This window comes from Sorghum bicolor, chromosome 8 (genome assembly GCF_000003195.3).
Source record: "Sorghum bicolor cultivar BTx623 chromosome 8, Sorghum_bicolor_NCBIv3, whole genome shotgun sequence".
Classification (NCBI taxonomy): Eukaryota; Viridiplantae; Streptophyta; class Magnoliopsida; order Poales; family Poaceae; genus Sorghum; species Sorghum bicolor.
This window is the reverse complement of record NC_012877.2, coordinates 62,476,581-62,614,901: the sequence shown is the minus strand read 5'-3', so window position 1 is coordinate 62,614,901 and position 138,321 is coordinate 62,476,581. Positions and strand designations below refer to the sequence as shown.

At 44.6% G+C, this 138,321-nt stretch overlaps 19 protein-coding genes and 1 long non-coding RNA gene across 30 annotated transcripts; 11 read left to right on the top strand and 9 right to left on the bottom strand.

Moving 5' to 3' along the window:
• LOC8065266 (serine/threonine-protein kinase prpf4B) lies at positions 21,433 to 32,043 on the top strand. Of its 6 annotated transcripts, XR_002447142.1 has the most exons (16): positions 21,433 to 21,831; positions 22,266 to 23,299; positions 23,416 to 23,597; positions 23,709 to 23,941; positions 24,024 to 24,092; positions 24,330 to 24,402; positions 24,502 to 24,658; positions 24,747 to 25,038; positions 25,226 to 25,340; positions 25,463 to 25,626; positions 25,879 to 25,953; positions 26,031 to 26,427; positions 26,823 to 26,882; positions 27,347 to 27,389; positions 31,005 to 31,113; positions 31,501 to 32,043. XR_002447142.1 is itself a non-coding variant. In XM_002443628.2 (12 exons), exons 1-12 carry the CDS (start codon positions 21,538 to 21,540, stop codon positions 26,217 to 26,219), a joined length of 2,877 nt encoding a protein of 958 aa, XP_002443673.1. In that variant the 5' UTR covers positions 21,433 to 21,537; the 3' UTR covers positions 26,220 to 26,622. The 6 variants fall into 6 exon arrangements, 1 of the variants encoding a protein (XP_002443673.1); XR_002447141.1 differs by lacking the exon at positions 31,501 to 32,043 and having other exon boundaries at positions 31,005 to 31,443; XR_002447143.1 differs by lacking the exon at positions 31,501 to 32,043 and having other exon boundaries at positions 31,002 to 31,443.
• On the top strand, positions 32,657 to 38,451 carry LOC8065265 (G-type lectin S-receptor-like serine/threonine-protein kinase At5g35370). The gene has a single exon (XM_002443627.2). It carries the CDS (start codon positions 35,300 to 35,302, stop codon positions 38,075 to 38,077), a length of 2,778 nt encoding a protein of 925 aa, XP_002443672.1. The 5' UTR covers positions 32,657 to 35,299; the 3' UTR covers positions 38,078 to 38,451.
• LOC8072886 (oleosin 5) lies at positions 47,214 to 48,067 on the top strand. The gene has a single exon (XM_002443626.2). It carries the CDS (start codon positions 47,236 to 47,238, stop codon positions 47,695 to 47,697), a length of 462 nt encoding a protein of 153 aa, XP_002443671.2. The 5' UTR covers positions 47,214 to 47,235; the 3' UTR covers positions 47,698 to 48,067.
• LOC8072885 lies at positions 49,504 to 50,424 on the bottom strand. Its single transcript, XM_002442582.2, has 2 exons — positions 49,938 to 50,424; positions 49,504 to 49,749 (listed from the first exon to the last, which is right to left on the bottom strand). Exons 1-2 carry the CDS (start codon positions 50,280 to 50,282, stop codon positions 49,540 to 49,542), a joined length of 555 nt encoding a protein of 184 aa, XP_002442627.2. The 5' UTR covers positions 50,283 to 50,424; the 3' UTR covers positions 49,504 to 49,539.
• LOC8072884 (protein yippee-like At3g55890) lies at positions 53,210 to 54,567 on the bottom strand. Its single transcript, XM_002442581.2, has 3 exons — positions 54,140 to 54,567; positions 53,981 to 54,024; positions 53,210 to 53,827 (listed from the first exon to the last, which is right to left on the bottom strand). The coding sequence occupies exons 1-3, from the start codon at positions 54,242 to 54,244 to the stop codon at positions 53,518 to 53,520; spliced, it is 459 nt and encodes a 152-aa protein (XP_002442626.1). The 5' UTR covers positions 54,245 to 54,567; the 3' UTR covers positions 53,210 to 53,517.
• On the bottom strand, positions 59,554 to 62,134 carry LOC8065264 (cation/H(+) antiporter 28). Its single transcript, XM_002442580.2, has one exon. It carries the CDS (start codon positions 62,132 to 62,134, stop codon positions 59,627 to 59,629), a length of 2,508 nt encoding a protein of 835 aa, XP_002442625.2. The 3' UTR covers positions 59,554 to 59,626.
• LOC110429596 lies at positions 63,236 to 66,456 on the top strand. 4 transcript variants are annotated; one of them, XR_002446694.1, is made up of 4 exons: positions 63,236 to 63,617; positions 64,466 to 64,580; positions 64,715 to 64,939; positions 65,969 to 66,456. It is a non-coding gene; the product is annotated as an uncharacterized LOC110429596 (long non-coding RNA). The 4 variants fall into 4 exon arrangements; XR_002446693.1 differs by having other exon boundaries at positions 64,297 to 64,580; XR_002446691.1 differs by having other exon boundaries at positions 63,236 to 63,846.
• Positions 69,555 to 70,620, top strand: LOC8065263 (B3 domain-containing protein Os03g0212300). The gene is made up of 3 exons (XM_002443625.2): positions 69,555 to 69,635; positions 69,741 to 70,250; positions 70,318 to 70,620. Exons 1-3 carry the CDS (start codon positions 69,555 to 69,557, stop codon positions 70,618 to 70,620), a joined length of 894 nt encoding a protein of 297 aa, XP_002443670.1.
• LOC8072883 (acanthoscurrin-2) lies at positions 76,304 to 76,759 on the top strand. The gene has a single exon (XM_002443623.2). It carries the CDS (start codon positions 76,304 to 76,306, stop codon positions 76,757 to 76,759), a length of 456 nt encoding a protein of 151 aa, XP_002443668.2.
• On the bottom strand, positions 78,959 to 81,727 carry LOC8072882 (vesicle-associated membrane protein 721). The gene is made up of 5 exons (XM_021446416.1): positions 81,311 to 81,727; positions 79,998 to 80,139; positions 79,734 to 79,854; positions 79,481 to 79,543; positions 78,959 to 79,358 (listed from the first exon to the last, which is right to left on the bottom strand). Exons 1-5 carry the CDS (start codon positions 81,525 to 81,527, stop codon positions 79,212 to 79,214), a joined length of 690 nt encoding a protein of 229 aa, XP_021302091.1. The 5' UTR covers positions 81,528 to 81,727; the 3' UTR covers positions 78,959 to 79,211.
• On the bottom strand, positions 82,949 to 86,597 carry LOC8072881 (beta-glucuronosyltransferase GlcAT14A). The gene is made up of 4 exons (XM_002442578.2): positions 85,947 to 86,597; positions 85,783 to 85,858; positions 85,555 to 85,670; positions 82,949 to 84,060 (listed from the first exon to the last, which is right to left on the bottom strand). The coding sequence occupies exons 1-4, from the start codon at positions 86,515 to 86,517 to the stop codon at positions 83,546 to 83,548; spliced, it is 1,278 nt and encodes a 425-aa protein (XP_002442623.1). The 5' UTR covers positions 86,518 to 86,597; the 3' UTR covers positions 82,949 to 83,545.
• LOC8065261 (HIPL1 protein) lies at positions 88,080 to 92,444 on the bottom strand. The gene is made up of 7 exons (XM_002442577.2): positions 92,233 to 92,444; positions 91,935 to 92,110; positions 90,496 to 91,290; positions 90,183 to 90,399; positions 89,330 to 89,508; positions 88,924 to 89,165; positions 88,080 to 88,784 (listed from the first exon to the last, which is right to left on the bottom strand). Exons 1-7 carry the CDS (start codon positions 92,429 to 92,431, stop codon positions 88,382 to 88,384), a joined length of 2,211 nt encoding a protein of 736 aa, XP_002442622.2. The 5' UTR covers positions 92,432 to 92,444; the 3' UTR covers positions 88,080 to 88,381.
• LOC8065260 (AAA-ATPase ASD, mitochondrial) lies at positions 103,083 to 105,021 on the top strand. The gene has a single exon (XM_002443622.2). The coding sequence runs from the start codon at positions 103,225 to 103,227 to the stop codon at positions 104,740 to 104,742; it is 1,518 nt and encodes a 505-aa protein (XP_002443667.1). The 5' UTR covers positions 103,083 to 103,224; the 3' UTR covers positions 104,743 to 105,021.
• LOC8072880 (AAA-ATPase ASD, mitochondrial) lies at positions 107,489 to 109,433 on the top strand. Its single transcript, XM_021446067.1, has one exon. The coding sequence runs from the start codon at positions 107,522 to 107,524 to the stop codon at positions 109,112 to 109,114; it is 1,593 nt and encodes a 530-aa protein (XP_021301742.1). The 5' UTR covers positions 107,489 to 107,521; the 3' UTR covers positions 109,115 to 109,433.
• On the bottom strand, positions 109,680 to 112,283 carry LOC8072879 (protein NUCLEAR FUSION DEFECTIVE 4). Its single transcript, XM_002442576.2, has 2 exons — positions 111,692 to 112,283; positions 109,680 to 110,994 (listed from the first exon to the last, which is right to left on the bottom strand). Exons 1-2 carry the CDS (start codon positions 112,145 to 112,147, stop codon positions 109,858 to 109,860), a joined length of 1,593 nt encoding a protein of 530 aa, XP_002442621.1. The 5' UTR covers positions 112,148 to 112,283; the 3' UTR covers positions 109,680 to 109,857.
• Positions 115,505 to 119,060, bottom strand: LOC8065259 (linoleate 9S-lipoxygenase 6). Of its 2 annotated transcripts, none has more exons than XM_021466169.1 (6): positions 118,601 to 119,060; positions 118,173 to 118,471; positions 117,495 to 118,077; positions 117,206 to 117,387; positions 116,802 to 117,115; positions 115,505 to 116,743 (listed from the first exon to the last, which is right to left on the bottom strand). In XM_021466169.1, exons 1-6 carry the CDS (start codon positions 118,761 to 118,763, stop codon positions 115,708 to 115,710), a joined length of 2,577 nt encoding a protein of 858 aa, XP_021321844.1. In that variant the 5' UTR covers positions 118,764 to 119,060; the 3' UTR covers positions 115,505 to 115,707. The 2 variants fall into 2 exon arrangements, with proteins under 2 accessions (XP_021321844.1, XP_021321846.1); XM_021466171.1 differs by having other exon boundaries at positions 115,505 to 116,740; positions 118,601 to 119,059.
• LOC8065258 (1,4-dihydroxy-2-naphthoyl-CoA thioesterase 1) lies at positions 121,880 to 123,937 on the top strand. Its single transcript, XM_002443620.2, has 3 exons — positions 121,880 to 122,170; positions 122,284 to 122,475; positions 123,546 to 123,937. The coding sequence occupies exons 1-3, from the start codon at positions 122,027 to 122,029 to the stop codon at positions 123,732 to 123,734; spliced, it is 525 nt and encodes a 174-aa protein (XP_002443665.1). The 5' UTR covers positions 121,880 to 122,026; the 3' UTR covers positions 123,735 to 123,937.
• On the top strand, positions 124,533 to 125,969 carry LOC8065257 (LOB domain-containing protein 14). Its single transcript, XM_002443619.2, has 2 exons — positions 124,533 to 125,516; positions 125,650 to 125,969. The coding sequence occupies exons 1-2, from the start codon at positions 124,651 to 124,653 to the stop codon at positions 125,702 to 125,704; spliced, it is 921 nt and encodes a 306-aa protein (XP_002443664.2). The 5' UTR covers positions 124,533 to 124,650; the 3' UTR covers positions 125,705 to 125,969.
• On the top strand, positions 127,384 to 132,907 carry LOC8072878 (pentatricopeptide repeat-containing protein At1g18900). Its single transcript, XM_002443618.2, has 3 exons — positions 127,384 to 127,691; positions 128,864 to 128,954; positions 129,949 to 132,907. The coding sequence occupies exon 3, from the start codon at positions 129,952 to 129,954 to the stop codon at positions 132,511 to 132,513; it is 2,562 nt and encodes an 853-aa protein (XP_002443663.1). The 5' UTR covers positions 127,384 to 127,691; positions 128,864 to 128,954; positions 129,949 to 129,951; the 3' UTR covers positions 132,514 to 132,907.
• On the bottom strand, positions 132,899 to 137,091 carry LOC8072877 (uncharacterized protein YtfP). Of its 2 annotated transcripts, none has more exons than XM_021445964.1 (15): positions 136,877 to 137,091; positions 136,594 to 136,788; positions 136,342 to 136,455; positions 136,126 to 136,243; positions 135,914 to 136,059; positions 135,713 to 135,814; positions 135,363 to 135,434; positions 135,167 to 135,266; positions 134,455 to 134,537; positions 134,030 to 134,107; positions 133,855 to 133,953; positions 133,713 to 133,763; positions 133,576 to 133,632; positions 133,448 to 133,489; positions 132,899 to 133,294 (listed from the first exon to the last, which is right to left on the bottom strand). In XM_021445964.1, exons 1-15 carry the CDS (start codon positions 136,991 to 136,993, stop codon positions 133,199 to 133,201), a joined length of 1,470 nt encoding a protein of 489 aa, XP_021301639.1. In that variant the 5' UTR covers positions 136,994 to 137,091; the 3' UTR covers positions 132,899 to 133,198. The 2 variants fall into 2 exon arrangements, with proteins under 2 accessions (XP_021301639.1, XP_002442619.2); XM_002442574.2 differs by having other exon boundaries at positions 136,156 to 136,243; positions 136,877 to 137,090.

The window sequence follows — 138,321 nt, the reverse complement described above, 5'->3', positions numbered from 1 at the left end:
ACTACAAGAATCCTGGTAATCTGTGATGAAAATTTTTCATCATAGAACAAAATCAGTGACGGTTTTAAATATCATCATGGATTGAGCGTCATGGATTAACCTCCATGATGGTTTGTCCAAAGCCGTCACAGATTAACAAAATTAGTGACGGTCTTAAACCATCACGGTAGAGCCTGAGACCTAATTAGCCCAGCCCAAGCTCATTGCTTATGACGAAAAATAACCGTCATGAATGAATCATTGATGTTGGGCATCTCAGACCATTTTACCTATTTTCAGCCCAAGTTGGTATCATGTGTAATTACTAACTAGGAGAATACCTCGCACGTTGCTATAGGAATGCAAATTAGTAGATTACGTGGCACGATGACGTGGACAAATAAAATACTTATGTGTCTTAGTGACGTGGACAATAATTGATCGAGCATAGCTAGAACGCATCGTAATTAACCTTGTCAGCGACCTTCTGTTCGCGAACGAGTGTTCTAGTGGCAAGGCTAGGTTGACATGCATGTATCTCCATCTCTAGCCGTTCTTGGAATGGAGTGAGAACCCTGTTGGGTAGCTAGATGAGTCGACTAAGGAATAGGGGAGGTAGTTGAACCTCCATCATGATGGATATTAGTTTTTGGCTTGCTTTAAAATGCGTGCTCATCACTATTCTGGCTAATTGGCCTCGTGGGCGTGCTCACCACATGATCCGCGTGGTTGTCCTTGGCCAGGCGAGCTTTGGCATTGCTTTGGTGGACGATGTGGTGCTCGCTCCTCTACTCACCATATCTACCACCGAATCGATGCCTACCTCGACTGATGCGTCACACTGCTGCCTCGTTGCGATGCGAGTGATGACTCGAGTCAGAGGCGATGGGATGCTTCATTGCCCTGCCCCGATCACTAGCTGGCCATGTGTTAGCGTAGCGCATGTGTGACAGTGTTTCCCCAAGCGGAGCTTCGTCTTTACTCGTGGGTGCACTCTCTTTGGTCATCAATCAAGCTCTGACCACCGTGCCAACCATCTATCTATCCGTTCCACCTTGCTTGAAGCCTCTCTGCTCGATTCCTCGCACCTTGGGGTCGCCTGGGGGAAGTGGCTAGTGGCCCAACCTTTTCTCTGGCGTAGGCAAGCGAGCACCACTGAGCTTCAATTTGGTAATTTGCTTGTCGCTGGTCAAGTCGCCCCGCCGTGCCAGTAATTTGAGGTAGAGCTTGAGTTTGTTCAATTCCTTGCACCCTCAGTCTCACCTTACCTCTCTCTATCCAGAGCTCATGTCAGGTTGGCCAAGACGAAGGCCTGAGATGTGGTGACGCGGCCATGCCTGCCGTGGAGTGCCGCCGCCCTTGCGGGTCGCGCGTGGATGAGGCCATCTTGGCGCCTTTTGGCTTCCACCAACAACGCAGCGGAACCGTGGTGAGCCCCTTCTGCCTCTCGTCCATCCCGTTTCCCCTATCAATGCTCTAGGTCGTTGTTAGAGCCTCGCCACCGTCGTGAACTTGAGCTTGTCCTCGAGCTCTGAACCACCTCCTAGTTAGTAGTGTCTTAGGGGTTCTAGTTGGTGGTCGGCTTTCCAGCGAGGTCACACGATAGGCCACGGGAGCCCGGCGTAAGCGCCGTTGTCATCAGAATATCGCCCCATCACGCGCAGGAGGCACCGAGGATCGACTAAGGGGGAAGACGAGTTTGTTGGGGTGTTTTCTGAAAAATAGGTCTCTTGCGCAACAGTGGTAAGAAGCGTCGCATAGTAACCCTTAAGTTCAGTGGCTTCTTTGGAATTGTGCCAGCGCCGGAGTGGGCTCCTGTCTGTTGGGCCGGCCTGTCGATCGTGGGCTTCCTCCGTGCAGGCCACGATGCGGTCTTGGGCTAAATCTGTTGCCGCAGCCCATTGCCTTTTCTAAATGCTTTTCTAATTAAGTTTCTTCAACAAACTTGTAAATTTAATATAAATTTGTATAGTTGTCTTCCAAAATCATGATCTATCTACTGGTATAATTAGTTCACATGATTTTCTAATGTTTAGGAGCTACTTAATTAATTAGAAATGCTTAATATTATTAACATATGAACTTGTATGAATTTTCATAATTAATCTATGTTAGCAATAAATCTAGAAATTTGGTAGTAGGTTTATGGAATTAATATACACTCTCTGTAAATTTTGTAGCTCTAGAATAATTAGGTTTCATGATAAACTAATAAGCCCTAGTGCATAAATAAATAAATAAATAAGCTAAACGACGTATGTGGTTTGTTGGGAAATATCGTTTAGTCCTATAGCGTGGATCCGTAGCCTAGTACATAAGTCGTTACGCTAGTTCGTTAGCTTGAGAGGCGAATACGTAATTTAAGTTGTGATTCTTGTTGCTTATTTACATCTATATGTTGCATCCGCAAATATCACAATAGGAGCATGTTGAATCGTGGAGTCATCTGAAGTAACCTAAAGATGTGTCTTGATGATTGTGTTACCGTGATGAGATGCTAACTTTGGTTATAAGTCACCCAAGCAAGCCCCGTTTCATAACCCCTATTATTCTGCACTTTACTTTATGCTTGTGCTTTAACTTTTAAGGAGTTGAATGAAACCCACTTGCATATATATCTTTATCCCATGAGTTCTACTAGTATGACACTGTAACAGAACCGACCAAATTATAAGAGATTAAGCCTAACAGTGACCATTTGCATAGTCAAACCATCACGCTTAAGCCCATATAATCCCGGTAGTCCGTGAAATCTCGAAGGATTTCAAACCACATATCGCACAACAGCCAAGATCGTAATAAGTTTAGCGGTCGCCATTCACAAATACATCCAGATTACAACATTCATAAAATACATCGGAGTTCTTAAAGTTATTACAAACCAAGTTCTTCAAGTAGCGGAAGCTTCATAGTTCGAAAATACAACACACACGCTTAGTCTGATACAGTGCCATAATTCGGTCATTCCCACAAAAGCAGAAGGAAAGACGGAGTGACCATCGCCCTTGATCTAGTCATCACCCATGGCTGGGTACAGATAGAGAATGCAATAACCATAGTGTGGGGGTATAAACCCCTATACCCTTACGGCTAGACTTGGGCCAGGAGACTTGGCCCATTACGAGACAAGCTCAAAGTTTGATCCGACAGCTTGGAGTTTCGCGCAAGGGAACAAGCCGTGAAGATCAAGCAGGATTCTAGTCGGTTAGAATAGGAATTGATATCGAACTATCTATGACAATTGTAACCGACTAGGATTAGTTTCCAGATCTGTAACCTTGCCCTCCGGACTATATAAGGAGGGGCAAGGGACCCCCCTAAGATAGATCAGATTCTCTCAACACAATCCAATACAAACCAGACACAGGACGTAGGTATTACGCCAACTCGGCGGCCGAACCTGGATAAAAAGCTTGTCCGTGTCTTGCGTCACCATCGAGTTCGTAGTTTGCGCACCGTCTACCGATAAACTACTACCGTGGGTATACCCCAAGGTAGACTGCCGACTAGCTTTCGTCGACAGTGGCGCGCCAGGTAGGGGGTGTGCGTGCAACTTCTCCGGCGAACAAGATGGTCACGATCCCAGCTTCCGCGGCCGTGCCTGAAGGCCTCACGTTTACCGTCGGCCAGATCACGTGGACGACGCGCAGCGGCGGCCTCACGACCACGGTTTCGAAAGAAACTCAGATCCAATCTGAGAACACGTCGTCTCCGACCACTCGCGTGGCGGAACCGAGCGCCCGACCACCGCTCCCGCTCTACAAGGGAAAGAAGATCGACTGCTCGGACCTTCTCCAAGCGCTCGATCGAGCTGATTCCAAGCTACTTGAAGCTTCCCAACTAGTGGACGGAATCCTGCGTCAGCCTGATCAAGCTGCTCCAACGGATTTTTTCAAATCCCGACGGCCAACTCGTGTCGTTACACACGAACGGCTGGGCACGTCTCTGACGATAACCTCAACTCCCTCAGGACGATCTGTCAAGCTCAAGAAGGGAGACTATCCTTGCGGCCTGAACAACTCGGCCTCTCTCTACTCGCGGCACATCCAATCCGTTTTCAGCAAAGCGGGTTGGTCGCCAAAAAGGAACGGTCGTCACTACGTCACCATGGTGACAGTCCAAGAACTACGGGACGGCCAGGCTTCCAGCACCAACTCTAGCACTGGTTCCGTCCCCACCGAAGTTATAAACACCGAAGACGAGGACTACGACCCGGATTTGTCTTCACACCCTCCGGGTTTCCCTCGTTTTCCGGTATTTCCCCCCCGGCGAGGAGATATTGTTTTCAACGTCAGCGCCGACGAGCCGGTCGTAGATGGAGAAACAGATGAGCAGAGGCAACTCCGCGAGCAGCGCAACGCCGATCGCGCCCGTCGACGTGCAGACGAGCAACAGCAAATTCCACCGCATAATCTTAACGACGCTTTTGACATGGTCAGGGATCAGCCAGTCTACAAGACGCCAAGCGCTAACGTGGCTGTCGCCATGGCCAACCTAGACCGGCTCCCTGATACCCCTGAGTGCCAGGGAGTCCGGACCAGCATCCGAGCACACCTGATCGCCGCAATGGGACAGACAGCCACTCTGCTCAAGAGAGTCCAGGACGTCTCTTACACGGAAGCCACCTCCGACCAGACTAATCGTAGCCGGACCTCACCGCCTCCCAGCAGGTGTCACCGCAGCCGCTCTCCCGACAACCGTCGAAAAGATTCACGGCGTGACGATGGTGGTCGGGACACTGACGGTCACCGCGAGCAGAACCGCAGACGCGGTCAAGAAGTAAACCAGCACAGGGATCTCCGGCACAACATCCCTCCCAAAGATGCCCGGGACCGCATCAACAGGCGCGCCACAGAGAGAGCAGTCCACGAAAACCTGCGCCGTATCGAGTACGATGCAACACACGGTCCTCCGGGCCTAAGACAGTTCTCCTCACACCTCCGCCAGGTCATGTGGCCCCGCAATTTCAAGCTCGAAAAACTCAAAAAATACGATGGCAAGGAAAATCCAGAGAACTGGATCACTCTCTATGAAATCGCCGTCCGATCAGCAGCGGGAGATGAGCACGTCATGGCCAACTACTTCCCCGTAGTACTCGACCAGGCTGGTCATCAGTGGCTTCTTGGCTTGCCCGAGGACTCCTTCGACTCTTGGGGAGAGCTACGCCAGGCTTTCATCGACAACTTCATCGCCACATGCGAGCAGCCTGGAAACAAGTATGACCTCGAAAGGATAAGGGACAGGAAGAACGAACCTCTGCGCGATTATATCCGACGATTCTCGGATATGCGCCTTAAGATCCCGAAGATTTCCCATGACGAGGCCATCTCTGCCTTTATCAAGGGCCTGCGTTTCCATGAGTCGCTAAGGAACAAGTTGTTGCGTAAACGGCCAACAACGGTGGCAGAGCTCCTCGCCACAGCCAAAAATTACGCCGACGCCGACGACGCAGAAAAACTAATCCGAGACGATGCGAGAGGTCCCGACCAGCCTCCCCGGCGAGATGACGGTCGTGGTCGCTACGACAACAGGAACCACCGCCGCCCCGACAACCGCGATCACAGAGAAGGTTGGGATCGGCGACGCGACAACCGCGATGATTTCAGAGGAAAGCGCCCCCGCGACTACGACCACGAAGTAAATACGGTAAAGCGTCCCAACGGGCGGCGGGACTACCAAGAAGACTACAACAAAACGTTGAAGGGACCGTGCCAACTACATCCAAAGTCTAATCATACCATGGAAGAGTGTCGCGTCCTCAAAAGCATCTATACACGGCGGGCCGCCCAAGACAACTCCGCTAAGAAAAACGGCAAGCGAGACGAGCACGACCACGAAGACGAGGATGAAGACCAAGATAGGGACCCCCGACACCAATACGTCAGCCCCACTGACGTGGTCCACTCCATCTTTGGGGGCAAGGTCTCCATCGAATCTAAGCGAGAAAGAAAGCTTTTAAAGAGAGCCTGCCTCAACATAGACAGCACGGACGGGCTGATCGCAGACCCAAAATTTCCCTCGTGGTCGCACAGGGAGATCTCATTCAGCAGGAAGGACCAGTGGGCCGCTATCCCAGAGCCAGGTCGTTTCCCTCTGATCCTGGACCCTTGCATCAACAGCATCAGATTCGAGCGCGTGCTCGTGGACGGGGGAAGCTCCATCGACATCCTCTTCCGCAACAGCCTGCCCGCTCTCAAGATATCTCCTGCACAACTAAAACCCTACGATGCCCAATTCTGGGGGGTTTTGCCAGGACAGAGTTCATTGCCCCTCGGATAGATAACATTGCCTGTCCAATTCGGCACACCCGACCACTTTCAGACTGAGTTCATCAACTTCGTGGTCGCGGACTTCGACGGGACCTACTACGCTATACTGGGCCGACCATCGCTGACAAAGTTCATGGCAGTCCCGCACTACTCATACCTGGTCCTTAAGATGCCGACGGAGAAGGGTGTCCTAACCGTTAGAGGCAATGTCTACACCGCGTATACCTGCGAAGAAGAGAGCTTCAAGATCACCGAAGCAGTAGACCTCTCAATCCGCATGGCAGAAACAGCAACCCAAGCCGCGCAGCTGCCCCCCGACCAGCTCCGATTACCCGAGCAGGAGACAGCCAGGAAGAATTCAAAATCCAAGGAGGACAAAGAAGTACAGCTGGTCGACGGCACCCCCGAGAAGACGGCCCTCATCGGGGCCAATCTGGATCCAAAATAGGAAGACGCGCTCGTCAGGTTTCTAAGGGACAACGTGAGCATTTTCGCATGGAAACCCGCAGACATGCCCGGCGTCCCACGAAACCTGATCGAGCACTCCTTAAATGTCTCGAAGACCGCAAGACCAATCAAGCAAAAGCTGCGACGGTTTGCTCGTGACAAAAAGGAGGCTATCAGGACAGAAATAACACGGCTTCTAGCAGCCGGATTCATAAAAGAAGTGTATCACCCCGATTGGCTCGCCAATCCGGTTCTTGTACGCAAAAAGAATAATGAATGGAGAATGTGCGTTGATTACACTGATCTCAATAAACACTGTCCTAAAGATCCTTTTGGTCTCCCTCGCATTGACGAGGTGGTCGACTCAACGGCCGGATGCGAACTCCTCTCTTTTCTGGATTGCTACTCTGGTTATCACCAGATCTCGCTAAAGGAAGACGATCAGATAAAAACATCCTTCATTACTCCTTTTGGCGCATACTGCTACACGACCATGTCCTTCGGACTCAAAAACGCCGGAGCCACTTATCAACGGGCTATCCAGCAGTGCCTCCACGATGAGATTCGTGACGACCTCGTCGAGGCCTATGTCGACGACGTGGTCGTAAAAACAAGGAACGCGAGCACCCTAATCGACAACTTAGACCGAATTTTCAAAGCGCTTAATAGGTACAAGTGGAAGCTGTTGACACCATTTTTGGGCACGTGTCCAGGATGGCAGGATAGGGTGGCAGTACGATGCGGGTTGCTGATGAGGATGATTGCCGATGAGGGAGAGGTTGAATGTAACTAAGTCCACAGGCAGTAATATGGTGCCGATGACTGGATAAAAAGGTCTGCCGATGACTATGGCAAGGGGATTGCCGATGACGCGAAGGAGGAGTCCGGAAGCTGCCAGTTGTCATGTGGAGGAGTTTCGGTTTGTCACGAAGGATAGTTTTATTATTTCCTTAGTTATTTGCATCGTTTTGTATACGGATTCCGTGTAATTTGGAATTCGAATTCTAATCGTGTCTGGTCGTAGCTCTTTGAGCAGGGTATAAATATAAACCCTAGGACCTTGTAATCAAAAAAATCAAGAAATCAATCAAACACACGTTTTTACTCATATTCCAGCATCTACTTTTCGACGACTTCGTCATATTTTCTTTTTATTACGAGTTCTTAGGAATTCGTCGACTTAAGGTCGGCGTGTTCTCGAGTTCCGCGTGAGTACCTCTTAGCCGTGACATCCGGGCGCATCGCTGTTGTCAGGACTAAAGTATTCGAGTTATCACCTTTGCCGATAGCAAGGTCAAATCGGCTGGCACGCCTTAACATTTGAATCGGGTATTAGCCCTTTGTGTTTGCAGATCAGTTTTGCATCAACAGAAGCTTAACCCCAAAAAGTGCATCTTTGGTGTTCCTTCTGGTCTACTGCTCGGCAACGTTGTCAGTCGTGACGGCATACGACCAAACCCTTCAAAAGTAAAAGCAGTACTCGACATGCGGCCACCCAAGAATGACAAGGATATTCAGAAGCTTACCGGATGTATGGCCTCCCTCAGTCGCTTCATCTCAAGACTAGGGGAAAAAGGCCTCCCCTTCTTCAAACTCTTGAAAGCGTCGGAAAAATTTTCTTGGACAAAGGAAGCCGACGCCGCATTCACTCAGCTCAAGACTTTTCTCACTTCGCCACCTGTCCTTACAGCGCCTCAGACCGATGAAGACCTACTCCTTTACATTGCTGCAACCGACAGGGTTGTTTCCACAGCAATAGTGGTCGAGCGAGATGAACCAGGTCATGCCTATAAGGTCCAGAGACCCGTTTACTTCATAAGTGAGGTCTTAAACGAGTCCAAGGCCAGGTACCCACAAATACAGAAGCTCATATACGCCATCCTAATAACGTCAAGAAAGCTGAAACACTACTTCGACGGCCATCGAGTCTTGGTGACCACCAGTTTCCCTCTCGGGGACATTCTGCGCAATAAAGATGCCAACGGCAGAATCGTAAAATGGGCGATGGAGTTATGCCCATTTTCCCTGGAGTTCCAGAGCCGCACCACAGTTAAGTCTCAGGCCTTGGTCGATTTCATTGCTGAGTGGACGGATCTTAATGAACCTCCCGTTCCCGATGTCTCCGACCACTGGTCAATGTTCTTTGACGGATCCTTGAACATCAACGGTGCCGGCGCTGGGATACTGTTCGTGTCGCCTAACAAGGACAAACTACGTTACGTCCTTAGGATCCTCTTTCCGGCATCAAACAACGTCGCCGAATACGAAGCATGCCTGCACGGCATAAGGCTAGCCGTCGAGCTGGGAGTCAAGCGCCTCTATGTCTATGGCGACTCTGCTTTGGTTATCAACCAACTCAACAAGGAGTGGGATGCAACCCACGAGAAGATGGATCTCTACTGCAAAGAAATTCGCAAATGGGAAACCAACTTCTACGGCATAGAGTACATCCACGTGGTCCGGGATAAGAACCAGGCAGCAGATGCGTTGTCAAAGTTAGGGTCATCTCGGGCCCAGATACCGCGGGGTATTTTCGTCCAGGACATCCACGAGCCAAGCATAGGTTCCGGCCTAGTCAAAAAGCAACTCGCTGAGGCAATGCTCATAGACGATGTCGCTCCGACAACCAGTGGTCGTGATTGGCGTACCCCGTTCATCAAGTATATATTGGACGGGTCAGACTTTCAGGACAAAACAGAGAACGAGCGCCTCATTCGACGGTCAAAAAACTACATCCTGGTCGACGGCAAACTCATGCGAAAAAACGCAAGTTCTGAAGTACTGCTCAAATGCATATCCCAAGATGATGGTATCAAGCTCCTAGAAGACATACATGCCGGATCTTGCGGCAATCACGCCGCATCCAGAACGCTGGTCGGAAAAGCCTTCCGAGCAGGTTTTTATTGGCCAACCGCGGTATGTGACGCAGAAAAACTGGTCCGACACTGCGAGGGATGTCAATTCTTCGCTAAAAAGGACACACGTACCTGCTCATGAAATTCAAACCATTCCGTCATCCTGGCCCTTTGCCTGCTGGGGGCTTGACATGATTGGGCCTTTTAAACCAGCTCCCGGCAACTTCAAGTTTGTTTTCGTGTTAATCGACAAGTTCTCCAAGTGGATCGAATACATGCCTCTGGTCAAAGCAACCTCCGAGAAGGCTGTGGAGTTCCTCAATCAAATCATACATAGATTCGGCATCCCGAACAGCATAATCACCGACCTGGGTACTTAGTTCACTGGCACCACTTTTTGGGACTTCTGCGATGATAGGGGCATAGTCATAAAATATGTGTCAGTAGCTCATCCACGGGCAAATGGTCAAGTTGAGCGCGCAAACGGAATGATCATTGACGCCCTAAAGAAACGGCTGTATGCCGAAAACGACAGAGCACCCGGTCGATGGATGAAAGAGTTACCGGCTGTGGTCTGGGGCCTCCGAACTCAGACCAGTCGGAACACAGGGGTGTCTCCCTACTTCATGGTTTACGGCACTGAGGCAGTCCTGCCGTCTGACATAACCTTCGGTTCTTCTAGGATTGAAAACTTCGACCAGTTAACAGCCGACAACGCCAGAGAGCTCGAAATCAACTGCATGGAGGAAAAGCGTTTGAATTCTTGTCTCCGAACAGCAAAGTATCTCGCGGCCGTCAGGCGATACCACAACAGGAACGTCAAGGACCGTTCCTTCGTGGTCGGCGATCTGGTACTTAGGTGGAAAACAAACCAAGAAGGAATGCACAAGCTATCCACTCCCTGGGAAGGACCCTTTGTGGTCGCCGAAGTCACACGACCTACGTCCTACAGATTGGCGCATCCAGACGGAACACGCGTGCCTAACTCCTGGCACATAGACAAACTACGCCGATTTTATCCATAAATTCCAGTAACTTTCGCTTGTAAGTCTCTTATAATTGGCAGTAATAAAAGTTTTTCTTTTTTGGCTATACTTTGTTTACACGCAGAGTTTTCGACGAAGAACAACAATATCATCTGCGACAAAAAGTCCTAACGACCATGAAACAAACACAGTGACACGTCACTCCGACAACTTCACAGCGCTCAAAATAGTAGTCATGACAAATTCAAAACTTTATTACAAACTTTACATACAAAGTTTACAATAAACACCCTGACGGGCGGACACTAGTCTACTCCTACAGACTATCCTACTGGCCTACTGCTCGGGCTGATCACCCGCCTGGCCTTGCTGCCCGGACGAAGGGGTCGGGGCCACCGGCGCCTGGCTGGTCGAGACCGCAGGCGTCGACCGCCCATCTCCCGCAATAGACGCGCCCGACAGCTCCCTGGCAGACCTGTCTGAACCTGGCTGGTCGGGGGGAGTGGCCGTTCCGCACAGGTTGATGTCGCCGATCACCGTCGACGACAAGCCCAGCAGACCACCCCGAAGCTCGTCCGCCTCCTGCGGGCCGACCTCCTTGGGGTACCCCTTCTCCAGCCTGGTCAAATCGACCAAGGGGTAGTGGGCGCGCACCATGCTAAGGATGTGCGCACCAGCAAACTCCCCAGCGTCCTTCACGAACTGTTGAAGCCAGTCCCACGCCCGTTGCGCCTTTTCAACCGGCGTCAATTTCGGCACGCGGGGCTGGCTCTCCGGGAGCTCGGGGCTGATCAAGTCCAGGACCGGGGACACTCCTTTCTAGATCTTACAACAGTTGACCTTCCAGGAGTCCCGGTCTCTGACCAGCTCGTCCAGGTGCTTCTTGGCGTTCACCTTGAGCACTGCAAGACAAGCAAGATGTTAGATTCAGTGTATCAAAAATAAAAGAATGATAAACGATGACTAACGGAGGCGGTGCGTATTACCAGACAACTCCTGGTCCTTTCGGCTCAGCTCCTCCCCTGCTCGGCGTCCGGCCTCTAGCGCCCCGGCAAGCTCTTGGCTGAGCTGCTCTTTCTCCTGCCGAAGGCGCGCGACCTCCTCCTCCATGTCTGCACGAATAATTCCCAGATTAGCAAATTCAAATAACGCGGTCACATACAGCCGCCTAAATGTTCGAGACTAACCTTCTCGCAGCCGATACTGGTCGGCTAAGCGTCGGGTAAGCTCGAGACAGCGCTCTTCCTGAGCGCTCTTCTCGGCTACCTTCTCCCCAACCTCCGACCGCAGCCGGTCTATCTCCGCGGACAAGGCCTTATTCTCGGCCACGATCCCTTCGATCTGGTCAAAGCACCGTTTCCGGTACTTCGCCGTTTTCATTGCGCCCTGCAGAACAAAGAAGAACACATGTCGAATACGGGAACACTGCACAAAGATTATCCAAGCAACACACAGGATTACCTACCTTAACCTCGTCCACGAGGCGCTTAGCCGCGCGCTCTACCCTCGCGGCCTCCTCCGTCTCCGCGAGCTCCTCGTGACCAATAAAGTGGTCCCCGCGCTGGCGCCACACATAGATGTGCTGGCGACCATCACGAGGACGACCCTGTACCTCCTCCACGTCGTCATCGGAGGCCTCCTGGGGCTCCTCGTTTGCCGCACTGCCTCCGGCTGCGGTCGAGGGCATCACAGGTCCCTGGTTTGGGCCAGGGGAGCCCACGGGTGAAGAAGCCCCTGCTCGGGGCGGTGTCGGCATCCTCCCTTCATCGGCCGGAGGAGTCGGGACTCTGCTCCCCTCCTCCGCAATAGTACTCGGGGGAGGGGTCCTTCCCGCCTCCCCATCCCTCGGCGGAGTGCTCGCCGCAGCACTCGCCGGAGCAGACTCTCCCTCGATGCCTGTAGCATCAGCTGCCGCCGCAGGCTGATCCGTTGTCTGCGGCGCCGCGTCTCCAGCAGCATAAGCAGGCTCGGCCGCCTTTTGTCCGGCGGCGTGGTCGGGGTTGACATCAGACGCCGCGCTAAAATCAAAGCAGCATTTTCAGCAAAAAAAAACGCCAAAATACGTAAGTCGAACACTTACAGATCCGATCGACGGTGGGTCGTGGTGAACCTCCTCCGAGCCCGGGCGGTTGGTGCTTGGGTTCCCGTCTCTGTAACGCGCGGCGAAGGAGGATCGCTGGCCACCCGAGCAGTGGTGGCCGGCGCTCCGTCTGGACGGCTACGAGGCCGTCGGACTAGCGACGGTGCGGCTTCCTCCTCCTCGTCATCGTCGTCGGTAATCCGGACGAGCCGACGGCGCTTCGGTGCTTGGCTGCTCTCCGCTGGCAGCGTCGCCGCAGGCGAAGGATCCACCGCCATTGGCCTTTTTCCCCGCCACCCTCTCCTCGGTGGTCGGGATGGGACAGGCCTGGTCCTCTTCACTGCTGGTGTACCGATCACACCGTGCAGCCTGGTCCTCCCTTGCGGGATCCTCCATCCCAGGCGCCAGTGACACATACACTGCGCACCTGTCTACATCTCCAATCTACAAAGAGAAATACGGACAAGTCAGCATTCGACGATATAACTAATGCTAAGGAGTCACAGTCAAGTAAAGGACATCACCTTAGGGGCCGGACGTCCCAGCTTGAAAGCTTTCACCCGATCACTACCACGGATGAAGCCCCCGTCAGCAAAGTTGAACAATTCGTTCAACAACTGCTGCACCTCTTCTTTCTCCAGGACCTCAGGCCTCATCCTGGTCGGGTCCTGGCTTCCGGCGTACTCGTACGCCGAGTGCACCCTCTTCTGGCAGGGCATCACCCGGCGGCAAACAAAGTTGCCGACCACCCCTAGCCCATCCAAGCGCGACCAGTCGATCAGCTTCATCAGGTCTGTTACTTGTCCGTCGAATTCTGGGCGGTCGGTCCAACTGACCCTCTTCTCGGGGATGTACCCCACATCACAGAACGTGGAGCTGCCCGGCTCCTCCCTGATGTAGAACCATTTCTTATACCATTCGGTAAGAGAGGTATTCCAAGGGCAGTTCAGGTACCGGTTCTTCATCCCGTCCCAGAGATTGAGGTATACTCCACCTGCAATCTTGGAGCCTCCAACTGCTCCCTTCTTCCTTAAGCAGAAAAGATAACGAAAGAGATCGAAGTGCGGCTCTATGCCAACATAGGCCTCGCACAGATGGATAAAAGTGGAGATGAGGAGAATTGAGTTCGGGTGCAGATTGCAAATCCCGATCTCATAATACAAAAGAAGACCTTGAAGAAAAGGATGAACAGGAACCCCAAAGCCCCTTTTAATGAAATCTTCGAACACGACGATCTCACTGGCACGGGGGTCGGGGAAGCTCTCTCCTTCCGGCGCTCTCCACCCGCCGAGTTCCGAGTTGTGCAGGAGCCCCATGTCGACGAGGTCACTGAGGGACTTGGCGGTGCTGCGGGACTTCTTCCACTCCTTGGCCATCAGTTCGGCCCTCTTCTTGGAGTCGCTCTTCGCCATTGGAGGTGAGGAAATGGACTTGAGTTACGAAGATATAGGTGATTGAAGGAGGTAAAAGTGGAAGGCTTGAAGTCAATGGCAGGGTAAGCAGTACAGGCGGAACTGTCGAGCCCTTATAACCCGCAACTCCACCTCCCCCACTTCCCGTATTCTCGGGAAGTGGGCGGGCCATGCGGCGGATGCGGCGTTTCGGTTTTTCAATGATTATAAACAATTAATGCGGCGGAGTTTTCGTACCAATTGATGGTTTCCTTTTCTCAAACCATGCAAAGGGCGGCTGCACAGTTGCCAGGCGCAACTTTTCATGCATCCATCTGACACCCCGTCAGGAGGCCTCGTCACGTCAATCTTAACTGGAAAGGTCTTTTCAAAAACAAGAAGACAAATACGGCAGAGAGTCAACAATCCGGGGACTGCACCGACCACCGAGCACTTGACGCTCGGGGACTGGTCGCCCAATCTATTAACTCGGATGTGAAGGACTGCACCGACCACCGAGCACTTGATGCTCGGGGACTGGTCGCCCAGTCTATCAGCCCGGAACTTCGAAAATTCCGGCGACCACTGAACGCTCGATGCCTGGGGACTGGTCGCCCAATATAGCAACTCAGAATTCTAAGGAGTGCGCTTGGTGCTTGGGGCCTGGTCGTCATACTTTTGTACACCCGGGGACTGGTCGATTAGTCTATTCAACTGCAGACGGACTGGTACTTTCAATTTTTTAGACCTTGCTACAAGGCTCATACTTCGCCTTCCAGCAAGCTCGGGGACTACATCGGTACGATGCATCTAGCGATGCATCTCAGTGTCAAAACTACTCTGGGGAATTTTCTTTTGACCCTGGCACCACGTGCCTACGTCACCTACTACCAGGCTCGGGGACTAAGTGGGCACACTTCACCTTGCGGTGAATATGTTTGCTTTTTTGAGGATCCGTACTTTTCAGAAAAGTAAAGTGGGCACACTTCTCCAGAAAGGAAATATTTTTTCTCAAGAGCACCATGCATTCTTCGAACAATTGGCTTCTTCGATGTCAATGTTGATCAAATATGTTTAGATTTGGTCAAAATACCGTCGCAATTGTCTAGGTGAATTTCATGCTGATTGAAGATGTCAAAATTTCATTGGTCGAAGAAGCTCAAGATGGCGCGTTACTTCACAATACATGGTGCTCGGGGACTAGCTGTGGGGGTATAAACCCCTATACCCTTACGGCTAGACTTGGGCCAGGAGACTTGGCCCATTACGAGACAAGCTCAAAGTTTGATCCGACAGCTTGGAGTTTCGCGCAAGGGAACAAGCCGTGAAGATCAAGCAGGATTCTAGTCGGTTAGAATAAGAATTGATATCGAACTATCTATGACAATTGTAACCGACTAGGATTAGTTTCCAGATCTGTAACCTTGCCCTCCGGACTATATAAGGAGGGGCAAGGGACCCCCCTAAGATAGATCAGATTCTCTCAACACAATCCAATACAAACCAGACGCAGGACGTAGGTATTACGCCAACTCGGCGGCCGAACCTGGATAAAAAGCTTGTCAGTGTCTTGCGTCACCATCGAGTTCGTAGTTTGCGCACCGTCTACCGATAAACTACTACCGTGGGTATACCCCAAGGTAGACTGCCGACTAGCTTTCGTCGACACATAGTACATTTGACCATCTGCAAAACAACATGGGAGTAAAACCCTGAGTACGAGAATGTACTCAGCTAGACTTACCCGTCATAAACTTAAAATAAAGACTCATCAAGGATCATGAAGGCTATATAGTGGGGTAGCTTGACAACCACTTTGCAAAACCGCCGGATTTTACTATCATAATCTACATAAGTCTTTCTTCTTTTAATTGGCTCAAGTTAAAAGTATCATTACCTATCATCTAGGTTTGCACCTGCACTATTACAAGCAAGTATAGCAATATGATGGTACCTCATCATAGCAGTCATGAAACCATTTATCTTTATAACCCAAGTGTTCCATAGTCCTTACTACGAGGACAAGGCTCATGTCAAGTGCTCACTATCCAGGAGCGATGGCGATTCGAATCGATTTCTAACCAGCTGGCGAGGTATTCCCCACACAAACCACACTCACTGATCAAGTGAGCTATAGATCACCGTATTGCACTATCCAGGACCAATTCGCGGGTTCGACAGGCACCGCCCGTACCCGAGGACCGTATTGCTCGTCGCGCCCTCGTCGTTTTCCTCAACCATCACCAATACAGCGCGTACATCGGGCCGATTCCCGGCCCGGATAGTGCTCAGGCTTCGCGGTCGGAACGACTTATCCTTCCAGCTAAATGTGGGGCATGCGTTCAACATGACAAGAGGGCCGTCAACGATCGGTTCTTAATCGACACAGGCAGGGGCACTATGGTCAACCCACCATAAGACCCTGCCCGGTCTCCAATTCCATTCCACACTTGGTTATTCTTTTCCCAAAGCAATCACTGCTTAAATATGTAAGTATCCACCTATATCTCGCAGGTGACAGGAAATCACCCGACTTTTACCGGACCAAGCAAGCTAAGCATAGACTTCGCACCTAGCTACATAGGACAAGGTAGATAAACGAGGGGTGATATCAAGGAGTACCAATGCATCAACGGTATCAACCAACTCCTATCACTTAAATGCAATATAGTAGAACAAGCAAAGTGTATCCTGTAAGTTAGCGAGAATAGGGAGACTTAGAATGCTCCGGGGCTTGCCTTTCTCAAACGTGCTGGGTCGGTGATCCGGACACTCCTGTAGTTCCTCTCCGGACTCCTGTGCTTCTGGAGTTTCCTCCTCCTGAGTCTCCTCGGGCTCCTCGGGTCCCACCTCGTTCTCCTGCGAGCCTGTATGATGCATGTGTGCTCATGAGTGGAGTGCGAGATGCCCGAATGGATGCTTGTATGGGAAAGTACCAAAGGGTCATGACATGCTGCGTAGGTGATTTAATTGGTCATGCTCTTTACAAGGTAGTCAACATCATCCAAGAACAAACAATTGAATCAAACAATTATTTTTCAAATGCAACCAGCAACCCACATGATGCTTCAAAGATACACCAAACCCAACTTATTCTATTCAACCTATTTTCACCACAATTCATAATTTTCTTGATTCATTTCTAGGCCCATTAAAAATCACATGCAATTCTGTTCATCAATAAATTCCACAAAAATTACAGGAGACTACCAGCTAAGCATAAAGTCTACTGTAAATTTTTCATAATTTTTGGATACTTATTTTGAGCCACAAAAATCACAAAATTAATTCATAGAGTAAGTATAATCACTCTACTATGATATAAGTGTCAAACAACAGATTTCATATTTTTAAAATTTGTCTAATATCATAAGAAACACCCACAAAATTTTCTAGATTTATTGCATGATCCAATTAATTATTAAAAATCATACATCACTGCCATGCAAGCATTTAAATTACCATAAATTCATTTATACACCAAATAATATGTAGCAATATTTTTCCAGTGAGTAAACATACATGCAGAGCCAACAAATCAAGTTTCACATTTTTCTGAACCATATTTTATTTACTATGCATTTTCCAAGTTTAGCAAAAACATGGATTAAATATATTCATTCAGAAAAGTTACCCAAACATGACATGCAATTACATCAAACTGTAGAACTGGAAATATAGAGCACACCAAAATTTATTTCATCCAATTTGGAGCTGTAGAACTCAAGATATGAATTTTACAAGTTTTGAATCAATTTCTGGAAATCATTTATTCAAGAAAACCGACGAAAAAGGCTACGCGCACCCAGATCTACACCCACCGGGGTACCCCTGCAACTGACAGTGGGTCCCCGACCCCACCGGTCAGCGAGACCGAGAGGGAGCTCACCCCCAACGAGCAGATCTCGCCGGCGGTGAGGTCTCCGGCCACGGGGTAAGCACCAACGTGCTCCCCGCAGCGAGGCGCACCCAACGGTACCCTTGGATTGGCCGGAGGATGACCGGAACACCTCCGACGAGCATGCGCAAACGCCTCTCCGAGCTTCCTCACCACCCTACCGACCTAGCGCACCCAAGAACCAGCGAAAAGAGGTAGAGAAACACAAGATCCGTCGCGGCGGAGTACTCCGGCGAGCCCGGGGTAACTCCGGCGAGCGATTCACGGCGCTCGACGGACTCTCACCTCGGTAGAACGCGCGCATAAGCTTACCCTAACGATGACGAAGGAGCTGGTACTCTCGGCGGTGAGCTTGAGGCTCTGGTGCGGTCGGCGGCGAGCGGCGGGGCTTTCTCCGGCAATGGCGCGCGGAGGAGCTGCTGCTGCGCGGTGCGAGCGGAGGGAGGAAGGAGAAGGAGGGCGCGGGGGGGGGGGGGACAGAACGGAGGGAACTGGATGGGAGCCCGAGCCGGCGTCCCGACCAGGGGGGGTTGGAGGCCGGCCGCGGCGCGTCCAACGCCGGCGTACGGCCGCCACGTGGCCGGCGCCGGGTGGAGCGAGGCGCGTCCGCGCGCACGGGAGAGAAGGGAAAGGGGAGCAGGCCGGGCCGCTCGCTGGGCCGAAAGGGAAGCGGGGTTGGCCCAGCAGCGCCTGCCCCTTTTTTTTGAATTTCTTTTTCTCAAATTATTTTCCAAATTCATTTGAACCAATTTAAAATCATTTTCACCTCTTGCTCCTAAAAACAAAGTTATTCCAAAACAAAAACTCTACAACTTTGCTTTAATAAGCAAGACCAAATTCCAAAAAGAATTTGAATTACAAATTAAAACTTAGTTCTAGGTTTTTAAATAAATTCAATTTGAAAATCTTGTATAAATTCCATTTCTCAAATTCCATAGCTCCAAAAATTACACAAAAATACTCTAAATTCTTCTTACACATAAATCAACCTAGTTTGAATATTTCACATTTCTGGAAGCAAGCATCATATTTTTAATATATTTAAAACACATGAAATAAAGCACATAAAATCATGTTTTGGGATGAATGACATGCTCATGATGCTATGCTTGATGAGAATGCTTATGCATGTTGTGATAGGGCTAAATGCATGCTTAACACCTAGGGTGTTACAGACACGATCGTGTAGCCTGCTATGCTATAGTCTCTCCGATAGAAGTTGAGTGATTATCTATCACTCGCGAGAGGTAGGAAATTTATATTAATGTTGTTATCGCATTATATATGAATGATAATTGGAGACCGGGCGAAACGATATTTGGATTTGGACTGTGGACTTGAGCAAGGCTCTGGTTGCATGTGTTCCGCCTGGGTCGTTTGAGGATCGTCTGTTGCTGTCTGATGGTAGTCAGGCCATAGACTTATTATTCTAAACACATACTTGCTTATGGGAGCGGAAAGACTCATTACTCTTTTGTTGTGGGTTCTGGCTCTTTCTAGACCGACTAATTGGAGGCAGGGACAGGTGAAGGTCTAAGCATTGTAGTAAGGTCGGGCCTTATGTGCGGAGGCTTAAGGTCCAAGTTTGGACGGGACCTCGAACCCTCGACAGGAGTAGAATGGGTTGGTCTTGTTTGTATTTGGGGTGCAGGTGAGGTGTGTGTTTCAGGGTACCCATCTGGGATACATTGATTCGTGAATCACCATTGTCATGACGGTATGACTTGGCTATGATCTAGCATCGTAGTAAGAACTGGAACTTAGAAGATAGTAAAATGGTTCTGATTGCTCAACCATTGCTTGGAATAGCATAGGTGCTTACATAGAATGATTATTTAATGAATGAATCATGACTACTAATAAAATAAACTTTAAGGATTCACTCTTAGTAATGCTTCTGCTATGCAAGTAAACCTGCCAGCAGATAGCCTTGCATAATCCTTGGAGTATTTTATTTCCTCCTTAAGGATAAGTCTTGCGGAGTACATTGAGTACTCAGTGTTTGTTCTATCATGTTGCAGGAGATCTCCCTTGCGATGCAAGTTTAGAACTTTATTTACCATCAACCTTTACGAAAATGTTTTATAAAGAAAAAGACTTACACTCTGTTATCATTTCATGCAAACAAATGATCACTATGTTAGTACTTAACTTGTCATTAAATGATTTATTATTTCCGCTCATGTAATACTCTGGTATTGTAATTCAAGTGATGTAAGAAATGACTAAGAATGTTGTAAGTTTATTCTCTCATTTATGATCCTACTGGGAAATGTGGTTCATCGAGTTCTTCCGTGTGGTGTGCTCGACGAAATCGAATGGTTTAATGGTTTTGCTGGAGTACTTAGTGTCTAGTGGAAGACAAGTACTCTTGGGAGGTCATTAAATTAGGCAGTTCTGCCATAGGTATTTGACAACATATTGAAAAACTATTGATGATTGATAGATCGGGTTCAACCCTCATTCATGAGATTATTAGAAATGGAGGCGAAGAAAGAGAGCTCAAGCTAGGTCGGACTGAGCTTATTCTCACTGGGTGCTGGTATATTTGATGGCAAAGGGGACAACTAGTTCATGAGGAACAAATCCAATATCCACTAAGGTCATCATTGTCTATTGCAGCGGGTACAACAAAATCATTGTCACAACGAAAAGGGGGTTGTAATTAATCAAGGCTGGAGAAAACCCTCTAAGGGGTATTTGATGATCAACGTTGATGGGACATTTGATGAAACAAAAGGATCAGAAAACTCTGGCGCTATTATCAGAGACACTAGGGGCACTTTCATCGCTGCACCACATAGCTTTATCCCTCATATCTTGGATGCACCGTAGGTCTTAGGGATGGTCTCCTATTGGCCCAACAAATTGGATGTAGTTGTGTTGAGATCCAATCTAATTGCATAAAAGTAGTTCAAATGATGCATGATGGAGGCTTCTCGGCCACGGCTACAGTGGCATTCTATGATAAGATCGTCCAGCTATGGAAGGAATTTGGCAAGATATCTATTAGTCACTATAATCGATCTTGTAATTCAGTAGCCTACGAATTAGCTAAGCAAACTTTAGTAGAGAAGAGTTCTCAAGTTTATGCTACATTTGCTTGTAAACGTTGTAGCCACTTATATGAATTCAATAAAGTTGGTGTGAAGTTAAAAAAAAACATGGAGAGAGGGAATCGGGGCTGAGTGGGGCCACGATGTCAGGTCAGATGGATCGTAGATATCTCGATCTTGGGCCTTGTTTAGTTCACCCCAAAAACAAAAAGTTTTCAAGATTCTCCGTCACATCGAATCTTGTGGCACATGTATGAAGCATTAAATATAGACGAAAGCAAAAACTAATTACACAGTTTAGCTGGAAATCGCGAGACGAATCTTTTAATCATAGTTAGTTCATAATTGGATAATATTTGTCACAAACAAACGAAAGTGCTACAGTACCGAAATTCGAAATCTTTTCGGAACTAAACAAGGCCTTGTTTGCGCTGCCACCATCGACTCGGTCCGCAAGCGCAAGCAAGTTCGCATCGCATCGCATCGCATCGGCAATTCGGCATCGCCGTCTAGCTCGCAGGGAGGAGAGAGGGGGAGCCTCTAACCCTAACCCTACCCGCCCCTGTCGCCATCGCCATGGCCGCCGGCGGAGAGCCCTCCCCCTCCCCCTCCGCCGTGTCCCCCGCATCCCCCACCAAGCACTCTCGCTCGCCCGACGACACCCAGCCCGACGCATCTCCGAAGCGCCGCAAGCGCCACCATCACCACCGCCGCCACCACCACCACCGTCGGCACCGTCACGCCGATTCCCCGGTACCCGTGGCAGCCGACGAAGAGGTAGAGGAGGGGGAGATACTCGACGATGCCGCCGCCGCCTCTGCCATGGAGGTCGATGCTGCGTCCGCCGCCCCACAGGCTTCCCTTGCTCCGGTACATCTCTCTCCGCCTGCCCCCTTCGGTTTGACTTTAACTAGCTCTGCAAGCGCTACTCGTTACTACAGTATAGTCTAGTCTCTAGTCTGTTTTTTTTTAGTCTCCCGGCTTGCTCATGTATTCTGACTATGTCATGTCAGTTGCTCTCGAGGGCACCGCATCCATCTGAAAAAATAAACACCACTGACTGGAAGCAACTACTTCGTCTGTAGCAAAAATCTTGCCTTTTCGCAGTCTTGTCTTGGTGGGGTTTTCCACCTAAGACAGCAAATTGATAACATCTCTGTTGTTCAGGCGCATCAGTCTAAATCAGGAAATTAGAGGTGCCGGTCTTGTTCAGTTTCTGCAACACATTTAGTATTACTTGCATATCCTTTTACTGCTTCTCCATGCCAAGTTGGCTAATCTACTTACTGTTTGATATATCACAGATGCAGGAGCACTTTGGTAATGGTGCTGATACAGACTCAAACACAGATGCAACCGAGATGCAAGCTCCTGCTCCGCCTACCTTTCCATCCGCAAAAGATGGAAGGAGGTCACTTGACGGTGCCCCTGAGTCTGAAAGCGGAGGTATCCTTTCAAGTGATGCTGAGAATAACAAAGGGCATGAACAAAAGCAAAGGCAAAGCCGTTCGAAATCTCCAAATCCCAGAAGGGAGAAGGAAAGGAGGCACACAGATGAGCATCACTCTTCATCTTCAAAAGATCATTATTCCAAAAATCATTCTAGAACATCTCCTTACTCAAGGCATCAAAGTGAAGCTCATTCAAGAGATCAGCACTTGAGATCTAGAGAGAGAGGTGATGACACTAATGGTTCTCGTGCAAGTCTTAGGGATGGTTCTAATCGTGAGAGCCATGATCGGAATGGGAAGTCTGGCAGACATACGATTAGGACCCAGGAGAGTGAAAGGGAGAGGAGCAGCAGCCGTGGTATTCATGATAGACATGGTGACAGGCACTGCGATAGACGTGGCAGCCAGGAAAGGTACAGAGATGATAGGATAGATAGAGACAAAATTGATTCACTAGAAGCTACTCGTAGGCACAGAGAAAGAAGCAGGAGTTATAGTAGATCGGATCTAAGGGAAAGTACGCGTCTTTGTGATCAAAGCCGGGAGAGGGAAAGACAGAGTGGTAGTTTGAGGCATAGGGATCATGACAGCAAGAGCGATACAAGTAAAGATCGGCATAGAGAATCTGGCAGGGTTAGCAGTGCACATGAAAGGGAGAGAGGGAGAGATGCTAGGGACAGGGAATGGCACAGGGTCAAGGGAAGTGAAACTCATAGAGCTAAGGAAGGGCGGGACAAAGTTAGCGATGGTGATAGGCACAGGGATTCAACACGCTCAAAATATAGTGTTTCTGATGGTTACAAAGAGAGGACAAGATCTGGGGAGAAAGGTAGAGATGTTGACCATAAAAACCGAAAGTTTGAAGAAACGAAGGAAAATTCTCTCAAGTAAGGCAATTTCCGCATGACTAACTGATAACTAATTCATTAACCTCCTTTCTATTTCTTTTTCCTTGTTTTTGGTTTCTGCATATTTACATTTACTTCTCTTATCTTGATATTAGGGAGGAAGATGAAGAGGAGTACCAAGAGAAAATAGAACAGCAGTTAGCAATGCAGGAGGAAGACGACCCTGAAAAAATCAAAGAGGAAGCAAGGAGGAGGAAAGAAGCTATCATGGCGAAGTACAGACAGCAGCAATCGCAGAAGCAGGATATGGAATCTAAACCAAGTAGCAATGATGAAGGTAACTTGATTAGATAATGTTGGGTTCACATAATGCATGACTAACACCTTTACTGTGCTATATGTCCATACCAATTTAGTTGTTATTGAAAGATATATGTTGTCTGTGCAGAAGTAAGAGCAATGGATGGAAATGAAACTATATATCAGAAAGATGATAACGATAGCGGCTCTACGGGGAATGACGAAGCTGAAAATAAGCATAATTCTTCAGAGGTATTTGATGACAAAACAGACTTTACTGTGGGAAAGTCTCCTGCTCATAATGATGCTTCAACTAGCGCGGGAGCATTCACTGATGAGAGGACAATAGGTGTTTCAGGTCTTGGAGAGGGTTCTCCCAAGGTAATTGTTTCCTGCTATCGTATTGAATAAACATATTAATCCATATCATCCTGAAAACTTACTAGTCCCCTTCATATTCCAGAGCGAGAGATCAGCAGACATGTTTTGTGATGACATTTTCGGAGAATCACCTGCAGGAATTAGAAAATCAGTATGATTCCTATCCCTTCTGCTACGTATAGAAGTGCCATACTATTCCAATCGCTACGCCACAAGAAGAGACACTGTTTGATGCACACACTAATCTTTCTGAACATGTATTATTTGCATGTCAAAGTAAACTTGTTAATTTTCGAAGATGGAATATTTATGCCTGTTTATTTTCCAATATATTGGATAAAATTCCTTTGTTTTGTTTATTCAGTCACGAAATCATTTTGTTGTACAGGGCAAGGATGATGGTTTGCATATTGAGAGAAATGCTCTTCATGACAACTGGGATGATGCAGATGGGTACTACAGTAAGTTCTCTGCTATCTTATGTCCAATTTTCCTTGCCAGTGTATTGTTCTCTCCTGTTTTGTCCATTCATTCATTTTCTTGTTTTTGCTACTGTGCAGCTTACCGGTTCGGAGAATTGCTGGATGGCCGTTATGAAATCATAGCAGCACATGGGAAGGGTGTGTTCTCAACAGTTGTGCGGGCAAAAGATCTTAAAGCGAGTAAAGATGATCCTGAAGAAGTTGCTATCAAAATTATTCGCAACAATGAGACAATGTAAGTTAAGCTCCCTAGAGATGTTCTCTTGCAATTTCTAGTATGGGAAATTAAATAGGACACTGTAATTCAATATTTGGTTATACAGGTACAAGGCTGGTAAGCAAGAGGTTTCAATATTGGAAAAACTTGCAAGTGCGGACCGCGAGGACAAACGTCATTGCGTGCGGTTTATTTCTAGTTTCATGTACCGGAACCATCTTTGCTTAGTTTTTGAATCTCTCAATATGAATCTTCGTGAGGTTTTAAAGAAATTTGGTCGTAATATTGGGCTTAAACTGACTGCGGTGAGGGCATATTCAAAGCAGCTTTTCATCGCCCTGAAGCACCTGAAGAACTGCAAAGTTTTGCACTGTGATATAAAACCGGATAATATGCTGGTATGCTATCTTGCTTATCATCATTTTTTAATTATATATGTATTATCCGCTAGTTTTCTTAAAATATTGATAGGAATTGCATCTTGACACATAAAAACTCTATTTTTTTTATATGCTGTCATTTCATTCTTTCATGCACACTACCAATTAACACCATTTATTACTGTGTCCATTGCTTGTACCCTAGGTGAATGAGGCTAAGAATGTGCTCAAGCTATGTGATTTTGGCAATGCTATGCTTGCTGGTATGAATGAAGTTACACCTTATCTTGTCAGCCGTTTCTATCGGGCACCTGAAATCAGTGAGTTCTTTCATCTTTACCTGGAATTTTTTTAGATTCCTTTCCTACTTTGAACTCATATTTGTTTTCTGTATCCATGTTACCTACCTATATATGACAACTAACATGTTGTTTTCTTGCAGTTCTTGGGTTAGCCTATGACCACCCTTTAGACATGTGGTCAGTTGGCTGCTGTCTATATGAGCTTTATACCGGGAAAGTCTTATTTCCTGGTGCATCAAACAATGCCATGCTTCGGCTTCATATGGAACTGAAGGGTCCATTCCCTAAGAAGATGCTTCGAAAGGTTAGTCTTACATGCTTGCATCATTGTTAACCTTAACGAATGAATAGCTCTTTATTTTTGTGGTAGTAGGATCTGCAAGATTGCATACTAATGACCTTTTATCCTTTTTAAACAATTCCATATATCTGTTGAACTCTTAAATGAACTTGCAAATACTTCTCTATTTTTTTTTTTGTTTTTGCGAGCACTTCTCTAATTGATTGAACAGATAAACATTGCTCTCAATGAATGTGTCTACTTTCCATTTTGTAGGGTGCCTTTACAATGCAACACTTCGATCAAGATCTCAATTTTCATGCTACCGAGGAGGATCCTGTGACAAAAACGGTGTGTATGGAACCTCTTTCCTATGTTCTGTTTGTATTATTCGAATTCTTTATTCATTACTATACTTCTGTTTGCAGGCTGTGAGAAGGTTAATTTTGAACATTAAGCCAAAGGATGTTGGTTCTTTGATTTCAAACTCTCCTGGCGAGGATCCAAAAATGCTATCCAGTTTTAAAGATCTTCTTGAGAAAATATTTATCTTAGATCCAGAAAAGAGGATAACCGTATCACAAGCACTTAGCCATCCATTTATCACTGGCAAGTGACATAAGATGCTGATTCCTCTTGACATTGAACTTAGCATCTACACTGTAAAATACAATTTGGGTTCCTCTTGTCTAATCATCGACGTTTCTGTCTTGTGTCCTGTGAGCTCTGAGAACAAGTACATGGATGAAGCATGGAACTATGGAAGAGATGGATATCTGCAGACCTTGTTGCATGCACTTATCATTTGGATATATTCTGTTGCTTGTAAGACAACTGGCCAGTTGGCATTCCATTCCTGTATACAATCTTTCCTATGGATTTACAAGATATACATGAAAGTCTTCTGCATTTCACTAAACAATTGTGCTGACTTGTGGATCTGTTGTTTAACTGGTGTAAGCAAATCGTTGTATGTGCTTAGCACACTTATATGAACACATTTTTATTTGTGTGCTGGCACGTACTTTGCTGATGTTTAAGATTGCCTGCCTGGTATGCTTGTCCTCAAGCACTAACATATCTGGGGGTCCAATTCACCAGAATTTCGTACTGCTATTTCATGCTAACACAGGCCTTGTGTACTGTTAAATTGTTTCTTACATCTACTTGTGTACTGTTTCAATTTATAAGATTCTATTCTAATTTCTTTTTCCATTCAGGATTCTGCCAGGGCCTCTGCTGTGTGCACATTTTATATGCTTAAGGGCCAACATAAGAAGGTACCCTGGTTAATATCTGGGTAACTTAATGTGTTTGAACCCATCAACGTATTGTTTTCTCTGTTATATTAGGTCGAGAGATGGCATATTGAATTTTATACCATTCATATGTCCTGATCGTTTGGTCTTTCCATTAGATGTGCAATGTTAAATCTATTATTAAATTATTAAATTTTCTGGATGGCCATTGCCAAATTTAGGCACCCGTAGTTTCTTATCTACATTCCTCCCAGATTTGTAACTACTTATGCGCACACACTGGATGGACGCAAAGTAAATGTAAAGTAATCAAATACAAGCACATGTACCAGTGTCTATGTTCTATTTGCATTATTAAAGTAGAGTAGTTCTTTGAGAATTTGTTTGCTTTACTAAATTAGTTGTAACAAAGCTTCTAATTTTTTTTGCCTACTTATCTTCATGGAGTATCAATTGAAAATTGGTTTTGCTTTTATGTTATTGAGGTCCTGGGATGGAGATCGCCGGACCCTCTACTCACTCTCCATGGTAAATTCTTTCGACCCTGGATGTCTTCCATTTTTTTTTTGTTATTATAGAGTTATCACCTAATAGTTAGTAATGGGTTGGTACATTAGCGCTGATTTAGTTTTTCAATGTTAGCAACCCTTTTCTGTTTATTAGGTGTATTTCTAATATTTTTTTTGCATTTTGTTAAGTAATTTCTTTTTGTCAGTTTCATCAAACATTGATCTTCCAAACAATTTGTTTGTCTTTTGTGTGTCCACCAAACTTTTCCATATTAATGGGTTCTGAAATTCAAGTACTATAATACTTTACTATGGAAGATGTCTTCTCTATCATGTAACGAAGTGTGTGAAACATGAGAAACATTTTTGTCTTATGTAACAATGTGGGAGCTGATTATTACATTGACTGCTAGTTATAGAACCGTGGGCTTATTACTTTTATGTTGTATCTAGATCTGCCACATGTAGATATACGCTGGTTGGATTAACCTTGTTATCTGAAAGCCGAAAGTCTACTGTGTAATTAGTTATCAAGTTAGGATTATTTTTCCTGTCTCAAACACATGCACGAGGGTACAGGGAAAAGAAATCCCAACTTAGCCCCCCCCCCCCTTCCTCCTTCAGTCTCTAAGCACGCAGGACCTGGAATGCTCTCAGCCTGTTAGCAGCGTGGAATGCTCTCATTTGTGATTGCCTGCAGCACTGCCATACCTTGCAACGGCGCTGTTAAAAACACATCATTCCAATGTTTCTAGATCTCTCAACCCACCAAGATAGTGAATTCAGGCCTTTCCTGCTATTATTTGGCACTTACTTGGCACACTAACTGATTTGTTTAGCCCCTAGGAGCGCAGGCCCATGCATTTGGATCATTGTGCAATTAGTAATTATATGCTGAGATACTGTTCATTGGTGGTTAACTTGTGCCAATATAATAAGTTGCCTTTAATAAACTATAAGAAACAGGGCTAGTGGGATAATACTTGGGGCTATACACAACATGCTTGATTACAGTGTGTGTTGGTGTGAGAGAAAAGAGCTTGTGCTGTTTCGCTTGTATGCTGGTTCAGACATCCAGTGATGGTATGTTCTTGCAATTTTTAAATATAATGTGCTATGCTAGTTACTGTCAGTACTAGGTAAAGACATTTAGGAAAGATCATCATACTATAGGTGTTGGTGATTACCATGTCACTGGATAATTAATCTGTCTATAATTTTAGTTCACCTGCTTTTTGCTGAAATCTGTTGTGAAGCTGGCCGATTCATGTCCCAGCTGTAATTTTGGTTGACTGTCTTGTATTTTGTACTATCTCATCTGGATATTTTTTATACTTACAATCAACATAAGTTTTGCTCCTAGCCAAGAGCAGATGACTTCTCCATGGGAAACAAAATAGAACAAAAACATATTGGTGATGTGTGTTGTTCTTGCATAACTGCTATATCAGTTATGTTAGATGCAAAAAATGCACCTGAGTTGTTACCAGTCTGAATGAGGTGGCATCGTCCTCTTTTTCTACCTTAAGTCTTTAGTCTTTTGTTCAATGACCCGTGCTTGATACATAGAGTTGATCGAGGAAAACATTAGTAACATCCTTGCTCACATACTGCTGAAGCGTCGTGTCTGTCTCTTGTATGACATTTGTTTGCTCCCTTCATTTTTTTTTTGAACACGGTTCAAAAGTGCACAAAGAAAAAATGACCAAACAGAACACCTGAACATGGTGCACTCAGAAAAGTGCACAAGCCGCACTAGAAACCTGCACCCACGAAGCACTTATATATAACAAAAGCGCCAATCAATAGAAAAGGACAACCAAACAGGCCCATGGCTAAGTTCCTGAGCTCCCTGACCCTGGAAGTGCCACAGTAATTTCCTACTTCGATATTCCTTCTATCTGTATTAGTTGTTTCTTTATGAGGGTTTCTAGTGGTCGGCAACGTATCATATGCAACCCAGCTTCGTGTGCAACCTATGCAACCACCAATTAAGGTCACAAGATTTAGATCCAACGTCTGAGGTTTTTTTCACTTAAACCCCTCCACCTGTGGGTTTAAATCTAACCCGTGTGTATCCAGATGGGAGGGTTTAAGTGAAAAAAAACTTCAGACGTTGGATCTAGATCCTGTGGCTTTAATTGGTGGTTGCATAGGTTGCACATGATACGTTCCCCTAGTGGCCTGCCTCTGGTAATTATAGGAAAGATATTGGAATGCCTGTCTTGAAGTAGTCTGAACGATTGATTTCTCTAATGGTATAAATACGGGCCACAGAATGTCTATGATATTTGGGATCTGGTTGTTATGACTACATAGCAAACATCTGCCTGACATTTCTGACATGTGTGGTTAACCTGCAAAGTTCGGCTTAGGGCTTGGAGATTTTTGGTCGTTTTTTCATGTTCTTGTTGTGGTGATTAGGTAAATCCAAAGTACAGTGTGTGTGAGCGTGTGTGAGTTGTGGGGTGTGTGTGTGGGTGTTGGGTCTCTTGGACCTGTGTACCTGTTTTCTACCTTAATGAAATGACGCGCAGTTCTCCTGCGCTGTTCGAGAAAAAAAAACCTGCAAAGTTCGGCATCCAACCCAACTTGCCTAATTGCCTTCTTTTCCATATTTCATTGTGGGTTTTGCAACATTATGTTACAAAATTGTGGGCAAGCACGAATCTCAAGTCACTACCTTCTTTATTGTTTATTAGCCTCTCAGGCTGTATAAATAACACATTCTGAAGTGCTTGTAGCCTAGTACACTTGCGGTTCTACAAATATTCTACCATCAGTTAATTGGGAGCACAAAAATATATTGTTTGCTAGTGGTGCTGTATTCTGCCTTGATATTTTGTGAACTATGCAGTAATGGAAAACCACAAGCCGAAGCATGGTTAAAAAAAGTATAACTAAGCAACAGTAATTAAGCAAAACTGTTCAGCACTAACTAAAAACTCACAAACATTTTCTCTCTTTTTAGTCAGTTGACCTCTGCTGCTCATACATTTTGTTGTAATGTGCATGATATATTTTTTTCAGTCCATGTGACAATTTTGCCCTTTCATGTCTGTTGATAAACAGTTTGTCCATTAGTGGCACGCAAGATTTTAATATTTCATGCCAAAATTTGTGCTGCTAATGTTTTGCCAGTGGAACTGGCAATTTGTTTCTTGATGCGTGCGCACTATAATACTATATTTGGTTCAAATTAGATGGTAGCTTTTTTTTTTCATGTTCTACAACTTCTGAGCAATTCTTGCTCATTTCTCTGATATATTTGCATGAATTCATCTCCCATGAAGGGATTAAATGAGGTTGATATGTAAATTTTGTCGGCCTTAGTGTAGTGCATTGGTGAGGCTATTGAATTTGCTCTTGTATTTGTCGATTGGCTGTAAGGTTGGTTTAGCAGAAAGCGTGTTCCATTCGTGTATGCATTGTATTTGTATATTGGAACAAAATGTAATGGTATAGTCTATCGTGTGTTTAGGGTGAATACATTTTATGCTTGTAACGCAAGTGAGATTTGTTTTTGCAAAGCTGTTAATCATTCACGTTGACATGGCTTAGGTAACAATGCCCAAGCATGAGAATAGCATCTTGTGGACTAATATGTTATTTCTTGATATATCGATATTAGCAGGATGAGTATTTGACATTATTACAAGATATGTTGACTTGCCTGATGATGCTAGTAAGCTAGTTGCAGTTCTACAAGTGAAGTCAAGAAGCTCACCATGCATCACTCACAGGTTACCATCAGACATTCTAGAGCTACTGTACAACCTGTAGTCCCTGTCCATGTTTTTTAAGAAAAAAAAGAGAAACTCATCTCTAAGAGTACTTCATATCACTTCCCCCATCTTTTGGCAATTGGCAAATAGGGTGGCATCGTGTGTAAAAATGCGTTCTTGCGCACATCCCTATTTCCCGCGCTGTCTTGATCATTGTAGAGGTGGAAGGGTGTGAGAAAATAGAGTAGTAAAAGGTTCCTCATGCATATATACAAGAGAATAAATAAAAGTAATTATGATAATTTATAAATAGTACATAATTTTTTATGTAAAATTATCTTTATTTTAGGAGTGGATTGTACAAAACTTTTAGAGATGATTTTTTTCTCCCATTATCTTTTTTAGGAGTTATAAAACTACTATATATTTTTGGGAGGAAAAAATAAAATACTCTTGGATATGCTCTTACTGCCTCGATAGCAAAGCATTGGCGGCACACTACTCTGCTCCTGAAGATGTTTCTTGGGCCGATAGAATCTCGTGTGAGGTAGCGGTGCAGGTGGGCAGCTTAGGATCCACTCGTATCCGCAGCCTTGCAAGAAAAGACGACCATGAATCATGATGTACCATTGGCCGAAGAGTATGGGGTCCTTCGAGGATTGCATTCCAAGGTATCAACCTCGCGCAGGCAGACCAAGGGACAAAAGAGACATGGGTTAAGATGCCAACGAGTATGTACCTGACGGATAGTGGTCGCCCGGCCCTGAAGGCGGGCAAACGGGGCGGCTGCCTTGGGACCCCAATTAGATAGGGTCCCACCCTTAAATATACAAACCATGCAATGATTTTTAAAGTATTTGTACATTTATATAAATTGTTACATCTGAATATTGTTTTTGCATATAGAGTTAAGTATTTATGAGTTATATATACAAGTACTATTCTATATCTCCGAAATGTTATACTGAATATAGAATTCAGTATCGTTCAGTATTTTGCGTTTCAATGTTGTTCAGTTTTTTGTAGTCTTGGATGTAGTACAGAATGATATTTAATGTTGTTCAATATTATTCAACATTTTTTCTGCTTAGTCTTGGCTTACGATGTAGAATATTTAGGCCTAGCTACTCTTAGGTGACTAGTGTAACTAAACTATTTTAGCTCTTTTTTGTCAGTGTGTTTGGATTTTAGTTACTAAAGTGATTAAAATTTAGCAAGGGGAACCAATCAGACCCTTGGAACATTAAATATAGATTAAAAAATAATTAATTACACAGTTTACCTGTAATTTACGAGATAAATATTTTAAGACTAGTTAGTCTATAATTGGACAATAATTGCCAAATATAAATGAAAGTGCTACAGTAGCTAAAACCAAAAAAATTCCCTTAGGCCTTGTTTAGTTTCAAAAATTTTTGGTTTTAGGTACTGAAACACTTTCGTTTTTATTTGGCAATTATTGTCCAAGCATGGACTAACTAGGCTCAAAAAATTCATCTTGCAATTTATAGGCAAACGTATAATTAGTTTTGATTTTGACTATATTTAGTGCTTTATGCATGTGCCGTAAGATTCGATGTGATGGGAAATCTTAAAAAAAAATAGTTTTTGGGTGAACTAAATAAGATCTACATGTATGTATAAAGGGCCTCCGATTTTTGTTTCACCCGGGCCTCCAAATACTCACACTGCTCGTATCCGTATCCGTGAAGTCTAAATTGGTCACTCGTATCCGTATCTGTGAAGTCTAAATTTTATCTGTTCGGTTACCCGTATTCACACGCGGGTAGGAAAATGCTTCCATACCCGCATCTGTGAGTAACTTCTACCTGACGGGTAATTCACATCCAATAGTATGCTCGAGAATTATATATAAATATTAGACATTCACATACAAAAATAAATCATTCTAAGCTAAAATATCAGACATTCACACACACACACACACACAAGTTACAAACTAATATTCATATAATAACATCAAATTCACATATATACTAGGAGAGCTTAGTTGGATTTAGACTAAATTCATGGGCTATATAGGCTAAAATGATAAGTGTGGCTAGTTATTTTGATGGATATTTTTACCCGCGGCTAGGCAGTATGGGTAATATATACCCACATCTGTACCCACCATACCCGATGGGTATAAGATTTTATCCAATAACGTACTCACAGGTAAAAAATTCATCCTATACTCACCTTTTTATCGGGTAAAACCCGTCGGGTACTCGGATTTCTGGTACCGGTTGCCATCTTGAGACATGGGAGTGAGACAAACTAAGGTCTTGTTTGGCACAATTTAGCTTTATTGGTAAAGTTTTTTTTAGAAAATAACTTTGTAAGCAACTTTCTAGGTAAACCTGAGTTTTTTTTTAAAAAAAAGTTATTTGGTAAAACAGTTTCATGTATGGATGAAAGAAATAGGGGAGGGAGCTAGGATAAACTATTTTATTCAGCTTCGTCCCAACTCATATCTTTGTGAGAGAAGAAGAAAAATATCTTTACCTATGAAACTATTTTGAAAAAAATATTTAGTAAAAAAAAATCTCACAATAGCTCATGAAGGTACGGTGAACTATGTCAAACAGGTCCTAATAGGTGAGAGGGGGAGACGGGTACCATGTGTTGCTTCTAATTTAATATTATTAAATATAGATGCACTATAAAAATAGACTACTAATACTTTTATTGTTCTAAATTATAAGTCATTTTAACTATTTTAACTTTTTTAAGAGTTAAAACATCTTAAATTTGATATTTTCTTTAAGAACCGAGACAACTACTTTGATAAAGACAACAGCTAATGTCTAGCTCTATTTGCTTCCGGCCGCGTACTTGGTTTGCTCAAAGGGCAACGTGGACTTGTTTTGTTCGCTGAGCTTGCAGTGCAGCGAGACCTAGAACCCCACAACATTGGCATAAGCAAAACATGTCCTATCTAAGGCCATGTTTAGGTCCCCACCTAAAAAACATTTCACCTATGTCATTGAATCTTTGAACAGCGTACATAGAGCATTAAATATAGTGAAAAAACTAATTGTACAATTTAGTTGTAAATCACAAGATGAATCATTTAAGCCCAATTAGTCAATGATTAACCATAATTACATGTGCTAATAACGGATTAATTAGGCTTAATAAATTCATTCCGTAGTTTCTATGTAATTTGTTTTTCCTATTAGTATCAAAAATCTCTCCCGACATCCTTCCAACACATCTAGGTTTAAAAGATTCATCTCATAATTTACAACAAAACTATGTATTTAGTTTTGTTATCTACATTTAATGTTCCGTACATGTGTCCAAAGATTCGATAAGATGGATAAAAAAGTTTTTGGATGGGAACTAAACAGGACCTAAGTCCAAAAGAAAAAGTTTGTGAAATGAAACAACTATTTTAATAGTTCAAGGATGAAACCCAGTGCAAAAATGCTGCATGCAAAAATGAAACAACTATTCTAATGATCAAACTTTTATTCTTATAAATTATATAAGAGAAATTAGGTCAAAATATGTTTTTAGAAAGCAAAGGAAGTCAAACGGCACATTATTTTAGGGATAGAGGGAGTAGTAGTATAATGAAAAAAACTAGATTCAGTTATAATTGTTAGAGGGATAAAAATGCTCCTGTTTGTTTCACTAAAATTTAGCTGATGCTTATGCTAAAATACTATAAAATAAAATATTGTTTATTCGCTAAAAAATATGATTTAAGTAGTGTGGTAGAATAGGACCTCTCTTGGGCCCTTTTAGTTGTAGAAAACTTTATAAAATGACTATCATAATACTTTGTTTGTATTTGATAATTATTATCTAATTGTGAACTAATTAAGCTCAATTACAGATAAACTATATAATTAGTTATTTATATTTATATTTAATGGGACAAAAAAATTTAAAAAAATTGTAAGATTTTTGGAAACTAAACAGCCCCTTGTTCGCAGTCTGGACTTTGGAGTTGACTATAGAATCAATAAATGTGGCCACTCAGAAAAAAACCCCCTTGCTGAGGCAGGATAGGGAGGCAGGCCAGCAAAGTCAACGCTCTCCGCCCGCTCGCGCCAGCTTTCCCTTTCCTTCCGCTCATCGCCTTCCTCCCCATCGTCAACCGCAGCAACCACCCCGGCCAGGGGCCAGCAGCCAAGAAAGCTTCCAGTTTTTCAGGCAGCAGCTCCATCCATCGCCTCCGGACTCCGGTCCCATGCGCAAACGCGCGCCCCTCCCATGTCCATGGCGCCGCCTCTCCCGTCTGATCCTCCTCCTCTCGGTCTCGCTGTCGGCGGCCATCGCCGCCGCCGATGCCCGCTCCGTGCCCGTCGAGTACCTCTACCCGACCTTCAACCTCACCTACATCCACTCCATCGACACTAACGGCGTCTTCCTGCACTCCCCAAGCGCCAACTTCTCCGCCGCCATCTACAACGCCGCCGGCGCCGGAGGTGGCCTGTCGTCCTCCGACGACTCCCAGTCCCGCTTCTTCTTCTCCGTCCTGCACACCGCCTCACGGACGCCCGTCTGGACCGCCACCACCACCGGGTCAACCATGTTCAACTCCATCGTCCTCTCCCTCGCTCCTACCGGGATCGCTCTCTACGACCCCTCCGCCGCCAAGCCCGACGACCCGGTCTGGTCCACGCCGCGCCTCCGCGAACCCGTCGCCGCGCTGCGCCTCCTCGACACCGGGGAGCTCGCGCTCATCGACAGCCGAAACACCACGCTCTGGTCCGCCTTCGACCGCCCCACCGACACGCTGCTGCCGGGACAGCCGCTCCTCCTCGGGAGCGGGAGCCCGCTCACGTCCTCCGCGTCCGACCGCGACCTCTCCCCCGGCGCCTACCGCCTTGTCCTCACATCCAACGACGCGCTCCTCCAGTGGGCCACCAACGCCTCCTCCTCCGCCGCCGCCTTCCTCACCTACTGGTCCATGTCCTCCGACCCCGCCGCCTTGCAAGACTCCAACCAAGCCGTCGCTTCCATGGCCGTCAACTCCTCCGGCCTCTACCTCTTCGCCGCCAACGGCAGGGACACCGTCTACAGGCTCCTCTTCCCTTCGCCGCCGGCGTCAAAGTCCGAGTCGCGCATCCTCAAGCTCTATCCTTCCGGCCGCCTGCGCGCGGTCGCCCTCACTGCCGCCGCCACCGTCCCCACCGTCTGGGCCGCGCCGGCCAACGACTGCGACCTTCCGCTGCCGTGCCCGTCCCTCAGCCTCTGCACACCGGACGCCAACGGGTCCACCTGCACCTGCCCGGACGCCTTCAGCACCTACTCCAACGGCGGCTGCGAGCCGGCCGACGGCTCCGCGCTGCCAGCCATCGCCGACACCTGCGCCAAACAAGAGGCAACGACGACGCGCTACAGCTACGTCAGCCTCGGCGCCGGGATCGGCTACCTGCCCACCAAGTTCGCGGTAGCCGATACCTCCGGAGACGAGCTCCCGGCGTGCCGCGACCTCTGCTCCGCCAACTGCTCCTGCCTCGGCTTCTTCTACAAGAACACCTCCAGGTCCTGCTTCCTCCTGCGCAACCAGATCGGCTCCGTCTTCCGCGCCGGCGCCGACGTCGCCGTCGGCTTTATCAAGACGCTCCCGTCACAGCAGCAGCAGCGCGGCAATAAAGGCTCCTCGTCGTCCTTGAGCATGATAACCATCGTGTTCGGCATCGTGTTCCCCACCGTGGTGGTCGTGCTCATCTCCTTGCTGCTCTACGCCATGCTCAGGAGGCGCCGGCCGCAGCAAGTCAAGAAGAAGAGCAGCAGCAGCTGGTTCAAGCTGCCGGCGATCCTCTCGTCGTCGCGAGCGGCGTCCTCCGCCCCTTCCGACAGCGAGGGCCTGGACGAGGACGTGCTCATCCCCGGCCTGCCGACCCGGTTCACGTACGCCGACCTGGACGCCGCGACGGACGGCTTCAGGTGGCAGATCGGCTCCGGCGGGTTCGGATCCGTGTTCCGTGGCGAGCTCCCCGACCGGAGCACCGTGGCTGTGAAGCGGATGAACGGGCTGAGCACGCAGGGCCGGCGCGAGTTCCTGACGGAGATCGCCGTGATCGGCAACGTCCACCACGTGAACCTGGTGAAGCTCCGCGGGTTCTGCGCCGAGGGCGCGGGGCGGCAGCTGCTGGTGTACGAGTACATGAACCGGGGCTCCCTGGACAAGACCCTCTTCCGCACCGGCGCCGGCGCCGGCACGGTGGAGCTGTTGGAGTGGGCGGCCCGGCTGCGCGTGTGCGTGGGCGCGGCGCGCGGGCTGGCGTACCTCCACGCCGGGTGCGATCGCAAGATCCTGCACTGCGACGTGAAGCCGGAGAACATCCTCCTGGACGACCACGGCGGCGTGAAGATCGCCGACTTTGGGCTGGCGAAGCTGATGAGCCCGGAGCAGTCGGGGCTGTTCACGACGATGCGCGGCACGCGCGGGTACCTGGCGCCGGAGTGGCTCATGAACGCGCCCATCACCGACAAGGCCGACGTGTACAGCTTCGGCATGGTGCTGCTGGAGATCGTGCGCGGGAGGAAGAACTCCAAGAAGCAGGGGGAGGAGGAGCATCACGGGTCCAGCGCGTCGTCGTCGTCGGACCGGGACGACACCAGCGGCGGCGGCGGCTACTTCCCGGCGCTGGCGCTGGAGCTGCACGAGCAGGGGCGGTACGACGATCTGGTGGACCCGACGCTGGAGGGGCGCGCGGACGTGGCGCAGGTGGAGCGTGTGGTCCGGGTGGCGCTCTGCTGCCTCCACGAGGACGCGGCGCTGCGGCCCAGCATGACGGTGGTGTCCGCCATGCTCGACGGCAGCATGGAGCCTGGCGAGCCCCGGCCGGAGCTCCTCCGCTACCTCAGGGTGTACGGCCGCGGGCTGGTGGACCTACGGCCCGCCGCGGCCGGGTGGATGGACCAAGGGAAGCCCAACGACGCCGGCGGCCGCGTCAGCAGCAGCTGGTCGCCGCCGTCGTGCGTGTCGGCGCAGCAGCTCTCGGGCCCCAGATGACGGGACTGTCACGGTCTGTCCCATACCAACAAATCAAATCGTCGATCAGTGGCGTAGCTTTTTTTTTTTTCTTTTTGGGGGAGCCAAGATGACGACTTGAGCAGCTCTTGCTCTTCCTTCCATTCCCTCCGTTGGGAATCTCTAACTTATTTTCAAAAATCTATTGCGATTAAATTGAGTTTGCCACGACATACACTTGTGCAGCCAAACATTTATGAAAACAAATCAACATTCTAGAAGTGATCAGCACTACCGAAGTGATCAGCAGTTTAATACGTACAGTAGCTATCCCGATCCTGATTTCGCCACCAGTCCAATGCTCTTTCCACCAACAAACCCCCCAAAAAAAAAAATCCAAGAAGGGGGCCGTCCGTCTCTCAATCCAGCCATCTGGGAGATAGCAGATGAACTGGAATTGCATGCAGCGCTGACTGAAAAGAACTGAAATGCTTGGCGACAGTCACTGCCAAAGTGATCAAACCCTCTTGTTCTTTTGGCTGATAAGCCATGGAGAAAAACACTGCTGAAGAATGACTGGCAGATTCGGCTGATTTGTTTTTGGTTAACCCATGTAGTATATACTCCTACCTGCTGACCATATGCTTGTTAACTGACAGCCAAGCGGCATTGCAGCCACGCTCACCTCAGATTGATTCCCATACTTCCTCCGAGGTTGCATCTACAAGCTACTCCTCCCCTTCGCCAACCTAGTACAACACAATAAACAAATAGTGCAGCTCATCAGAAACAAAAGCAATGTATACGAAGCTTCACGGAACAAGGGAATGTTTATTTTAATTCAGGTTCAACGCTTCAGCAGTTCTAAATCCGCAATTGGATCGTTAGAATGTACTACATCTGTACAAGTCATCTAGTCCTAGTTTTTTTTTAAAAAAAAATAATAGTCTAAAATCACCAAGCATAACAACTGGAGTGTATAACTAATAGCAGGGTTCCTATAGATCATCTAGAGTCGGCAAAAGTTTTGATTTCCTTCATTCAATGACAACTAGACACGATAAATCAATTGGAGCCCCTGAATCTGATTCATTGGATTGGATAAAGCCATAAACATGTCAATGCAATGTTAACAGTGTTACTGGAAAGAACTACCATTAATTCTAAATTGTCTAGAAAAAGAAAAAAAAACAAGTCAACAAATGACACAATGAGAGTCCATATCCTTGGCTTAGTAAAGAATTCTGGAATAAAAACAAGAAGACGACCTCAAGAAAAAGATCTGCAATTGGTCAGGTCACCAGCATAGTTTTTAGCTTAAATCACCTTTGCTTCTCTAAGTGGGATCTTTGCTTAAACCAGGGAATTTAAGAACGGTCAAACAGCTGCTGGCAGGTAGGCAATCCAGCATAAACTAGTAAGGAGTTGTTTCCCACCGAGTCTCAAACCATGCCGGCACTCAAGTTCGCTTGGCTGATAAGCCATGGCTGAAAGTACTGTTCGCTGATTTGTTGTGAGAGAAAAACATTACTGAATGGCTGACAGATTCGGCAAATAAGCACAAGCGAACAGCTAAACAACTGTTTCTTTTTTTTAGATAAAAAACAACTCTTCTTAGCTCGCAAGTACAATCAACATGCTCCACACGTCAGTTGCTCCTTTTCTACCATCCAGTAAGCATATTTCGAGTGCAACAGAGAACTCAGTAGACAATAAATCAGGTCCTCTACCGCAGGAAAAAAAAATCAAACTAACAGAATTGTATCAAGCATGAGAAATGATATAAAACATTCAGAAAGAATACAGAATTCTGTGGTTTAGTTATACATTTCCCTACCTAGCAATGATTCTGCATGGGCATAGGAGCCTAAAACAGCTGGCTTTGTGACTCTGCCCCTATTTGTTAGTGCTGTTGACAAGAGTGATGATGTGGTAGATCGATTGGCTAGGGTAAGCATAATCTTCAGGTTTGCATAAAACAGCTGGCTTTGCGACTCTGCCATATTGGTATGTTTGACAGTAAACCTGGTCAAGGAGGAGGCTCTGAGTAACCTAATTAAGTGGATTATATTTTGTTTCTCCCTTACTTTCCTAATCTAGGACTCATTTTTTAGGCTGCCCTTTTATTTTTATAGACCAAGTGCCTACGAACAAATTAACTAATCAAACATATTCGTAAGCTGTTGCTGCCAAAGTGGTTGGTGGCTTTATTCCAGGACTGCTCCAAGTGTCATAAGCAGTTTACAGTCTGCTGGTTATACCTGGTTTGGTGGTTGGAAGATTAGTGCGCGCTTGAATAGTTTAACTAATAGCATTTACGCTAGTGGGGGGTGGGAAGAACCAACCGCATGGTCAATGTTTGTGCTTGGGGACCTTATTTTCTCTTGTTTATGCTATGCCTACATTTACGTAAACATTCAGTTAAAAAGAAAACTTTTACCAAAGAATCAGTGAAACTGTGTGCGTGAGGGCTACATATCACACGGGCATACATGGACTAGTAATGTAATATAAATTGGTACTCATAGACAGTTTGACCCAAAAACACGTTACTAACCTGAATCAATGGCGCAACAGTTAGACTAGAGTCCACAGAAAAATGGAGAGTTTCCGTATGTTGGGACGAAGCTTGGGTTCCCTACTCAACCTGCAGAAATGAAAATTCAATTCAGAATAAACACAGTATATAATTAATGTATAATATAACTGAAGTCAGATTAGATCATCATCTACACAAGACAAGACAAGAGCTTGCTTGTTTTTCTGGGAGGGAAAGGAAAAATAAAGGAATTCCGTGATTCCGTCTTCCTTTCCTTGGGATAGATAGGTACCAGTAGGAGGAGGAGGAGGAGAATAAAGAACTGGCTAGATTTATATTGGAGCAATATACATAGCGATGGAAGGAAGGAAGGAAGGAATCATACACATTGGGCGGATTTCTGCGTTGGGCAGCAAAGGGGAAGCAGGAAGAGGCCATCCTCAGAAACGCTCGCAATGGCAACGGCCGGCGCCGGTGTGGAGGGTGGACGGATGGAGATCGTCGGGGAGATAGATGCAGCCGCGGATCCCCTCCCCTTCCGAGTTCCGGCAGTGAGGCCGGCCGCCGGCGCCACCACACGCACACGCACACACACACGGTGGCTGTGCCTGTGCTGTGCAACGGAAGGGCAGTAGAGGCGGGCACAGAGACAGGCAGGCACAGGGGAACAAAGGTCTCCGCCTCCCTTATGGGACTGGGAGGGGTTCCCAATCCCATTCCATCGGCGGCGGCGTTCCTTTTCTCTTCTTCCTCCTCCTCGTCCACCTCTCTCTCTTTTTTTAATCCAATCCAATCCAATCCAACTCAACCCATAGATAAATCAATACTAACACCCTTTATATCCAATCCAACCCATAAATCAATCAATAGGAGTACTCCTATATCAAGTGGTGGCTCCACTCCACTCATTCATTCTATGCCAAATATACAAACAAGAACAACTGAAAAAAGAGGAGAAAGATGTTGGCGTGGATACCTGGATATGGAATATCAACCGGGAAATCTGCCGGAGAGGAGCATGGCGAAGAGGAGGACGAGGATGTAGAGGAGGATGACGATGATCTTGGTGTTGAACAAGGCCAGCAAGAGCTTCACCACGAACACCAGCAGCAGCGCGTTGAACAGCAGCGTCAGCAGCTCCTCCATACCCGCCATCCCAATCCCATCCTTTCTTGCTGCGCTTGGATTCAGGTTCTGATCCACTCCACTCCACACCACCCACCGCAATCAAAGCATCCGATGTAATGGTAATCGGAGCAAGCTGACAGCGACATATATCCCACTACCTCCACCTGTCTCCACCGCTATGCTCGTGTTAAATTAAATTATTTACTCTTACTAGGTCTTGTTTAGTTTACTCTAAAAACCAAAAAGTTTTTAAGATTCTCCGTCACATCGAATACTAGTGGTACCCGTACTATGTAATTCGTTCCCTAATCAAGTAGCACATGGCATGGCATTGGGTACTACTTAGGCCTTGTTTAGTTTCCAAAAACTACCAAAAATTTTCAAGATTCCCCGTCACATCGAATCTTACAACACATGCATGAAGTATTAAATATAGATAAAAATAAAAACTAATTATACACTTACCTGTAAATCGCGAGAAGAATCTTTTGACCCTAGTTAGTCTATGATTGGACAATATTTGCCACAAATAAACGAAAGTGCTACAGTACCAAGCCAAAAATTTTTGCAAACTGAACAAGGCCTTACTATAGACATTATTTAATCTCAGGAGGATCGGAGTACTATACAGTACTTCCTTCTTTAAAAAACCTCATATTTACGATAGGATTGTAGTAACTAAAAATAATTATTTCGTAACTTTTATATTTATTAATTTCTATAGACATTATATATAAAAGCTATAGTTCTAATAATTAATTTTTATATAATAATTTTTTATCCAATCACATTCATTCTCTTTTCATTTTTAACTAATCATGTATTTTAATATCTTGGATCTCGTGTAGACATGATTTCTAACTTAGACCCAGTTTGTATGATTTTTGCTCTCTCTTTTCAATAACTACACATCAACAAAATGCTTAGATGACATCATAATTAATGTCTATAGAAACCATAATTAATGTTTATAGAAACTATAATGATCACATGGATACTTTTCAAATATCCTAAAACAGACTATAGAATATCACATATATACTAAGTTAATATTACTAAATACACCATAGAATATCGTGTGTGTAGAATCATATTCTATACTACAAGTCAAAACTAAGCGGAAAAAATACTGAGCCGTACTCAACAGTATTCAATATCATCTAGTATTGCACCTAGGACAACAAAATATTGAACAATAATGAAATGTGAATACTGAATGATACTAAATTCTGCTCAGTATAACAGTTCGGTATATATATAAAACTAAAATATTCATAGAACAATCGTCCACACGATGCTTCGCTCGCCCACTCGATGGCCTGCTCGACGCTGCCTCGCTCCCTCTCGTGTGTGGTGGGCCCGGTCTCGCGCGAGTCTCTCCCCTGCGAGATGATTTTGGCGACGCTCTGCCTTTGCAAGTCCCCAAAACCATCGTGGGCAACATCCCTATGCTATCGGCTACCGTGCCGCCGCAACAGGGCCACGCCACCACCGAACGGAAGGTTATCCACAATTGTTGCCTCCGCCTCTACACCGTCGTCGCCCATCCCCAACCTGGCCACGCCGTCTCAGACCGTAGGTGAGGATCCGATCCCATCCATTGCTGCTAGGGAGGAAGAGAATCTTAGATTAGGTGGTCGGCGGGATATTGGCAGAGCTCATCCAAGGCGAACCCATGGAGGCCGCAGCTGGTGCGTTTCCTCGAATGGTGACGATGCTCCGGTCGTCTTCCTCGCCTGTAGCATGGACACCTCTGAAGGATTATGAGGACGCTACGCTAGCTAAGAAACAAAAAAAATTGACCTCATAAATAGGATCAACTACCAATTATAGATCACGGGATTACCACTAGACACGTAGGTGCAGCGGAAGCGACTCAATGTAGTCGTGCACGTAGTAGCAGTGTCGTGCAGTTGTGTGGTCGTCCACCACGTCAATACTCCTCGTGTGGTTCGTCCTTGTGCTCCAGATGCAGCACCTCTAAGGTATCCCACACGTGCGGGGAAGAAGCGTCGCGCCTCCGGACTGCTGCCTAATGGTGTGAGATAACCCTGGCCGTGCCCCCTCCCTTTCTTATATAGGCGTCCTCCAATCAGCCCCGAGTTGGAGGTCCAATTAGAAAACCCTAAGCCTTGTCTAATTCGGGTCCAACCTGAATTAGGCTTCTAGCCCCTTAAGCGTGCGACCCTATGGGTTCACGTACATATTGACATGGGCCAAGTACTCCTACTCGCTCAATAGTTGACAGCGGCCTCTAACAAGGCGTGACAACTCCTATACGTACGCAAAGATCATATCTGACGAACCACTACATACACATATATGTTATTCCCTTGCCACACGATATTTGGTCCAACTCGTAGGTTAACACTTAACCCAAGCACGACCATACATTTGTTGATCCAATCACTTGAGTGATCCAGTGATATCTCTATCACATAGAGAGGGGCAAGTTCCATCTTGATCATCTGTCTCATAGCATGTTTCCCGACAAACCCGAAGACCACCTTTATAACTACCTTGTTATGGAGTAGCGTCTAATAGTCCCTAAGTAGGTCGTTTCACATCTTGAGAACATACGACAATCTCAGGTCTAAGGACATAACGTACATGATGTATAAAGAGATAATAAGAACATCTCATGTTGGGTCAGTCTAGCCCCATGTCATACATGTGGCCACATTATTAGTTTGACATCTCTATGTCTATGACTTGTGAAACATAGTCATCAACTAATACATGTGCTAATCTAAATTCATGTGTGTCCTCACATGAACTCTGATCAGGGACAACTTTAGAATAACCATACAAGTAAAAAAGTTTCACAAACAATTCACATAATTGTCAATCAATACAAGTTTGTCTATAATAGATATTCATCGAACTCATAGTATATGTCATGGATACAATCGTAATATCATCATCTCTATGATTACCTCTCGGGCATATTCCCAACAACCTCCACATACTGACAACGCATCGCTTCCACAATTCTCGTGGCAGCTACCCATCACTGGCAATGACGGCGACTTGTCTTCTTTGCACTGATAGGAGGCAGTAAGTGATGTGTCGTGAGTTTATTCTCTTGGAAAAGCAGCGTCAGCCATCTGCCTATGTCTAGATGGCCACCCTGGTGGCAGATCTATATTGTGAGTGGAGGATCTATGAGGCAAGGAGCTATTCCAATGGCATCCTAGATGGCACGGTGGCCCTGGTGGTGCGTCTGTGATGTCAATTTGCCATGGTGTTTATCAGCATTGCCACATCGATCTCGGCTGCAGGACCTCTCAATCGGCCATGGTGTCCATTCAGAACGTATTTTTAGTCAAAAAATATGGCAATCCCTTTCCTTTGCACTTGGACGACAGGGTACTATTTCCTTCACTTTTGCATCTACAAAGTTGAACCCATATGTGGTCGATTATGCATTAATAATACTATTACCATTGTTCTATAGAAACATATTAGAATTCTAATATGTGTGCTTTGATCTTATTGAATTAGAATTTAGATTACAGGTTTGTTCATTTGTCTAATTGAGTGAATAGCACCGCATGTCTGCTCAAGTATAAGGTCCTTTCTTCTGCAACATTTTATTATGTTTTACTGCACACTCTTTCATTGATTAGTTGTGAAGCCAAAGCAATTTAGCTAGGAAGACAGGAATGGAATATATGTGTGCACTTAAGACTACTACAGGAAGTGTAGTTCCAGGAAATCCGATCTCTGGCTTGCGCTTAGGCCTCCATGTATAGTCCAATTTGAACATATGCGGTATGTATCCTTTTGTGCTTGATGCTGCAGGCCGGTTCAACAAACATTGTAAGGCCAAAAGAATATTCAGAGACTTATCATTAGACAGATGCAGCAATGGGTAGGTTATAGTTCAGATTTACTAGCATCACTGCTCTCTGCTTATTTGTCAGCCAAACTGATGGGTGGCATGTTTCAAGTGTTGTCTTGCATTCTCTTGTTCTTTTTCTTGCCCATTGCACCTTCTTTTTATCGATTTGTTGTCACAACCTTGTTATGGTGCATTGCTTCGCTGGTGGATGAAAGATCCTCTATCTAGTTTTCACATAGACTGAAAGTTCCTCTTATGAGTGTGTAAATCTTCCACTCCGAAATGCAACAATAGTTTTACTGTTTATTGTATGCATACTTTTAGGACTCAAAACATTACTTTGCTCCTTCTACCTTGCTAGAAGAATAATTTGTACAGACCTTAGCTAAAATCTTTATGTTGGTACAAAAGTAGCAGAAAGAAAATGTCAAATACATTTGTACATTAGTTAGACATCAATTCTTACTGTTGACTAATTTTGATTTTCTCCAGTGAAATCTTCTCTACAAGTAAAAAAGAATTGACTGCTAGCTCCACAATATGAATGCTTGTTAGCTTATTCCATCCTCACTCTATCTAAATTTGGACAACATTTGAAAACCATCATGTTTCAATGTTCTGTAATTTCATGTTTTCATGTCTGAAATAGATTAGTAGAATCAAATGATCTTCATGAGCATTTTAGATGGTCAAACCAGGTTTGAATACAAGGCCTCAAGAGTCTTGTGCCTCGTATTTGAAACATGACAAACAGTGATGTTAAGTAGTTGATTAACAACAACAACAATATATATATATAGGGCATCTAATCGCTTCACATTTTGTAAGGTATATAGGGCACTCATCGCTTCACATTGTAAGGTATCACTTTATATTTTTCAGTTGCAGGTGCTCACATTTAAGCATATGTTTACAGGTGTTCCACAAGAGTGCGAGGGATCCCTCCGTGCTACCAACGTTAGTGAGTATCCTCTCCAATTGTTCAATGAAGTCAAACTGACGAATTCTTTTCTCTTCGTCGCTCATGATGTCTGCTTAGTTCCAGGATACCAACCAAGGAGAATAGTCAAGCACAAAGAGGTCAATCTACCACCGTGCAACGCACGAGGACTTGTCAATTGTTCAATGAAATTTTTATACAGATCATGGTGCATCTTATCTCGTAACAATTTTATTATTTCTAGTGCAACGCACGGGCACTTACCTAGTATATATATATAAGTGTTATTCTATATTCTAGGTGTAGAATACTATTATATTGAATAAGATTCAGTATTGTTCGGTATTTCGTGGTCCTGAATATAATACTGGATGAGATATTGAACACTATTTAGTTCTGCTCGGTCTTTTTTCTGTTTAATTTTAGCTTGCGGTGTAGAATAGCGCTGCCATACACACAACTAGCTCATTAGTACAACATAGGCTAGCTTCAATTCTTTCATATTGAACTAGTTAATTATCGATGAAGAGAAATTAATTAATCAATGATCGAGTTTGCTTATTGGCTTTTAAATAACTCGGTCGATCCACAGCCAGCCAAGAGCTGCCGCCGAGAAACGCACGCCATGGTCTGCCGACACGTACCCGCAGCACCACCCATAACGTGTCGAGCGAGCACCGATATATATTTCACACTAGCTAGCTAGCTAGCTAGCTAGCTAGGGGCACTTCTCAGTTGTCATCCGATCGATGATCGAAACCATGGCGGAGCGTGGCCACGGCAAGCAGCGGCGCGCCGCCGCCGTGGCTGCCGCGCTCCTGGCGCTCGCCGGCCTCCTCGTCCTCCTGGCTGGTCTGACGCTGTTTGGTTCCCTGGTGGGCCTGACCGCGGCGGCGCCTCCGCTGCTGCTCCTGAGCCCCGTGCTGGTCCCCGCGGCGACGCTGGCTTGGGTGGTGGCGACGGGCGCCGTCGCGTCGGCCGTGCTGGCCCTGGGAGCCCTGTCCATCCTGTCGCGCTTGTTGGGTGATTGTTGCGATCATCACAAGCAACAGGCGAAGCAGCGCATCGGGGAGCTGGCGGCGGTGGCCGGCAACAGGACGCCGCACGCGGCGCTGGCCGTGGTGAGCCCGGGGCAGGGCCTCACCGACCACAAGAAGGCCAAAGACTACCAACACTACGTCGCCGGACGGATGGTACAGGACGACGCATGATGAGACTAATAACTCTCTGATCGATGTTTGTGGTACACTAAGCCACTTACCGTCCGGACGGATCGTCAGTGTGCTGCCTCTCACACTGCACACCGGCCGGCCACCTCCACCGCTCGAGCTGGATGCTGCCGCCGCTTATCCCCAGGAACCGCGCGCGAAGGAGAGGCACAGGCAGCTGCAGCCGCCAGCCGCCGCTTGGGAGCTCGGGCTCTTGACTAGCCGCGCGCGCGGTCATCTCCGGCCAACCGCGCGCCACTGGAAGAGAAAGCCGTCTCCGCCGTGCGCTCTCTCTTTTTTTTTTCACTCTCTCTCTCTCTCTCTCTCTAGACCGGGAGAGACAGACCAATGCTCGTGAAGTCGTAAGTGGCTGATGCTAGCGCTTGTGTTACAGGGTGGGTTCAGACTAAAGGTGGGCCGTGCTATGTCGCGCTTGGTTTTTATTTTTTTATATATGTTTCGGATTATTCTCGTTTTTGTATTTTTGATTTTTTTTTCTACTCGGTTTTGTGGCTCGTTAGTTGCTCCGCTTGATTTTTTATCTACCTTTTTCCGTCTGCTATTACTTACTCTGGTGGTTTTTTTATTATATATAAACGTGATGAACTAATAATAGATACAATATTATGGGCTTTTAAATCTATTAACTAAAACAAAAATTTACACCATCTAATTAATGTAGTTTCAACTAGAAACAAAATTTATTTTTATTAAAATATGAATTAATCAATGGTCCAACTAATTATTTTGTGAACTATGATCTAGGGCAACAAATTATTGTCTAATCAAGTCTCAAGAAAAATATATTTATGTAATTTATGACGAGGTTGCGGTGTGAAAAATAAAGTTGCGAAGCGTGATATAATGCGTCAAAACCTATAAAGATCCATAAAGTCATAAGAAACATATAGATAGTATAAAAAGTTGAATAATAATGTGTATATTAAAATATATTTTAATTTGATCCAGATTTAATAGAATATTATTATATTATTATCGACATTAATTTATATTGTAGATATCACCACGATCATCCACAAATAAATTATTGAAATAAACTATAGAAAATAACAAAACATAAATAATACATATGCACCATTCACGTCAATATTTTAGTCTGACAGTTTTTTCTCTCCTTGTTATACGTAGCTATTTGCTAGTAAGCTTTACGTTTATATCTTTTCACAAAACCATGGTTACCTGATGGTACTCATTTGAACTGATTCTATAAAATTTCTTTCGTTCCTGTGAATATCTAGAAAATTCTGTATCATTCCAGCTGTGAATAAAATTCCAGTATCATTCACGTGTGAAACGTGAATCGTCTTCTCCCATGATATAAACTTCTCCTAATATTTTAGATTTTAAAATTTAATATGAACTTTTTGTACCAAATATCTCCTATAGTAACCCGTACGTAGTGTTTTATTACTACTTTAAAAACACTATATTCTCACACTGAATATCCTCATTCCCGTTAATGTCCTCGCATTCCCGTGAATATCCAGCGGAGATTTCTGTATTCATTCATGTGAATATCCGAATATCCAGCGTTCTTCCCTTAAAAGTTAATTATGTTAAGGAAAATATCTGGGTTGTTCGGGCCGGCTGGTCTCTTGAGCAGGTAATTAATTAATTTCGCCTTGCAATTTGTGGTGGTGGGGTAAAAAGGGTTCCATCAGAGAGACAGAGACGACGGTACAAAAACTTGGTTGGCCCTGTACTGTAGGTCACATATATAAAAATATAATCACAATACACGTGTATATATATATATATATATATATATATATATATATATATATGCGCCCAGCCTGCCAAACCCACCAATGCAAATTAGCGCCCTCAGTCCTTGGTCTTGAGGTTGCCTCTGACGCAGGACTTGACCAAGCTCTTGAGCCCCTTCTTCTTCTTCTTCTTCCTGCTGCTTGCATCGTCGTGCACCTTCTCCTTCGTCCTGGCGTCTTCGTGGCCGACCATCGCTCTGATCGGCTGGTGGCTAGCCTTGTCGTCCTCGTCTGCTGCTGCTGGTGTGATCACCATGTCCTCCTCCATCTGCAATTAATTAATGAACGACGTCGCGTTCAAGGTAGAAGCACATGCATGCATATGTTGATCATGCTGAATCCTTAAAAAAAATGCATGGATGAATTGAAGACGAGCGATGAATGGAAAACAGAGAGAGAGAGAGAGAGAGAGAGAGAGAGAGAGAGAGAGAGAGAGAGAGAGAGAGAGAGAGAGACCTTGAGTACACGGTGTTCGAGGAAGGCTATGCGGTCGATGAGGCTTCCCTTGGCCTGCGCCTCCTCCAGCACCTCCTTGGCCGGCCGCGGGCGCCGCCACGTCTTGCTGCCCTGCGGCGTGCTGGCGGCGGAAGAGTCGTCGTCGTCACTGCTGACGAGCCCGCGATGGCCACCGACGCCGGCAGGGGTGGACGGCGAGGATGCGGTGGTAGTAGCACTAGGAGGAGGACTAGCGTTGCCGTTGCGGTGCATTCTCTCCTCCAGGTAGCCCAGCAGCAGGTCCAGCCGGTCCACCCGCGCCATCATCATCCCCGCCGGCTGCTGCCGCGCAACCGTTGCCGCCATGTATGTATATATCGCTAGACGACGCTAGCTGATGATCGGCGTCCGTCCGATCGACGACGACGACACTACTGCTGCTACAGCTACAGGTTAATTTCGATCGATATATTCCTACGAGCTGAGCTATCTAGTCTCGATCGTACGATGACCGCCCCGGTATATATGCGGCTATCGAGTGCTATATATATAATACTCCGTACAAGCAAAAGCAACTAGTACACTCCGGCCGGCCGGCCGGCAGGCAGTGAGCCGGCACGTGTCCGTCAGCGCCGACGTGGCAGGCTCTGCGTGGCGCATGCCCATGGAGCCCAACTGCATGTTCTCACTCCATCAGCCTGCGTCCCCATAAGGGCCTGTTTAGATTGACAATGAAAATTTTTTGGGTGTCACATCGAATGTGTCGGAAGGATGTCGAGAGGATTTTTAAGAAACTAATAAAAAAACAAATTATATAGCTCGTCAGGAAACTTCAAGACAAATTTATTAAGCATAATTAATCTATCATTAGCATATGTGGGTTACTGTAGCACTTAAGGCTAATCGTGGAGTAACTAGGCTTAAAAGATTCGTCTCGCGATTCTCAACTAAACTGTGTAATTAGTTTATTTTTTTATCTACATTTAATATTTCATGCATGTGTCCAAAGATTCGATGGGATGGATGAAAAAATTTTGGATGGGAAACTAAACAGGGCCTAAGGCGATAAGCTTAAGCTCATTTTGGCAGCCATGCTCTTATATTATATATATATATGGTACGGTACGGTATGGACGGGTAGCGTCTGGAAGGAGAAGGACGGACGGACCGCCAAGCAGAAGCCGCTACAACATACCACTTCCTCCGCCGAACAAAGAAGTCTAGCTTGCTGGGATGAAAATGATAGCGTTGGAATATAAGTAAATTATTCATCTTTTTTTATTAGCTTAAGCTTTTGAGTTAAATTGATTGGTGCATGTAACTCAATCAAAGTTAAAGGTCTCGAGTTTAAATTCTGGTTAGCGCAATTAAAAAAAAATAATTACTGCTCATTTGAGGCCTGAGGGAGCCTCCACGTGACGAAAAGTGTTGGAATATAAGTGAATTGCTCATCTCTCTGCATTAGCTTAAGCTTTTAGGTTCAACTGATCGATCAGTGCATGCAACTCAAAAGATATGAACCAGAAGCTAAATCATTTATTTTTATATAATTTTTTTTGCTCAAAAACAAAATCGATATGATAAGTTAAAAACAAATACAATGCCGGTATTGTAATTTCGAAAACGATAGTAGTCAATTACAGAATACATCAATAATGATCGGAATCTATAAAAATAATATTCTAAAAAACAATAAAACGTCATGTCGTAAATATATGAGCAGTCATATAATTTGACCTGTCTTACATGATAATAATAAATAAAGCCACAATGATAAGACCACAGACCAAAATCACGGTTTACACCATCTTAGATCTCAAACAAGCTAAACCTCCAGAATCATATGCATTATATGATTGATTGATTGTCTTCTTATTCCTATACCCATGAAATACTTGCCGTGTATATATATATATATATATATATATATACGACAACGCTATTCTACACCGCAAGTCAAAACTGAGTAGAAAAAATACTGAGCAATACTGGAGAACCTTCAGTATCATCCCGTCCAATACCCAGGACCATAAAATACTGAACAATACTGAAATATGAATACTGAACGATACTGAATTTTCCTCAGTATAACAATTCGGTGTAGAATAGTATTCTACACCTAGAGTGTAGAATAGCACTTATATATATATATATATATATATATATATATATATAATACAAAACTGTTGAAGATGTTCTAATAGAATAGATAAAGATTTAGGTTAAAGGACTTGTTTTCTTGTACGCAGCGTCGATTCATTATTCTCGTCTGGACATTGCCTTTTTCATCTCGCTTTGAGCTTCTCAATTCCCTATAACCCCCACCACATGGCACGAAGAGTCAAAGATGCAGCCGTTTTCACCATTTGTTTCTTAAAATTGACTTTAATTTCGTTTTCGTAGATGTAGATAATACCTCTTTTATTTCAAATTATAAGTTGTTTCAATTTTGTTAAAGAGTCAAAGTATCTTAAATTGGACCAAATTTATATAATACTCCCTCTATCCTAAATTATAAGATAAATTCCAAGAATCTTAGAGAGTTAAAAGATACCAAGTTTGGCCAAATTTGTATGATAAGATAATAATATTTATAATATCAATTTAGTATTATTAGATTCTTCATTAATTATGTTTTTATAGTATACCCGATGTTATAAATCTTTATAATTTTTTTCTATAATTTTAGTTAAACTTAAAATATGACTTTCCAATACTTTTAGAATGTCTTATAATTTGAAATGGATAGAAAACTAACTAATTAAAGATCAGTTGGTTGGTTTTCTTGTGGTAGAACCTGCCCGCCTAGGTAAGTCCCAGGCTTGACATTGGTTCTTTAGAGGTAGTGTGTGTGCGCGTGTGTTTATAGAGGTGAGCAAAGTGGGTCTCACAAAAAAAACATTTATGGTAGCAAATAAGTACTATTAGATTATTTATTAATTATATATTTCATAAATCTTTATATTTCTCTATATATTTCAATCAAACTTTAGAAATCGGTATGCCACAATGGACTTGTCATTCATTAATTCTCACTGTAGAAACGGCGGGACGGTTGCCTTGATTATTGGTGACTGTCCGTGAAATGCTTGTGTTAGACGGAGCAGAGGGAGTACATGGTAGCCGAGCAGAGTCGTGTGGCAACATAACAGAACAAAACAGAGCATGCCACGTGATTTGTCAACACATAACAATACAGGAGGCAAAGCCCCAGCGCCCAGGAATCAAATCATCAGTGCAGTATATATATACGTAGAAAGAATGAAGGATTGATGATACTCTGAAACCCAATGTGCATATACCAAGCATTGAAGCAGGGAAAGGAGATTTGTTTATATTATTACTGTCGCTGCATCTGATCATATTTACAGACAACTAGATAAAAGGATTGCTGATCACATCATATAGTCTGAATGTCTGATAGATAGATATAAATGGATATAGGTGCTACCACTAGGTACTGCGAAATGCTAGTAAAACAACTAGTGGAGGCCTGGAGGGGAGGGGAGGGGAGGGGAGTATTTACAGACAGCAAATGGAAGCATGTATGAGATGATGAGGCAGTCGAGTCCAAGTCGCATTGCAGATGACATTCATTCATTCACATGTGTTGGTCATCTTCGTCATCGCTGGGATCGTCGTCGTCAGCAGAGCTTGTCACGCGAGCATGGTGGTGGTGGTGGTGGGCATGGTCAGCATGAGCATGAGCATGAGCAGCATCACCACGAGCGGCGAGGGCGGTGGACCTGTCGAGGATGAACTTGCCTTCCTTGTACCTCTGGCTCTTGTCGAAGGCGACGAGGTATTTCCAGCCAAGGATGGCTCCGCAGGCGACGCAGAAGATGTCGCAGACGGTGTGCAGACCCGTCGTCATCATCCGGTCGTCCTTGCTACCAACATTCACGTTCACGCTGCACATACATATTTATATATATATATACACAAATATGTTATGATGTTTATATATATTATCTAGTAGGAGTAACTAATAAGGGGGGAGAGAGAAAAAAAAAAGAAAAGAAAATAAAAGAATGCAGCAATGCAAGACGGCCAAGTCAAGTTACATCCTGTTGAAGAGGTAGGCCTTGCCGTTCTTGCACCGGAACGTCTGATGCCAATCCAATGCAATCCAACAGAAAAATGCCAAATCAAATGGATGCAAGGGACAATACGTAAATAAACAAACAAACAAACAAATAAATAAACAACCAACAGGCTTTTACCCTTGCGATGATGTCGGTGTCGTAGGCGAGGTGGGTGTCGCAGTGCTTGCAGCGGTAGATGATGGCGCCCGTCGCCGGGAGGCTCACCAGCAACAGACGACCCATGGATACGAATGAATATCCGATCCGATCCGATCCGATCCGATTCCGATGGATGCCCTGCTGTACCAACTAACCAATTCGATGGATGGATCGGTGGATCTCGACGGCGGCCGCTCTACCCCTACCCCTACCTGTAGCACACACCTGCAATCCAATCGATCGATGGATCGCAGGCGCAGGCCTATCAACGGGTCGATCCCAGCGGGCGGTGGGATTGGCGGCGGCCTGGCCTGGGCGCCGCTGGACGAGAGGGGGAGGGGGAGGGGGAGGGGAAGGGGGAAGGGAAGAGCCGAAGAGGAAGGGGAAGGGGATTGGGGAGGAGAGTGGGGTGGGGGAATGATGAAAAGAAAAAGAGAAGAGAAGAAAAGAAAAACCGCTGCTGCCCGCTGCCTGCGACCGCGCGTTGGAAATCGGAAGGAGTCGTGTGCTTTCCTGTCTCGGCTTTCTCACCTTTTTGGCTGATTTTTTTTTTTAAAAAATACTATCAAATGGGCGGGTGGATTCAATTAATAAGCTCAAGCGAACAGACTTTGTCATTTTGCTCTGCTTAGCAAAAATTCTACTTCATCTCCTTAATTATATATAGTGGATTAGTTCAACTCAAATTATAAAACCAGATTTTCTACCTCCTAAATTTTTCAAATCCAAACAAATAATCCCCTCAAATGATTTTGGACGGTAGTCTTGTCTTTTTTTCTTGAATCTTTAAAAAAATCATAGTAAATCATAAAAAATCATAAAATGATAAATTTAATTTTGTTGGACTCCACGTGTGTTGATCTATGCAGTGAATATCTAATATAATGTGTTGTAGCTTTAGATCTATGCTTTTCTGTAATTAATTAGAATAATTCATAGATCTAAAGCTATAATAAAAATTTTATAATAAACCGTATCATATTATATGTTTACCATATAAATCTACTCATACGGGGTCCAACAAAATTGGAGTTTCCATTTTATGATTTTTTTGTGATTTACTATGATTTTTCAAAAATTCAGTGAAAAAAATAAAAAAGAAAAACATAAAGCCACCACCACTATAACAAAATCACCACTCAAAACTGCTTGACAGACTTATTTGATCGGTTTTAGAAAGTTCAAGCAGTAAAAATTCGATTTTATAGTTTGAGAAGTAAAATAGTCTACCTTATATAGTTGAAGGCCCTTGCTTATGCCACGCCTACTACCTCCCGCGGATAAAACGCTCGTCTCGTGCTCACGCTTTCTTCCCATCCTTCCTTGCGCTCTCCTGCAAATATGGATACTCCTCGCCGGTCCTCTACCAGTGGCGGAGCCAGAATTTCAAACTTGGGTATTCCCGCTTTCACAAAGTCGAATCTATAGGCTTAAAATATAGTCAATCATACTATAAGTCAGCAACTTTAAACTAATATTTGCTTTCTAGAATATAGATTTCTAATTGAAATGCTAGTTTTTTTACATGTTTTGAGCTCAAATGTGCGAAAATATTATATATTATAGCATTATACATTTATATATATATATATAAGTATATACACATATTTACATAAAAGTGTACCAAAATAGTTGGGTATTCCCGGAAATACTGAGGAATACCCCTAGATCCGCCCATGTTCTCTACCATAACACATATCTAAGTTATATATTATTATACTCTACATAAGTGATTCAGTAAACTAAAAATCAGTTTTTGCATTGAATACTTTCCCTTCAACCAATCAACACTATTAATCATATTGTTAATAGCATCTGATTATTAGAAAATAAAGTGAGAGCACATACATCTTTTATTTTCTATTAATTTAATCTGATTTTTTTCTAGAATGGATATATTATAGGGCACAAGAAGTAGGTATATCTGATTTGTCTATTGGATTACAGATATAGATGTATATCTTCAATATAAATAGTATCTTGACACGCATATAAAACTGTTTGCACTCCTCATACGGCTTTGTTGGGTTTGATGGAAATTCAAAGGGGTTAAAAGAGATGGAGGGGATTTGCTCTTTTAATTCTCTCCAATCCCCTTGGATTGGAGACTAACCCAACAATACCAACTCAATGTAGACAACATATCATTTCAATCCTTCCATTGCCGGCCTTGTTTATTTGCAAAATATTTTGCAAAATGTAAATAGTACAAATTTCGTTTGTATTTGACAAATATTGTTCAATCATGGACTAACTAGGCTCAAAAGATTCGTCTCGTCAATTCCGATCAAACTGTGTAATTAGTTTTTATTTTCGTCTATATTTAATACTTCATGCATACATCTAAAGATTTTATGTGACGAGGAATCTGAAAAATTTTGCAATTTTTTTTGAACTAAACAAGGCCTAACTGCTCACTGCATGGGCTTCCTGCAATGGAAACCCACAGCCTAGTCCAACAACAAATACTGGTTAGGCCCTCAATATGGGCCACAATGAACTGGACTGGTTTGACCTATTATTGATACTCCCTCAAATCTTTAAGATAATTAAGTCAGATAATTCAAAAACAAATATATAATGCACGATAAGTATGACTAAATTAACCATGAATTATATTTTCATATTAAATCCACTTAAACATATAGATGTTGATATTATTGATTAAACATCTAGTTAAATTGTTTAAAAAGCGATATTTCTATTCTATTTCGAGTTCTCTTCCACTCCCCTCCTACCCTAAACCTGTTGGATTTTGGATCATTAGTTTTTTTCTTTTCTTACCTCAAAAGAGTTGACTTTCATATAATTCCCTTCCCCTCCCCTAGAACAGTTGGATTCTGCATTACCATTTTTTGTTTTTCTTTTTTTATTCTTTAATATAAAAGACTTGTCGTACTAGATTGGGAATATTCAGTTGTCTCCAATCCAATTAATAGGATGTACTTCTTCCATCTTAAAATCTAATGTATTTTCCATTTGTTCTAAGTTCAACCGTCTTATGTTTGATTAAAATTATAGAGAAACATATTAACTTGTACAACATAGAAAAGGTAAGTTACAAAAATGCATTCCATAAAGTTTTCAATGGAGCTTATATGATGTCAAAAATATTCTTCTTCGTTTTCTATAATTCTGTCAAACTGAAGATGAATTGACTTAGGACATATAAATACATCATATTTGAGGATGGAGGGAGTGTGTTTTTTTATATATTCCTAAGCTCAGATACAAACAATGTACCATTACATGCAACATCCACTTTATTATATACCTGTAAGCTCCCTCTAAGACGATTTAAGCTTTTTTTTTCTTTTTTTTGGTTACCCTGCCCCCTCTGTTTTCTTATTTACTTGCTACCAAAAAGCTACATTATATTGCAACACTTTTGACCATCCGTATTTTCCCTACAAAAAGAATTATATGTACTTCTAATATTATCCGATTTCATTTGTATGAGTCATGATCAATACATGTTATATATGTAACAATATGTTAAGAAACCACATGGTCAAATAAAAACTGCTGTCGTAGAAAAGATGAGGACAAGTAAAGCCATGCACAGGGAAATATTAAAACTGAAGTTAGCATTGGTATTCACTTATCTTGGACTTCCACTTGGATTCACAAAACCCAAGATAGTTGACTTTTCCCCACTAGTAAGCAAATGTGACAGAAGGCTCATTTCTACATCAATGTTCCTTAATCAGGCTCGTAGCTTACAGCTAACCAACTCAGTTATCATAGTTTTGCCAACTTTCTCAATGTGCACTTTCAAGCTTCAAATCACAGTGTTGGAGCAAATTGATAAATACCAAAAGCAGTGCCTTTGGAGAGGAGTTGATCCAAACTCAACTAAGTCGGCCAAAGCTGCCTAGACAATATTTTGTAGAGATAAATAAGAAGAAGGATTAGGAGTGTTAAATCTATGAACACAGATTGAAGCCCTATTGCTTAAATATTTGCATAAATTTCTCAATAAAGAAGATCACCCATGGGTAAATCTGATATGGGAAAAATATTACCAAAATGGGAGATTGCCAGCAGCATTAAAGGTTGGATCCTTTTGGTGGCAAGATATACTCAAGGTGATTGATAAATACAAAGGTATGGCTATTGTTAACATTCAAGAAGGAAGAACATGCTTGTTCTGGGAGAATCACTGGAATGGGATTATAAGTTTCCCTCGGCTACACTCGTTCTCAAGAAAGAAAAAAAATAACTTTTTCTAAAGCAAAGTTAACTCCAAACCTGCATAGCCTCTTACATTTGCCATTTTTAGTGGAATCTTTTGCTCAGTTGGGCCAGCTTCAAAGTATTCTGCAAGAAACACTTATAACTGATCTCTTTGATATTTGGACTTATCCATGGGGATCAGCCACCTTCTCCTCAAGTTAAGCTTACATACAATTGAGTGGTCACTGCGATATTCACTCTGCCTTCAAATGGCTATGAAAGAGTTCTTGTTAGAACAAGCATCGTTTATTCTTCTAGTTGCTCATGAAAGACAGACTAAGCACTAGAGGTTTGCTTAGAAGAAGAAATATGGAGATGGAAGATTATAAGTGTGTCCTATGCAATGAACAGGCAGAAGAGATAGTGGAACACCTCTTTATCAAATGTATCTTTGCACAGGGCTGTTGGAGGCTAATAAACTTGAGTGTAGACCCAACAACTATAATCCTTTTCTAAATCTAGAACGGCTCAAGAATCAGCTCAACCGCTCTTTTTTATGGAAGTCATCATTTTCTAAGTTGGGCTATCTGGATGACTAGAAACAATAAGATATTCAAGCAAGTCATTGCCTCGACGCAAGAATGCAAGAAATGGATGCTCTTTTGATGCGTGCCAAGAAAGCCTATTCACCAAGATTACAAGAATGTATAAATACTATTCCTTAATTTTTAGACCAACGGTGGTGTACCTTTTGGTTTTTTTTGCTTTACTTCTTAGGCCTTGTTTAGTTCTAAATTTTTTTTTGGGAAAATGACATTGTAGCACTTTCTTTTTTATTTGACAAACATTGTCCAATCATAGAGTAACTAGACTTAAAAGATTTGTCTCGTAATTTACAAACAAGCTGTGTAATTAGCTTTTATTTTCATCTATATTTAATGCTCTATATATATGCCGTAAAATTCGATGTGATAGGAAATCTTAAATTTTTTTGAGTTTTTAGGGTGAACTAAACAAGGCCTTTAGTTCCTTAGCTGGTTCAGAAACTGCTAGTTAATTTGTATTTTATTTTTTTACGTGATCTGGCGTTTTGGATCGTGTCTCTCCTTTTGACTCGGGCAGTCGGGAAGGGAAAAAGATAGTGGCCCCATGCCCCATTCTGTGGCTAGAGGAGATCGATGATCGACTTGCATTGTGTTGTGTCCAACGATATTATGTCCTAATTAAAAGTAAGTTCCATTGACGTTCGTTCGAGCACACGTATGTATGTATGTATGTATGTATGTATATCTACAAGGGCATGAACTCTTCGTCGATGACCTTGTAGTGCTTCTTGGCGTCGTACTGCTGCACGATGAGCACGGAGGCGGTGGTGGAGAAGTCGGAGGACGCGAGGATGTCGCCGACGGGGCCGAGCTCCAGGCACTCGGCCCACTCGTCCAGCCCCTCCGTCAGCACCGAGCTGCGGTCCCTGCCGCGCCCCACGATGAAGAGCCGGTAGTCCGCCTGCACGCCCCGGAGCACCGCCACCAGCTCCGCCCCGTCCGCCACGTGCTTCTCCAGGTACCCGATGCCCGCCACGGCGCCGCCCGGCTGCTGCTTGCTCCCGGCCACGTGCTTCCGGTAGAACTCCGCGAAGAACTTGTCGTCCACCTGCATCTGCGCCTCCTCCTGCCCCAGCGCCGACGACGCCGGGGCTCCCAGGCCGCGGCCGCTGCTGCCGACGCCGCCGCCGCCGCCGCGCCGGCTGCCCTTGCTCTCGAACAGGCTCGTCCGGGCCTTGGCGCGTGCCTGCGCCGTCGCGTTCTGCACCACGCGCAGCGCCGTCAGACGCACGCCCGGGTGCTTGGACATGAGGGACGCCAGCGTCAGGGCCTCGCGGTCGTCCGCGCCGCCGATGAACACAACCACCACGGCCGCCGCCGGCTGCTGGTGCTTCCCGTTCCCGAGGCCTCGGTCCACCACCACCCCGACCGAGCACGGCGCCAGCTGCAGCACCTTCTGGTTGACGACCCGGAAGCCGTGGTGGCCCGGCTCCATGCTGCCGTCGGCCCGCTGCGCCTTGTGGAACGGGAGCAGCACCAGCGCCGCCATGGCGTCCTCGGCGCAGATGCACATGTCGCTGTGCATGTCCGGGAACGACGACAGCGCCAGCAGGCGCCGCACCTTGACCTTGGCGCCGCCGCCGCACTCGGCCTGGTACGCGTCCAGCGCCTCGCCGATGAGCTTGCGCATCTCCGACACCTCCTCGTCCACCACCGTGACGCCGTCGAACCCCCCGCCCTTGACGATGGCGGCCGCCGTCTGGTCCGTCATCTGCACCATGTCGACGGCGTACACGGCCAGCTCGCCGCCGCCGCCGCCGCCCCAGCGCAGCGCCTCCATGACGTAGGCCAGCGTGGGGACGTCGTGCGGGCCGTGGAGCCCCACGACGAGGCGCAGCTCCGTGGACGGGTCGTGGTGCTGCAGCCCCATGAGGCGCCACTGCACGCTCCGGCGCGCCCAGGACGCGATGGCCACGCCGACCATGGGCGTGACGGCCACGTTGAGGGCGACCATGAAGATGATGGCCATGAAGGACTTGTCGGTGATGATGCCGGCGTCGAACGCCGCCTGCGCGCAGTAGAGGTGGAAGTAGCCCTTGACGTTGAGGAGCATCCCGAGCGCCAGCGCCTCCAGCATGCCGAGGCCGCGGAGGAGCCCCGCGGCGGCGCAGCCGGTGAGCTTCCCCAGCGTTGCCATGACGGTGACGAAGAAGACCCTCCACCACGGGAAGGGAAGGTCCATGACGTAGGCCCGGAAGCCCTGGTCCCGCGTGAGGCCGGCCACCTCGATGTCGTCGGTGGTCTGGCGCAGCGACAGGCAGACGTGGGCGACGTAGAGCGGGAGCACCAAGGAGCTGAGCACGAAGTTGGTCTTGCTGACCAGCAGCCTGGACACCCGGCCTTCGCTGGGGAACGCCAGCCCCACCAGGAACGCGGCCATGTTGACGTTGAGGCGCAGCGCGGAGCTGAGCCAGCAGAGCGCGGCGGCGAGCAGCGCGACGAGGGAGAGGTCGAAGCCCCGCATGCGGCGGCCCTCCGGGTTGCGCGCGCCCACCCACTCGGCCATGGCCCTGGACACGAAGGCGGACACGATGACGACGACGAGGACGGCGGCCGTGAGCACCGGCTGCAGTACGATCGGGGACGGGGAGTCGCGGCCGCCGTCGTCGTCCACGCCCGTGTCGCGCCAGATCATGCTGCCCACGGCGATGAGCATGGTGGTGAGCATGTCGGAGGAGAGGCCGGCGCCCACGGCCAGGCGGCCCACGGCGGTCTTGGCGATCTTGAGGTCGGTGGTCAGGCGGGTGAGCACCGGGGAGGCGGTGTTGGCGAGCACGGCGGCCAGCCCCAGGAAGGAGCGGAGGGAGCGCTCGTGGATGACGCCCGAGGTGGCCTGCATGAGCGGCATGTGGAAGAGCGTGACGAGGACGCAGGTGGAGAGGATCCCCGCGTAGGCGACCATGGAGTCGCCGGCGACCAGGACCAGGAGCGTGCTGGGGTCCATCTCCACGCCCAGCGCGAAGAGGTAGGGCGCGAAGACGAAGCCGCCGATCTTGCCGAACACCAGGTTGATGGCGTTGGTGAGGGAGAGCACGCGGAACTGGGCCAGGAGGATGCCCAGCAGCAGATCCGAGAAGACGCGCGGCTGGTACACCTTGCGGAGCAGCGCGTACAGCACCTTGCTGCTCACCAGGATCACGCCGAACTCGAACAGGATCGTGTTGTAGTTGGCAGACAGGATGCTGCTCGTCATCGAGCAATCCATGGCCGCCGCCGCCCGATCGTCAGAGATTCCAATTCAATTCCTTCCTTTAATTTTCCTTCCGCTTCCGCCACGAAGAACAAGGCAGCAAGAGCATTTCGCGCGGCTAGCTGCGGCAGGGAGCATTTCGCGCGGCTATGGTGCATGTGCTAGTGCAAACCTACCTTCTTCTCTCTTATATGTATTATATTAAATAAATGATTAGTTAATTGATTATGATACTACTTTATCCCTTATTACTACTTATGTTTCTCGTCTCTCACTTATATATTACGCTAAAATTAGCTACGGCGGCGCCCTCCTATATTCTTTCTTGCCCTTATCTTGCATGCAGGCGACAGCTTTTTTTTTTCCTTTTCTTTTTAAACAAAATAAAAAGTGATCTCTCGAACAAACCCCAAGAATTTGGCTAAAACTACTAGCTAAATTCCATTACTTAACCATTTTGTAAAATAAAAAGCTTCTCACAAAAAGGAAAAAAATAATCCACAACAATCTTTACAAAGTTAGACGACCAGCATCTATAGTTGGCAAACTCATCTCTCGTGTAAACTGTGCAAACTCTAATCTGGACCACATGATGTTGATCCAAGGGGCGAAGATAGCATAGCATTCTCTCTACGCATCTTGAGCCTTGTTTAGTTGAAGATGTAAAAAGTTTTTGGGTACCGTAGCACTTTTGTTTTATTTGATAATTATTGTCCAATCATGAAATAATTAGGCTCAAAAGATTTATCTCGTAAATTATAGGTAAACTATACAATTAATTATTTTTTAATTTATATTTAATGTTACATGCATGTGCCATAAGATTCGATATGACGGGAAATCTTGAAAAAATTTTGGGTCTTGGAATGAACTAAACAAGTCAGGAACTCATAACATGCATTGCTTGTAGGTAGTCCAACACATAAGACCAACAAAGTCTGCCTGCTCCTCCGCCGGAACCCCCCGCCACGTCGCCCTGAAATCTATCAGCCGTTGGATGCCCAATCCGATGGCCGTTGTTGTTCCCACAAGATTCTGATAGAAACAGCTTCTGCTTTTCTTGCTCCACTTCTGATTCTGCTTCTCGATCCTTCCAGCCAAAAAGAAAGGATGATACGAACTCTTCCCCGTCCTTCCCGACTCCTTCCGTACCGTAACGCCGCCGCTTGCGCCCTAGCCCCTGCCCGCGCCTCCAATTCCTCTCCCTCTCCCCTCAAAAAAAAAAAAAAAAAAATTCCTCTCCCTCTCTTCTGACGTGTCAGCGCACCGCCTGCTCCCGAAAGCGGCCACCTCCACACCCTGCGTGCACCGGGGGCGGCGGCCCAGCGGCGCAGACGTCCGGACGGCCCCGGCGGTGGCTGCGTTGCGACATGGCGTGGCACGACGTGGGAGAGCCCCACCGTTGGCTGCCGGCGCCGTTGACCCCCGGCTCCTTGCCGCGCCAGCTGCGTCGCCGTATCCGCTCCGTCTGTCGCTACATCTGTCAGTACGTCGCTCTCTTCTCCTTTTCCCTCATCTCATGGCTCCTTCCCAAGATTCTGTCTCCCTCGCGGATGCGTGGTGGCCGGTGCCGGTGTCCGGGTCACCGCCGGCATTGTCACGTAGCAGCATGACCGGGCCCAGCCGATTGCTGCCGATGCGGGTGCCCCTCGGTGTGTCCTGGTCCCGGCCACTAGCCTTCGATCCACCTTCAAATCCAGCCAGTACCGACACAGGTGCTGCCTCTCTCTCCTCTCCTCTTTGCTTTCAGTTCTATGTTAATCTCCTGCTGGTGGCAGTGTGGATTGGTTCACTGATGAGCAGATCAGCCTGCTAAAATTAGTATGCAGATAGTTTTTGCTCGACAACAATTTACCCAATCCTCTAAAAACAGACAGTCCTAAACGAATACTAATTTGCCAATGCTATTTTTGGATTATGCGTTTTTTCCAGGCCAGATGATTTGTCTCGAATTACTGCAATGACCTTAGATTTAGATGCTTTTCAGCAGCTCTCTCCATTATTTAATCTATACATTGTGATATCGTCTATATGTTATAGCTAACTTGGCGAATATCTACTGTAACAAAGCTAACACTATGCTACGGACATGCGATGTGATTACTGCTGCATTGTAGCATGTGTTAATCTATCACATCTCTCAGGTTTTGCTTACTAACTTGCAGAAAAGAATCTTCTTTACCTGGAAAGAGTGTGCACTTTCTGTTGGATTGTTACTTTGTTGGTTGAATTAATCACTGCTGCCCCAACGTTTGGTTCACCGGCCTATGATTTCTTCTCTTGGACCTATTCTTTTGGATGTCTCTGTTCTGATCTCTACACCTTCCATTATAGATCTGGGTGATTTACCAATACATAATCAAGCTATTCAGGGGGTTCAAAAGCCACTAGAGGATATCACTGACAGCCCTGATATTGCTGCTGCTGAGCCTTCGATTCAGTTGAAAGAGTAAGTCATGATGCAAAGTTTATCAGATGATGCACGCTACATTTGATTACTGAAAGCAGCTGCCATTCCATTCCAAGTGTCACAGATTTGATTTACACCTCTTTTGTAGAACTTATTAGTTTTGCTGAAAACAGATACCATTCTATTCCAAGTGGCACCAATTTGATTTACCAGAAGAATACAACATCATGCCTCTTCTCAAATGAAGAGCTGCTATGCCTTTGAAATACTAGAAGAGTCACAACATAAATGATTGTTTATTTTGGATAGTTCTGGATGGATATAAGGCTCTTGTGACTGCTGGGAAACTTAGAGATCTGGTCAAATCGAATTTCTGTGGTGGCATGGAAATCCCCGAGGTAATTCAGTGGTGCTTACCAGTATTTGTTACTAGGTTTCAATTTCATAACCATTAAATTCTGTTACACATGGGTTTTGTTTGGGGAAGTAGTATATACTATGTAATCCTTTTAAATAGGTAGCGTATGCATTTCTGCAATTCTGAGCCCATCAAAAGGGATAATATATATTTCCTAGAAATTTCTTAAACATTACACTCCATCTAACCATTGCAATGTTTACTATTTTAAATGGCATATTGTGCTTATGTGCACACAAAAAGAGATGAATAAGAAAGTGATTGCACTGGATAGACAAGTAAAGAGCTTTGAAATGCTTCTTCGCTTATGTTAGTCGTGCAAGAGCAGTTACAAATGTGCACATTATGTGGAACTATTATACTATCAATTAGTGGCTTTACCATATTCACAAGCTAGGTGAAAATTTGTATTTGAGATTTAAGAGGAATTGAATAGTTCAATATTCTTGGCCGCTGACAATTTGAGCCTGGTGAGGACAGTTCGAGACTGAAGCACTCTTCTCTTTATTCTGTATATCTAATAGAATCTACAAATAAATTGTTCTTAAAATTTATGTTAATTCATGGAAATTTTTAATGGCAGAGGATCTATTATTGATGCTTCGTAGTATATATCTTGATATCGATGGATACCTGACATTTTGTCGGCGCCATTTGAGTTGAACAAATGGGTTTCATTGTTGTTACTAACTAGCACTGGTTTTCCATCATTTCTTGAAAAGATGTTTAATGCACTGTAATTTTGAATTGCAATAAAAACTGTCTGTGGAATCCAAATTTTTTTTCCCTGTATTTATATATCTACCATCATGATCTTCCTATCAAAAGGCTCCATATTATTAACCTTAGCATGTTTCCTATCAAGAAGCATACATAAAGCTCATTTGCCTTCTTGATTATTTAGTGGATGTGTTGCAACTTTGTTTTGCCAACCTGCAACTTTGTTTTGCCTTCTTGATTACATTTTTTTCTCACTCATGTTTTTTTGGTCCGTGTTATCTTCATGCAGGGTGTGAAGAACAGAAGACCTACAACTATATCAGCAGCTTGGGATGACGCTATTTTCTTAAAGATTGATAAGGCTTCTCTCTGTCTATGATTAGACAATAGTCCATTCAAACAGCGATTGGCCCGTAATATATCAGTGTTGCGTTCCCTGAAATAAATACCCGCGAGTTTGCACAGGCGCGCGGATGCGCGTGCCCCGGTACTAGTAGTGATAACAACACAACAACACTTTCTCGATACAGAATTTGCATGTGTTACATGAAAACGCAATAAACAAAAGTATTTGCGAAAAATATCAGCAGTTTTAGCAATTCTTGTTGTATAGGCTATTTAGAATTTTATATAGAAAAAAGTAGGTTTCAATACTATCTGATTTTGTAAAATAGAAAAGCTAGTTTGAGCAAACAAGAGAGGAGTGTACATGGGCCCTCATTCATGGTGCCGACTGCCGAGTATGAAATGAAGAAATCAGGATAGTAGTATATCCAAGTACGGTGAATTATTAGGTCAGTTTCAGTTTGATAGTCTTGTTTTGAAGACTATATCATTTTAAATAAAATAAACATAGATAAAAAAGAAACTTATTTTTAATAGAGAGATTCATTCCTTGTTTAGTTCTGAAATTTTTTTGGTTTTCGGGACTGTAGCGCTTTCGTTTTTATTTGATAAACATTGTCCAATTATAGAGTAACTAGGCTTAAAAGATTCATCTCGCAATTTACAAGTAAACTGTGTAATTATTTTTTATCTTCGTGTACATTTAGTTCTTTATAATGTGCCGTAAGATTCGATGTGACGAGAAATCTTGAAAAGTTTTTGGTTTTTAAGATGAACTAAACAAGTCCTTAATGGCTTTTTATAGACATTTAGTTTCATACTAACTCATACTCCTTAATCGTGCCAAGAGTTTTATTTCACTTCTTTTATCCTTTAGAGCACTCTCAATGCAGACTTCAGTGTGGTTTCTATAGCTATTTATTACTCCTCTATTTATTAGATTTTGCTGATGTGGCACAATATTTACTAGTATATTGCCCGTGCTAACGCCACGGTGACATTTTAGGTGATGCAAATTAACAACCAAATATGGTATAAAATAAATTACATTTAAAGAATCATATAAAAAAGGAGCGATACAAACTTACAACATTATAATATTTATTTAATCTAAATTGGATCAAACCTAATAAACATATATTCATCCTTTGGTGATCGAAGAGCTTAGTTGTATCTGCTAGGGTCGGCCTGAACAAACTCCTACACATTGCAGCATCTCATCCCTGTCATATGAATCAATCAAGCCAGAGGTATAATCATGGGAGATAATCTGGTCCGCGCTAAAGCAAAAACATGCATGTGCTAACGCTAAGGCAAAAATAAAAGATAATATGTTTCTTAAAAATGAAATAGGTAGTTAGATAGATTACCATTCATGGCAAAATAGATTAGATCCATAAGTTATATAAGAAATAAAAACATAGGTACTTTGAGCCAAGCAGTAGACTGTTGGATAGTGTTGAATAAGGAGATTTCGACGAACAAACAAAAATATACATCATTTTCAAAAGAAAGCTGCAAGTAGCTACATAGACCTTCGAGATAAATGACTCAGCCGTGGGAAACAAAATAAGTAGGCAGTAAAAAATGAGATTGTCAAATTGGCGTTGATGTACACAAGGATGGGGGTACCACTATACAATCTATAGGAGAGAAAACAAATACCTCAAAAAGTTAGAGCGCCTTTCTTAAACCTGTATAAAATATAACTAAATAAAGTACTATTTTAAGAGGCCTCGCAAAAAAAGTACTATTTTAAGAGAGAAACTTTATGTTGCGGCAGTTGAACAAGTCTTTGAGTCTTGGACCAAAAACATCAATGACCATTACATTGTACTCCCCTCCACTCCAAACCACTTCAAATGAGGAATTCCAGTTCCAGCTGAAGTTTGAAAAAGAAATATATATATATATATATATATATATATATATATAAAATAAATATAAATAGGTGAAAGCATACTAAACAGTGACCTATGTCCTTATATCGGTATTGCTTCCCCCTTGGAGAAGCATGTATAGTTTCTACTCAAGATAAGGTTTGAATGTCTTGTTACTTGTTATTAGTCATGTAAAAATATTACATAACAACATACAATGTCAGGAATCATGCCAATCTTTTTGGAAAGCAAACAAGCAGAAGACCATTCATTTTCTTAATTATGCCATGCCACAATCTAATGCTGAATGTCAGGCTAAAAATGATATGCAAACAGTATCAGATTATCTCATACCAATTTGATAGCCACCTACTCCTTATATATACTCTTATCATTGTTCCTTCCATCTGACTGTTCATCGGTTATAATAGCTTCCATCCGATTGCTTAAGCTGACTCAAATATAGCAGTGACAATGCATATATATATATATATGGCCAAGATTTGGTGGATGTGTTTTTTTAGCCATTGATTTTAATAGTGTAGTAAATTCCTGGGTACACTGTGGTTGGAGACTCTCAGTGGGGGACGATTTGGTGGGTGGACCAAGTATAATTTAAGTATTCTATTATAGTAGAAAGAAGAAGAAGAAGAAGAGATTGAGAAAAGAGAAGGAAAACAGAAGAAACCGAGTCTATCTTAGACTCGACGTCTACTCTTCCATCGATGCAGAAGAAGCATTGGGAAAGTCCAGGTAGTTTCTATCGAGCCCTCTCAGATCCCGTGTGCCTTCTTCCTCGCCATCATCTCTGCTACCATCCGTTCCTGTGAGCCATCGGCGGAAGCCTCGCGCGTCGCCATAAAGAGCAGTGGCAGAGGGAGCCTCGCTTGGGATCTCGCCGCCGAATGTAGCGATGATGAGACAGGTGTCGGTAAAAGCAGCTTGGCCATTGTCAAGGTAGACAACGATGGGGTTGGCATGAACACTAGCATGGCCATCACGGTAGGAACGACAGTTGAGCGGGAGATGGGTGAGGAACGAGAGCTGCAGGTGGTGGATAGAGTGCAGCGGCTGCCTAGGAGCAGCCGTGGACAGCTCACACAGACACCGTGGCCTCGCGTGAGTGCCTCGCTCGCGCAGATGCCGGCCGGAGCTCGTGCACCGCCACGGACAGAGCCGCTTCGCTCGCATGGAGCTCGCGCGACTACGTACGGTCTCCCTCTGACCACAGAGGATCTGGTACCAAAAGGGAGAATGATGGGTAGATTTTTATTTAGACTCTAAACAAAAACATTACGTTGGAAAGATTGGTTTTCTGACACAATATCCTAGATTATAGAAACTACTTGTACTGTGAGTGCCCTTATTAAAAAACATTGTCACATCATCGAAGAAAAGCGTTTATACGGTAGATGAACTAATTCCTAGGCATCACTAGCGGTGGATTTTCATTGGTGACTCACGAAAACAGTGTACACGTAAATGTGGAAGCGACTAACGACGCATGTGCAGCAAAAATCAATTAAAGCAGAGATTAAGGAGGAGGCCGGTGTAACAAACTGTTTACAGCGCAGGCGGCAGGCATCCGGCGGATCCTCCGACGACCCAATCCCATCCATAGTTTTCCTTCCTTATCCGGGTCTGGCGGCCATGGCGTCGCACGGCGGCGGCGGCGGCGGCCCGCACAAGTTCTTCAAGGTCCTGCTGCCCGGCTCCTTTGAGATCAGCCTGGTACGTGCTACACGTTTAATCAATCAATTACACATGTCGATTCATGCATGGATCTAATCTGCTGCATGCGTCTGCGTTCATCCATGGCGCCGCGCGCGCGCGCAGTCCCTGCCGCCCAAGTTCGCGGCGAGCCTCGGCGTGTTGCGTTCATGGCGCGCCGCCGCCAAGCTGCGGGACCACACGGGGAGGTCGTGGGACGTGGAACTCCGCCGAGACGCCGCCCACCGGGTATGTTTCACGGGCGGCGGCTGGCGCGGCTTCGTCTCAGCCAACGCCGTCTCCGCCGGGCAGCTGCTGGTCTTCGAGCACCGCGGCGGCTTCGACTTCACCGTCGACCGGTTCGACGCCTCCGGCTGTTGTTGTGAAGATGGAGGCGGACCTATTAACAAAGTCGTTGATGAGCACATGACGACGAGAGGGACAGAGGCTGCGGCCGACAAGGAGTCCGGCAACAGCCGACGGCGGCCAGAGGCAGCGCCGGCGCCGTGCACCAGCGGCGTCAAGAGGAGGCGGCGGTCGCCCAGCACGGGCACGGGCACCACCGTCGTCTCCGGCGGCGATGACGACGAGACGCTCTGCTGCCGCATCGAGAGGCCCTACCAGCTGCGAATCCTGGTAACTACTAATTAATGTACTGTCTGGATTGTTGATGATCCATTTAATAATATATCTGGGTGGGCAGGCCCTGAGCAAGAGCTTCTGCGACCGCGTCGGCTGGACGTCGTCGCGCGACGTCGTGCTCTGCGCCGCCGGTGACGGTGTCAGTGGCAGCAGGAAAGAGGAGAAGCGGTGGCAGGTGAGCGTGAAGATGTCGGCCAAGAACGCCATGATTTGCGCAGGCTGGACGGAGTTTGCGCAGGACAACAGGCTCGCCGTCTCCGACGCCTGCATCTTCGTGCCACTCCCTGCTCCAGCTTCAGGCTCCGACGACGTCCTTCAAGTCCACCTCCTCAGGGGCACACCTGTGGCCGCCTCTTGGACTTGACCTTTCTTCTAATCCAAAGCCCATTTCAGACGACCTCGTCACATGCATGATGCATGTGGTCAATCTATTCTTTGTTCAATTATTTATTAGCACAAAAAGAGAAATGCCAATCACATTATTCTCTTCCTCGCTCTTTGCAACAACTGGTGGTATATATATGAATGAATTTCACAAACCCAACCACTACTATTTGTTTTCAACGAATTATTAGTGTGTGCTCTCACACCCGGCCTCCACACCATCCATTTGTGTGTTTGATGAGTACGTACCATTGCTATGAAAATGTCATTTAAAAGTACCTTGCCTCACCGCACCGATCCATGTTTTTGTTGATGTCCTTTATTTGTCCTATAGACATGTTTATAGGAAGCCCAATTTAAGCCATATCTAGCCAGGGGAAAAGCTTTACAAGAGTAGTGCTTTTTTTTTTTTTTTTTTGAGAAACAACAGTAGTGCGTTAGATGGGCTCAGTCTTCTGCATTCTCCATTTGGACCTTAAAGCCCAAAAAGGGCAGTTGGAACCTAGAAAATTTGGCATACGCAGGTGGGCTTAGGTCCCTCGGATTTTTCACCCGATTTTTAAGTGCACCTTGTCTGAGCTTGAGGACCAAACAGATCCAATCCTAATTTTCCAATCTAGAGAGACTTACTAGCACAGTGAGCGTAAGCGGTTTTTTTGGAATAAGTTCTGCATATTTGAGAAAATAAATAAATACTAATCATATTTGAAATGGACATCATATACTGTTATAAAGATAAACCCTACTAAATAATTTCTCTTTTCACGCAAGGTGTCCACATTATTTTCCACTAAGTCATCCCACTAAATGTTATATCTTTTTCATGCAAGTTGTCTACATCGTTTCCCACTAAGTCTATATTATCCCTTATTAATTATAAAAATATTCATATCATCTCTATCATGTGAAGTAATTTAAATCATTAATCTATTAACATACAAGTCATTTACATACACATTTATAAAGTCGATGATCCATGCATATATATAACACATTTATTTTTTTTAAAAAAAATCCCGTGGCAACGGCGCGGAGTATACTCGTAGTTTCAGTAAAATGTAAGCCATAGGTCGGTGATCATTAAAGTCGATGGTCCATGCATATTCTTTAGGCCTTGTTTAGTTCACCTTAAAAACTAAAAAAAAAATTCAAGATTTCATGTCACATCAAATCTTTCGGCATATGTATGAAGCATTAAAAATAGATGAAAATAAAAACTAATTGCACAGTTTAACTATAAATCGCGAGACAAATCTTTTAATCTCTACTATAATTGAAATCTTCTCCAGGCAAATCCCACCTGCAAGATCAACGACCCACGGCAGATGTCCTACAGATTAGACGGTCCAGATTAAAAGTATGTTCACGACCTTACATCTACTCTCCGCCCTACTATCCGCCCTCGGCCTCGCGTCAACTCCGTCAACTCAACTCCGCCCTCGGTCCGCGTCGAGCTGGTGCCGATCCCGGACGTGGATAACCGCCTCGGACTGGTGCCGCATCTTGCCAAGCCGGACCGAACCCTAGGTCCCGATCCGGCGTCTCGCCCGTGCTGCTTGGATTTGATCGGACGGGGGTGTTGGATCGGATCGGCGGCAGGATGACGATCCCGAGCGCGGAGGGGTTCCTCCAGGCGTCGAGCTGCCTCCCTTGCACGGCGGCGGAGGAGCGGGAGGTCGTTGACGCGCTCACCAGGGAGGCCGAGAAGAATGTCAAGCACGGGAATCTCCGCTATCTCGTCTCGCAGAGGTCGGTGCCTCCCGATTTCCCCATTACTTTTTTCTCGAAAATTGCCTGCAGTCTTCCGCGCTGAATCGACTCTTCGTTCCGGGAGCTGCAGTACCTGGTGTGTGTATCATGCAGACAGAAGCAATTTAGGGTTTCAGTTAGAAGCGTGGAATCCTAAATGTACAAATTTGTCGGAGACACGGGTTCCTGGTTGGTTGAATCTAGGGCTATTTGGGGATGCTGGTGTTGGGTGGCAAAAAATGATCTAATCTCACCATACTATTTGGTTATTTTTTAGAATCTCGGAAATCAGAGGCGTTTGGCTGATGATTGATGATTATCTGAGGCAAAATGCTTTTGCACATTGGTTATATGTTTTGATGTTTACTTTGCTAATTGCTCAATCAGAAATATGGAGATATCTAGGTATCAGAATTTGCATGCACTCTAGGAACTAAACTATACGTTGGTAAGAGTTGTTAATTGTACGGACTATTCTTATAGATATGCAATAAAATACTTTATTCTCAGTTCAGGCTGTAAGCGAATGAAGAATTGTACAGATTGAAAATTAGATAAATGGTGGCAACAAAGTTAAAGATGAGGTCCAGGGCTATCTGCAAGTATCTCTACCTTCCGTTTCACTCACTCTAATTTTTCAAAAATTTTACTATGCAGCTTACAATTGCTTACAAGTTCAAACATGTATATGCAATAAAGAATTTGTTCTCAGTTTGGGTTATAAGAGACTGAAAAATTATAGAGACAAAATTGATTAAATGGATAGCTCTCTGCATATACGCACATGATTGATGTAGGTTCCTAGCTATTTTACATCCACTCCATGTTGTGCTTAAAGACTCCTGTAATTCATTTTCTAGCATCATGATTAAAATTTTTAGGCTTTTCACCGCCGTTTTGTGTTTACATTTGCTTTACCAGCTCCTTCTGTTTAGCTCTATTTGAATTGTCAGTTCACTTTAACACTGCTGACACTCTTCAGGTTGAAACCCAGTATTGGTTTCCAGTACATGCTAAGTGCAGAAGGATCCTCTCCTACTGAGATACAAGGTGTTTGGTGCAGTTCTGATGCTACCATCTTATTTTCTTGCAGAAGTACATGGCTGATATACTGTTCAGTGTTAACTTTGACAATGTCCACTGAAGGAGAGAGAGTATGTTCCTGCCACAATAGTTCTCTTCCTACTGTCATTTACAATAATTTTTGTTTGACAAAAAATGAAATCTTCAGTTATTTCTGTGAATCTGGAACTGAGACATCTTGTTTCTAGAGAGCCTCAAATATTGTTTGTTGGGCTCTGAAGGTGAAATTGGTTCATGGGAACATGAATGAGTGAGGTATGACTGAACTGAAATGATATGTTTCCTGGCTCCTTCAATTAGCGAAGTCTAAATTTTTCTAAGGAAAAAAATGCACTGGTAATATTTAAGTAGACTAGGAATAAAATTTCAGTATTTAAGTCTAAGGAACACAAATGCGTTGGTAATATTCAAGTAGACTATGAAGTAGGAACTGTAAAAGAACAATACGCAAAGGTAATTCATCTAAACCAAATGGCATGGCGGATTTTTTGCCTGTGTAAGTGCAGATTTTGTGGTATTCTAATTGAATTGCACAACCCACCATTTAAGTTGTATATTAACCGTTCATGGTCTGATGGAATTGAAGGTTGGTTATGACAGCATTTGGAGCATTGAAGAGCGTAATGACAATCTATGGTGTCATGTCATAACTCAAATGTGATGGGAGAATTCTGTGTTTCAGTTCTTTTTTAGAAGATAACTTCAGTAAAATATGCCATGTAAAAATCAACCTAACAAATTACACTTGAGTTGGAAAAAATAGTTACTAGCAAATAATCATCATATCATGGATTAAACCAAAATAACCAAGGACTACCCTAATTATGGAAATTTATTTATGCAGGCATCTTTCCAAAGAGACTTCAGTTTGATTTGATCCTGTTCTTGATAATTTTGACTGTTCTTGATAATGTTGATGGGTGGAAATCGGTTGATTTGATGACAACAGCTGATGGTGACTCCCCAGATAAACTCCAAGGCAGGAGCCACCAAAGCCCTGTATATCTGACAAGTTAAAGGTTGTCTGTAGTTTCAGTTAATACTGTCAAAATGGGTGTTGTGCTGCATTTTCAAATAAAGTCAAATTAGTGTTCAAATGGAAACTCCCTGCCATTTTTTTAACTCTTGTATATGTCATTTTATTCTTTAATATCAAAACATATAGTCTTTTGCTTGTGTTATGCATAGACAATCACCGTAGCGTTAGCACGGGCATTATACTAGTCTTAGTTAGTCTATGATTGGATAATATTTGTCACAAATAAACGAAAGTGTTACAGTAGCGAAATTCAAAATCTTTTCGCATCTAAACAAGGCCTTATTTGATTATGGAATCCTGCCTTGCCTAATAAAGGGGTAGCCATTTAACACTGCTGTAATAAAATAGTATATATAAGTCCTCCAAAATTTAATAAATCATCATCTTCTTCTTCTTTTTACTTTGACTGACAATATTTTAAAAATTGAACATGTTGATTAAAAACAATATTTTGCTACTATATTGCAAAATGGGGTTTTTTTAATATAATGTAGTTGTGTCGTAGATATCTGCATGCAGTATAAAATATGAGATACCGATAGTCGTCAGAATTTGAAAAGTTTGCTTTGTAAAAAAGGAATCTAGACGTACAAATATGTATTGTTTTTATGTGAGTTGGTTGAATCCTGAAAAGATGCATGTTGGCATAAATTTGCGCGCAGGAAGTTGTGTGAGGGTGAATTGAATTTCAATTTGCTGGTGGAGCGATAAGATTATTGACGCAAGGGGCCGGCCGGCCGAGCAGGGCAGCTGGGCAGGGCAGGGGCACCCCAAAAATAAAAACCCATACCTTGATGCTCCACCGAACTCGATCGGTGCTAGTTTGCATGCATGAGTGACAAGTCATCTGTCTGTGGCTTTTTTTTTTTGCATTCCATTCAAAAGCCAGGCAACAGGCTAACAGGGCTTGTTTACCTGCAAAAAATTTTGGAAAATCAATACTGTAGCACTTTCGTTTGTATTTAACAAATATTCTCCAATCATAGACTAACTAGACTCAAAAGATTCGTCTCGTTAATTCTGACCAAGCTGTGCAATTAGTTTTTCTTTCGTCTATATTTAAGACTTCATGTATGCGTTTAAAGATTCGATATGACAAAGAATCAGCTAGCTCTTGGTCCGGTCCGCCATGCATTAACTTGCATCGATCCGATCCGATCCGATCCGAGAGGGTCGGTGGTGCAGACTGCAGCAGAGGCCGATCGATAGGCGTCACGTCACAGTAGATGCGTGAAGCAATTCACGCATGGTTGGCTGGTTGGTCGATCGATCACTTGCTCGACCAACCGCGCACGGCCGGCCTTTACATGTCCATGCATGCGTGACTTGACCATTTTTATTCGATCGATCTTCTCCAATCCCACCGTTCATAGCAGCTAGCAGATTTGCAGAGAGCACTGTAGTGGAGTGATGCATGAAACTGTACGTGGATGGATCCAATCCAAGTGCATGCGTGGCCGGCCCCCGGCGCATGCATGCATTTACTTCCCTCACTCACCTGCACTTTTACTTGGTTGGATCTTGGATCACCGCTTTATTTATTTATTTTTTTTCTTGCGACGACCCATGCATGCATCAACATCACTGTAGCTGCGCGCAGCTGTCGTCGCCGCCTGGCTCTGATGCCGACGACTCTAGGTGCATCTGCATGCATGCCGACCCTTAAACTTGCTCGATCGGACCTGGAGCTGGAGGGATCGACCTATATATATAACGACCTCACCTCCATAGACACCTAGCAGACACACGCACGCACACAGCACCTAATAAGCCCCGATATCGATCAGTCGATATGGCTAGCCGCAGGTGGTGGCGCAACACCACCGCCGCAGCAATGGCGTGCTGCTTCGTCGTCATCCTGGGCCTGACGACGCTGTTAACGCCCACCGAGGCCAGCAGAGCCATGCCAACGACGACGACGACGACGATGTTAGCAGCCAGCAGCGGCGGCACTGCTGGTAACAACAACAACAACCATGAGGGACTTGCCGGAGCAGCAGACCAGAAGACCTTCCTGCCTGGCTACGTCGGTGGCGTTGCAGGGTTCGCTGGCCTCGGCGGCGTTGCGGGAGGCATCGCTGGTGGTGGAGGAGGAGGAGGACTCGGTGGTGGTGGGTTTGGACCGCTTCCTCTGCTTGGTGGTGGATCAGGCCTTGGAGGTCTGGGTGGCGGTGGATCGTCAGGATCTGGTCTGGGCGGTGACGGTGGCAGCGGCCTTGGCGGTGGAGGTGGTTGCCTTCACCCGTGAACCTCTCTAGCACGTACTACTAGCTAGCTAGCGTGCATGCAAGCTTCCTTGCTGTTGTCACTCGTCTCCATGCATGCATGTATCCTTCCTTTTAATTTCTACTTCAACGTACCTGTACTGCTACATATCATATCCTGCATTGTAGTACGTGGTTAAGTTTGTGTATCATCATGTTTGTTCCTAAATAAATCCTGTTTACTTATTAGCTGATAATTAAGTTATAGCTCTGTTTGCTGATTTGTTATTATGAGCGAAGGACTAAGCTCAAGCGAACGGGGAAAGATGATTTTGAGTATCTATTTTGTTTCTCGCAGTCGCAGCTTATTGCTTTGCTTGCTGCACTCGTCTGCACTGCACCGCCGCTGAATCACTGTTGCTTCTTCGGTTCTTCCCTGTCATTGGTTCTGGCGTATGTAACTAGCTCCGATCCTCACCCCGGTCCACCCGGCCGGCCCCTATTTTTCTCGATACAAAATTTAGTATATATATATAAATAAATAATATATGTCCAGGGGTGGATCCAGGCTCCAGATTAGAGCCGATAAAAACCCTGATATTTAATCTAAGATAGCTCATTTTACGACAAGCAACTTCAACATGTGGTGACTTTCTAACCGACGCCACTATTTTACGAACGTTCAGTGAAAACAAAAGTAACGGTCAATTTCCGACAGCACTGACGTAACCGCATTACTTCTCTCGCTTCGTTCTTCTTCTCTGGCTATGATGTCAGCATTGATATAACCTACAAAAGCCATTTTTTAAAATGCTATAACTTAAAAACGGTGTGTCTATTTTTTAATTTTGATGGCACTAGTGTGTTCTACACGATGAGACGAATAAAACTAGACCCCACTTACATATGTTTCGAAGAATTTTGTTCTACAAATAACTTATATATACTAACTTAGGATATATAATTTAGAACATATAAGTTAGAACACACCATTTACATGTAATAGCTTATGTGTACCAAATAATCAGATATAACTTAGAAAGTATAACTTAGAATATATAACTTATAATGTATAACTTATAACTTATACGAAACCTTAAAAACCCAAGAGTTATGAAACACATTTTATTTATAAAAATTTATTAAACACAAATGAATGAACTAAGTTATACCTTTTGACAAAACTTGCAAACACAAAAGTTATTAACATACAAAGGAACGAATTAACTTATAACTTATATCAAAACTTACAAACATAAAAAGTCATGAAATCTAACTTGTGTACACAAGTTATTCCATGTAACTTGTGTATATAAGTTAAACAATACGATTTATGTGCATAAGTTGTAAAGTTATATGTTATTATAATTTAACACATATAAATTTCTACGTAAAAAAAATCTTCAAAATATATGTAAGTGAGATCTAGTTTTGTTCATCTCGTCATGAAGAATACATTGGTGCAAACAGAATGAAAATTGGATAAACCGTTTGGAAGTTATAGCAATTTAAAATAAATGATTTGCAATTTTGAGATGACGTCAGTGGGACGTCAGCGGAGTGGAAGACGTTGAGAGTTAGCGGAGTGGAAGACGCCGAGATCGTTCGCTGGATTAGTTTCTAATGAACGTTCACTAGAATGGATCTGGGCTTTCCAACCAAGTTAACTTTTCTCACCTCCAACATCCAGGGACGCCGCGCGCCTAAAGAGAATACTTAATGTTAATGCAGCGAAACATTTGTACGTACGTGCATCTATCTCCATCGAGCAGGGAACCGTAGACGTATCCAACAAGTAGTTATTATCAGACATTTTGCTCAAAAAAAGTTATTATCGGACATGAGTTTTTTTGGGTACATGATCATCCCACATAGGCTATGTTGGGTAAGTATTTTTGGGCTCGGCTTGGGCCTAGACCGTCCACTTAGTAGTTTTAGTATGATTCTCTTTTTTTTTAAGTATACAAATACATCATTTGTCGAGAAAAATTGTCTAGATTTGAGGGGAGCAAGAAAAAAGAATCAGAATCAGGACGAAATGTTTATAGCTACATCCAGTCCTATTATCATCCACTTGGCAGGGTTTCTAAAGATTTTGGAGAGAATTCAGAACCAATTCACCCATCCAAAACTACAAGTGTTGGCGTTTATATTTTTTATATGGTTTGATCAAATCTTGTCCTGAACTACAAGTGTGACGGGAGGAATTAGTATGATTCCCCATCCATGCATGCCATGCGTAATAATCTCTAATAACTTGCTTCTTCAACTGTCAACTGTGCCACTGTGGTATGTATAACTAACGTGGTTAACACAATAGTACAACGAGTCAACGACCACCCAACTCCAAAATAATAATTATAAAAAAAACTTGGACCGTTCAGTCAAAAAAAAAACTTATACCAACTAATAAAACTAAAAAAACAGAGAGGCTGGAGATATGTGAACCAATCGAATGGATCGACAGCGAGCAAAAGACCAGAGCCACCACCTAAATCACTTGCCGCATCCGCCATGGCAAATTGAGAGGATTATGATGACGATCAACGCGACGATGATGCCAAGGACGATGAGCTTCATCTTCATGTTCTGATACCACATCTTGCGCCGCAACCGCTCGCCACCCCGCCTGAAATCAGCAGCCTGAAACAAACAAACAGAGAAGCCAATGTTCTTTTTCAGTTCTTCCCTTCTCTTCTGACACCGCAAAGTTACTCAAGAGATACTAATGGAAATATAAACAGAAACTTGCAACAAATACAGACCCCATCGTGGAGCTGCTCTGTCCTTGTGACAAGCTCATCGACCTGTTGTCCGCGATCAATGACCTAAAATATTTCCATCAAATTAGTTCCTCATTCAGAAGTAGTATTTCAAACTAAATTAGCCAAGCCCAAAGATAACTCAAGAATGGAAGCAGAATTATTGAAGGTTTCAGTCAAGGCAAGTAGATGCAGGAATCCATCATCAGGTCATGCATGCCTGGGAAAGCATATACTGATATACGCTGGTTATTACCTTGTCAATATTTTCCATCATGATGCTTTTCACTTGATCCATCTGAGCCTTCACTTTGGACAGCTTACTCACCTCCTCTGGGTGATCCGTACAGTACTGCATCTGGTCTCTAAGCCTTGGCCTGTATTGCCAGTCCCCAAGCATGCCCACAGTGATGAGGAATAAAAAAAAGGGAGGTAGGATACAGTATTGGAAAAAAAAAAGCATCTGAAAGTCTGAAACAATTCTTTGTTCTTGCAGACGAAGAATGAGAATTATTATTACCCGAAATCTCGGGTGAGACTGTTGGCTGTAGCTGTTGCTGCTTTGCCCCCTGCATATCTCTTGTTGAAGTCCTCCTTGATCATCTCCAGGAAGGCCATAGGAATCTGCCGCCCGGCTGACTCGGTTGCAACAACGCAAAATGCTGCAATTTGATTTCAGTTATTAACCCCGGCGGAGTTGAGCAAACATAAATAATGTTTCTGTGCATCTTCCTTTATTATCCCAAAAAGAGGCATTCCAGCTTCCTATGCTAAGGCCTTGTTTAGATGTGAAAATTTTTTAGATTTCGCTACTGTAGCATTTTCGTTTGTTTTTGGCAAATATTGTCCAATCATAAACTAACTAGGGTCAAAAGATTCGTTTCGCGATTTACAGCCAAACAGTGTAATTAGTTTTTTTTCGTCTATATTTAATGTTTCATGTATGTGCCGCAAGATTCGATCTGATAGTGAATCTTGAAAACTTTTTGGTTTTGGGGTGAACTAAACAAGGCCTAAATGGTGGTAAGAAGTTTTGCACTGAAGACTATGCATTCATACAGCTCTGCTTTGTTTCAGGTCTCCACGAAAGATAGTTCTTTTGTGTTACATATAGCAAGGTAGTACTGCACTATATATATATATATAACAGAACGTGAATTCTGTAACTCGGGCGACAACTTAGCATGAAGGGAGGGAAGGAATAATTACATTACTGACAGAAAAGATTTAAAGCTGTGCAATAAACGGAGCATCAGCGTCCTATCTTAGTAAGCAATAATATGTTTTGGACTCAAGCTTCAATCGAAATGTTGGAAATAAATTATTGATAAGATGGGAAGAGTTGTATTGTTCAGAAAATCTAACTCATCATGATCACTAAGTCTAACTAACAGGCCAATTCAAAATGCTCTTCTGAGTGCTCTGCTAGAAACTCTGGCTGAATCCAACAGGAACAAGTGATTTATTATATATCTGTTAATTATATGTTAAACCAGTAGAGTTGTTGCACAAGCACCGCCCAAACGATAAACAACAAGTAGAGCTAAGACAGATGATATCCTAAACACATGTTAGCAGTCGATTTTCATTAGATATCAGGTTCAGAGAAGCATAAGGAACACAAGCAAGGCAAGATTAATTAGGAGTTTACTAGTAGGAAGGATAAAGTAACATGGTGAAAATTCAAAGTAGCATCAAACGAAAACATGATGAAACCTTTATCGTGCCCAAGATATGAGGCTGAAATTTAAGATTTATGCTTTGCAATGACACAGATGCACGGATTCATCTGTTTGGTGGTGTGGTTGATGGAGCTAGGTTATAGCCACGTACCGTATCCGTCGCTGACGAGGAAGTTGAAGGTGTGGCCGTCGCAGGTGTAGGTGAATCGGTTGTTCCCCGCCGGCAGCTTGAGCAAGCACTGCGCGGCGATGTCCCGGAAGTTGCCCGTGTAGGACGTGTGCTCCGCCACCGCCACCGTGCCCCGCGCCACCATGGCGTAGATGAGCGCCCCGGCGCCGGCAGCAGCTCTCTCCGGTGGCTGCGCCATCGATCACAGCTGTCGTCGATCGATCGTCTTCTTCTCCGATGGATCAGCGCAGGTACGCCCCTGACAGGCTGACCTGATGAGAAGGAAGAAACAGAGACGAAGCTGTTGTGACGACGACCGATGTCTTGAGCTTAGTGGCCAAGACAATGGTGGTGGTGGTCTTTACGATGTGCAATTACCAATTAAATTAGTTTAATTAATGATGAATCCATCCACGCAAGGAAAGCTATAGCTATGTGTGTCTCGGTCCAAAGGAGACGCCGCGTTGGAAGAACTCCAACAACTTAATTGTCAAAGGGTTCTAGATAGATGGGAACGAAGTTCCTGCCCTGCGATCTGTTGACTGTTGGACTTCTGCACGAGTATTAAAGCAGATATAAAAGATCAGAACCGTCCGTTCATTGACTAGCTAGCAGTTGCCTTTTTTTTGGACGAAGAAGTCGCAATCCCAATTCCTTCCCCCGCGTTGATTACTCCACCTTGGACGACTTGCCTTGTTGAGGCGGCCGGCAACGAAGGAATTTTTCTCCTACTCCTTCCTAAAATACAATCCCATCCATATGCATGTATATCTTTTAAATAAACACTATCCATATATGCTTTTTTAAACATCATCCTGCCCTAAGTTATCCATATAATTGATACACGATCAAATAGCATGTATGCATATTTTGTTAAACTACGTATGTCTTACTAGAAAATTATAAGCATCAACATAAAATTAGTATTACTAGATTTGTCATTCTCATGATATATAATTTTTGTTATTCAAGATAATATTTTATACATATTTTTTGTCCATGTGCCATAATGGAAACTGTGTCAATGCCCTAAGAGCATCTCTAAGAGGCTAGATAAAATTATATTCTAAACTATAAAATTTAGCTATTGTGTAAAATAAAAAAACTCACTCAAAGCATAGAGTTTCACAACAACCTTTGTATAAGATAGCTAGTGAGGACAACATGCTATATATGACAAGCGAAAGTTTAGAAATAGCAAACTTGCTATTTTAGCAAATTAGATAGCACACCTGTTGGACTTTAATTTTTGCTTTGAAAATGTAAAAATAGTCTAGATAACATGGATAGCATATCTGTTGGAGTTGCTCTAATGGACTTATATTTCTGATTTGAGAAAGTAGTTAACAATTTTGACAACACCAAGAAAGCAAATATATTAGTCAAAGAGAAGGAAACAAATCAATACCTCGTTTTCTCAGCGAGAGATCAACATGCAGTATTTTCTCAGCAAGTCACTGGAACGTGCATATTTTTCCTTTGTTTTGTAATGAAGAAACACGCATTAAATAAAAATCAAGACCATTCGGCACTGTACTGATCTGAGAGCCCTGTACTGATGTTGTTGTAGTCTTGTAGACTAGTACCCTTTCCGTTCCAAATTGCAAGAAAAAGTTTGAAAAAGCTGGAACTGACTTACAATTTAGAACAGAGGTTACAATATATAACAGAGAGGGAGTAGTAACTAGATAAGCAGCGAACTGTCAAGTCAAGCGAGGGCAAGGTTCAATTCGTCCATGGCAAGCTTCAATTCCAAATGTTCATCATCAGATATTCTGATGCCTGCACATACAAGGACCATTCTCCAACCAATTGTCATTCAGAGTTCAAACCTGACACTCGATCTGATACTTCAGGCTACCAGTTGCTACCAGAACACTGAACAAATAAGTGGATTTTCATATCAAGCTTCCCTATCCTTCACAACATGGGCAGCTAAAACTAAGCTAAAATATATAGATCACAGGGTGTCCAGGTTTAGACCTTGGACGACAAAGTACATATGGAGTCTCACATGTAATGTGGATACAACAGGGCTCTACAGACACTAGTGTGGTAGTACAACAGCAATGTAGCACAGGTTAAATGGCAGGCACCTAGCTGCCTGGCAAAACAGCGACCAACTACAAGTCAAAGCGGACCTATGTATGTGTCGCTAACAGCAGCAGCAGTTCATGCATGTGTATCATATCATATATAGCTGAGTCAGGCATCCACCTACTTGCACTGCCTTGGGTGGAACTTCTCCTCCGACAGCAACAACGTGATCAGCCGCTGCAGTCGCACAGCTCCACGGCCAGGCTGGAGGAGGCTGGTGTTTCCAATCATCGTGCAAGGGTCGCTCCCGTTCTCCCGCGTTCCAGCACACCAGCCTCCAGGAGTCGGCATGTCCACGCCACGACCCAGGATCTCCTCATCTATCTTGTCCAGCACCAGATCATCCTCGTGGAACTTCCGAGCAAATGGCGCGTCACTGGCAACCATGCGGTCCAAGTCTTCAACCGTCAGGTAGTGCGGGTGCTGTTTTGGAGGGTTGTCCCATGAGATGTAATGCAGGTCATGGTTCACGGTCGTGTTCTTGAATTCATCGGCGTTGCAGACCACAGTGTGGAAGTATCCTTCAGGCGAGGAGATGAAATTGGAATAGTACATGAGCACTGTGCGAGGTAGGTTATCCCAGCCCCATATGCAGTATTCGACAAAGGGCCTCGACAGTGCCATCCAAGCAGAACCTGCAATGTTATGGGGTCATCAGGTGCCTCTATATCTAAAAGATCCAGAGATTCAAAATCAACACTTATTCGCTACTAAGGTTCAAACTAATAAAGCTAGCCTCATTCCATAAAAGTTCTGAGAGATATTACTAGCCCTGCTGGTTTTATTTTAAAAGCAAGAATAAAGTCCATATAATTTCCTTGTCAGTAGTTATCGAAGAAAGCAATAGTTGCTAAGATTTGCTCCTCGGTAGTGATGAATGCTCGTTGCAGATGCCAGCTCCACATTTTTACATCCTCTGCTTTATCCGTTTATAAGCTGTCTGCACCTAGAGCATTTTCATCTGAGTTGTGGTAACTGTTTAAGAAATGGGAATCGATTAATTTCCTGCCTAGACAGAAGCCGAAAGTTCCGTTTTTTGTGGGGGTGGCTAAGCAAGGATAGTAGATGTGAAGGGCGCCGCATTAAGGAAAAGCTATATTTTTATTTTATGGCAAGTTCATTGGCACAGCTTCTGAATTTAGTAACTGACATAGATGCCTGGTTATCTGTTTAAGCTGTCTGGACCTAGAGTATTTATGTCTGAGCTGTAGTAAGTAGTAACCGCTTAAGAAACTGGAATCAATTAATTTCCTCCCTAGACAGAAACAGAAAGCTCTTTTTTGGGGGTCCCTAAGCATGGATAATGGATATAAAAACTGAGCACCATATTATATTAAGGAAAAACTTGATTTTTGTGGAAAGTTCATTGACACAGTTTCTGAACTTAGTAACTGACACATAAAACAAGGATAACCTTTCAAATTAATGATAGCTAACATAAGCATTAGGTGAGTAATCTAGCTTGGAATGCCTTAGTTGGTTTCCAAAACAGGAGGTCATCTTTATATATAAATAAATGTGTTGCGATGCAAATGTTGTCTACTACAGGCAACAAACAAATAGAATCCCAAATGTTTGTTCCAGAAATCAGATAAAATAAAATAAGATTATATAGATAAAAGGTAATTTTATACCAAGGAGAATCTCAAGCAGCTATATATTACACTGTACAAACGAAGAAGCTAGAAAAATACCACATCCGTATGCATATTTTGTAGAAGACCTATGGTAACCTGCTGACTGAAATTTATTAACATACTAAAAATTAATTTGAGTTGGTGAGAACCCAATCCCTGTACCAATTCACTCTTCAAATTTTGAACCGGTCACCACAACTAGAAATGTCAAGCTGTGTTTAACATGTGGCAAAGATCCAATAGTACGTAGTCTGAAGGTTTCAACATCACATTCATTATTAAAAAAATAATAATAACTGAAGACATTCTTACAAATGTGACAAGGGCAGATAGAAAAATGTAGCCAAGTAAATCAATTGCAAGATTAAGCTATGTTCTATAGTAATGTGCACAGATTTATGGTGAATTGTACACAATTATTTGCCTTAAGACTAGCTAGCATGTGAATCTTTGGACTATTAGATCAGATATTCAGTTCGGATGGAAACATACCAGTGAATAGCTTGAATGCTGTAGGGACGCTCCGCCTCTGCGGTATCCAGAACACGTCGGCCTTCTTCTTCATGTAGAGCCCTGGATCAATGATGACCGGCTTCGCCCTCTGGAACCTGTACGCCATCAGAAACAAGCAAGGTAGAGTAGAAATTGCACTGAATCAGCACCACCCTTCAGTGATTGATGAGTGAAGAAAAACCGTGAAGGAAGCAAGGAAGCACGTACTCCTTCCATCCAATGTCGCTGGTGTGGTCGATGAAGTTGAGATCACGCGGCAGCTTGGAGAATACATGTATCAGATCTGCACCGGCAAGTTTGGAAGTGAAGAAGAACCCAAAGGCGGGACTTTTGTAGATTAGAAATGTAGAAGAAAGGGGGCGCACACTTACCATCCTGCGTGACGAGCGGGTAATCGGAGGCGGAGAGGTTGATGAACCAATCCCATTGTGAGCCGCCGTCGCCGGCGTGACCCCACAAGAAGGCGGCGGCGGCGTGGAGCGTGTTGGCGACCATGGTGGGTCCACGGTACGTGACGAGGTTAGCACGGTCGACGACGCGGACGTTGGCGGCGGCGGCGATGGCGGGGTGGGAGGCGAGGTCGGCGGCGAGGCTGGTGCGGTCGGAGTCGGGCGCCTCGGCATCGAGGTGCAAGATGTAGCGGTTCCTGGGGTGGTAGAGCGCGAGGAGGACGCGGCGGAGCGCGGAGGCGTCCCCCGCGGATCCGGAGATGAGGAAGGCGATGCGGGGCGGTGAGCCGGCGGCGGGGGACGGCGGGGTGGGGGCGAGCTTGTGCTCCACGAAGAGCGACGAGGAGGAGGAGGGCGTGGAGGTGGAGGGGAAGGGCGAGGGGAAGGTGGTGAGCGCGACGAGGAGGAGGAGCGAGAGCGCGGAGCCGATGGCCAGAGGGAGTAGCCAACGGCGGTCGACGGCCGCGTGGAGGGAGTGCGCGAGGGGCTTCATCGCCGGCGGTGGATGTGGTGGGGGGCCCCAGGTGGCGGTAGCTCGCTTTTGCTTTGCTATCTAGCAGTAGTACTACTTTGGAGGCTGCCTGGCCTGCGGGGGTTTGGGTGGTTCACCTGTCCACGTAGACTGCTACTAGTATTTCTAATTTTTTTTTTTGGTTGTATAAGGGCACTCACAGTGCAGACTCTAAAGTTATTTATTACCTTAAATAATATGGACTTGGAGTCTAAATTATTTATTACCTCGAACAATGTGGACTTGGAGTCTTATTTTTTTCTATCTATTTCTTCAATAAATATGCTGCCACATCAGCAAAATATCATAAATAATATGTAATTAAGTGTCTTGGACTCTGTGATAGAGTCTTGCATTGTGAGTGCCCTAAGAGCATCTGCATGAGTTTGGTAAAACAACTCTCTATCTTAATATTTTAGTAAAAGAAAAAAAAAACTCCTCTAACAATACTTTTTATAAATAAAAAGTTATCAAATATCCTTCTCAACTCATAAATTTTAAAGTCGGGAGAACTTCTATCTCTTTCTGTGTTTTACAACACTGCTCATGCAGTCCTCTGGTTCGGGCGCCGCTCGTATATTGTACCAGCCTACCATTGCTGCTGCCCTGGAGGTCAACATTATCACCTCATGCTTGCCTCCGCAAGTGTGTATTGATTTTTTATTCGAAAGCATGACATATTGCCTTCATATGTGTATGACATACTATCTTCACGTATGCGCATCGTTTGCATTGACTAGAAGGCATGAAAGCTACACACTTCTTACTGGCCGTACACAACTGATGCTTGCGTTAGTGTGATGCCGAAAAAAGATTTAATTTCATTTTAAATTTTTTATGAACAATATAATAAACCGAAAAATATTTAAATGTAGACTCTAACTTTTAAAAAATTATTATAGAAGACTGTTGGAGAAGCACAAAAATTAAAGTTGCTATTCTTTTGTTAACATACTAAATTGATTAGTTTAGTAAATAAATTATACTAAACTTCTGAAGATGCTCTAACACTGCTAAATAAGGCATTGGTAACAAATTGCGTTACTTGTGAGTACATGAAACGTCATTACAGGTACATAACGATGTTTCATGTACTGAATTTGTTCCGAAAAAGGATGAATTTGTTCCGGAAAGGAACAAATTCAAGCAGTACACGAATTGTCATCAGTTACGTATACCTCTGAACAACTACCACAAGATGTCTGTGACTACAAACAAATTTGTCCTGATTATCTAGTGTCCGGTTGCATTGCCATTTGCCAGCCACCTAATACATTCTTCAACCTTCCCCAGAAAAAAGAAAAAAAAAAGAAGAAGAAAAAGCGAGGGCCCTTCCAGCTCACGCACAAGTGCAGCGCAGTTCAGTGAAGAAACCGGTCCAAGTGTCGTCATTTTCATCTGCTAACTGAAGACTCATCGACACATTGGCAACATGAAAGGCCTTCTTCCTCCTGATCATGGAATGCCCGCTTCGTGGCTCCGGCCATGGTCATCACACTATGATGAGCAAGGTGCGGCAGATGAATGTACATACATGATACATATGCTCTAGAAGATCAATCTTTGAACTGTGATCATGGAATAAAGTGACATGATACATGAACAAAAGTTTCCCCAGCCCAGCTCCTCTGTTTTCCTTGCAAACAACTGAACATGTATGTAACCAAGACCCTACAGCAAACTCAGGCTAACCCTCCCTTCCCTCATATTCTACATAGCATCGATCGGATCCGATCCCTAACTGACTGACAGTCTTATCGTGATCTCTTCCTAATAACATATGCACCATATCAGTACTCTGGTCATTTTATCCTTGCACATGACTGACTGACTCAGCAGCAGGATCCTATCTTACCAACAAACCCAAAACATAGATAATGACAGACAACAAAAGCATTCCCATCTGATTGTTCAATCCTGTCATCGGCGCCTTGGATGAAGGACCAGGAGGCGCTGCTCCATTGCCCGTCTCAGCTCTCTCTGTCGGACAAGTATAGCTGCAGAGGCTGGGCCGCACAACCCGGTACACGCCTTTGCTCGCCAACACATAGACGTCCTTGTTGTTGTCCTCACCAAACGAGTATATGTAGCCAAGTGAGGGGAGAGGGCTCCCAGCAGCGGTGTCACAGGGTATTGGGGAGTCCTTGGAGCAGCTGAAGGGGATCAGAGTGGACGTGTAGTTCCCACTGCTCTCAGGGGTCTCTGTGCCGGTCCACATGGCCGAAGCGTACAGGTCAGCGTACAGATACCTGAAAACACATTAACAGATACATACATCTCAATCATGAGTTAAATTTCATTTCAAGAATATAATCCGTTTTGTACTAAACAAGTTCCGGATGAACACAATGGCCGTATTGAGATAGCAGTATATAATCCGTTTGATACCTTCCATACAAGCAGGGATCAGTGGAACCTCTATAGACATAGCCTCCCATGATTGATGCTGACCCAATATTCTTATTGACATCAGAATGACTGTATCCCATGATTGGAGGAATGGCGTTTATCGAGCTGAGCGAGGTATTTCCTCCAGGTGCCCACTGTGGATGATAAACAAGTGGACCCTCAAGCGCACGCCATCCATAGTTTCCGCCTTTGGAGATCAAATCTACTTCTTCGTATTCATCCTACACGGTTAAGGTTGTCCAAGCACAAATGAAGTTGTTTACATACATATTCAGTTCCTCAACAATGATTAGAATCAATGAATCCCTGACTCCAATTACATAACACAAACTAATCAAGCAAGTCAAAGTTCGTAACATGGATTACTGAGGCTCTTGAATGGTACCTGCCCAACATCTCCACAGTAGAAGTAGGAAGGTCTCTCGGAATCAAAGCTGCATCTCCATGGGTTTCTAAGACCCAATGCCCAAATTTCTGGTTCTAGCTCGCTATCATCAGCAAATGGGTTGTCTTTTGGAATAGAGTAATTTCCCCACAAACTTGTGTTACTAATTTCACTAGCTCCTGAAAAGAAAAGAAAAACAAGAATCAGATCATGTTGGTTGTGTTCATACAGAAAAAATATTTTAATAGTCTATCTGACAGAGCTATATGTTTTGGCAGAGGAAACCAGCTAATTCATACTCATATAGACTAATTTGAATTGCAGTTTGCAGACATCATAAGTAACAAGTGCTTGCAAGATTCATAGCCGTGGCCTTCCAATTAGTTCACTATGAAAATGATAGCTAATAATGCTGCCAATACGAAGGCCACATTCTCATCTAGTCATCTTCTGGCATCTTTGACTAACATGATAACTAATAGTGCTGCCAATGTGTCCAATAATTTTCTAGCTTATTAGTAGCCAATACCGTGGGCCCAAAAGAGAGACATGATTTGTTTCAAAAAAGAGAGAGAGAGACATCATTGGAATAGCCTAACTTGAAGGTTCTGGTTGGTGGTTAGGACCAGAGTTTAGTACTGATGCGTCCATTTTGTTTGTTAGTACTAATGCCAAAGCTTTTATGTAAAATAACTAAGATGAAAAACAAGAGCAGACTTATGGAGATATAAACATGGAAATCAAATGGAGTAGAGGAAAGTAATGAAAGATGGAAATTTAATTGGAGCAAATCAACAAACAAATAACAAAGAATTTGAAAATGAATAAATCAGCGAATGACATAAAGACTTACTCGATGTACTGTCAACATCAAGCCTCATAATTTTGCCCAAAAGTGACTTTTTGTTCTGAGCGAAATTAAAAGGGTCTCCCTTTCCTCCACCATCGCCCATCATGAGGTAGAGGTACCCATCGGTAGGACCAAAAAGTACCTGTCCTCCATGTTGAGATGTGTAAGGTAGCCCCATTGTGAAAATCCTTCTAACCTCAGACGGATCAGCCGAAGTTGCCTGACAAAGCATTTCAAGAAGAATGTGAGCAATGAACAGATGAAGTTCAGGCAACATCAAGACAGTGATTGAAAGAGTATGTTCAAGGGAGCAAACCTCAGAAACATTTGCTGAGGAGCCTTTGGCTGAATATTCTGATACAACAACTTGATACTGGCACGGTTGAGCACCATTCTCAGTACCAAGCTTCGAAGGATCACAGCCCACATCAGAATTGCAGGAGCACCTTCCAGTGCAGCTGGGTGACTTTGTCCTATCACAGTTGTAAGAGGCAAAGAAGCGGCCATTGGTAGCAAAATCGGGATGGAACGCCATGCCCATGAGTCCAAACGCCGAATCAAAGTGCACCTGATCAGTCAGATCAACAAATGGGCTTGCTTCCTCGAATTGTAGAGTGCCCCCAGATCCTTGCTCGGGGACAGTGGCCAACCATATCTTCCCAGGTTGGCTGCCAAGGAAGATCCTATTGGAACCATCAGGGTGAGGAGCCATGTTAAGGTAGGACCCGTTATCTATCCTCTCGAGGCATATCCCTTTAGGGGATGGTGAAGTTTGGGTAGCGTTGAATGAGACCATGTCGCCACTGAAGCATACAGACTGGTCATCAGGTGAACCACCAAAGGAGCTGCAGAAGTCACTTTGGGACTGCCATGCATCGGTGAGCTTGGACGGGGAACTAGGAGGCGGTGCGGTGCCTTGCAGGGGAGGTTGGAAGGGAGAGTTCGTTATGCTGACATCCTTGCAAGTATCCCAAACAAGTTTGCAGTAGTCCTGAGTGGTGGTTTCCTTGGACTGAGCAGAAGTTGCCGACGAGGTGGAGTTGCAGAGGAAAGGAATTGTCCGAATCTTTGTCCCGGTGTTGAACAGGTCAGCAGAATATGGACTGCATTTCTGGGAGCGGAGTTGTTGAATTCAGTGTATTGTCATGTAAATAAACTTGCTTTTTTGAATTAGACATCTAAATTGTCATGTAAATAAACTTTCTTTTTCTGAGTGAGACATCTAGATTTCAGTCAGTTCAGAGGGTATTTGTAACCAAATTCAGTCACTTGGAAAGATGTTATACTACTACTTAGAGTACGCAGAGTACTCTCAAATATGGTTTCTCTTTTTGTTTGGTCTGAGTTTGTACAAAATATTTAGACTGGACATTAATTTTACAGCAACCATTGTGATGCTAGCAAAGTGAACATGTTTAGCTACAAACGTTTTTTGTGAAGTGCATCTAGCATTTTTCTACAGTACTTTGGTGACTAGTTGAGTATCAGAAGAAGCAAAAGTTTCAATCTTCCTGTACATATAAGTGCAGTGCAGGTGAAGAGAAACAGTAGTAAGACTCGCAGCAGCATGGAGCAATAAGCAAATCATTCTGAAGTGAAACCCTGCCCGGCTGCCCCTCCCCAAAAACAGTAGAATGTATATATGGATCAAACCCAGGGAAGCAAACCACCGAGCACGTGAGGAGCGGTTTGTTATAAAAATAAAAATAAAAAAGAGCAAAGCTTGCAGAGGCCGAGTGATGGCACATGGCTTACAACGCAGAGGATTGACTTGACGACGGCGGCGCAGGCAGCGTCGGCGATGGCCATGGCGTCGAACTGCTTGCTGAGCGCGGCATCAGCGGTGGCGTCGCAGCAGCTGCTGTTCCCGCTGCCGCTGTCGTTGGGGGAGGCGCAGAACTTGAGCGTGGTGTTGAGCAGCACCGGCGCCCCTGGAGAGAGAAAGAGCAGCAGCAGCAGCAGCAACAAGAAGAAGAAGTTAGTTGAGCATGCAGCTAGCGGCTAGCGCCGGTCGCCGGTCGGCAAAGTGAAGGGACAGGCGGAACTGACTGACTTGCGTCGGTGCATAGTGGGAAGGCGAAAGAAGCAGGGAGGAGGAAGCTGAGGCTCAGCAGGAGCTGCCGCCGCAGCATCTTCATCTGTGGAGGCTGCTCTGAGCTGGATGGCCGACGAAAATGGAGCTCGGCTGAACTACTAGTAGTACGCAGTGAGGCCGGCCGCAGAGTAGAAGAGTGACGACGATGACAGGCCATTGCGTGCGTACTACTAAGGCCTTGTTTAGATTAAAATTTTTTTTTAAATTTTGACATTGTAATATTTTTATTTTTATTTAATTAATAAATATTATTTAATAAAAAATAATTGAGTTTAAAAGATTTGTACCGTGATTTATAAATAAATTATATAATTAGTTTTTATTTTCGTTTATATTTAATACTCTATATATGTTACAAGATTTAATATGACGAGAAATTTTAAAAGATTTTTGGTTTCTAAGGTGAATTAAATAAAGCCTAATCCTACTACTACTACTACAAGAGAAGGTATGCATTGGATAGATAGACACGAGACGTCAGAGAGGATCCGCGACGGACGGAGAGAGTCAACTTGTTGGGTGGGTGGTGGTGAATGATGGTTGGCAAGTACAGTAGTGGAGCGCTACTACAATAAAATAAAAACACTAGTAAAATCTCCCGTATCTTTTTCTTCACGTTGCACGTGTAGCATAACAGTATAAGCACCCTTATTCTCACCTTCAAAATACTGAGCCAACGTATCTTGGGCCTTGTTTAGTTTACCCCGAAATCTAAAAAGTTTTCAAGATTTTCTGTCACATCGAATTTTACGGCACATGCATAAAGCATTAAATATAGACGAAAACAAAAACTAATCACACAGTTTGACTGTAAATCGCGAGACGAATCTTTTGACCATAGTTAGTCTATGATTAAACAATATTTACCACAAACAAACGAAAGTGCTACAGTAGCGAAATTCAAAATTTTTTCACAAGTAAACAAGGCCTTGAAATGAAATTGATAAAGTTAAGTTATCATAGACACCATACTATCTCTGTGCGAATAAATATATTATCCATCCATAACTAAAAAGTAGCACCATTGAATAAATATACGTAGAAAAATATGAGTCTAGAGAAAAAGCTGCTTTATACCTGAGGGCAGAGGCATATTGCTAAGGGCCTCTCCAACGCGCCACCTCGCGTACTGCTTCAAGCTCTATGTATATATTCATTGTCTATATCACATCTACCAATAGCCTCAAACATATTAGAGGTGCTCACAGAGAATAATATTAGCTTCGATTGATAGAAGGGAGGCTATAGATGAGAAATGACCACGGAAACACGCCAAGCATAAAATATACTCTCTCCATTTCAAATTATAAGTTATTCCAAGAATCTTGGAGAGTCAAAATATTTTCAAGTTTGACCAAAAATATAGAGAAAAATATAAAAATTTATGTCATAAAATAGGTACGATATGAAAATATAACTAACAAAGAATCTAATGATACTTGGTTGGTATAAAAAATGTTATTATTTTGCTATATAAATTTGGTCAAACTTAAAAAAACTTTGACTCTTCAAAATTCTTAAAATGACTTATAATTTGGGACGGAGAGAGTACCTGCTATTCAAAAAGATATGGGCCAAGCTCACATGCTACGTCTGCCTTGGGAATATGAAGACCTTAGCATGTTTACATGTACATGTAGTCTGCTTTTTGGATGAGACCAACACCCTTGTTATCTTGCGTTGCTGCTGCCCTAATACGCACATAATAACGTTTTTACTGTCTTCAACCATGGCCACTCGTACAGGCGCCGTACGTGCGCCGTCCAAATGCACACAAGACAATTTTGTTCAACAAAGTTGTGACGGCTACGCCCCAGCCTTTGACAAAAACACACACACACATACACGAAAAAGGCGTCGATCGAAGGTGAGACCCGGGCTGCAACATTAATAATAAATTACTTGGCAGTGGTTCTGGTGGTTGGGCATATATTTTCCTATGTTGACTTATTGATCCAAATGCGGCATGGTTTTACTTTTAGGCCTTGTTCAGTTGCCGAAATAAAAAATTTTGAGCCAGTGTAGCACTTTCATTTATTTAAGATAAATATTATCCAATTATGAATTAACTAGGTTTAAAAGATTTATCTCGTGATTTACAGACAAATTGTATAATTAGTTTTTGTTTTAGACTTTATTTAATGCTTCATACATGTGCCGCAAGATTGGATGTGACGGAGAATCTTGAAAAGTTTTTGGTTTTGGGGGTGAATTAAACAAGGCCTAAGTTCACCCCAAAACCTAAAAACTTTTCAAGATTCTCCATTACATCGAATCTTGCAGCATATGCATAGAGTATTAAATATAGATGAAAACAAAAACTAATTGCACAGTTTACTTGTAAAATCGTGAGATGAATCTTTTAAGCCTAGTTACTCCATGATTAGACAATGTTTGTTAAATAGAAACAAAAATAGTACAGTGTCAAAATCCAAAAACTTTTTAGATCTAAATAAGGTCTTACTTTTACACACTCATAAGGCCCTCTTTGAAGCTTGGGATTGACCCGTAGACTAGGGTTCTCTGTCATTATATTTTAATAAGCTCCTTTGGTAGGGTTCTAGCTTTTCTGACGCCGCTATTGTTTACACAAACTCTTTATCTATTTTTTTCTTCTCTCCTTGCTCTCTAGTCTCTAAAAAAAATCCAATTAACTAGGATCACTCGTGTAGTGTAGGCGCTAGCTGTACATATATACGGCTGAGACAAGTTTGTGGGTGCGTGTTATGCCAGTGCCATAAGCTAGCTAGCTAAATTAAACAGCTTGAATATATGATCGATGAAGCGACGACGGATTTCGTCAACAATATATATACTACGTACATACATTGATCGTCACATGCATGCATCCATCCCCGATCAGAGAGACTTGGAGTGATCTCTATATATCGAATGGTCAAAAGTAGATCTTGCATGTCATGCGGCCGTTCGGCCAACCGCGCATATGCCGATCAGCAGCGCATGCCGCCTTGCTATGCTCATCACAGAGTACTAATAGCCTGCCCTTAATTAATTATTAGCCTTTGACGACGACGCGCGCAGGATAAGATTATCAAATTTGGCCCCGATCGAGATCCTACTCCTACATGTTGGCAAGTTGGATGATGGATCACCACACCACTGCGGCAGACAGGCCGCCCAAACAACCGCTCGTTTCCCTGTTTCTTTTCCTCTGTGGGACAGGTCGTGACAGCGTCTCTAATAGTAAAAAAAATTGTCCGGCGGTAACATATTGTCTCTATGCACATCTCTAATAATACTCCAGGTGTGCTAAATGGTTCGGCTTCATTACAAGTCTATGATTTGGAATCCTGTTGACCTGGCAATTAATTAAGCCTCAGTACCGGGTAGAGCCATGCATGCACGAGCCGGGTAGATAGAGCCATACCACTGATGGGTCAGGCCATAATCCGTGATGCGATACCCGTATTCATCGATCACTCTCTAAACTCGATATATGGTATGTATTTCTCCCATAATTTTTTTATATATAAGAAAAATTATGATAAGCAATCGGAGTATAGTAGAGAACGAAACTTAGAGAGTCTAGTGGAGACGAGAAAGGGTATATAAAAAGAGTGTTTATGGAATGAGTCTCCCAGTAGAGATATATGTGGAGAATAAAATTTGTAGAGGCTGTTAGAGTGCTTTGTGCTTGCATGGAGGATTGCATATGCGTTATCTTCTTTTTGATAATGGGATCTTTTTATTAAAGCAAAAAAAAAATCCAAATTATGTTCTCCCAGTTCGGTTCAATTCACACTTCTCAACTATTTTAATTGATCCAATTTATCCCTTAAATGAGTTGACAATAAATCTTCAAAAGATCATGCATCCTAAATGAGTTCGACAATCCTCCATATTAATTTATTGTTATTTATCATATTAATTTCTAGGACCGGCACTGTTTTCAGGATGGAGTAGGGAGGCCTGTATTGAAATAAGCATGGGACGACTAGAAAGCCCAAGCAAGCCCAACCAGGGATTGTGCCTTCACATGTGTGGTGGCCCGACGGGCATCCAATTCATAATCTTCAACATGATATATTATAGGAATTGTGAAAAAACAACGCAAGCAATGGGCCGGGGGAAATTTTAAGCTTGTAATGTAGTAGAGTATTATTATAGTGAACGTATCCTATGCAACTCAGCTTCGTGTGCAACCTATGCAACCACCAATTAAAATCATAGGATTTAGATCCAACGTCTGAGGTTTTTTTTCCCTTAAACCGTCTAGTGAGCAACAAGAAAGACAGGTTCCTGGTGAGAAAAACGTAAGGAAGAAAGATTTGGTGGAAGGGTTTAAACGCATACAAAAACAAATTCAGGATTGCTGATACAAAATATAATACCTGGTCGAGTGGTCGTAGGAGAAAGTGTCGAGAAAAAAATAGGATAGAATATAGAAAACTCTTGGAAATGACTTTTTTTTCCTCCTCATAATAATCTAGGAGTTGGCAAACACCATATTTTGGGAACAAAATATAAAGATCTCTTGGAGATGCTCTTACTGAAGCCATAGATATTGAGAACAACAAAATTACTACACATATCTTGCTATCAATAGACATGCCTTCCAATAACACGATATTGATTGTAACAACAATGTCAAGAACACATATGACACCAGATTTTATCTTGAGGTTCGGCCAATCCAGAAAGGAGTCCATACATCATGTTGTTGAGGAAGCCTCCAAGACTTGGGGCCTATTTCAACCCTATCATCTTCTTAAGCGAATTACAAAGTTCAAGCTTGAGGTTCTTACAAGTTTGATTGGAGTAATTATTGTTGAGAATCGGACTATCCATAGATTGACAAATTCATTTTTCTATTCCCGATCACAAGAAACAAGTGGGTAGGAGTTATAGATAGATCCTATTTTCCTTGCCCAATCATTAGTAACATCACACAAGAACAGTGGCGGAGCTCGCTTGAAATTTTAGGTGGGACGGACAAAACAATGAATATTATAAAATATCTTGTACACACTATATACACATAACACATTTTTATTGAGATTAAAAAAATAAAATTCTAAATGGCTAATAAATGGCAAATTCAAATATTAAATGCAGTAGTTTCTCATTTAAAGGTAGCAGTTTGTAGTGTCATAAAAGAGTTAAGAGAACCAACATGCCAATTTAGGCCAGTCTCAATGCGTATTTCATAAGAGTGTCATGCACATTAAATAGGGTGCCACATAAGCAAAATTGTTGACTTGGCAGAGTCATTAAATGAAGGAGTTTGATCAGATGAGAGAGGAGTTTCATCCCCATGAAACTCCAGTGGCTCGGTTACCTAGTTTATAGTCTTGGTAACTGTGCCATGAAACTATGCATTGAGACTGGCCTTAAGAACAAATGAGTTAGTGTATGATATATGTGATAAATATATTTAAAAGCAGTGCATAAGCATACAATAATTAAGATATATACTCCCCATGTCCCTGAAAGCTTCAACTATTAGAATCCGTGCCGGTCAAACTTTTTTAACTTTGACCAACTTTATAAAAAAGAGCATCAATATCTATGACATAAAATGAGTATCTTATAAAAATATATTCTATAATAAATCTAATGATATTAATTTGGTACTGTAAATCTTAGCGTTTTTTCTACAAATTTGGTCAAAGTTTTAAAAGTTTGACTTAGGACAACTCTAGAAGTTTCAGCTTTCAGAGACAGAGGGAGTAATACATATATTGCTCAGTTGTGCACTTTGTGTGCTACCTATGGCCACGTTGTACAATACTTTTTTAGGAAACGTTGTACAATAAATGAGATTAAATCATAATAGCCTATCAGGTTTTGGTGGGATGAAAACGGATCGGATACGGACGAATATCACCGATATCATATTTGTTTTTATATTTCTGGTCGGATTCGGATTCGAATACGGATAGTGTCAATCATATCGGATAAGATATGATTGGATGTCGACATCATAAATATACGATTTAAGTATTCGGATACGGATACGGTATCGGATGTTAAACATTCGGACTCAGATACGGACAGATCTAAACCTCTCTAAACGAATTCGGTCTCGAATACGGTCGGAAAATATCCATACCGTTTTCATCCCTTGCCCTTGGTAAGTGCAAAGTCCACGACCCACGACTAAGGCCTTGTTTAGATCCAAAAACTTTTTGGATTTTGACACTGTAGCACTTTCGTTTTTATTTGACAAACATTATTCAATCATGGAGCAACTAGTCTTAAAAGATTCGTCTCGTGATTTACAGCTAAACTGTGCAATTAGTTATTTTTTATCTATATTTAACGTTCCATACATGTGCCGCAAGATTCGATGTGATGGAGAATCTTGTAAAGTTTTGGGTTTTTGGGTGTATCTAAACAAGGCCTAACTTACAAGCGTAGCCAATGTGCAGCACTCCCCTGAGGCATGACCCTTATCTTTCTTGGTCGACTAGAAGGACACAGCCAAACACAGAAACGCTGCCTGACACGTGCGATTAGGGAGGATAATTATGGGGGTATAGGGTCTCATCACCGTGGCTAGCTGGGGCAGCTGCCCCACTGTGCCGCATGGGGAGCTCCGCCTCTGCACAAGAAGACATATGCACCCACGTCCTCCGAGTGGCCATACCCATCATCTCACGCTATACTTGTCCACAGGCATAATCACTATTGGGCGTGCGTGTGCCACTAAAACAAGCGGCGCACGTGACGACCCATGCTCGGAATCGAGGAAGAAGGGGACGGCAGGTGCAGTGGGCAAGCGGTGGGCGGAACGATCGGCGGTGAGGGCCTTGTGGCCGAGGCAGTGGACGAGGAGGCGACGATTAGGGTTAGAGGGTTGGTCAGCCAGTGAGGCTTCGAGCTCTCCCCTGACCATAGATTGTTGGCTAGTCGGCCGCAATGAGATGGTGGTGGTGGATTGCCCGACGGTGAGCGAGGCGGCGGGGCACCGCCAATCAGGCGGGTATGATAAACGGTTGTGCGGGATAGGCAGCAAGGGCAAGCGTCGATGATGTTTGGGGAGGCAGGTTCATCCGGCGAGGGTGCTTTGTGGATGGAGATGTCACCGGAGGGGTCGCTAGCAGCTACGCAGGCGACGATGAGAGGTGGCGCTGGGGAGGGGAGGGAGGAAGATTGGAAGAAGATGAACATTAAATTGTGAGTCAGGAACAATACGAGCACGCTGAGGAAGGGACCCGGTCCACATGTACCCTCAACAAATGATGTTGTCCCTTGTTCGGGGAGGCGAGGCTTCTCATGCGGCGGCCAGGACATGGTTTGACGATGTCGTCCCTTGTTGGCAGCTGCGTGCTTGCGGGATGAACCACGGAAAAAGCAGATCGAAGGCGTGTGGAAGGGTCACACATGGAAAGAAGGCGCGGAGCACGAAGATTCTTTGATAGCGAGCGAGAATGCCTAGCCCACTGTAATATTCCTATAGTATTAAAAGCTTTCTCTACTAAAACTTACTTCAAATTTTAGTATTATTTTAAAAAGTTTTTATAGTAGTATTATAGTATTAAAATTAGAAGTAACTTTTAAAACAATATTACTAAAACTTTTAAAATTATACTACTATCAAAACTTTTAACATAATACTAAAATAAGAAGTAAATTTTTTTTATATTATTACATTTAGATAGGGATGACACCACTTGCCAAGTCTAGGGACTTGCGGTGATCATCGTAAAAGTTCTGGGACCGGAAAGGCACCACCAGCCAAGTTTAAAGACATACGATGATCACTCCACATACGTCACTTTAGAAGTTCATGGACTTGAATAACACCATCGGCCAAGTTTTCAGGGACCGTTGCTCAAAATTGAAATTCTCTTTGGGTGAATAATCATAATCAATATGCGTCAACTTGGTGTTCCATGTTCCTGTCTTGGAGGTGGAGATCATACTGCTCGTCGTCGTTGTAATTAAAATTGGCGGGGCCAAGTAGAACAGCAGAAGCACAGCGTCGCAGTCACTGACTGAACTGGTGAGGCAGCGGGATGTTGGGTACCACACCAGATCGATGGAGTGTTGGTTGTTGGTGCCTGGCCCTGGTAGACGAAGTAGTGGTGGTCGTGGGTGTGACGGAGGAGACATTATATTGGTCGTCGTCGTCTCGACGTACGGCTGATGGTGACGACGACGGTGAAACGGAACAGGACGAGGTCGTCGGCGTGGAGATGGACGATAGCTAGGCGGCCGGAGGCATCTTGAGCAACCTAGCTAGTTTGGCCGGAGAAGGAGGCGATGGCGATCGAGATCTCGAATTCCAACAAGGGGTACGGTGGGGATCGGATCGATCGTGGCTGTGTCCAGATCCACCACACCGGCCGGGGAATAGTTAATCCCCAGCATCAGCATGCCCTAATTAGTATCCAAATTAAATTAGTCACGCTGCAAATTTTATTTGTTGGTACGGATCTGATCGACGGCATCGCCAGCAGGGTTAGACACGTGGAACGAGACGCATGCATGACCCATGCTGCCACTGCCAGTACGTTTCATTCACCCGGCCTCTCGTGCATCATGCACGCAAGCGCAGGAATATATACCATGCATGGCGGATGGCATGCAGCACAGCACGATCTCAAGCTGAATGCTGCGTGCGTGTAAATAGGCTTTAATTTTCAGTGTCTCTGCTAGGCATTGTCATGACGCATATATATTTACATATATATGATTATTACTAGATCAATAAACTTGACAACAACATAAGTATCATTACTACAATATTTTTTAACGAGGCGGACAAAAAAAGCTTTTTCGAGGCGGTTTTTACAACCGCATCAGATCAAAAGTTATGGTTAATATGACCTTTGTCGAGGCGGTTTGCTGCCCACCTCGATTAATCAAATAAGAAAAGCAAAAAAAAGAAAGAAAAATCCATGGATAGGCCCGCATAGCCCATCACAAGCCAGTCAAGCCCATGCTGCACCGCCTCATCTGTGCCACCATCGAGCACCGCTGCAGCACGAGCACACCGGATCTAGACTCCTCGTCAGCTCCCTACTGGATCGATCTTCCACCTCGCCAGGCTTCTCCTCACCGGATCCCAACAACTTCTCAACGGATTGAACTCCACCTCACCGGATCAGCCCTGCAACCAGGGAAGGAGGCTAGCCACCGACGCCTCACGCCACGCCGCCGCCTGGCCACACGCCATCGCCTGCCCCGTGCCACCGCCTGACCGCGCATCCTGCGCTACCGCCTGGTCACACACCACAACACGCCCCACACCACCGTCTGGGCGTGCGCCACCGTGGACCACCGCCGCGGCCCAAAGGGAGGAGGGAGATGCAGAGTGGGAGAGGGAGGAGACCTGCACAATTGGGGTTGAGGAGAGGAAGCTAGTGTGGGATTGAAACCCTAACTCGGGATTTATACTTGTTGTGCCTATCAGGCCTCACCTGGGCCTTGGACATATTAACCAAGGCAGGCTATTTTAAGAGGCTCGCCTCCTAAAATGTCATGATTTTCCTAGGCGGGCAGCTTATAAAAACCGCCTTGGTTATTTAATAGGAGATGGTTACATTATAACCGCCTCGGTAAATCGATTTTGCGAGGACGTTAGCTGTAACTGCCTCGGTTAATGAAAAATAACCACCTCGGTTAATCACAGGCATTAACCGAGGTGGTTTAAAAGCCTGCTCATCTTTGAGGTCATTTTTAAAACGCATTGCAAAAGATTTTTTGTAGTAGTGTATACACACGCATGAGACACGATTAGTATTAAATTTTTTATGATCTCCAGATCGAACAGGCCAGATTCTGGATGGATTGTACATGTGCTAGCTTGCGATTTAGAATCGAGTTTAGACCGCCGACAGATTAGAAGCTCGAAGATGGCTAAACCAAGAAAACTGCACACTACTATGTAGGCTCCATGTGGAGACCGGTCTACACCTTTTTATGTATTGCAGGTTCACAAAGTGCTTATGGAAGGAAATCCCTGCACCCGAGTGCATGGCCACCTAGTGAGACACTTGAGAAGTGGTGGACAACAATGTCAAATGCACCGAGTATAAGTAGGAAAGGCTTTTGCTCACTAATCATACTAGTTTGCTAGGAAATATGACGGAAAGAAATGCGAATGTTTTTTAGCACACCGAGTCCACAAACTTTGAGGTACTTCAGAAAATCAAAGACGAGACGTCGTTATGGGTTATGGAGGGAGCGAAACACCTTTCTACATTCACCCGGTGGCCATTTTTCTAGTTTTGATCCATCACCCTTGGGAGGCGTTTTACTTTTGTAAATTGAGTGATGTATAGAACCTTTTGACTGAAGTTGTACAGTGCGTCCAGGTGATCTCTTTTTTTTTTTTTAATATAGCGGGTAGTTCTTCTGTCCCTTCGTTTTAAAAAAGAAATCGCCGCCTGTCAATTGTGTCAACAATGCAACTACCCGACGAAAAGTATATGGTGACTAGCTTGCAGTGCACGCATATGCACCCGAGATGATCAAGTCATGGCAATTCGTCTGCAAACCAATTACATCAAGTTTCGTGCGTCCATTAACATCTGCCCCACCAATCATATAGTACATGCATGTCTAGATGCATGACGCATGTATATATTGGGCGGTTTCGTCATTGTTTTCAAAGCAAATTCTACCTTTGCTACTACTAGCAAAGCATACTATACTACCTACTTCCTTCCGATATCACTAGGAGACAACGAACGGCAACCAGCAGGCAATGGCATGCAACGACCACAGCGCAGTTGACTCCAAGTCAAGTAGCTGAGCTAGGTGCATATGCATGCAACGACCCGGCTAGCTGTGGTACGGTCGTCTATATAAACTGGCATCCCCATCGGCACTTGAGATCAAACAATATAAGTATATATGTACCATGCATGTGCTTACTATAAGCTAGCCTGAGTGAGAGTAGTTAACAACAAGCAAGTGCCTCTACCAGTTAAGAAAGAAAGCTTGCTAGAGCTAGGCAACAACACACAAAAGGTAGCCATGGCGGTGGTGGACAAGTGGACGGGCCTAGGTTCGGCTCTGGCGAGCTTCCTGTTCCTGTGGTCCATGGTGCAGAGACACGTCCCCGTCACGCTCAGCCACCGCGTCGCCACCTGGGCCAACAAGCTCGCCTCCTACCTCAACCCCTACCTGGAGATCACCATCTCCGAGTACGGCGCCGAGCGCTTCCGCCGCAGCGACTTGTTCCTCGCCGCCGAGGCCTACCTCTCCGACGCGTGCGCGCTGCGCGCCCGCAAGCTCAAGGCCGAGATCGGCAGGGACAGCAGCAACCTCCAGGTCTCGGTCGGCGACAACGACGAGGTCACCGACGACTTCCAGGGCGCCACGGTCTGGTGGTACGTCGCCAAGAAGGTGCCCAGGTCCAACGTCATCAACCTCTACGGCAACCAGGACGAGCCCCGCTTCTACCGGGTCGTCTTCCACCGCCGCCACCGCGACCTCGTCGTCGCCAAGTACCTGCCCCACGTCCTCCGGGAAGGCCGCGCCGTCACCGTCCGCAACCGCCAGCGCCGCCTCTTCACCAACAATCCCAGCGGCGGCGGCCGTGGGAGGGGCGACGTCTGGAGCCACGTCGCGTTCGAGCACCCGGCCACGTTCGACACGCTCGCCATGGACCCTGAGGAGAAGGAGGAGATCCTCGACGACCTCGAGGCGTTCCGGGAGGCTAAGGACTACTACACCAAGGTCGGCAAGGCGTGGAAGCGAGGGTACCTGCTCTATGGACCCCCCGGCACCGGCAAGTCCACCATGATCGCCGCCATGGCCAACTTCCTCGACTACGACGTCTACGACCTCGAGCTCACGGCGGTCAACAACAACACCGACCTGCGGAAGCTCTTCATCGAGACCACCGGCAAGTCCATCATCGTCATCGAGGACATCGACTGCTCCGTCGACCTCACCGGCAAGCGCAAGGACGACAAGAAGCAGGCAGACGGCGGTGCTGACAAGCCCAAGCTGCCGATGGAGCCTGAAAAGGACGAAGGCAGCAAGGTCACCCTTTCAGGGCTGCTCAACTTCATCGACGGGCTCTGGTCGGCGTGCGGCGGCGAGCGCATCATCATCTTCACAACCAACCACAAGGACAAGCTGGACCCGGCGCTGATCCGGCGAGGCAGGATGGATCGGCACATCGAGATGTCCTACTGCCGTTTCCGGGCGTTCAAGGTGCTCGCCAAAAACTACCTGGACGTCGAGGAGCACGAGCTGTTCGGCCAGATAGGGCAGCTGCTTGAGGAGACAGACATGTCACCGGCAGATGTGGCAGAGAACCTGATGCCCATGTCCAAGAAGAAGAAGAAGAGGGACGCCAACGTGTGCCTGGAGAATCTTGTGGAGGCTCTGAAACAGGCCAAGGAGGATGCGGCCAAGGCCAAGGAGAAAGCAGAGGCGGCAAAGAAGAAGGCTCAAGAGGAAGACGACGCAAAGAAAGGCAAAGGACAAGACCAAGGCGATAAAACGTCAGAATCCAAGATGAGCAACGGACACATCAAATGAGATGACAAATGACAGGTCCTCAGTATGTCAAACAATTAATGAAGTACAAATATAAGACTGCTAAGATATGCTATCAGAGCAATTGGGGGTACATTATTTATATTGGAATTGGAACAACTAGGACGCACGATCTGAACAATACACACACTCGTGTCTGTAAAATTAGTGGATAACATGTATTCATGATTCTAATAATAGAAGACAACATCAAAAAGTACTCAGATGGTAGGATATATATATAGTTAAAAGTAAGTTATGATTGTCATTTTCATACGTGTATATACTAATAATACCACAAATGCCAAATAAATAAATTCATGTATGCCTATACAACACCGTTGTATCATTGCGATAATAAAAGTAGACTGTTGTTTATAAGTAGTGTACGTATACATACTCACCATCGCTTACTGTGTTGTTCTTGCAGCAGATTTTCTCCAATCACTTGTCAATAAAGCTAAAGATATTGACCTCCTGAATGTCCCAATTCCTTTTCAATATACTTTAGACTTTTCAATTGTGCAATATGTAGCCTCATTATTTTGGAAGGATGTACAAGCAGGCCCTTGTTTTTCCTAAAATCCTTACTCCATAGATAGAGCAACTGGTCTCAGAGTACCAGTAAACATCACTAAATAAAGTTTGGTTGCTCCAATGTATCTCTTCCTTTCACTTACCTAGGTTCACTTTTTGAGACTTCCCAAACCAAAAGTTGAGGAGTTTTTAACATTGATATGTATGCATGTGAAAGATGACTAATCAGTACTTGAACATCTCCTTTCCAAAGCTGGTAAACTAGAATTGGTAAATGTTGTGTTCTCCTCACTCCCAACTTTATTCATGTCTACTTTTATTCTACCAGATACACAGTCATCAAATATATTGGCAAGTTTAGAAAGCATTATCTCTGGAGAGGAGCTGACTAAAATGGAATCCTACAAAATCCATGGAAAATGGTGTGTATGCCAAAGGAAGAAGGTGGTTTGGGAGTGATTGGCCTAAAATCTCATAATGAAGCCTTAATGATGAAAAAATTATATAAATTCTTCAATAGGTTAGACATCCCTATGGTAGGCATTATTTGGGAAAAAAATTGCTCAAATGGAAGGTTACCAAATCATGTGAAAAATAGCATATTTGGGGGGGGGGGGGGGAATTGCTCAAATGGAAGGTTAGATCTTTGTCATTCACAGGTCTTAAGATTAAAGTTACTTGATCTTTGTTCCTTTGCAAAGCAGTTTATTCCAGTGAAGATGGTTGTCTCTAGAAATTCTATGTCTCAACTCTTCCACTTGCCTATCTCTAAATCGGCTTTTGCTCGGTTTCAATTGCTCTCCGTTAAGTGTGAAGAACTCCATTTAGATGAAGGCCTAAACATTTGGACTTACACCTGGAACTCTAGTTCTTTCTCCTCTGCTAAAGCTTGCAAGTCCCTGATTGGACATCGTCAAGTAAATTTTCCTTTAAATGGTTTCGGAATTCCTTCTACCAACAAAAACACAAGATTTTTTTCCTAGCTTCTTCTCAAAGCCATAAACATCTTGAGAAGGCGACATGTGCATTTGGAAGATTATATTGTGCTTTATGCTCCTTAAACACTAAAGAAATCCTTGAACACCTACTCCTGGACTGCCCCTTTGTTAAAAGAAGGGGCTTGATTTAAATCTGATATATGCCCAACCAACATTAGTATTTTTTTGAAACCATAAATAACTTCAAGAGTCGCCTCCCTCCCTCCTCTTTTTCATATATCAATGGCTTGGACAATTTGGACCGCTATGAATAACCAGATCTTAAATCGAATCAGCTAGAACATTTTGGCTTGCAAGTCAAACTTCTTTAAGGAGCTTTCCTTGCTTTTGCATATAGGCATATAGCCAAGAAGAAGAGCCTCCCTCAATTTGGTTTTCGGATTCCTTTTCCTTTTCTTTCTTTCTTTCTTTCTTTGTCTCTTAATTTCATCTTTTATTGAAACAAACCTCCTCAGATTTTCCTTTTGATTAACGTCATTTTACAGTAGGGCCCTCGCCCTCCTGATTCATAAAGAAAACGGTGACAAGAGATGTCATTAACAATGGTTATATATGGTAGAGGAGCTTGCAGTCCACGCATGCGTGCATCCGTCCAATTAGACCAAGCTCCGTGCTGTAAATTAAATTAACGTCTTTCTATGGCCCTGTTTGGTTCCACCAACTAAATTTTAGCTAGCTAAACTTTAGTCACTTTAGTAGCTAAAGTTCCAAACACATTGACTAAAAGAGACTAAAATAGTTTAGTTCCATTAGTCACCCAAGAGTAGCTAAAATAATTTTAGCTAGCTAAAATTTAGTTGGTGGAACCAAACAGGGCCTATATATAAATAAAACAAGGATAGTCCACTAATGCTAATAAGGTCCATATAGATGACGCATTTGAGCAGTTTTATTATTTGGACAAAGCAAATTCTTCCTTTGCTAGCTTTGGTTGAATTTGCCTGCCATTGGATGGACCCCACACATCATCTTTTTTGATTTTTGAAAGGAAAAAAAAAACTTGTACCGTGTGCCGGCGCACGTGGGGGAATCCACATTATTCATCGGACAACGTACGGCGACAGCTCCGCCTCACCTGCTCCTTCCTTCCGACGAGACGACGGTAACCGGCAGCCGGGGAGGGGGAGCCGTTGACTGCAAGTCAACAATCCCGTGAACGGATATGAATATATATATATATATATACTCCTCGTCTCCTCCTACATACTGAACTCACTAGTCACGGAATCACCGCTAGCTAAGAAGCCATGGCGATGATGGACAAGTGGACAGGCCTGGGATCTGCGCTGGCAAGCTTCTTCTTCCTCTGGTCCATGGTGCAGAACCACATCCCCGTCGCCTTCCGCTACCGCCTCAGCACCTGGGGATCCAAGCTCGTCTCTTTCTTCAGCCCCTACCTGGAGCTCACCATCAACGAGTACGGCGCCGAGGTCTTCCACCGCAGCGACTTCTACCTCGCCGTCGAGGCCTACCTCTCCGACGCCTGCGCACGCCGCGCGCGCAAGCTCAGGGCTGAGCTCGGCAAGAACAGCAAGAACCTCCAGGTCTCCGTCGACGACAACGACGAGGTCACCGACGTCTTCGCCGGGGCCACCATCTGGTGGTACGCCTGCAAGCAGATGGCCGGGTCCCAAGTCATCAGCTGGTACCCCGGCGAGGAAGTGCGCCGCTTCTACCGGGTCGTCTTCCACCGTCGCCACCGCGACCTTGTCTTCGACAGGTACCTGCCCTACGTCCTCGAGGAAGGCCGCGCCGTCACCGTCCGCAACCGCCAGCGCCGCCTCTTCACCAACAACCCCAGCGGCAGCTGGAGCTCGTACCGTGGCAAGAACGTGTGGAGCCATGTCCCGTTCGAGCACCCGGCCACCTTCGACACGCTCGCCATGGACCCCGTCGACAAGGAGGAGATCCTTGACGAGCTCCAGGCGTTCAAGGAAGCTAAGGACTACTACACCAAGGTCGGCAAGGCGTGGAAACGAGGGTACCTTCTCTATGGGCCCCCGGGCACCGGCAAGTCCACCATGATCGCCGCCATGGCCAACTTCCTTGACTACGACGTCTACGACCTCGAGCTGACGGCGGTCAAGAACAACACCGAGCTGCGGAAGCTCTTCATCGAGACTACTGGCAAGTCCATCATCGTCATCGAGGACATTGATTGCTCTGTCGACCTCACCGGCAAGCGCAAGGACAAGAAGGCGGAGAAGAAGGCCGAGGCAGACGGTGCTGACAAGCCCACGCTGCCGACGGATCCCGACAAGGACGACGGCACCAAGGTGACGCTTTCCGGGCTGCTCAACTTCATCGACGGGCTGTGGTCGGCGTGCGGCGGCGAGCGCATCATCATCTTCACCACCAACCACAAGGACAAGCTGGACCCGGCGCTGATCCGGCGAGGCAGGATGGACAGGCACATCGAGATGTCCTACTGCCGCTTCCAGGCCTTCAAGGTGCTCGCCAAGAACTACTTGGACGTCAAGGAGCACGAGCTGTTCGGACAGATAGCGCAGCTGCTCGAGGAGACAGACATGTCGCCGGCAGATGTGGCCGAGAACCTGATGCCCATGTCCAAGATGAAGAAGAAGAGGGACGCCAATGCATGCTTCGAGGGTCTTGTGGAGGCTCTGAAGCAGGCCAAGGAGGAGGCGGCCGCTAAGGCGCTGGCTGAGGCGGCCAAGGCAAAGGAGGAAGCAGAGGCGAAGGCAAAGGCGGAAGCGGAGGCGAAGGAGGCTAAAGAGAAAGACAAGGCAGAGGCGGAAGCAACAGAAAACAACAGAGGAGAAGACAAAGGAAAGGACAGCAAGATGAACAATGGAGAAATCAAGGAAGGTGACAAGTGACAGGTACAGAATGAGATTGTTTACTAGTGAAATGATGGAGGAAGATAGCTGAATAATGCAGTGTCCTATATGCACTAGGAGACGAGTAATGTATCAGAGAAGCACATGTAATGTATCACTCTCTCCAAATCAAGCAATCCAGTAGCTTTCCCGTGTTTTGTGGCCAATCCTCATTGTTCAATAACACAGTAAGGCCTGCTGTCGGTTGTGCTACAGGTTATCAAGTTGCTCTGTAAATTTCTTTCATGTAACCCCTGCTCTCCTCTTCCTAAACTTTGTTTTAGGCAGTGCCGTGTAATCCTATTGTACTTGTTTCTTCCACATTCTTATATAAAGAAGAAAATGTGCAATGCACATTCTCAAAAAAAAAAAACATTAGTCTACAGGTACACTGGGGATAAGGGGGATTAAACAGGCATCGATACTTTGTGCAAACAGGAAACAGGAAACAACTGTGACACTTCATCTTTATCTAGCATTAGTACATGCTACAGTATATATGGTTTTCCCTTTTCAATCGTAAATTCACAGAGGATGTACAGGAGCCACACATCAAGCCTAGTCGTAGAGTGAAGGTAAAAGATATATATTTGTTCAGGCCATGAGTTGAAGATCATGTTCCATCTATGTAATAATCTCCAAAAGTTATATATTCACGCTTATACAAATACTCACATAATATACACCATACATGTACAAGCATTATTGCAAGTTATATCGTCATCTTTCATGAAGACTTCTCACTAGTCTAGGAAAGATTGCAACCTCGCGTATATGACACGCCTATAGAACTTCCTTGTTCTGATAAACAACACAAACGCAACAGCAGACCCGAACATACAGACCCCAGCCATGATCATGAAAGAGAGCGCAAAGCATTGCTTACCTACACAGGAGTGCTCATCTGGTGACGACTCAATATCGTATATGTAGCCCACAATGCGCACCGAGAGGATGTAAGACCCAACAGGGCTTGCAACAGCCACCGTGTTGAATATGGTCCCAAAATGGTTCAGCCCAAAGATCTCAGATGTTATGCTCGGCATCAGGGCCCACTGACAACCGTAGCACATGCCGATGAGCACCGACCCAATGTAGAGTGATGCAGGGAGACCGGAGGAGATGATGGCATGACCGACGCTCATGATCAGCAGCGTAACACCTATAAAGAATGGCCTGCCAACTCCTCGCAGGCGAAGGAAATGGTCAGATATGAAGCCTGCACCAAACCGCCCTGAGAAGTTCCAAATGCTCCAGAGTGACACAAGTGTGCTGGTCTCCTTGGTCGTGTAGCCAAGGGAGCCACCAATCTGGCTGATATTGTTCACTGTGGCCAGACCTGATCCCATTCCGCAAGCCATTGCTAGGAAGAGCAACCAGAAGTTGAGTTTGCACATGGCCTGTAATACATTCAGGTTCTCTTTGCCTGCAGACAGGTCTTGGTCAGATCCCCCAAGTGCGGTACTGGAGGTAGCATTTTCAGAATCCTCTGCGACCTCTTCACGGAGCAGTCCAGTCCTTTGTTCTGAGATTGATTCCTCATGTGGTGTCTGGGCCTTTAAAGCGACGGCTACCGGAGACATCACTAGTATCAAGAGTACCACGAAACAAATGCTCTGCACAGCTGAGCTTATTGAGAAAATTTGACCACAGATTATGAGAATCATCAAGTATCCGGCAACAGTAACAGCAATGAGGGAGAAAGCATCTAGGAATTTCTTGTTGTACCGTTCATGTGGGTTGTGGACATCCACAAAATACATGAGCACCAACGTGACGGCTGTGGGCAAAACTGCCAGCATGAGTATGAAAGAGCTGGGATCAATGTGGATAGTGCGGTAAATTTGGACAAGTATTGCCCCACTTAGGCCTAGAAAACCCTGTTGCAAAAGTAAACAAAAATGAAATGAGTTAAGTTCGGGTCAAAACTGCCAGCATTAGTATGGAACTGCAGGTGGGATCAATAGGAATTAATTTCCTGTCAATTGGCTGTCAGGTGGCAGTCTTAGCATACAGATATAGGTCACTGTATCTGATTTCTTTCAAACTGCTTGCTCAAACATCTGTATTTCAGTTTGTTAACGGAAATGGGGAAACCGTCGGTTTGAAAAAAAAAAATCCAGTCAATTTGGCTGGTAGTAAATTAACATGGTTGGGGTTCAAACCGAAACTGACAAACGAATACTACCTTTTTTTTAAGTAATCAATACTAGCTTTGGTACTAGACTGAAAGTTTGATGCAAAATGAAGACAATTGATAGAATGTGATCCAAAGAGTTTGGTGGGACAGCAGCATCCAGGAGCAGGACATAGTCAAAATTCATGTTAGCCAATAAGGCTCCATCCAGATGGCATAAGCAAAGTAGTGAATGACAGGTAACCCAGAAAAACGTGACAGGTAACGTGGTGTGCTGATTTCAATTGTCAGTTAAGGGCTCCAACCCAATAACAAGTCTACTGTTGTCTGAATGTCTCAGATCAAATATTGTGGATCGCATTCCGAAATAATGGGAGGACAGAGCAGAGAAAGAAAGAAAGAAAGAAAGAAAGAAAGAGAGAGAGAGAGAGTTAACTTGCCTTCATGATGCCGATGACAGTGCCTCGTCGGTCGGGGAAGTTCTCGACGGCGGAGACAACATCAGCGGTGTTGAAGAAGGTCTGCGCCTGCGCGGCGAGCAGCATGTAGAGGCACATGAGCGGGAGCGGCGCGGGCGCGACCCCCGCGACGGCGAGCCAGATGGGGAGGTAGCCCGCGACGCAGAGCAGGGCACCGACGAGGAGGACGAGCCAGGGGCGCCTCCGCCCCCCCGCGGGCGCCCACGCGGCGAGGAGGCCCGAGAGGACCCCGACGTTGGCGCCGACGTCCTTGAAGAAGGCGACGGCGTCGAGCGCGGACTGGTCGTAGCGCTGCGAGGCCTTGAGCGCCGGGGAGTAGACGCCGAAGCAGTAGGAGCTCCCCGCGCAGCACTGGATTAGCGCGCTGGCGGCCAGCGCCGACCATCGCGTCCGCGCCCGTGGCATCGGCATCGGCATCGGCGGCGCCCCGGCGGCTGGGGAAGGAAACCGTGGTTGGTTTGGCTTGACACTCTTCTTTGTTGGGCCCACAGCGCGGTCGTTCTCCCCCCGCGTTTGTTCGCAGCAATTGACACGTAATTATGTCCACGTGTAATGTATGCCTGCCTCTCTCTCTTTCTTGTTCAAAAACTGTCTATGCTCACATTTTAAAAACTCTCTTGTGGTGTTGCATACTTCTGTCCCTTTATTTCTGCCGTTGTAGCTTTTGGGTAGGTGGGTTCGTCTAAGCTTGGCATTCGGTTTACCTGATTTTTTTGGGTCAGATAATTCGGGTAATTCAAAATTGTTATCCGATATTAGTTCCGAAAAAACACTACCCGCAATTTCGGATATCCGATAATTTGGGTTCGGGTTCGGGTATTCCCGATTTATCCGAAATTTCAAAAAACAACACACTACACAAAATTTCAATAGCAATTTATATATAATTTCAACAGCAATTTGTATAAAATTTTAATAGCATTTTGTAGAGAATAATATATTACTAGCACTTGTTCAAACAAAGAGAATTATGTTCTATTAAATTGATAAGTTCTAATATTTAACTAACAACATATGATAAATACAAAGATATAGACAAATATTTGGGTAATTCGGGTAGTTTGGGTACCGGAGGATATTACCCGAATTACCCAAACTAATTTCGGGTAATCAAAATCACTATTCGAATTTAGGATCGGGTACCTCGGGTTCAGGTAATTCGAGTTCGGGTCCGGGTAATTCGGGTACGGGTAATTGGTATCGGGTAATTTGCGCAGGCTTAGGTTCATCATAGATCGTCCAAATATAAGGGTAGTCTCAACGTGGTGTTATTAGAGTTTTATTAACACTAAATATGATAATTTGACACCAAATTAATGATAAGAGAGATGATATAAGTTTTTATACGAGCAGAAACTCTTCTATACTATTTTAAAAATATGAATATATTAGAAAATAGATCATAAAAGCTTCACTGAGAATGGCGTAAGCAAAGAAATAGTCTAGATGCATGGTAATCATTGAGAATCAGACATTCAAATCCTACTTGCCAGTGACATTCAATACAAGACGGAGGGAGTAGCATGTATTTCTCAACGTTAAGAGGATCATTGCTCAGGGCTCACCATGCCCAGGGGCATATTCAAGATGGAGACAAAAAAAAGACTAAATAAAAAAATTAGAGTTAGAGTTGGAGATTAATAATGATTCCATGCTAAGTAACAGTAGTTGAAGGCGCTCCGATGAGTTCTTCAGTTTCTCAAATCCAAGTTCATCACATCAATGTTTAGGGCACTTTCAATGAAGTATTAATGGTAGTCTTTATGTGCTTTAATATTATCCTGCCAACTAATTAAGCAATTTGCTGACATGACAATAAAATTAATGAGAGATTAGAAAACGAAGGAAGACGCCATTTCTCCCTCACGAAACCGAGTCTAATCGTGAATCAAGACCGGTCGTTCGGCGTTGGGGAGATGTAGTCATTTCTATCTCATATTCTTCTAGACCGAAAGTGCAAGCACGCCGCTCCCGTGACTTCTCTCGTCTGCTCGTGCTTTGGTGCCTCCTCCCTCGTATCTTGCCGGCCATCTCGTGTGCGCGAGAGCTTCGTCGCCGTCCACATAGGCAAGCACCATAACACCAAACCCCCAACGTTCATCACGCGTACGTCGAGGTGGTTCTACGAACCTGTGGAAGGTCCTTGCTGTCGTCGTGGCCGTGGAGAGATCTGGCAGAAGGCGCTAGAGTGCTGGACGAGGTAGTAACGGTGAAGGGTGTTCTCGAGGCTCGAGCTAGGCTGGCCGCTCGCACCTACTCCGCAGCATTGGCCTACGGTGCCATGTTTCTTGGATCGTCACCGGTACTTGGAGCCAAGTTGCTATGGAAGACGGCTGCTCCACATCGCGTCCGTTTTTTCTTTTGGCTTTTGCTTGCACAGGAGGTGCTGGACTGGGGATCGGAGATTTCGATATGGTCTACAGCCTTCAAAATTTTATCACCGCAGGGACGAGCGAACGCCATTGCTAGCGAAGGCAGGGTGTTGGGACTTGGGAGGGTGCAGGCAGCTGGGCCAAGGAGACGACGGGAGTTGAGACGGCAGCGCGACGCAAATTGGAGAGACGGTGGCGGCATGGCGTGGCACAAGCTAGAGCTAGGGAGGCCGGGTAGGGCATGGCGGTGGTGTGGCGCAGCGCAACAAGCCTTCTCGTCTTCTATTGTTAGATAGATAGCGAAAAATTTAGAATGTAATATGGCTATATTTAGATAACCATTTAGAAAAGTTGTTGGAGGATTGATTTTTACCAAAATCTCTATTTGTAGCGTTTAGAAATTATTGGAGTTGTTGTTACAGAAGCTACTTCGTTTGTCCATGAAACAATCAATTTCTAGAATCCGTGTTAGTCAAACTTTTTTAAATTTGACTAACTTTATAGAAAAGAGTAATAACATATATGATATAAAATATGCATCCTATAAAAAAATATTCTATGATGCATCTAATGATACTAATTTAATATCATCAATTTTAGCATTTGTTTCTAGAAATTTAGTCAAAGTTTAAAAAGTTTGACTTAAAACAACTCTAGAAATTGATTCTTTCGTGGAGTGATGGTGTATATCTGGAGCTGTTTGGCAGGAGCCAGATCTCTATGGCTCAACCAAACATGGCATTATAGATGGCCATGCAGCCCAAGGCACGACGGCCCAGCCCAAGACACGACATTTTGGCCCGGTCCGAGCACGGACCGGCCCAGGCCGGTGGTGCAGGCCGTGCTTGGGCCGACCTCTAGGCCCGCAGGCTGGCCCGGCCTGAGTTTTAGGGGTCGGCCCGGCAATGGCCCGGTGCCACCTCCGTGGGCTTGCACAGACAACTTATTTTTATATTATATATTTTTTATGTTATTTCTATAATCTAAGATTGAGATTGTGAACCTAAGAAGTTGAGAGTTGTAAAAAATTGATTGTGGCATTATGCTAGTGAAGTGATTATTGTCATTGTGTGATTATTTTGATTTTTTTACAAAACCGGACTGTGGGCTGGCCCGGCCCGTTGGGCTATGCGGGTCAGCACGGCATGAAGTCAGCCCGTGGACTCATGCTTGGGCCGAAGGCCAGGCACGCGGACCGCTGAGACACGACACGACAGGCACACGGGTCAAATCGGCACGGCACGCTACGGCTCATGCTGGCCCGGGCCTGACCCGGCCCGATGGCCATCCATACATGGCATTCTCGTCCACTTATTCATGAAAGACGGCGGAAATGGAGATCTTTTTTTAAAAAAAAAAGTATTACACCCGGCCGGCCCATTCATCAATAGATTAACTTCCAAACCAATCATCACAATTAATTAATATATATAGTTAGCACAAGGATGAATAATATGCTCACAACCAAACCGAAAACCTTGATCAAATCCTCTCCAACCAAATGAAAAAAAAATAGAAGCACCGACGACCAAAAGAAAGAGAAACTCACGTATACATGCACATATATATATGTACGTGTAGTGTCCGATCGAATGGCATGTCATGTCATATGGAGACGCTGTTGGGTATCCCTTTGCCGGTGATCCCCTTCTCCTTGGCGCCGACATTGCCGACGTCCGGGAAGAGCAGCGTGTAGGGCACCTTGGCGGGTCCCTTGCGGTTCTTGAGCCGCAGGTCCTTGTTCCTCTCCGTGACCCGCTTCTCCACCCGCCGGAGGTCGTCCCGGAACCTGTCGAGCAGCTGCAGCACCTCGCCGTCGTCGGTCCACGACGCGGTGGCGCGCTGGCCCAGGTAGAGCTCGTCGGAGGTGTGGTTGGAGAGCACCTCGATGAGCGTGAGGCCGAGCGTGGTGGTGAAGCGGTCGGGCACGGTGTCGAGGAAGAACCTGTCCGGGTCGGCCTCCAGCTGCGCCATCTCCGGGGAGCCCGGCAGCGGCACGAACCGGCGGCACCGGGTGGGACGGTTGGGCATGAACCCCGCGTAGCCGTACTGGCCGAAGTTGACGGCGGCGTGCAGCGCGGAGGCGATCCAGATGAGCGTGGACAGCGACTCCACGAGGTTGGCCACGGTGTCGAGGTCCAGCCAGCACGCCCGGTCGCGCTGCCGGTCGCCGTGGCCGACGGTGCGCACGTCGTGCCACCACGCCTGCAGCTCGGCGTCGGCGGCGACCGCGGCGTCGGAGTGGTAGAAGTGGGCGCAGTAGCTCCGCACCCAGCCGTCGATGGCGCGCCACACGTCCATGCCGTCCACCGCGTACGGGTAGTCCTCCACGTGCAGGTGAAGGTGATCCTTGTTGGACGACGACGCCATCCCCCTCTTGACGAGGTCGTTGGGCAAGGACTGTTCGGTGAACCTCCACTCGGAGTAGATGGCGGAGGACATCTCCATGGCGTACTTCCCCGGGAACATGGTCCTCTCCAGGATGCCGCCTGCGCTGAGCAGGATGCTCCTGGCCAGCGTGTTGATCTGCATGTTGTCCTTGAAATGTGGCTCCAGGAGCTTGTGGATCGGGTGCATGGCGCTCAGCTGCCTCTTGGTGGCGATGATGAACGGCTCCACCGTCGCGTGAGTGAACAACCTGCTGAAAATGTGTGGTGATCATGCATGAACTAGCTAATGCATGCTAATGACTCACTCACCAGTGGCTGATGAGCTGATGGTAGCCTGAATCATTGACGGAGACATGAGCCTTAGCAAGCCACCACAGGTGTCCATCGGTCGTCCCTGGGCTCGCAGGGAGGAAGACCCTGCTGATCTCGCCGTCGGCGCCGGCGCCGTCGCTGGGCAGGCTGAGCTCTATGACGAGAGGCTTGAGGGTGCCGTCGTCCTTGAGGAAGAGCAGCGTGCGCGACGCGTACACGCACACCCCTTGTTCCTGCGTGTTGATGCGCCGCAGGTACGGCATCAGGTAGTCATGGTGGTCAAGAATATACAACCTCTTCTCATCTAATGCCTGCATATAGTAAGACGTACGTTTGCATGGTTAATTAAGTTCTTATTATTATGATCTGATGAGAAACACAGGTTTTGACGACTGGATGACCTTGTGCACCGTTCGTCCTTCGAGCTGCCCCTGCCTCTCGATATGCGCAGCGGTAATGGAGCTCTGCTTGCCTCCTCTGCTCACCGGCGGGAACACCTCTAGTCTCTTGATCACCACCGGGTTCAGCCCCGCCAGCATCTCCCTCGCGAATTCCTCGTCGCTTCGCCATGCCTCTGGCTCATCTGCATAGCAGAGCAGTGTGTAGACGTACTCTCGATGAACGAAGAAGCTTCTTCATTTCTGTCAGAGCAGAGCAGATAGCTGCAGAGCAAGTGTATTGTAGACGTACTCTGGATGACTTGAGGGATGGGGAACTTGACGGGCGTCTCCTTGACCATCTTGGAGACCTGCTTGTAGGTCTTGTGCGACGGCACCGACGTCTTGAGCTTGTCCATGACCACCTGCCCATCCACGACCGGCTTCCTGTACAGGTCGCCCTTGAGCTGCTCCAAGGACCGGAAGCTGTTGATGTTGCCATGGAAGAGCGCCTTAGATTCCGGGAGGACGAAGTGGGTGACGGCCTGCACCGCCAGCGTGAGCACCTCCGCCAGCTTGGTGGGGCTGAACCGCTCGTCCGGCGGGATGTAGAAGTCGAGGTTGATCATGTGCTTGCGCGTCTCCGTCGCGCCGTCGGTCTTGAAGAGAGGGCGGCCGGTGCGGCAGCGCCGCGGGTACGGGTACACGGAGGTGATGCCGCCCAGCACCGGGCGGGCGTGCTCCTCCTTGTCCGGGTTGCCCAGGTCGTTGTACAAGTCGTAGTCGTAGACGCGCTCCCAGTCCTTGAGCTCGCCGCGGCCGCTGCCACGGAGGCTCCGCAGCTCCTCGTCGCGCAGCAGACGAAGGGCCTCGGGCGTCTTGTCAGGGAGGTAGCTCTGCCGCCATTGCCAGCGCCCATCAAGCAAAAATCAGGATCAGGCTGCTGCTGCTCCGATCCAGAGTAGCTAGCTAGTCTCACTCCCTCACTCACCGTGTTGATGAAGAAGACGCGGTCGGCGTTGGTCTTCTTGAAGGGGTAGACCCAGGAGTTGCACTCGAAGTGGATGGTCCGGCCGGCCTCGGGCATGTGGACCTGCACGTGGCGGAGGAAGAAGTGGTCGTTCCTGAGCCCGCTCTTGACGACGACGGCGCCCGGCGTGCCGAAGTCGGCGTCCACGAAGAAGGTGACCTGGTACGTCATGGTGGTGGTCTTCACGGCGCCCTGCTTCGCCTTGGTCTTCTTGCCGCTCCTCAGCGGCGCCTCCGGGCTCAGCTTCCCCTTCCCCGTGTCTGCACTAGTTTGCGATGGCAGTCATGCATCCATGGATCCACACGTACAATTGATGGATTGAATTGGAATTCAAGACGTATAAATAAATATATGATAAGCAAGCAAGCTAGCTAGCAAGGGTACTGTACTGGGATCCATCTGCGTGGTGCTGAAGAGCCGGAGCGTGGTGGTCTTCCCCGGCGACGAGAGGCCCAAGTGGCAGGAGACGACGACGGTGCCATTGATGGCGACGTGGTTGTCCGCCGGCGCATGAGCCGGGCTCCGCTTGTCCCAACAGAAGGGCATTTGCATTGGCCGATAGATGGATGGATGGATGGTTATTTGTTGGATTCAGCAGCAGGGGACACAGGGCGCCGGGTTGCTGCTGACTGCTGGTAGATTAGATAGCAACAAGGAAATGGTTTATATACTACATGCATTGGGAGAAGGAAGGATAGATAGATAGATTCTTGGAGTGCGTGCGTCGGCGTGGATCGGGATGAAATGAGCTAGCATCATTCATCTGTAGGGAAGGGAAGGGAAGCGAAGGGAATGTGCCAGCCTTTGGCCTCACGTACCCACCCCGGCCTTGTTGTTTGTGTGCATCTGATGCTGCCTGCTGCTGCTTTACTTTTCTTTCAGGGAGAGGGAAGCATACTATGCCACAGAGTCTCCCTGCTGATTGGCTCATCAGCTTTCATTGATTCATACAGGCGGCAGCTTTCATTGATTCATTCATTCTTCTGTTGTGTGGGGAAGGGGAGGGGAGGGGGACCAGGACAAAAACAACTTGCATGCAGAGCGTATCACTGGCTAGCGCAGAAGCAGACAGTTAAACTGAAAGTGATGGAGCTTGACGTCCTCGAGACAGCCAGGCCTCACAAGTCACAACAGATCGATGTGAATTTTGGAAACGAATCTAGCTACCTAGCATGCTGATTGGCTCGATCAATTTTGGGCCTGTTTGATGATGATGTCATGGCCCAAGAGTCAAGTCCTTTTGGTTTTGGTATAGCCTTGTTTACTTTCAAATTTTTTTTGCAAAATAGGAATAGTAGTACTTTCGTTTGTATTTGACAAATATTGTCCAATTATAGACTAGCTAGGCTCAAAAGATTCGTCTCGTCAATTTCGATCAAACTGTGCAATTAGTTTTTTTTTCATCTATATTTAATACTCCATACATATGTCTAAAGATTTGATGTGATGGAGAATCTGAAAAAATTTGTAAAATTTTTGGGAACTAAACAAGGCCTAAACAAGTGGCCTTGCACCACTTGGGACAGGCTCTGGCTGGCCGAGGACCGAGCTGGCCTCAGCCGTGCCGTGATATATCAAGCACGCCCTTTGTGTGCTGCTGCTACACATATATTCTCACGTTCATTTCCCACTATATTTGGATGACATTTTGACAACTCCAAGGTTCAGTGTGCAAAGCACTTGGCTCCGGTCGTCCTCTTGTGCCACCGTCGTCTCTGCTTCCTTGTCATGCCTCATGGTATGGTGCACAAAACAAAACAAAAAAAAATAGAGTTAAAACATCTTAAGTTTGACCAAAATTATAGAAAAAATTACAAAGATTCGTGACATCAAATAGATATACTATAAAAATATAATTAATAAAGAACATAGTGATACTTAATTAATATCATAAATGTTATTATCTTATCATATAAATTTGGTCAAACTTAAAATGCTTTGACTCTCCAAGATTCTTGGAATGACTTAGAATTTTGGGATGGAGGGAATATCAAAGAAAATCATTGTGCATAGCTGAAATTATTAGAAATACTAAACTTGACCGTAACTAGTTAGATTTAATCATTCCTCTTGGGGATTAGAGTAGCACCTCAAATCCTCTCCGATCCCCATATGAAATGATTGATCCGAGCCCTAATGTATTTTCGCACATCATGCGCAGAGCCTAATACAATCAGTGGGCCTAAAGCCTAATGCAATCAGCGTGGGTGGGCCAAAGGAAAAAGAAGGCCTTCCTTGGTGATAAGGTTGGATGTGGGCTGGGCTGGGCTGGGCCGAAAACAACTCCCCAGCTTAAGTAAAAGTGTGGTGAGGTAGTCGTCGGCGTCATGCTTCGTCATCAATCATCATCATCATGCATGTGGGACCGGCGGATAGGTAGGTTGGCCCACTCCAGTCCAGCTGTGAGTTCTGAGCTGGTGGTCGACCCTGCGGTGCGGCAGCAATCCAAGATTCCAAGTGTGGTTGATGGTCCGGTCGGCACCAGGCCACCAGCATGAGTCCCAGATTGGTTAGGCCTCGTTTAGTTTCCAAAATTTTTTAGTTTTAAATAATATAATATTTTTATTTTTATTAAAAAAATTTAATTTTTAGGTAAACTAAAAAAACGATCGATATGCCACCGCAACTACCATCTACCAAATACAGTGACATGGACATAATAGCAGAGCAAGGGGTGTATAGGGTCTATTACCAATCACTACCTGTTCGCAAGCAGTCGATCGGGAGGTATTTACATCCCACTCGCTAATAGAGTAATATGTGGTTCAAATGTTGTTTTTACTCTAGCTAAAATTAGTTGTTAATAATTTATCAATTGGTATGAGAGGATTTTAATTGTTTGATTGACTATTATTACTTGCCAAATTACTATATTATCGTTAGATGCTGCTTCAAGCTACAATTAGTTGGATGATTGGATCTATTTAGATCCATCCATATAATTTTTAGCAAGCTCTAACCACAATAGGATCAAAAGTAGTTACATCCTTATCGCTCGTCTTTGAGATAATATTGCATAGTATAGTTTTTGTAATTGATAGCTGCTCCTCTTTCTATTTTATTGAATTCATCCATCTCTTATTCTCTTTCTAGCTAGGAAGATTTATATTATATATAGTTGTGTCTATAATCTTCATTTTTTTCTCCTCAAAAAGATAAGATCCTTGCATGAATTAGAATTTTATGAGCGAGACCACTTATTCGTTTGGGTGATAAACTATGATAAAAAGCACTATTAGCTGATTTATTATGAAAGAAAAATACTGCTGAATAGTAGATTTGACTGATAAACTTAAAAAAAAGAGGTAAAAAATTAATAACACTACAGATGACAGATAGTAGTACTATAGTACTTTAATTGCTTCTTGTTTCCTCACTATACTAGGCCTTGTTTAGTTCACCTCAAAAACTAAAAAAATTTAAAGATTTCCTGTCATATCAAATTTTGCGGTATATACATAGAACATTAAATATAGATAAAAATAAAAACTAATTACATAGTTTACCTATAAATTATGAGATAAATTTTTAAATCATTCATATTTAAATAATATTTATCAAATAAAAACGAAAATACTACGGTACCGAAATCATCTTCTAGAAACAAGGCCCTAGTGTAGCTAGCGCCTCGCCTAGGTGGGCACAGCTTGCACGTCATTAATAGGCGACGTCACGTCATTTGACACCTCTCGTCCTCTTCCTCTCTCTCAATCCGCGTTCATACATCCGTAGCTTGCTTCCATCTCCCTCGCCCATTAGCGGCCGGCGCCGGCTCACCAAGCTCTCCCCTCTCGGGACCGACCGGCCTGCAGTCCATGGATCATCATCCACAGCAGCAGCAGAGTGGCAAGAATACGGCGGAGCTTGACCCGGTGCTGCACTCGATGGGGTTCGAGATCGAGGAGGTGTCGCCGTCGCAGGTGACCGGACGACTCCCCATCACATCCAAGTGCTGCCAGGTGCGTTTTGCAGTGATTGCTTGTGCTGATCGATCGAATTAATGATCATTCACATCCTCTCCTCCGTCGTCCCCGGCCGGCCGGGCTGCCCGCACCCGCACCCCGCCCCGCAGCCGTTCCAGGTGCTCCACGGCGGCGTGTCGGCGCTGGTGGCGGAGGGCCTTGCCAGCATGGGCGCGCACATGGCGTCGGGCTTCCGGCGGGTGGCCGGCGTCAGCTTGAGCATCAACCACTTCCGCAGCGCCAAGGTGGGAGACGTCGTCCTCGTCCGCGCTGCCCCGCTCCACATCGGCCGCTCAACCCAGGTACACAACACACGGGTCCACTAGCCCCGCCACCCGCCGCCCGCCGGCGACCATACCATACCATTCCGTTACGTTCGTCTTGTTGCTGCTTAGTATTATTTATTAGTTTAAGCTACTAGCTAGCGAACCACGACCATGACGTGCCCAAGTAGTACAATTCTTTTTATTAGCTTTAGTAGACTCATGCTTTTATGTAATTATAATTGAAATAATTTATAGCGGTAGTTTTTATAATTATTATATCGGACTAAAGCATTTCTATATTATAGGTTTATTGTGTGTATATATACTCATGTGGAGTCTAACGAAATTAGATTTTCTATTTTCTAACTTTTTCAAAGAGTCAGACAAATCAATAAGAAAAAAGAAAAAGACAAAACCTTTATAGTAAAAATTTTGTAATGAAACATATCATATTATATATTTATTGTGTAGATCTACTAAGTCTAAAAAATTTAGATTTTTTATTTTATGATTTTTTTTTATAATTTACTATTACTTTTTTAAATATTCAGCCAAAATATTTTTTTTTAAAAAAAGACAAAACCACTGTTACGATAGCAAAACCATTATTTACTGTAGCAAAACGCCTTCAAAACCGCTCCAGAAAGGTAAAATACACGGTTTGAAAAATTGAGGAAGGTGGTTTACTCGGTTTTAGAGTTGAGGGAGAAAAAACGAATTTTAGTAAAAGTGGGGGAGGAAAAGTAGATTTTTTTTTTCAAGGATTGATGATGTACATATCACCTCCCATCATGATGGCCCACCAAAGTTGTAGGCCCAATGCAAAAGATGAACGGGTTTAGCCCACCAAGAGCCTGTTCCGATTTCCTATTCAGTATGTAGTGTCCTCCTTGCACAAAACATGGCATCATCTTCTGTGTTAATGAGTACGTAGTACTGTCCTTGGATTGCAAAAGTGGCGGAGTAATTAAATTAAATTAAATTATTGATATTGATGATTGAGGTATATCCTCCAGTTGGGTTTTGGATTATTTTGACTACCATGCATGCATGCATGCATATATATCTCATTCGATCTGCTGCATGCATGCAATATATGGTGGCAGGTGTGGGATGTGAAGCTATGGAAGCAGGATCCGTTGACGCAGGGGAAGAAGGGGCCTCAGATCTCCGAGTCAAGGGTCACGCTGCTTTGCAATCTGCCCGTGCCGGACAACCTCAAGAACGCCGCCGATGCACTCAAGAAGTACGCCGCCGCCGCAGCCAAATCCACCACCGCCACCAGCAGATTGTAGATTATATATCGATCATAAGCTAGCTAGCTAGCTAGCTAGTTATTAATTAATTAGCTAGAGAGTGATATAAATCGAGATTTATTTGTCTCTCTGAAAAGTCATGACTAGAAGTACTGAGAGGTGACAGATTCAGCATAGGATGTAATATATCCTAAGCACACACCTATGATCGATGGTACTTATGTGTTGGTGTGCTCTTTCTCTGCGCGCTTCCATTTCTCGCCTAGCTTAGTTAGCTTTTGTATCGCAATTTCCTATATATTCTGTATATACTAGTAGATTGCATGAGATATATATATATATATGCAACGGCTGCATGCATGCCAGACCAAAGATAGAAATGGAAAACGATCGAGGTGGGTTGAAAGGGAAGAAGGGGAAAAGAGGAGTCGAATGTTTTATTAGAGATACCTAAAGATATATAGGAGAGTCTCGATCACTCCTTGGTTATTCAAATCCAAATGGGATCCATGATCGTGTTATCTTCTTCTTCTAAAGATAGTAGGAGGAATTAATATGAAATCAGGTGGATAAAGGAGCGAGACGAACCATGCAAGCTCCTGGATTAATTGATACTATTTTATTTACAAAAATAATTAATTAATACCGAGCGTACGTACGTGTACCCCCCGCGCGCCCTGGAAGAAGGAAAAATCAAATTAGTGGTGCACGTGCGTGAATGAATGAATTTGAAATTCAAAATATCGATCGATCGGCATGAGAATGAGAAATAAACGGAGAGTTAGTTGCAGTTCCGTCGTCCGTGCGTGGTGTGGCATGCAGCCACACGTTTTTTTCTTTTTCTTTTTCTTTTTCTTTTTTTTGCGAGAAGCCAGCCACACGCACACACGTTCTGTTAATTATCCGGCAAATTAAAGACGATCGAGCACCAGAGACGACGACACGACACACACACATGTACTACGTACAGTCGTCCATGGAGGCGGCGGGCGGCGGCGGCGGTCCTCCTCCCGCTGTGACTGCGTGCGCGGCGTGCAAGTACCAGCGGCGGCGGTGCGTGGCGGACTGCCCGCTGGCGCCCTACTTCCCGCACGACCGGTCTCGCGTGTTCCGCAGCGCGCACCGCCTCTTCGGCGTGAGCAACATCCTCAAGACGCTGGAGCGCGCCGGGCCGGACCCCGACCGCCGCCACGAGGCGATGCAGTGCGTCGTCTACGAGTCGCAGGCGTGGGACCTCTACCCGTCCGCCGGCTGCGTCCCCATCATCCATGGCCTGCAGCAGCGGATACACCAGGTGGAGAACGAGCTCCGACGCGTCCGCGCACACCTCCAGGCCTACCAGCAACCACAACCACGGGATATCGTCGATGATGCCGCCGCCGGCGTCCGCTACTCCTCCATGCCGCCGTCATCTCCACCGCCGTTCCAGTTACAATGGACGGCGGCGGCCATGGGTGAGGACGACGAGGGCATTGCTGCTGCTGCTGCTGCTGCTGCTCGAGATGATGAGCGGCAGATGATGATCAACGACAACGCCGTCACTTCCGACGACGATGGCAACAACATGCCGCCGCCGCCGCCGCCGCACACAACGCTGCGGTGGACCTTACAGCCACCGCAGTACGAGCATCCGTTCTTCGTCAACGAAACGTCAATGCTGCCCCAATTCCAATTCCATTACCAGCACCACCAACCCGTCGTCGCTGTCTCCACCCAGCTGCCGGAGTTGCAAGAAGACGACATGACGATGGTCAATTACTTTGCTGATGATGATGGTATCAACAACGGTGAAAATGATGAGATGCCTCGTCGTCAATCTAGGTAATTAAATAAATCGCTTTATTTGACTTTTTTCACAATCAGTTTATATATTACGCATCTAACTTCTACATCCTGCTAGTTGAATTAAATTAAATGATCTTCTCATTATATATATATACTCTATGTCCGCCAGTACGGATTCTTCGGGTGAAAAGGCGATGTGGATTAAGATGAAGGATAACAATTAATGGCGGCTTCATCAAGCAGGACGATGTTGCTTCTTCCTCCACCCTTCCTGCTGCTGCAAACAAAACTTAATCACGCTGCGACAGAACCTGCAGAATATATCATCGTCATTCTCTTAAATTCTGATGAAGTAGGACCAAAATAATTTCTTTCTTTTAGTTAACTTGCTAGCTAGCGCAAGTATTTTAGATTTAGTTTTATTTTCCCATATCCCGGGCTAGCTAGGTCTGCTCTAATAAATGTCCGGGCGATTCCAGTTGTGTGTGCTCATGTCACTGATCCCTTGTTTGTTTTGTATTAGCATTCAATTTCTGGTTGTTTGTACTTGTGGATCGTGCTCCCTATTCTTAATGTTGATAAGAAGTTAAATTTATTGAATGTTTGTTAATCTTTAAAGGGGTCTTAGTTAGATCCATCAACTTGAAAAAAAAAGATTTGATCAAGCTAGGTCCATTAAAATCATCTACCGCTGGTTCATACCAGTCCCCTGTGAAACTAGCGTTTGACGTATCATGTTGACTACGTAGTACGCTTAATTTCTCGATCGTCCTTTATCTTCCTCGAAATGGTCTTGCCGTGTATTTCATTGAGCAGGCCGGTCTATATATGTGCGTAGCCCTTGGACACACAATGAAACACAATCAAACCTCCACTGAGAACGATTTGTTACAATACCAAAATCTATTTTTTTAAATTTTGGTATTGTAGCACTTTTATTTGTATCTGGCAATTATTGTCTAACCATGGACTAACTAGACTTAAAAGATTTGTCTTGCAAATTATAGGTAAATTGTACAATTAGTTATTTTTTATCTATATTTAATGCTCCATATATATACCACAAGATTCGATGTGATGGAAAATTTTGAAAAGTTTTTAGATTTTGGGTGTAACTAAACAAGGCTTAGTTAAGGTTAAGGTGGGTCATACCCCTCTTGCTTAACTTAATCTCTATCCATTGTGTAAACCGTAATTTCAGTTTTACAAGAATTTGGGTCTCTATTAGGTTTCGCTAAGGCCTTGTTTAGTTCGTGAAAATTTTTAGGTTTGGCTATTGTAATATTTTTTGTTTGTATTTAGTAATTACTCAATCCATTATAAATTATAAAACGTTTGACTTTTCTGACACCAAGTTTGATCACTCGTTTTATTCTAAAATTTATGCAAAATATCATTTTTTTTTGTCGTGGCTTGGTTTATTAAATTCTTCAAAATGACTTAACTTTGACTATATTTGCATAATCTTTTTTGAATAAGACCAGTGGTCAAACTTGGGGTAGAAAAAGTCAAACGTCTTGTAATTTAGAATGAAGGGAGTATTGTCCAACCATAAATTAACTAGGCTCTAAAGATTTGTCTCATAAATTACAGATAACTTGTACCATTAATTATTTTTTTATCTATATTTAATATTTTTTATATATATCTAAATATTTGATGTGATGGAATTTTTTTTAAAAAGTTTAGAACTAAATAAGGAGCTTAGTTAATAAATACTAATAAAAGGTATAAAAGGATAGGAGGAGTAGTATTTGTTGACTTTGACTGACTCCACGGACCATGATAGACTTGCGAAAGAAGTAGAAGGACACGGTGGCCGCTGCTGGCCCACCCACTGGCAACGGAAAATATCCAAAAGGACCCCTCGCATTCCGGAGCCTATAACATATGAATCCTCTCCTCTCCTCACATGAGCTGTTGGCGACTTTGGTTGTTGGCTTCCTCTCCTCCTCGGATCCTTCCTGTTGCCGCCTCCTTCCTCCCCACCACCGGGCGGCGCGCCGCCCACCCAGCCACTCTCCATGGACATGGGCATGGAGTTCTCCTCCTCCGCCCTCCATCCTCCCGCCTTCTGCTAGGAGCGGCGCCGCGGAGCCGTGCGGCGTGGACTGGAGATCCAGCTCCCCCAGCGTGGACCCGACCAACCAGGGTGCCATCCCTCCTCGATTTGGACTTGGATTCACCTCGCCTTTTCTCTTCCTCTCCCTGGTAAGGAATCCCTCCCGGCTCCTTCCCTATTTTTTCTTTGCGAGCAGGGTCAGCGCTTGAGAAATGATCAAATCTTCCCCCTGGCCTCTGCTCAAAACGAAGAGATGGAAAGAAAGAAAAAAAAAATCCTCCTTTCCCCCTCTTGTTCTTTTCTTTCTCTCCATTCCGTTCAGTTTGTACCGGATTGGGTGCTGTACTGCGAATTTCTGTTTGATTTCCTCTCCAAGATATTTGAGGGGTTATTACGTGACGTTGGCTTCAACTCAATCACGTGTGGCTCCGTGTTGTAACGGAATGTCACAGCATGTATGCGAGAGCGTGTCAATTGTATTTGCACTGAACCCTCGCATAGTAAATACCAAATGATGGAACCCTTCTCAACTTTATATATGATTCCATCGCCTTGTTTGTGTTGATCATTTTGCAATCATAATGCACACCTCTTATGCAACAAAAAAAAACTTTTGTAGTGTTCTCTTGGAATTTTTGTTTTGTTTTCTATTAAAATAGATTCTTGTGCATCAAGGGCACTTCTTCCATGTATTTGCAGACCTGGTTTTACCTGCGTGCTACTTCACTTAGGTTTTGACATGAAAGCTGAATGATATTAAGGCCAAAAATGTTTTTGGACTTTTAACTGAAACTTGCACACCCTGAGGTCTTTCTAGAGTTAACATGCAAGTCCAAAAGGTTCAAGATGATGGGAAAACCTCCTTACAGGGGCCAAGTAAGTTGGCTTATCAGTCATGTTTATGTTGTGAATGAGCTTCACCAGAAGATGCCCTAAATCTGGAAAAATGTGTGTTGTTGGGCCTTATAACCTGCAGCCCATTTTCCCGCTGAACAAATTTATGTCCTTGCTTGACCTAACATTCAACTTGTCTTCGATTTTTGCCATGCTGCTTATTCGAACCTTTTTCTTTCGGCGTAGTTTTTATGTGCTATCTTTTGCTGAGTGACTTGGTTTGTAGAGATAACATTGTTACTAATAGTGCTCCTATATCTAATTGTGTTAACTTGGAAATTCCATAATTTTCTTGTGGAAGTCCAGGCCTAACATTGCTGATCATAATAGGCTTATTGACTTGATTCTACTGGTTTTATTTATAAACAGCTAATGGTACATCCCAAATAAACCTTATATGTTGATTGGCGTCAATGTTTTCTTTCAGGTCTGCCATTGAGGGGTCACATGTGTTTCAGTGGCGGTTAGAAGCCTACAACTCTACATTGACGTGAAGTTGTGGTTGGATTTATTAACCGGTATTACATCCCTTCTTGCTTGCCACCTCTTTTTGCCGTTATATTATTAGCAGCAAGAAAACAAAAGGAGGTTACAGAGTTAGTTCCAACTCAATGACTCACACAGGACCAGGACTTCCTTATGCTAATACCCGAACATAGACATGGCCCCCATGAAAAAAAACACTCAGTATCTGAGTCAACATTCCTCGCCTTATATAAGTTGATATCATATCTGTTTGCTTCATATCCTACACCAAAGATTTACTGCTCTCTATTTATTTAGAACAATGAAAAATGGCTGTACAAAACGAGTATAAGAAGTAGCACTATAGGCCTTTTATGCACAATTTTTTTTGTTTGTATTTTTCCTGTTTCAAAACATATTTTATTTACTGAAGTTTATGCTGTCATGGTTATTATTTGGATGACAAGTCTCATCATCACTAATATCGATATTATGAATAGTCATTACTATATGTGATTTGATTGTCATCCACTTGCATTTCTAAACCTTGTATAATCTTCAAAATGGATGAAACACCATGATGTAATATTTGGTAATTGGTATCTTCTGTGCTCTTATCCTTGTTCAGCCATAGCAAATAGATACTTGAAAATTCCAAGGTTTAAAAGAATCTTAACCAACATTGCTGAAATATAAATCACAAACCTATTGTTCACTTGAATTGTTGATCAGAATGTAGATAGATTTCATATATCCCCATGGAGTACACATACTACTCTGAATGCTAGTAAAGATGAGTACCTGCTACAACTTGCAATATGCTGTTTGATTATTTACTCTGGGTTGGCAATATCTTCATTTCTTTGACCTGCTATTGTTTTTAGTTTCTTATTCTTTAGACTATGTCAAAAAATAGCCTAAACTCAAAGGAGTGTGTTATTTTGACCATTTTATATAATGTAATGAATCATTTTTGAAATTTAGAAATGAAATATCTAGGTGTTTGTAATTTTAAGAGTTCTTACATATTGTGAACTAACTTTGCAGTTCATGTTGAGGGCAAAGCAACTTGGCACCCTAACTCAGTGTGCACGATCCTTCTATCTTAATGGATCAAGGTGTGGTAGCACAGATGGAGCTTCATGCACATGCCCTGAGGATGAGACTTATGCTCCAAACAGGCAGACTGCAACTGCTATCGAGCAGAAGTCTCATTCAACCCACAGAACATCTGTGAAGATTCAGCCTCCTGTACAAGATGTTATTGGAGCTACTGGCCACCCAGCTCCAGCTGTTCATGCCACTACCTCACCTCCAGAAAAGGAGCCTGCATCTAGTAACAGAAGCAATCGTCCTCACAATCGTCAGCAGATTATAGGAAGTGATTATGTACAGCCATCTAAGCAGACAGCCAGAAGCATTTCTCAATCTGGAATTGCTGGAGCTGGTGTATATTCTGAGCTGGTTAATTTCAAGTCCTCATCGAATAATGGAAGCATTGATCAGGCTCCACAGATGGGTACTAACTATTCTTATCAGATTTTATCTGATAGCCATTCTTCTAATAACAGGGCACGGAATCAACTTAACTTTCCCGAGGGAAAGATGACTTATAACCCTTCTGTAAACAATGAATTTGGGAAGGGGTACCCAAGAGCTGGCTATGCAAAGCCAAAGCAGAGTTCCTCAGGACCATCTGTGATGGTTTCCAGTTCACCATCACAAATAAGGAGCCAAGGGCATCCTGGTCAACCCTATGCAAAATATCATTCTAATCATTTCAATTCAGATGCCAGGCGAGATGAAATACAAACTCGGAACCCATCAGGTCCCAATGTTTTTAGTGGTTCTGGCAACAAAATTCAGGGTTCTACAGGAACTATAAAAGCTCATAGTGGAGCGCCCCAATCTAGCTTAAGATCATTGAAGTCATTGCGGTCAGTTGAGCAGTATTACCACACACTGCAGCAAATGAAATGGGGTCCAATGACCGAGCATGTTCTGGATAATCTTCATTGCAAGATAGATGCATTCCAGGCAAATCAAGTACTCAAGCTGCTTCATGACCACACTGTCGCTCTTGGTTTCTTTCAGTGGTTAAAGAGGCAACCTGGATTCAAGCATGATGGTCATACTTACACAACCATGATAGGCATCCTTGGGCAAGCCAGGCAATTCGGTGTTTTGAAGAAACTTCTGGATGAAATGAGCCGAGCTCACTGCAAACCAACTGTGGTGACATACAACAGAATAATACATGCATATGGCCGTGCAAATTATCTTAAGGAGGCTGTTAAAGTATTTGAGGAAATGCAGGAAGCTGGTTACGAGCCTGATCGGGTTACATATTGTACATTGATTGATATCCATGCTAAAGCTGGATACCTGGACATTGCAATGGATTTATATGGTAGGATGCAAGAAGTAGGCCTGTCACCAGATACATTCACATACAGTGCCATGGTTAATTGCCTTGGTAAAGGTGGCCAATTAGCGGCTGCTTATAAGCTTTTCTGTGAGATGATTGAAAATGGCTGCACACCTAACCTTGTTACTTACAATATTATGATTGCGCTCCAGGCCAAAGCAAGAAATTATGAAAATGTTGTTAAGCTGTACAAAGACATGCAGGTTGCTGGGTTCCGTCCTGACAAAATAACTTACAGCATTGTTATGGAAGTTCTTGGTCATTGTGGCCATCTGGATGAGGCTGAGGCAGTTTTCATTGAGATGAGGCGCGATTGGGCTCCTGATGAGCCAGTATATGGACTTTTGGTCGATCTTTGGGGCAAAGCCGGCAATGTTGACAAAGCACTAGGATGGTACCAAGCAATGCTTCAGGATGGTTTGCAGCCTAACGTGCCTACCTGCAATTCGCTCTTGAGCGCTTTTCTGAAGATGAACAGATTTCAAGATGCCTACATCGTGCTCCAGAACATGCTTGCTCAAGGGCTTGTTCCATCTGTGCAGACTTATACCTTGCTGCTCAGCTGCTGCACCGAGGCTCAGGCACAGATGGGTTTGTGCGGCCAGCTCATGGCCATAACTGGACATCCAGCTCACATGTTCCTGCTTTACTTGCCTGATGCAGAACCTGGTGGCCAGAACGTCAGGGATCACACCGGGTATTTCTTGGACATGATGCACAGTGAGGACAGAGAGAGTAAAAGGGGTCTAATGGATGCTGTCATAGACTTCTTGCACAAGTCTGGTCTCAAGGAGGAAGCGGGCCTTATATGGGAGGTTGCTGCACAGAAGAACGTGTACCCAGATTCTGTGAGGGAGAAGAGCTCATCGTATTGGCTCATCAACCTTCACTTGATGTCTGAGGGCACAGCAGTGACTGCTCTGTCCAGGACACTTGCCTGGTTCCATAGGCAGATTTTGACATTGGGCACTGGCCCTGAAAGAATTGACATTGTCACTGGCTGGGGCAGGAGGAGCAGGGTAACTGGATCTTCGTTGGTTAGACAATCGGTTCAAAAGCTTCTAAACCTCTTTGAATTCCCATTCTTCACCACCCGTGGAAATACTGGCTGCTTTGTCGGCTGCGGGGAGCCACTTAACAAATGGTTGCACAATCCTTATGTTGAACGCATGCATTTATTGTAAGCTTGCAGTGAGGTCATTGGCCAGGCCAGAAATAAGGCACCTATTTAAGCAGGCACAGTTTTGTGGAAGGATCAGCTTGGGATGAATAAAGATGTGCACCATATATAGTTCTTTCCATAGGGTGATTTAGTCAGGTCAGGTGTAGTTTGGTAGCCAAATAGTCTATGCTTGGAAACTATTTAGTGTGATTGTGGTAACATTTAGAGATGGCATTGTTCGTTTAGCATAAATCCCTAGAGTAATTTCTCTCAATTAGCCAGTGAGGATTACTCAATCAAGTGTTCCATGTTCCAATTCTTCATTTTAACTTGAGTGACAGGTTGACAGCTGCTGCTGACAGGTAATGTTGTTGATGAACAAGTATTGATTATTGAGAGTTGAGACAGAAGAATCATGGCTGGATGCACATTCTGATCGGTCAAGTGCAATTCACAACTTGATCAACAAGACCGTAACTATTATCATTCCAGATTGCACTTTGTACACCTAGATTGTAACTACTCATGCTATATGTACCCCATCTTAGGTTAGTGTTACAATTCAGTAGCAAATGTAGCTCCCTGATCATGGCCATCTTGGAATATCCTTATCTTGATTGCACATTGTTGGTTTCCCTGAATCATTCCCAGATAATCTAAGGAGTCTCTTTCATCACTCAATCCATTTCCTTCTCTGGTACTCCCAGTTACAATTGCAAACATGACTGCTGCTCTGAGAGATTGCTAGTCGATGCCAGTGTGCCTACGCTCGTCCCAGCTATATACCCACCGGTCCATGCATTCTGTGGAAAAACAAAATAATGCTGGTTACAAACCTTTTTCTTCTCACTTTAAATAAGAAATACTCAATCAAGTTTTCATTGCCAAAGTTTGTGATGAACATATTGATCTTTTAACAAAAACAATATTCTACTAAAGGAATTTGTACGGCTTACCTGAAAATTGAATCCGCCTGTGACCCCATCAACATTAAGAACCTAGAGCAAGGCCATCCGCAAAATAAGTTAGATAAACTTTAAGTTTGCTGCTCCGGAATGTTTTGACTTCAAGAACGATATATTACCTCTCCTGCAAAGAACAGATTTGGCTGTTTCTTGCTTTCCATAGTGCCAAGTGATACCTTTAACAATAGGGAGGCAAGTTAGGTCTATATGCAAGTTGATTTCATGTTCAAGAAATTTGCAGTTAAAGATTCGGAACCTCTGAAATTGGAACACCTCCTGCAGTCACAAATTCATCTTTAAATTGGCCCTACATATGATATAATTCATAGTGAGTTACTGTTGATATCCTATACTAAATGACTGACAAATTTCAGTTAGCACATTATGATATCACACACCTTTCCGACAATCTCAAACATCCATTGTTTCAACCGAAGGGCTATTGCATTTAGATGATTATTTGGCATGGAGGCCCAGTGTGTGTCACCATTTAAACTCTGCAAAGGTTAGACTTTCCTGATGAAATCATCTAATTAAATAGATAAGCAAAGCACTATTCAGTAATAGTATCACCTCCTGTTCTAGCAGGAATCTCCAAAATCTCTTCACCAGGCCAAACTCCGTGGGGAACGTGTTATTCACTTTGTGCTTCTGCAGTTCAAATTCATCATTATTTATTTATGGAACTGTTAGAATATTTCTCTCATGATTTTGAAGGTCATTTAAAACTTTGGTAAAAAGTATTCCGATGTGACAGACCAGGAAGCTGCAGTTATTATTTGTGCTGGCAAAGTCAAAGATCATCGGCAAGCCAAATAATTACTAGTAAGACTCAGAATCAGAACTATTGCAACACTTTACTCGAGAACACTTTTTTCAGCTCATCAAAGCAAAGGCAACTCAAGAGTAGCTAAACCAGCAACAGATTCAGATTCTTTTGAAGATTTATGGCACTAACTTCAGTGGGTAAAGTAAATACTACAAAGAAAGAGATGGACCGCATGCTGATCTTTGTACTGGAATAGGATGCGCTTCACGTCCTCGATATGAATATCAGGTACAAAATCAACCACAAGCTTTCCTGTGTTGAGAGAAATGTATGAGGAAAGTGGGTAATATTGAGTGTACAGAAAGTCAACCATCAGATTCCTTGGTGATAGACATAGAAAGAAATTGAAAAAGAACATATCAGATGAAGAGGGAAAACAGCAATGCTTGGATCACTAGAGATACAAGAAAACAGGATATGCAACATGTTTGTATTGAGCAGGTGCCATAAAAGGTTAGCAGAAAGTACCAAACATTTGAATTTATGAGGACAAACAAGAAACATCTAAATGATATAATAAATTTAGTATGGCAAAGTACTGGTCAATAGGTGCCCAAAAGCTCTTAAGACTGTAAAAAATTCTAAAACAAAGAGTCAGATCATTAAGAATTTTGCTAAAATGCATAATTCCCTAAATGATAACTAAGGAAAGTAAACCATTGCTAGAAAGTAACAAAAAGAATAACGGTAACTTGGTAAGTGCAAGGGACTCCCTGGAACTCTAAACTTCTAAAGAAAAGAAGAATGCAAGGGAGTGTTCTGGATCTTCTACTGAATACAATGATGATCACAGACTAAAAAACTAGACAAATATAACAATGATGCAATTGCCCCCAATTGTCAATCTAGTGAAAGTCCTGTATACTTTAATTGCTTCATACCTTGGTAGTTGCACTGATGTAGTTCACGTGCTCCCCATGCCGACAACCGCAGCACAACAGGCCCACTAAGCCCCCAGTGTGTAACTAACATAGGCCCAGTCTGTAAAGACAAGTTACTTGATGTAAGCGATGTGTATAACTAGTTGGCCACCTCTCTAAGAACCAGCCAAATGCTGAAAAGAAATGGCATGTTCACCTGAGTTAATTCGGGAACACTTTTCTGAACACCATCCAGCTTCAGCTTTGCTTTGACTATGGGAAATGTAACCTACATAGCAGAAAGAAAAAGGGGTAAAATTCATTGCCGCTCAGTACCGCTGTTAGAAACAAAAACCAACTGCGCGATGAGGCTTCCTTCTATAGGACACAAGTCTTGATGTTAATCATGTTTCCTCCTCAGTAGCAAATGAATTATGGACACTAGTGGGCAGGTAAACACAGGAAACTCATGTAATTTGGCTGCATGACTTACAAATTATCACTGTTTTATTACTGGACAGAGTAATTTTTAGCATGGGAATTGAAACAACTCCTGTGGATGCATACCCCAGCGAGATCAGCCAGCCGCTTGTCTGCGATTTTAAATGTGAACAAGCTGGGCACTGGTGCAATAATGGAATGACCAAGCTGTGCAGCAATTGAATAACCCTACAAGTAAGCAAGATGTTAAGGGTGTAACTTTCTGCCCTATGATATGGTGACAAGATATGAAGATACAAAGCGAGGGTCAAAAAGGGATGCCCATACCTGTTGGCTGCTACCTGTAGCAACCAAGACATAGTTAGCATTGATATAGTCAACAAAATCAGAGGTACGCTTCTCAACCTTGAGAACAAACTTTCCATCTTGAGCAACAGATGCACTAGACACAGCTTTGCCGGCCTGCAGAGAAACTTCCATTTGGTTTTGAAGTGGTCAGAGGGTGGTGGCGGTAGCAAGTAGCATGAGGGGGAAATTACCAGAAAATGTAATTAAGTAGCAAGAGGTACCCCCAAGCCGTCTTGCTTCGTTCAGTAGACAGTCTACAACTGAAGCTGAATTGTCAGTGACAGGGAAGACTCTGCCATCGTCCTCCGTCTGACATGGCAACCAACAAGGAGAAGGGGGCAACATTAGCAACTAGCTGCAGAGGAATGCATACAGAATAAAAGATTCTGAAGCCATTAGCTGGCTACCTTAAGGTCGACACCGTGGTCTGTGAACCAGCGCATGGTATCCTGCGGACCGTGAGTGGTGAAGAAGGATCCTCGGAGCTCCTTGTCCCCCCTAGGGTAATTTCTCGCCAAGCCCTGCAAACAACACAACAATGGGCACTGCTGATATTCTTTGCAGCAACACGAAAATGGTAGTGACAGGCCGGATGACGGGCGTAGACACCACCATCTAGAAAGACCGGGGTAGGAGTAAGAGGCGTAAGTGCTCATTACCATGGGCTCAATATGATGGCCATTGGTCACGTTGCAGCGGCCACCGCCGGAGATCTTGACCTTGGACAAGAACCTTCCTTTCTCGACGACCGCGACGTTGAGGCGCGGAGCAAGGGTCTTGGCCCTTATGGAGGCGTACACGCCCGCCGCGCCGCCCCCCACCACGACCAACGACGGCTCCTCCTCGTGTTGCCCCTGCACAGATGAGATGACACCAAGCTCAAGCGTTGTGGGGGGACATGAAAAGAGCTTGGCGGCGACAGGGCACATGGGTCTGTCTTACCTGCTCGTAGGCCGGAGAGGCGGGGATAGAAGAGAGACAGGTCGTCCTAGAGAAGGCTGTGGCGCGGCGAGCGGTGGTGAGGGTGGGCTGGAGGAGGCACTGCGGCCATGGCGGCATTTCGTCGAACAGCTCGGCTGCTGCTATTTTATCTCTGCCCAGCTGACTGACGGACACAGGTTGGGGTTGGCGCTCCTCTTGAAAGAATCACCTCCATTAATTGGGCCCACCCTTTTTGTATCTAATCTGGCCGCTGCTGACGATGATGATTCGGCACGGGATTGGGCCGGGCCTGCTTACTCCAATTGGGCTCCATGCTGCACGGGCCTGCACGCCATCCCGCTCTCCACTCCACACCGATCCAGACTTAAACCATCTAAATAACCCCTGATGCGATTTTAAAAGTGGTTTTCGTGACGTGACATATTCAAAAAGTCTATATAACCTTCTAACCTATTAAGGGTTGTCTGTATGACCTTCTCAACCATAAAATATGATATTGTTAGAAATAAAAATGGTACGGATATTTATCTAACCTTCTATTTGACAGAACCAGTGGAACACTTATTTAGATAGTTATTCGAATATCCCGATAATTTTTTGGATATAGATATCAAATACAAATGTGATATCATAAATATCCTAAGAAATTAGATATATCCAGATACTACCCTATGAACACACACGCAAACACTATCCCCTATAAGCATCTCCGAAGTCTAGGCTGACAAATCATTAATATTAACAAAGTCACAGTAGATCCCCTATAAGCATCTCCGAAGTCTAGGCTGACAAATCATTAATATTAACAAAGTCACAGTAGATACATTGTTGTTGACGAGAATGTCGCGGCTACATGCTATGTTCGCTACATATGCTAGTTGGGTCATTACAGGTGAGCTTGATTGTAAATCAGACCTCCTGCAATGCCTCAACTGCAGTAGTGCAATATTACATCATATTTTTTTAAGAACATTACAGCATATTTGATTTGAGTGATGCTATATACGGAGGTGTATCCGCATTTATCCTTGGGATTTTTTTGGGGATGCAATCTTTGGGAAGATCAGTGGCACAGTGTGTATCCCTGTTTAGTTTCCCACTCAAAAAATTTTCATCCATCTCATCGAATCTTTGGACACATGCATGAAACATTAAATATAAATAAAAAAAATAAACTAATTACACAGTTTGGTTGAAAATCGCGAGACGAATCTTTTAAGTCTAGTTAGTCCATGATTAGCCTTAAGTGCTACAGTAACCCACATATGCTAATGATAGATTAATTATATTTAATAGATTCGTTTTGCAGTTTCCTGACAAGTTATGTAATTTGTTTTTTTATTAGTTTCTAAAAACCCCTCCCGACATCCTTCCGACATATCCGATGTCACACCCAAAAAATTTTCATCTTCAATCTAAACAGGCCCACAGAAAAGAAAAAAGAA

Bases quoted from the DNA above. Each gene is read 5' to 3' on its own strand.
- LOC8065266 (XM_002443628.2), top strand. From the start codon at position 21,538: ATGGCCGCCGGCGGAGAGCCCTCCCCCTCCCCCTCCGCCGTGTCCCCC. The intron at 25,039-25,225 runs GTATGCTATCTT...CTTGTACCCTAG, and splicing joins TAAAACCGGATAATATGCTG to GTGAATGAGGCTAAGAATGT. The intron at 25,627-25,878 runs GTTAGTCTTACA...TCCATTTTGTAG, and splicing joins CTAAGAAGATGCTTCGAAAG to GGTGCCTTTACAATGCAACA.
- LOC8065265 (XM_002443627.2), top strand. From the start codon at position 35,300: ATGCGCAAACGCGCGCCCCTCCCATGTCCATGGCGCCGCCTCTCCCGT.
- LOC8072886 (XM_002443626.2), top strand. From the start codon at position 47,236: ATGATCGAAACCATGGCGGAGCGTGGCCACGGCAAGCAGCGGCGCGCC.
- LOC8072885 (XM_002442582.2), bottom strand. From the start codon at position 50,282: ATGGCGGCAACGGTTGCGCGGCAGCAGCCGGCGGGGATGATGATGGCG. The intron at 49,750-49,937 runs GTCTCTCTCTCT...AATTAATTGCAG, and splicing joins TCGAACACCGTGTACTCAAG to ATGGAGGAGGACATGGTGAT.
- LOC8072884 (XM_002442581.2), bottom strand. From the start codon at position 54,244: ATGGGTCGTCTGTTGCTGGTGAGCCTCCCGGCGACGGGCGCCATCATC. The intron at 54,025-54,139 runs GTAAAAGCCTGT...GATTGGCATCAG, and splicing joins ACACCGACATCATCGCAAGG to ACGTTCCGGTGCAAGAACGG. The intron at 53,828-53,980 runs GTAACTTGACTT...ATGTATGTGCAG, and splicing joins GCCTACCTCTTCAACAGGAT to CGTGAACGTGAATGTTGGTA.
- LOC8065264 (XM_002442580.2), bottom strand. From the start codon at position 62,134: ATGACGAGCAGCATCCTGTCTGCCAACTACAACACGATCCTGTTCGAG.
- LOC8065263 (XM_002443625.2), top strand. From the start codon at position 69,555: ATGGCGTCGCACGGCGGCGGCGGCGGCGGCCCGCACAAGTTCTTCAAG. The intron at 69,636-69,740 runs GTACGTGCTACA...GCGCGCGCGCAG, and splicing joins GCTCCTTTGAGATCAGCCTG to TCCCTGCCGCCCAAGTTCGC. The intron at 70,251-70,317 runs GTAACTACTAAT...CTGGGTGGGCAG, and splicing joins CCTACCAGCTGCGAATCCTG to GCCCTGAGCAAGAGCTTCTG.
- LOC8072883 (XM_002443623.2), top strand. From the start codon at position 76,304: ATGGCTAGCCGCAGGTGGTGGCGCAACACCACCGCCGCAGCAATGGCG.
- LOC8072882 (XM_021446416.1), bottom strand. From the start codon at position 81,527: ATGGCGCAGCCACCGGAGAGAGCTGCTGCCGGCGCCGGGGCGCTCATC. The intron at 80,140-81,310 runs GTACGTGGCTAT...ATCAAATTGCAG, and splicing joins CCTCGTCAGCGACGGATACG to CATTTTGCGTTGTTGCAACC. The intron at 79,359-79,480 runs GTCTGTATTTGT...TGTTTGTTTCAG, and splicing joins CAGAGCAGCTCCACGATGGG to GCTGCTGATTTCAGGCGGGG.
- LOC8072881 (XM_002442578.2), bottom strand. From the start codon at position 86,517: ATGAAGCCCCTCGCGCACTCCCTCCACGCGGCCGTCGACCGCCGTTGG. The intron at 85,859-85,946 runs GTAAGTGTGCGC...TTGCCGGTGCAG, and splicing joins CCCGCTCGTCACGCAGGATG to ATCTGATACATGTATTCTCC. The intron at 84,061-85,554 runs GTATGTTTCCAT...ATAACATTGCAG, and splicing joins AGCATTCAAGCTATTCACTG to GTTCTGCTTGGATGGCACTG.
- LOC8065261 (XM_002442577.2), bottom strand. From the start codon at position 92,431: ATGGCCTGTCATCGTCGTCACTCTTCTACTCTGCGGCCGGCCTCACTG. The intron at 91,291-91,934 runs GTAAGCCATGTG...CTCCGCTCCCAG, and splicing joins TCAAGTCAATCCTCTGCGTT to AAATGCAGTCCATATTCTGC. The intron at 89,509-90,182 runs GTAAGTCTTTAT...TTTTCTTTTCAG, and splicing joins TGATGTTGACAGTACATCGA to GAGCTAGTGAAATTAGTAAC.
- LOC8065260 (XM_002443622.2), top strand. From the start codon at position 103,225: ATGGCGGTGGTGGACAAGTGGACGGGCCTAGGTTCGGCTCTGGCGAGC.
- LOC8072880 (XM_021446067.1), top strand. From the start codon at position 107,522: ATGGCGATGATGGACAAGTGGACAGGCCTGGGATCTGCGCTGGCAAGC.
- LOC8072879 (XM_002442576.2), bottom strand. From the start codon at position 112,147: ATGCCGATGCCGATGCCACGGGCGCGGACGCGATGGTCGGCGCTGGCC. The intron at 110,995-111,691 runs GCAAGTTAACTC...CTTTTGCAACAG, and splicing joins CTGTCATCGGCATCATGAAG to GGTTTTCTAGGCCTAAGTGG.
- LOC8065259 (XM_021466169.1), bottom strand. From the start codon at position 118,763: ATGCAAATGCCCTTCTGTTGGGACAAGCGGAGCCCGGCTCATGCGCCG. The intron at 117,116-117,205 runs GTCATCCAGTCG...TACTATATGCAG, and splicing joins AAGGACGAACGGTGCACAAG to GCATTAGATGAGAAGAGGTT. The intron at 116,744-116,801 runs GTGAGTGAGTCA...ACACATTTTCAG, and splicing joins CATCAGCTCATCAGCCACTG to CAGGTTGTTCACTCACGCGA.
- LOC8065258 (XM_002443620.2), top strand. From the start codon at position 122,027: ATGGATCATCATCCACAGCAGCAGCAGAGTGGCAAGAATACGGCGGAG. The intron at 122,171-122,283 runs GTGCGTTTTGCA...CCCGCCCCGCAG, and splicing joins TCACATCCAAGTGCTGCCAG to CCGTTCCAGGTGCTCCACGG. The intron at 122,476-123,545 runs GTACACAACACA...ATATGGTGGCAG, and splicing joins ACATCGGCCGCTCAACCCAG to GTGTGGGATGTGAAGCTATG.
- LOC8065257 (XM_002443619.2), top strand. From the start codon at position 124,651: ATGTACTACGTACAGTCGTCCATGGAGGCGGCGGGCGGCGGCGGCGGT. The intron at 125,517-125,649 runs GTAATTAAATAA...TATGTCCGCCAG, and splicing joins ATGCCTCGTCGTCAATCTAG to TACGGATTCTTCGGGTGAAA.
- LOC8072878 (XM_002443618.2), top strand. From the start codon at position 129,952: ATGTTGAGGGCAAAGCAACTTGGCACCCTAACTCAGTGTGCACGATCC.
- LOC8072877 (XM_021445964.1), bottom strand. From the start codon at position 136,993: ATGCCGCCATGGCCGCAGTGCCTCCTCCAGCCCACCCTCACCACCGCT. The intron at 135,267-135,362 runs GTGAACATGCCA...TTGTCTTTACAG, and splicing joins GTGTTCCCGAATTAACTCAG to ACTGGGCCTATGTTAGTTAC. The intron at 133,764-133,854 runs GTGTGTGATATC...TATCATATGTAG, and splicing joins TGTTTGAGATTGTCGGAAAG to GGCCAATTTAAAGATGAATT.